This window comes from Vipera berus (assembly GCF_964194415.1).
Source record: "Vipera berus genome assembly, chromosome: 1".
NCBI classification, from domain to species: Eukaryota; Metazoa; Chordata; class Lepidosauria; order Squamata; family Viperidae; genus Vipera; species Vipera berus.
The window spans coordinates 201,625,686-201,769,864 of record NC_138202.1 but is presented as its reverse complement, the minus strand read 5'-3'; the positions used below and the strand labels follow the sequence as shown (position 1 = coordinate 201,769,864).

General features: G+C 39.6%; 1 protein-coding gene across 1 annotated transcript; it reads left to right on the top strand.

The window, feature by feature from the left end:
• Positions 1 to 37,204: 37,204 nt before the first annotated feature.
• On the top strand, positions 37,205 to 135,746 carry SPTLC3 (serine palmitoyltransferase long chain base subunit 3; the record flags this gene model as incomplete). Its single annotated transcript, XM_081343470.1, has 12 exons — positions 37,205 to 37,315; positions 89,726 to 89,917; positions 93,689 to 93,843; positions 95,375 to 95,523; positions 101,912 to 102,036; positions 105,760 to 105,853; positions 111,250 to 111,355; positions 111,649 to 111,868; positions 113,851 to 113,977; positions 132,903 to 133,038; positions 134,080 to 134,209; positions 135,633 to 135,746. 12 exons carry the CDS (start codon positions 37,205 to 37,207, stop codon positions 135,744 to 135,746), a joined length of 1,659 nt encoding a protein of 552 aa, XP_081199596.1.
• Between the last annotated feature and the right edge of the window lie 8,433 nt (positions 135,747 to 144,179).

Below are 144,179 nucleotides of genomic sequence, written 5' to 3'. Positions count from 1 at the left end.
TGCTTTTTACATTCTTCCACATTTCTCTGGTTTCTAAACAAATTCTCATTTACGCGCCAGGAGCGCCTATCTCTATTGTCCTTGTTGATCTCCAACCAAACTGGACTATGGACAGATATAGTTCTTGCACAGATCTTTACCTTCTTAGTCCTAGAAAAGAGGTCATTAGTCAGTAATATAAAATCAATCCTAGAAAAAGATTGATGTCTATCAGAAAAAAAAAGTATAATCCTTTTCATATACGTGTGTATCTCGCCAAATGTCTCGCAATTCCAGGTCATCCTTCATTTCAAAAAAAGATTTAGGCAGTTTAGCATGACTCGGGGCACGCTTAAAGAAACCAGATTTATCCAGCTGTACATCGAGGACACCATTCCAATCTCCCATAAAAATAAAAGATTTATAATCCAACTGGGTAATCTTTGTATGTAGTAAACTAAAAAAATCAGTTTGTTGTTGATTAGGAGCATACAGTCCAACTAAAAGCGTTTTTTTGCCTTCTAACAGCAAATCTATCATAACATATCTTCCTTGTTTATCTACTTCAATTAGTTCCGCTGTCAGAGTACTCTTGACATAGATAACCACTCCATTTTTCTTATTAATTGCAGAAGCAATAAATTGCGTGCCCAGCCTTGAGTTCAACAAATACTTTTGGTCCATAACCCTAATATGCGTTTCTTGCAAACAGATAACATCAGTCTTAAATTGTTTTAAATATTGAAAAACTTTCTTTCTCTTCTGTGGTGAATTTAATCCATTAACATTCCAGGTTAGGAACTTAGTCGCCATTCTTGGCGTCCCAAAGCTTCTGGAGCACGTCTGCCAGGACCCCTTTAACTTCCTTAGGCCGCGCCCCTCCCACAGCTTCACTGTAAGTACGCTTTGGAGGTTCCATAACTTTCTGCTGATCTTGTTCTTGCTCTTGTCTCACTCGTCTTGAAGCGGCACGCGTCATCCTCTGCTCTCCAGCGGCTGCCGATGAAACTGTAATTTGATCCCCTCCAGCACCATTCTCCTCTGTCTGTGTTCCATCAGCATCTTGAGGCTTTCCCTCGCCGTATCCCTTTACAGCTTCCAGAAGTGATAGAGGGGTTGCTTTTAAAACTTTGCTGTAAAAATCACGTGCCTGAGTCACTGTAACCAGACGGTGTCTTTTACCTTCGTGCATCACCACCATGCCCACTGGGATCTCCCATCTAAACTTGATGTCACATTTCTTAAGTTCCTGTACTAAGAAGGCAAAATCTTTCCTTCTCCTTAAAATCTTTGGAGGAATCTCTTTTAAAACCAGAACTTCTTGCTCAGCAACCACAAACTTAGTGTCATAAGCAACTTGAATAACTTCATCCCTAATTGCTCTCTTTGTAAAATAAACCACCACATCTCTAGGTAACTTCCTCTGCCTTGCAATCCATGAGTTCACACGAAAGATTTTATCTATGCTTCCCTCAATTTCAGCTGCTGATTGGCCCAGTACCACTTCCAAAGCCTCGGAGATCAGCTGCTTTAAATCTTCTTTAGGATTCTCTTTTAAGCCCCTGATTCTGATAGCAAACTCCATCTGATGGTACTGGACCAGACTCAAGTCTCCATCCATTTTATCCCTTATATTTTCATTCTCTAATACTTTTACTTCTAATATAGAGTTCTTTTGACTAAGATCCTCCATTTTTTCATCCAAACTTTGCACACATACAGCCACACTTTCAATTGTAGACAAGATGTCTGCCCTCATTGCTCTAAACTTCTCTTCCAACTTCTCTTCCATTTTCTCCTCCAATTTCTCCTCCAGCTTTTCCATCATATCTGACATTAATTGTGTTTGCTTTTCAAAGGCATCCTGTAAATCCTTAAGAGTCAGTGCCGGAGCAAGTGCGGGAGGGAGCAAAGCTTGCAACGAAGTCTGTTGCACCGGGGAAGCCCCCGCACTCCGAAGAACTTTAGAGGCTTTCGTCGCCATCTTCCCCCACTTTCACTTGTTGCGCACTTTCACTTTTAATCCATAAAATCCGTTGAGCTAGAGAGTAAAGATAAAAGTCCACTTCACCTTGACCTCCTGTACCGCTCTGCCTGCGTCTTGATACTCAAGAGTCCTTCCTTCTGGCAGGAGTGGTTGCTAACGCTTGGCTCTGCTCCAAAAATCACGAAGCAGAGACGCTGCGCAGCCTGGAGCAAACCCAGGCTTCGGGGGGGCTCGATCCTTCAGCCGCCCAAACTTAAAGCTCAGGCGGCCCTGGAGAGCTCAACCCCTACCTTGGGCCTCACCCCCTCCTATTCTCCCGGGGAGGGGGCTTCCGAATCACCTAAACAGCTGATCGGCGCTGTTTTCGATGATTCAACAAAGCTGCGGAGCGGACAGCCCGGAGACGGCTGTCTTCAGCGTCGCGTCGCCACCGGAAGTCCAAAACGGGCTTCAATTGAGCTGCGCTCTGACTTCAGGCGCCGTTCCTTGGGAATCCTTTCTCCCCACCCTAAAAAGCAGGGCTTTTAATCGCTTTTCGCGCTGCGAAAGGGTGAGTCGTGCAAAGCGCGGCAGCGCGAAAAGCGAGTAAAAGCCATGGGTTTTGGGGTGGGGAGGAACGGGATCAGCATTTCTGAGCAGGACTTCTGAGTGTGGCTCAGCTGAGCCCAGGCTCCTGCCCAGCTCACTTGGGCAGCAGCCCAGGATCAGCTGAGCCGCGCTCAGAAGTCGCGCTCAGAAACGCTGATCCCGGGCTCCCGCCCAGCTCACTTAGCAAGCAGCCTCTTTTCTGCAAGTAAGTAAGCTGGGCGGGAGCCTGGGATCAGCGTTTCTGAGTGTGACATCTGAGCACGGCTCAGCTGATTGTGGGCTCGGCTCACTTGCTTGCAGAAAATAGGCTGCTTGCTAAGTGAAGCCCCAGGATCAGCGGGCTACCTGGCGCTGATCCTGGGGCTTCACTTAGCAAGCAGTATGTTTTCCTCAAGCGAGCTGGGCAGGAGCCGTTCGCTTGCTAGCCCTTCCACCCCAAACACACCACTTGCTCACTCACCCTTCCTTGCTGGCCGCTCCACTCGCTGTTCCTCTGAAAACAGGCCAGTCTGCCCGTTTTATACTTTTTCTTCTCTCTGCCCTCCTCCTTTTCTCTTCCGGGTGCACCGGAAGCTCCAATTAGCATGTCGCCACAGATCCTGGGGATTCTGGCAAGTTCTGCAGCTCCAGCTGATCTCCAGGTCTGTGTGACTCCGTTTTGACTCATTCCCTCCCCCACTGTAATTAGCTGGGCTTGCGTACCACCACCCAGGGGCTCGCGTACCACCGGTGGTACGCTTACCACCGGTTGAAAAGCCCTGCAGTAGACAACTTAAACTCTAGAGGCAACGAAAGGTCTTTCAAAAGCTGACCAAAGGTCCAGTTCATTAGCAGCTCTGCATTCCCTCCATTTAGTTTCATTCATCAAGGTGACCAAAGTAGTCTCAGTGCCATATTCTATATTCTAAAACCCCGGATGGAAGTGAGTCCAGGTAATTGTTCCAAAGTATCTGGCAGAAAGCCACCACATTCCAATTTACAGAGGAATGGAATATTTCAGTCTGACCTGTAATCATAGAGAACATTCAGGTAAAGGGAGAGCTTTTTTAAATAAAGGTTGTATAATTTAAGCAAGCAGGGATCTGCCACATCCTTCCTTAGTGGTATTATCTGCCTTCCTTAATCATGGGGTCATTCCTGTCCCATCTGATTGAATCCTCTAAAAGGGTACTCAGCAAGCAAGCAGGTGATAGTTAACAGTCTCTACATATCCTATCTGGTGGTTACCAGTCACCCTGTATCCTATCTGACTCTGATGTACAAGTTCAAAAGAATCCACCTGAACAGGATAAGCCATTCCAAAGTTGCTTTCTTGTGATCACCCTCTACAATGGAATCCAAGCCAAAGTACACCCCCAATTTATTTTATCTTCAAAGAATGAGCCTCTGACTATTCTGGCTCCCTCCTCAACATGATTATGGAGAAGATGGCACACAATACGGGGAGGCATTTCTGACCAGTTCTGTCCAGATCCAGCCGAGGCAGAGAAGCACAGGAAGCGCTCTATCATATCCACAGACTGCCATGGTTTAAAAATCTCAGATGGCTCCAACGAATATTTGATCTGCAAAGACATTCTCCATTCAGACTCCAGCCTTTACAAATCAAGGAACCAAATGAACTTTGCTAAAAAGAAGAGATGAATTTAAGAACAGTCTCAATCACCCAAGTCATCTTACAAATCAGCTACGGTTTAAATATCTTGCATGCTTGTATCAGTGACTCTATTTATATTTTCATACCTGGCCAAAACAACTTTGGCCCTTCTCTTATACAATTCAGAACATAAATCACCTTCATGTACAGTATTTTTTTCCCCAAGGTTTCACCACTTCAAGTTCTTTCTTTCTCTCATTTTTCAAAACTGAATTTTCATGGGCACTCAACTTCTCTCTGTAATTCCAGTAATTTTTCATATCCTCTGGAACTTTCTTTCTTTGCTGAAGACACTCTATGGGCCAAGCTCATACAATATTTAACCATTGCATGAGCTTCTACTGTAAAAAAACAATAGATGCATGCCACAATTTAAGAATATACAGGAAGGTAATGCCAGTAGCAGAGACACTGTGGAGTTCACAGGGAAGGCATTTCACAACCTGAAAAGTTGCTTTCTCACACATTTCTAATTGACAGTCTGTGTTGAACCCATGATTAATGAGTGCTCAGTGTGTTGTGTATAAAAGCTTTACAAGCCCAACTGCTGGATATGTCAGGCAGAATATTGTATACATACTCTGTGTCCATCCCAGGGAGCATTACAGGTTTACTCCAGTAAGTATTTACTTTTAATAAAATGTATGATGATCACAGCTTCTCTTTCTGGGAAATCTCTTATGGATATTGGCCCTGGAAGGCATTTACATTTGCATTTTCATATGGAGAAACAGTCACCCTGCCAAAATTATCTTTAATAATTAAAAGGGCTTATCATTAAGTTCTTTCCATTTTCTCTCAAACATGAGTAAAACAATATAAAGATATGCAATTTAATAATCTGGGGAAATGTATCTTAATAATTATGTACAAATGTTCCATATAGTAGGAAAATATGCAAATGTCAAACTTATACTAAACGCACAAGCCCAGTACACATAGTATAATATGTCTGCTTAAGCATCTTGGATACTATTAAACTTGGCTTAAAACTTCATGGTCAAGAGACTTAAAAAGGATAGCCTTTGTTCTATTCTTGTTTTTTAAGCCTCAGTTCTCTAAAAGTGCAACAGTGCAAAGTAAGGCAGATTTGGTGCAGAAAGATGAAAAAAAATCCTATATTGAAAGTCCATGTTGAATAACAAACTTCATTCCTGCTCAGCTGCTAAACAATATGAATTGAGCCTGAATTATGTATGACCCTTTATTGCATATATTTACCCTCTTACTCTTAAGTGCTCCCTCTGCCATCATTACTCCAAAAGGACTATTTCCAGAGCTGTGTGAAATGTATATTCTAGTTCTGAAACTGTTCATTTTCTCCTATAGTGCCTGCTTTTTCCTGGAAAGTAGGACAATCAAATCATTGCAGTGGTGTTTTATGTCCTTTGGAAATAAATTCTCCAGAGCTGGAACCAGTTTGGGTTCATGTTCAGCCTATAACCAGAATACCATGAATATTTATCCTTCTACAGCAGGACTTTTCAACTGGTGGTAGGCATACCACCAGTGGTACACGAGCCCCTGGGTGGTGGTACATGAGCCCAGCCTAGCTAATTACAGTGGGGGAGGGAACGAGTCAAAACAGAGTCACACAGACCTGGAGATCAGCTGGAGCTGCAGAGCTTGCCAGAATCCCCAGGATCTGTGGCGACATGCTAATTGGAGCTTCCGGTGCACCCGGAAGAGAAGAAAAAGTATAAAAGGGGCAGACCAGACTGTTTTCAGAGGAACAGCGAGTGGACTGGCGAGCGAGGAAGGGTGACTGAGCAAGTGATGTGTTTGGGGGGGAAGGGCTAGCAAGCGAACGGCTCCTGCCCAGCTCACTTGTGAAAAACATACTGCTTGGTAAGTGAAGCCCCAGGATCAGCGCCAGGTAGCCCGCTGATCCTGTGGCTTCACTTAGCAAGCAGCCTATTTTCTGCAAGCAAGTGAACCGGGCAGGAGCCCACGATCAACTGAGCCGCGCTCAGAAGTCACGCTCAGAAACGCTGATCCCGGGCTCCTGCACAGCTCACTTACTTGCGGAAAATAGGCTGCTTGCTAAGTGAGCTGGGCATGAGCCCGGGATCACTGTTTTTCAGCGCGACTTCTGAGCGCGCCTCAGCTGATCCTGGGCTCATGCCCAGCTCACTTGCTTGTGGAAAAGAGGCTGCTTGCTAAGGGAGCTGGGCACCCCGGGGGAGGTGTGTTTGGTTTTTATTCCCCCCACCTCTGCTGGGTTGTTGCAGCAGGTTTTGGTCACTTCACATGACCCTGGGATACTGTGACCATCATAAATATGAATCAGTTCCCAAGCATCTGAATGTAAATCACAAGACCCTGAAGATGCTGCAACATTCCAGCTGATCGGCGCTTCTTCTGGGCTCAGCAGAAGCATCAGGATCAGCGGCAAGCTCCAGCTGGAGCCTGGCGCTGATCCTGTTGCTTCCACTGAGCCCTGATAGCCCTGCAACTCCAGCCGTCTCTCGCTCAGGCTTGTGCGATGCTACCACCAGTTCAGCTCATTCCCCTCCCCCACTACCACTTTTCTAGGATGGTTGCGTACCATCTGCCAGGTGCCAATGTACCACAGGTGGTACCCATACCACTGGTTGAAAAGCCCTGTTCCAGACCATTGTTTCTTGGAAGGCTGAACTGCCAGCACATGGGTAATCTTCCAGGTCATCTTCCACTCATGTGGCTGCTTTCTCAGTCAAGAATACTTATACCTCTGTTAAAAATGAGTGATCTTTTTCTTTTTTTCAGAAGCCTGAAAGGATTTTCCTTCAGAACAATTATATCTTTACAATCAATTTTCAACTTCAACTCAAAGTGATTATGTATGTCAAATGTGATGAATTCTATGCCAGACTCTTGAAAAGAGGCATAGATTGCTGTATTAACAAAAAGAAAAAAAGAACAAGACTTGGCCTCCAATAAGAATCATAGACCAATTTTATTATTAAACAATGATTATATTTTTTTACAACAATATTGGCTGAGATGCAGAGAATCTGGATGCACAGAAAGCTTTTAATAATTTGAACTGGGATTTTATATTTGAAGTGGTGGAAAATATGGACAAATATGGATTTGGGGGGAATTTTTACAAGGGATTGTTGATTTATACATAGGAAAGCACATATTGTTGTTAATGGTATTCCGACAAAATTATGTGAGATACAAAAAGAGACATGACAAGAATGCTCCTTGTCCTCTTTATTTTTTATCTTAGTTTTAGAGGTGTTAAACAGAAACATAAGACAAGATGAGCAAATTAGAGATTTGCAAATAAAGAAAGGGACTTACAAATTCAGAGCATTGACTTACGGTAGTTTGGTCCACAGAAAATATATATAGCACACTCATTTGAAATAAATAATAGAGAATATTTCCTAAAACCTCTCTAATTTTCACCCCAGGAAGTTTTCTTTAGAAGAGAAATGATGGCTACAGAGGCTAGGATGGTTTATGATGATTTATTGGCTTTTATTGAAAGAAAAACTAAATTAAAAATGAGGGAAGAGTTGGAAAAGAAAGGTTAGATTTGTCAATGTTTTGCTTATGCATAATTGTTACTAAGATTTAAATTGAATAAAAAGAACTATGTTTGATGAAAAATAAAAGTTTATGTAGCCAATCCATTTTTGTACTCCTTGCTTGAGAAAAATAAAAAATGAGGTTTTGGTTTTAGGACTTGATAATTAGATTATTATGATTATAGAAATACTGTGATGATAGGTAGGTAGGTAGACAGACAGACAGACAGACAGACAGACAGACAGACAGACAGACAGATAGATAGATGGATGATGGATTTGAATGGGGATTATGTCAAAAAGTAATGTAATGTTGTAGTTTTCTAATGTGTATAATAAAAGTTCTGTATCTGCGAGTGTCTGTCATTGATAACCAAATGGAGGTTTATTTCCGAATTGCCCTCGTATTAAAACTCTCCTGTCTGTTTGTAACCGTTAGTTGAAATAGTGCATGACACAGAGACAATTTTTAAAGCAAGGTGCTACAAGTGGGCAAGCATAAAGAATGTGTCCAAAATCCAGGACCTATTACTTCTGTGGAATTTCAAGGCTCTTGAGACTAGCTGTATTCATAAACCTGTGGCCGTTGCAAGTCCTTATCGCAAAGTCAATGGAGAATCCAGCAGGAAACTCCCATTTCTTTTTTTGCCCACCCACGATCATTCTATTTCTTTGTTCAGGTAAGGAAATACCTCTGAAATGATGACCCAATGGGTCATAGTGGCCTACTATGTCATTAAAAACTGATCTTGGTACATCATCAAAACTAATTCCCTTACTTATTTAATTCTTTTGTAATATATAGCTGTGAACAAAGGTGTTTTACCAGAACTGTCCTCTGCATGACAAATGCTATGACAAGTACAAATATAAGTAAGAAGACAAAATAATGAGAAGGTGATCATGAAAACCTCAGTGTGTTCTTGTAGAATTTGCTGGAAGCAAAATTTTAACTATGACTCTGCACTGCATCTCAAATAACAATATCTCAGCTGCTGTCTTTCAATGCTCAGTTTCTGTTAAACAGCAGCTTGTACACAATTAGGCAATAAGTGTCTTCCGGATATTTTAGAACATAGTTCCCATTAAATCCCAGCAAATATGGCCAAAATTCTTGGAGGACATCAGTTTTCTTACCTTTGTTTATGCTGGGACAGGCTACAAAGTTTTCTTATACTTACCTAATGTTTTCTGCAATGTGTTGCAGAGAGCAAGGACACAAAGCCAGGAGTGCAGTGGCTCTGTGGTTAGAATGGAGATTTGTCAATCGGCAAATCCAAGTTCGAGACTTGGGTACTGCATGGTGGGGTGAACTCCCACCACTCACTCCAGCTTGTCCACCTAGCAGTACAAAGGCATGTGCAAATGTGAGTAGATGAATAGGTACTTCTGTGGTAACCCGCACAGAGACGAGAAGGGAGGTCCCATTGGATATCTCCCAGGCAACAGTGATGTCGCTGGCTAATACCTCTCAACCTTGGTGGCTGCTTTCACGTCCTGTCCGATGCCGAACATCTACTGTCTCCAATACAGTAGACTCCCAGCTTTCTGTAAAATCACCATACGCTAAATAGCAAATAAATAAGAACACAAAATTAGAGTTAATAAAAGGAATAAGTAAGATCTTTCAAGTCATAGTATGGACTGTACCATATATTTAGCAACACCATTATTTATGTTTTCCCTTCAATAGCACAAAGACTCATAAAGTTTTCAGATACTCATTAAGAGACTGGTCAAGAGAAGAGCCATTTCTTCTGTGGCTGCTGCCCCTTTGGAACACTCTGCCCCGGCCCGCAGGGTGAGGGCTCTCCTTCTGATGTTCCATAAAGGCCTAAAGACCAGGCTTTGCCAGTTGGCCTGAGGCCCAAATGGGTTGCATCACACTGGAGGTGACTAATGGATTAAGACGCCACTTCCCCTGTGTGTGTGTGTGTGTATGTTTGTATATCTATACACACACACACACACACACACACACACACACACATATGTAAGTGGGTTTGGTTTTTTTTGGTCAGACCTTGGGTTTTTGAACTTGCTATACTGCAGTTCTATTATTACGATTTCTTTTGCCTTGAAGCTCCAAACCTAGGAGTGTTAAGCAGGGCTCAAGTCTCTACTGCGATACACTGTGTATTCAAATTTCTTTTTGCTGACAAAAAGTTAAATGGGAGACTAGGATAACTATTTCTAGCTTCTTTGCTCTCATCAACTAGCCATACCCTTTGTGGGATTCAAACCTAGGCAGGCTGCATACTTGGCAGTTGTATTAACCTCTAGGCCACCGGCTCTCCTCCCCTCTTTGTCAGCCAGACCAAGGGGATATATGTGTAAGTTGTTTTTTGTTTTTTTTCTGGTCAGACTGGTTTAATGCACCTTGGGTTTTTGAACTTGCTATACTGCAGTTCTATTATTATGATTTCTTTTGCCTTGCAGCTCCAACCTAGGAACGTTAAGCAGGGCTGAAGTCGCTACTGGGATACATTGTGTATTCCCATTTAACTCTTTGTCAGCAAAAATAAATTTGAATACCAGTCTGACCAGAAAAATATATATATATAGCATGCAGATACACATAGGTTACAGTTAAAAAACTTTAATTAGCTGGTGAAATGTTATTTGTGTTTGTTTTCTTTTGTTTGTCTATGCAACGTGATCAGGGGTGTGGGTTGGGTTTTTTGCTTTTTGTGTGTTTGGGGTTTTTTGCTTTTGTTTTTTATATTGGGTTTTTATCTTTGCAAGCTGCCGGGAGTCACTGAAAGTGAGTTGGGTGGGTATATAAATTTTCATAAATTAAATTTGCACAGATCTGAATTATTTGGTGCTCTATTCATTGATCTTTTATTGAACATGAATACTTAGCCAATCCCCATAGTTGGATTGTCTTCAGAAACCCACTTTAAGAAGACAAAGAAGGAAAGGCAGTGCCACACAGAATGCTACTGAAACATTCCCAACAACAATCAAGATAAGCCTAAGCAGGAAGAAGCCATGAGTAGTCTAGCCAGCAGGACATTCAAAGACTTCTCGAAGACCTATGAGTCAGATGCTGCTGAGAGCAAAGAAAGAAAAGGGCAATTTACGTAACCTATGAAGTTTAATTCAGGATCCTCAAGCATCTTAATTAGGAGGTTACTTATTTCAGTACACGACTTCGCTTCTTAGTCGAAGCTACCTGTATCAGTAATTGTTTCTAAATATAGGTTGGCATTTCTAATCCCATGCCACTTAAGCATTGCTTCAAGATAATTCATAATCTGTGTAACGTCTCTCCTGGAGCACTTCCACCCGATCAACAGAACAGGAGGTACAAACAAGAATCCAAAGAAAATTGAGCCTGAAAAAGCCACTTGTGACTCACAGTTCAGACAGATCTTCTTGGAATCCCTGCTCCATAGGGGGGGAAAAAACTACTGCTGATATGCATTTTGGTGATTATGCTAATAGAATTCATATGCCATAAATGCAGATTGTTTAGCATTGCAATGCAGTGAAATACTAGAAATGTTACCGCTATGAAATTAGAAGAAAATCTCAACTTTTATTTTAATTAAAATTTAATTGAAACTGAAAATGTGCAAATATTATATCCCACTTTCAGACAGTAGAACAGGGGTGTCAAACTCAATTTCATTGAGGGCCACATCAGCATTGCGGTTGCCCTCAAGGGGCCGGGTGGGTATGGCCAGGGTGGGCGTGGCCTACTGAGTAGGTGTGGCTAGAGTGCGTATGGCCTACTAGGTGGGCATGGCCAGCTCTACATTGTTCACATCAAGGGTGCCTATGGGGACCTGGGCAGGATTGGGACAGATCTGAGGGTCTCTGGCAGAAGGAGGATCTCTGGGCTGGGGCCAAGGCAATGGGGGCCGTTCCCTCACTGTTTCCAGGATGGCTTCGCGGGCCGCATGAAACCACTTTGTGGGCCGGATCCGGCCCCCGGGCCTTGTGTTTGACATGTCTGCAGTAGAACCTGGTACTGAAGTTAAGCAACATGCACTTGAATCCAGGCCTACTGAACTCATTCAGCATTCAGGTTTATCAATCTCTTCTTTGGAAATACATCAAAAGGAACAGCTGAGCTGCATATCTGAGACTCAGATCTACTAGATCCATGCTTTTAGTAATTTTAAATCATACTAACAAAGCAAAGCAACACCCATAGGATCACCACTCTCAGGACTCATAGCAGAGACTGCTATGCAGTATCTAGAAACTGTAGAACACCCACACATAAAACCAAAAGTATGGATACAATCACACAAAAGTATGGATGCATCCACACATAGAACCAAAAGTGTGGATCTATCAGCAAACAATCAAGCTCAGAGAGTACCAAAGACTTCACAATGGAAACTCCAACATTGTGACAGATTGTCTATTGTCTTAAGCAAGTTCCTAATATGTACAGGTTGTGCACTTTTTTTGGAAAAGTGCTATGCCTTTTTTGTACAGGTTTAGCCCTCTTCTATAACACTATATCTTGAACACTATACCGGTGCTCAAAAAACAAGGCTTTCGAGGGCTTTACTCAAGCTTAGTTGAAATAGGGAAAGAGACTCATTTCCTGACAGGTTTATTTCAGGTTTTTCACTGCTTCTCTAATAAGAGGCTTGGTTTGGCTTGCTTGCTTTTCATTCATTAAATGTGTAAGATCGCGTGGTCACACAAGAGGAACACTCAGGTGGGCGTGAAAGATTCATTATTGAAGTCAGGACTCGCAAGCTTGCAAGGGGCTTACCTGGTGTGCTTTTATACCTGCCCAGGTGAATGCCAACCAATAGCTTCAAACCTGGGCTTCCCGCCAGTGCAGGTAGCCAATTGTTTTAAACCCTGGCTTCCTGCCAGGTCTGGCTACAGCCCGGGGCTGTTATACCTGTTTAAACCAGGCTTTCCCACCAAATGCGGTTATAGCCTGGAGCTGTCCAGCCCCGCGCCTCCTGCTCTGCTGACAGTTTGTGTATGCTGGAACTGCATACACTACAAAATGTATATGCCACCCGTCTCACTCTCCCACGTTATTGCTATCTTTATTATTTTGGTTGAGGGGCTGATGCCATTTTGCCTAATCCATAAACTACAACCTCACACTATTGGCCATCACCATTCACTGCCAGCACTGTTGTCCCCTTGTAGAACAAATCAAGGATGTGGCTGGCTTGTAACCAATCATTCTCTCCTCCTATGTGCCATGTCTCTCCTCCACACCTGATCGCCTTATTGGACAGGTCATCGCTACAGAGGAAGAAGGTGAGGTGAAGTAGAGAACAGGACTCTGATCAAAAGCTCCTTTCAGTTCTCCTCTGTGTCTCTGATCCGTCAGTTGGAACAGTTTTGAACCTAGCTCTAGCACCAACGAATGCTAGACCTGTGTTCGGAAATAACCCTAGCAGCAGGTCACAGGCACAGAACACTATCTCACTTGGTGCTTGCTAGACAACTAATCGAAGAGGTGGATAAACCTGCCATGCCAAGCAGCTGTCTACAGGTGCCCAGCTCCAACCCACAACATTAGTGGTGGCTTTTCCCATCAGCAGGTGACACTCAAGGGGAAGGAAAGCAAAGGAGAGAAAATCGACTGCTCACTTTCCTTAACTTGGCACATACTAAACTTCTCACCAGCCTAGTTACTGAGTCAGAATGGGATCTGGCCGTTCAGGCTGTAGAGTTACATTTTTCTGCTAATCCACAGAACGATGGATTATACCTGTGCACAGCTCTCAAGCTGGGTTCAGAGAAATCCAGCACAGACCAGCTTAACTGAAGTAGAATTGCTGACGTTCATACAGAAAAGATCATTCAAGCCAAACCCTGCTCTGCATTGTTGCTCAACAAATTTCCCTCAAGACATAGAACAATAATGACAACAATACTGGTAATTGAACAGTCTGGCTAAAATAGTTTCCAGTTTAACTAAGGCAACAGCCTGTGGGGAAAATTTTTATCTTTCCTATGCTGGGCTAAGGAAAATGTGAAACCCATTTTTCTCTATAGCAGGTTTCATTCCCTCCCTGTTCTTCCCATCCCTCACAACACTGCCATGCTTAGTGTTGCATTTTGCCACTCCTTGCAAAGAACAGGCTCTGAGAGCTCCACCTGTACTGTCAAGATACCCATCTCTTCCCTCCTCGTGGGAAAAGCAGGAAAGTTCACTAACTTAGCTGGAATGTCAAGTAAATTCTTTTCTTTGATACAGTCGCTGTATTGTCCCTGTCTAAATGTATATTTGCCAGTGGTGGGATACAGCCAGTTCGCACCACTTCAGAAGAACTGATAGCTAATTTGCTGTTGCCCAGGCCAGAATGGACTTCCAGAAGCGGCATCCACACATAGAACAAGTTGTTCACATATTTGAATCCCACCACTGATTTGAGCCCTGTTTAAAACATAATATCTGTCAAGAATAATATCTGTTAAGAAAACCAAGATCATGGCATCCGGCCCTCTCAATTCCTGGCAAATAGATGGGGAAGAAATGGAGGTAGTGACAGATTTTATTTTCCTGGGCTCCAAGATCACCGCAGATGGGGACTGTAGCCAAGAAATTAAAAGACGCTTGCTCCTCGGGAGGAAAGCCATGGCAAATCTAGACAGCACACTAAAAAGCAGAGATATCACCCTGTCGACAAAAGTGCGTATATTCAAGGCTATGGTCTTCCCAGTTGCAATGTATGGCAGTGAAAGTTGGACCATAAAAAAGGCTGAGCGTCAAAGAATCGAGGCCTTTGAACTATGGTGCTGGAGAAGACTCTTGCGAGTCCCTTGGACTGCAAGGTGATCAAACCAGTCAGTCCTAGAGGAGATCAACCCTGACTGCTCTTTAGAAGGCCAGATTTTGCCGCCGACCTGCTATGCTCAACAGGGCAATTCAAGTTCACATGAACAAAACATGAAATTTTCAAAAGTTACTTTTAAAACTTGGAAAATCCGTCGAAAAAAGGTGCCGGAACTCTGTTCTGGTACGTTCTATGACAAAAAAAGCACTGACCTTTGTACATTTTGTGATAAAATAATTATTGGCTTCTTTTCTCTTTGTATGTTTATAATCCCTAGAGTTTATTGGGTCTTGTCATTAATTCCTTAGTGGGAAGAACAGTAATCCTCAAAAGGCAGTTTGGGATTTTATTTATTTACTTAACACATTTATAAGGCTACCCATCTTACTAAACTGGTGGCATGTAACCAGTACTTAAAACAATATCACAATGATTAAAAGTCTATAAAAATAAATAAAAAGAAAAGAAAATTAAAAAATATTGTGGGAGAACACCCATCTAAACACAACACAACCACTGTATAGGCCCATGGGGTCCCCAAGATTGCTAGAAGAACCACTTTTTCAGAACCACTTTTTCAAAAGTTGTGACTTTTCAGAAGTTGCTGACTATAGCTCCCAGCATTCTTCATCACCGGCCATGTTGGCTGAGTTTGTTGAGTGTTTTTAAACAAAATTTAGATGATGTATTCCTGATTAAAATTTAGAGGCAGATTTTACTGTAAGGTATGATATATTCATGAAAACAGCCGAACTGGATAAAAGGGCTGTGATGCATTCTTCTTCTCTACTTTTCCTAATATATCTTTTTTCCATAATCCTGAGCAGATTGTAAATAAACTTATACAGAACTCACATTTCATTTTATCCTTGCAATAATACTATGGTGTGGACTAAGCCAACAATATTACAGTACAGACAAAACAAATAGAATACAAACTGCTGGCTGAAATTTGTATTTAACTGACCATACTGAAGGATAATAATGCAGATAGTCAAGCTGAGTGTAACCAAAGAGTAACACCCAAAACAGGCATAAGAAAAAGCCTGAATCAATTCTATCAGTAATGGACAAAGTTGATCTGATTATCCATTTTCAATGCCATGCTAATGGGGAAGGCTTAGGCAACATTGAGCTGTGTGGAAATCTCCTTAAATCCTATCAAGAGGAGTTCCCAGACAATGAATTGGAAGAGATGATCCAGTCAGCTGTGAATTGGAATGAAGAAGAGAAGAAAAAGGAGCACTAATCGTTCACTATCAAGGGCTTTCTGAGAACTCCTTGGCAGACAAAATATTTGAAGTTTACCTTCTGGCAGAGTACAGCAGCACGGTTAGAAAAGCAACCGAAGGCTGTTTTTCAGCTCTATAAAAGCACTATCAGCTGTGCAAAGCCTGACCAAGTAGTATCACAGTGACTTTATAAACCTAGAGAATGAATGTTCTATGGCTTCCTGATTTTGCACTACCTCAGACAGTTCAAAAGGCAAAGAAGAAGGCATTAGGAAGCCACACCTTGGCTGAATTATAAAAGGGAAGGTGTGGGAGGTACTGGTTGCCAAAGGCAATCGTTCATGTTGAGGATCAAGTTTCTGTAGACTGTGTTTATTTGCCTTGGACAAGTCTGTGTGAATAAAAAGGGTTGGTTTTTACTTGCGGTTCCTGCCTGTTTCTTGGAAGAGAGGTTTCTTCTTGTGAGCATAACAAGGACTCACGTGGGCTGGGACAGAACAAGTGCATACCTGGAACAGGAGGCCCTGCTCACAGTTACTCAGGCCTTGATAACCTTGAGGTTAGACTACTGTGACATGGTCTACATGGGGCTGCTCCTGAAGAACCATTCAGAAACTCCAACTAGTGTAGAATGTGGCTGCATGGGTAGTAAATGGTAATAAATTATTGGTAAGGTACACTAGTTACTGGTGTGTTTCTGGGTGCAGTACAAGGGGCTTGTTGTTACCTTTAAAGCCTCACATGGCTTGGGACTGGGTTTTCTGAGGGATCACCTTTTTCCAGAGTTTCTACCTATTTAACCAGATAAAATAGGATGGGTATGGTGCAGATCTCATCAGCCAAAGAATGTCAGCTGATGTTGACCAGCAGACAAGGATTGTCCTCAGTGACCCCTGCTTGGTGGATCATCCTCCCTTGAGAGATTAGAATAGCCCCAACCTTGCTAACTTTTCGTAAGGCCTTATAAATTTGGCTATTTCCTAATCCCATTTCCTGGTTATATTGCTAACTGGCCAAGTACAGTATCTTGCACCTGTGTATATTGAATCTGGATGGTTTTAGTATTTTTATTGATTTTACTGTTTTTTATTGTTTTAAAATGTTTTTGCATTTATGTGACACAAACTCTCACACACAGTGTATGCCCTCCCTAGTTGTTGACCAACCAAAATCAAAGCAAGAACAAAGCAAGGCATGCACTATTCAAGGAAGTCCTAAAGGACTTGTTCTGTTCCAGCCTACGACCGGCCCTGTTTGAATGTCAGGGACAACCCCTTTTTATAATCAACAGGCTGGAAAAAAAAGCCAACCAAATTTATTTCCAAAGAGTTCAAACAAAAGTGAAATGAAAAGTTCAAACAAGACTTAAACCAAAAGGTTAAACAAGAGTTAAACAAGAATAACAGACCAGGACTGTAGCAGAAGATTTTCAAACGGTTGCCTTCAGCAACCAGCACCTCACACACCTTCCCCTTTTATCAGCAGTCCCAAGGTGTGGCTTCTCATTGCCTTCTCCCGAGTTGCCTCATTGCCTTCCTTTGTTTTTCTCTGCTAGATTGCCTCCTGCTCCTAGCATCCCTGAACAAAGCCAGCTGTGGATCGTCTTCTTTCAATCCCTCGTGCTCATACGGTTGAGTCTGAACAAGATGGGAGGGGCCAGGCTGAGAGTCCTGCAGTGCATCAGAACCTCCCTCTGACACCAAAGGCTCTCCAAACCCCTCCTCCTCCTCCTCTTCAGAATCATCTGACCCAGCTGCCGGAACCACAGGCTGACGCTGAATCACAACAGGACTCCAGGGCTACATCTAAGGAACAAAAGGCCTCCTTCGCATTAGTGAATGTCAGTATTCATGAGCCCACCCTCATGAGAACACTGAACGATATTGGTGTGCATGGCAGGGTTACAAAAAGTAAGCTACTCTTCTCTAAAAAGAACATTGCTGCTCATCTACAGTTTATGTGGATAAGCCAGAAGAGTATTGGAAGAAGGAGAGACGAGACCAAAAATAAAAATAAAAATATATGGCTTGAATGAAAAGTGTTCAGTTTGACAAAAAGCAAACACTGCATTCCAGCATAAGAACCTTATCCCATGTATGAAACATGGTGGTGGCAATATTATGACTTGGATAAGGATGCATTATCATCATTGATGAAGCTATGAATTCTGAATTGTACCAGCAAATTCTACAGGAAAATGTTAGCTTATATGTCTGTGAACTGAAGCCAAAATGGGTATTGCAGCAAGGCAACAATTCAAAACACACAAGCCTTACAACCAAAAAATGGTTAAAGCAGAAGAAAAAGAATATTTTGGAATGGCCAAGTCAGAGTCCTGGCATTAATCTTATAGAAATTTTACGGAAGGACTTGAAACGGGTAATTCAGGTGAGGAAGCTCAGCAACATCCCTGAGTTAAAGCTGTTCTGTAAGGAGGAATGGGTTAAAATTCCCCCAAGCTGATGTCCCTAACTGACCAATAGTCATCAGAAACCTTTACTTGCTGTTATTGCTGCCTAAGAGGGGCATAAATAAATATGCAGCCTTGGATCATTTTCCTTAATGAATGAATGAACAAATGTTTTTACTCAGGACTTCTGGGTTTTGTGCCATACCGCATGGCCACAAGATTGAGGAGCTTCATACCCCATGGCTGATTTCACCCTGCCAGGGGACCCTAAATGGGTCTGAAGTCGCCCCGGAGAGGCGACAAAGAAAGAGGGTGCCCCGATGATCATGGAATGATGGTGGCCATTCTGTTCAATCTGGAGCCTCTAACCCAACAGGAGAAAGGCTAGCTGCACACCAGCATCTAGCCCAAGCTACTTGCAGCCAAAGTCCAAGAGCACGAACCAGAACAACGGTGAACAGCATGCTTGGAACTGGTGAGAGTATTGATCTTCTCTCCTCTACTCTGTAACTAAGTCCTTGGAAAAGATCCCCAAAGTAAGAAAACCTCCAAAAGTGAAGGGAGGGGACTATACCCCCACTCCCTCATAGACAGAAGCAGTGAATTAACCTTTAAGGGGGAAAGAAATACATTGAAATCAAAATTAAAATACTACAGTCTGGATAAATCTAGAAATTAAAAAAACTGCTAAGATTATACTTTAAAGGGTTTGGTGAAACTATAAAAATAATTATAAATAATAATAATCTTTCATCTGAAAAAGCTGGAAAACAAATAACTACTGACACCTAGTGGAGAACTAGAATATCTATATTACATTATACTTTAATAATACTGACTCAGAAATTGTCAAGACACCCAGAAACAAAGAATAATCTGTTCCCTTGAACTTTAAAAACCTCAGAAGACAGCTGGGTGAGAACAAAGAAAGAATACATACTGGGCCAGCCATAAGATTAAAAATTGTCTGAAGAAAAAGAAATACTCTGACTGTTGTCTAAACTCAAGAATTGTTTACAGGGAAAAAAACTTTGATTCTGGGCTAATCTTTTAGGGGGGGAGTTTACAGGAAGGACTAAAGGTGGCTAAATATACTGAATTGCAATTTTGACTGACAACTGACCCCTGAATAAAAGAACTGTTATAAAATACTGATTTTACTGATGCCTTGACAATTGGAAATACAGTGGATTATAAAAACTATATATAAAGATAAGAACTATACAAATTGGGCTGTTTGGATTCTGAGTTTGGCTGGTTTGATAAGGCTAATTATAGAGACAATGGCACTGATGAAGGACTATTTGAAAGGGGGACACAACATGGACATTGCATACTTATCAAAAAATGACAGAAAACCACATTTAATACTTATTCCCGAAGGACCTAGCCTGGAATATCAAACACCACCAGAAACAAGATTTTAAGGCAAGACAAATACTTTCCAGGAGGAAATGTATACAATGCCACGACAGATACAAATGACAATAGATTCAAACCACGAGGAGATCAAAAATAACTTTGATGACATAAATGAGCACATCTCTAATCTAAACCTACAATCAAAAAACACTCAGAACATGATGGTAAAGAATGAACAAACAAATTAGATAACAGAACATAAATTATAAGAAAATAATTTAATCAGCAAAGCTACAAATGAAGAGAAATATAATTTAACACAAATAGGAAAAAACCTATACGACTTTGACATAACAATAAAAATGGAAAAGATAATAATCAGAATAATCAGAATGTCAAAATAAATCTGAGGATAAGAAAGAAGATTTACAAAATGGGCTATAGAACTGCCAGAAGAATCATTAGAGTTTGGGAAACAAAAAGCATATATTCTATGCACCCTGTCTTACTTACTTACTTACTTTACAAAAATACTAGAACTTCCTGGCAAGTAGAATATATCAACCTGGAAAGCTACTTGGCAAAAGAAGAAGGCAAGAGACAGATTCAAGAGATTTGACTCGCCCTACCAGATGGAGTATTACATGAACAAACACTTGTTTGAACACAATTAAAAGAAGAGATAATTTTGGATATAAAGGGACCCTACAATAAAAGGGATAAGAAATATAAGTAATATAGTATTCTTCATAATATATAAAATGTAAAAATATTGGGATGATGTATGTGAATGAAAAGTTTGAAATTTAAAGGTAAATTAAGCTGAATGAGAATTAGGACTGACTGAAATACTGAGGGGAAATTAAGCTTAAATAAGAACTTTGAAAATAAGATGTATAGTGATTTTACAAATATAAGTGAAATATAAACTGATCAGAGAAGATGTTATAGGTAGATGTCATAAGATAGATAAGCAGTTATAGTATTTTTATAACGTATGAAATATGAAAACATTGGGATGATGTATCTAAATGGAAAATCTGGATATTTATATGATTAATGTTGAGCAAATTATGACTAATAAGAATTGTTTGAATATTAAGGGGAAATTAAGCTTAAATAAGAATTATGAGAATAGGATATATGGTGAACTAATAAAATGTTTTTTATAAAAATAACACAAGTTGATAAGAAAAAATGTCATACATGGACATTATTATTATTTGTATAAACATGAAAAATGTTTATATTTAACCATTTATGCATTGAAAATATTAAGAAATGAATTTAAGGTTGAAGAAGGAAAATACTATTGGAAGAAGGGAAAATCAAAGAAATACACCATTAATATACTAATTATGGATTTACAAAAAATAATTATTGACTGTTAATTACTATTGTGTTTTTCCCCAAAAAATATATGAACCAAGCAACGTGCTGCACACTAGGCACTAAAGATTGTTATTGTAAAAAATCAATACAACTTTTCTAAAAAATAAATAAATAAATATTCCTCTCTACTGGCCTCCAAGCAAGACAATGTATAGCTGAGCTTGCTTCTTTTCTTGCAGACATTTCATTACCCAAACTAGTTAGGGTAATGAAACGTCTGCAAGAAAACAAACAAGTTCAGAGAGCACCAAGGAGCCTTCATTTCAACCCTGAGCTACCAATCTTCTCCTTTATTTGTACAATGTACAGCATTTCCTCATGGCTTCCAGCTTCCTTCTTGGAGATTTTGAAATTAATAAATCAGTTGAAGAGTGAGAAAATCCCTGGCAGCAACCAAATACCACCTGAACTGGTGGGCTCCTGCCCTGGTCCCATATTTTTATCCACATTAACAACATATTTCAAGAGTGCCAGATCACTGGAACCAGTTCATAACTATTCCTTTCCTTAAGGCAGGAAATAGTACAGAACCCATACAGTTACACTATTGAGTGTCTCCAGGGTCGAAACAGAAGGTATTGTTTGATGGAAATTTTCTGTAGCTTAACCTCCTTGCTAGACTTACCATAGTGGAGCAGGCAAAGGTAGAGGTTCTCATAAACAGTCTGGTCCCATACTCAGTAGAGCAAAAATACTCCACTACTCCACAATGGGGATTATAGATTTATTTTACAAAGTGACAGCCAGTAGTCCACAGTTAAGTAAATAGCAACATGTAACGTAATGAGTAGGACATCTTGTTCTGCATATTCACCCAAAGAGAAAGGACCAACTACTCACACACTCACAGCTTTTGCCTGCAGATGCTAATCAATCATCCTTCCAAGTAATTTAAAAAATGACATTAGAAACCTTGCTTTCCCTACAATGCATGATTTTTGCTACAACAGGGGAAAAAATAATTTTAGAACAATGGAAAGATTCTCCGAGGTTATCTAATCTAACTTTTATGCTCAGTCCAGGATCAGCAATGCAGGATTCACTTACAGTATCCTTGATATATGACTCTCCAGATTTGTTTGTTTTGTTATGTGTAATTAACTTCAGTGACAGTGTCCTCTCAGGCTTTCTATTTAATAGTCAAGCCATTTTTATCATTCAGAAGTTTCATTGAATGTTTAATTAGATTTTGCTTTCTAGCCATTTTCCCTGATTGGTTTGTCTTTTGAAGCAATAGAATATTCCATTCTTTCTTGAACTATGCATTCTCTTCTGCATGAAGGCCTTGGAGGTATTATTTATTTATTACTTATTAAGTTGATATACCACTATTCTAGTTAGTTTTTTTTCCTCCTGATCTGACTGGGAGATTCCTAGAACTATCCCTTCAGATTGTTGTGATTCAGGGTCAGCCTGTGGGTTCGGCAGTTGGGTCGGACGACTCAGAGGAGGAGGAGGAGGGGGGTGTTGAAGAGCTTGCTGAGGGGATTGGACAGCTTGATGAGAGCCCCCAGCCAGGCCCCTCTCATCTGGTCACGACGCAGACCCAGCTGTGTGAGCCTGACAGCGTGGATGAAGATGACCCACAGCTGGCCCTGTTCAAGGACGCCCGACGCAGGAGGCAGTCAATCAGGAGTAAACAGAGGAAGGCAATGGGGCTCCTCGGAAGGAGGCAGAGAGAAGCCATGCCCTGAACTGTATTTAAGGGGGAATGTGTGGGAGGGCTGGTTTGCTGAAGGCAACCGCTTGAAAAGCTCCTGTTTCTTGGTTCGTGTCTTGTTCTATTTGTTTTTGTAGCAATAAATTTGGCAGGCGTAATTCCAGCCTCTTGCCTTCTTGTAAAAGGGGTTGTCCCTGCCTTTTCTGCAGGGCCGGTAGCAGGCTGGAACAGAACACAGATGGTCAGATCCTAAGCCATTTATGACTTTTAAAGGCCATTACCAGGACCATATATTATGCCCAGTAAGCAAAAGATTACACAGGTATTGCATTCTGTTATGTCCATTAGCAGCTTAATCAATTTATTTTGCATCAATTATACCGTAATTCCCAAATACTTTTCAAGCACAACTCCATGTAATGCACAGTGTGATAGTCAAAAGAGAATGAAATCAAAGTAAGATAAGTACACCCAGTGCTTTTTTTGTAAAAGAAAAAGGTGCCGGAACTCACACATGTCATATAACCTGCCTTGCCTACCCTACAAGGTTCCATCCAAAAAAGGTGCCGGAACTCCGTTCTGAGCATTCTATGAGAAAAAAAGCCCTGAGTACACCTCTTTAAATCAGTTGGTACACTAGACATATTTATGCAAATATGTGTTTCACCACAGATGTCACAAGCAAATCTAGTAACATCTGGGGATCAAGGAATACTCCAAAGTATATGAAATGTGTTATAACTTCCCAAGCCTACTCTTTTCCAGGCTAGACATAGTTTCTCATACAAATTGGTTTTTAGATTAGATTTTTATCCTTTATAAGTTCTACTTTATAAGACTTTATAAATAACTCAAGGCGGAGAAGGTACATAATATTCCTTCCTCTTCTTATTTCTCTGCAACAACAACTTTGTGAGGTGGGTTGGGCTGAGAGAGAATGACTGGCTCATGTGGGATTCAGAGACCAGTCAACGCAGGGTGTCCCAAATATGTCTGTCTGCCTATGCAGAGTTTATTGTATTTATATAGTTTTAACAAGCAGGAAATTAGGCAAAGCAAAAGCATTGTTTATTGGTGTACTCCCTAGTCAATCTTAGAGAACATCCGAACATCCCAAGCCAGGGCAGAGTCTTCCTTATCTAGCTGGTTCCTTGCAGTCCTTGGCAGTGCTAATTGGAATGAGCGCATAGACATGTGAATAACAAGATACTGAGGCAGGCAGTTTTCTGCACAGGGTCCTTTCATATCCTTGACCTCCATCTCTACATTTCACTCTTTTCTTTTTTATTTGCCAAGGACTTGTAAAAAGGATTAATGGAGGGGTCCTAATCAGGAGAGGAATATCTTTGCAATTGCTTATACAAGGCATATACCTGGCCTTGAGGCAGTGTGGGAGGGGGTTTAGGGCAAAAAGCTGTGATACATACAGTATGTTGAAAAAGGAAGGGAGACACTGAACAAAGCAGCATTCACCAATCAAAATAGCACAAATAATGACTAAATAGCGTAGGATATTCCCCAATAAATTTATGGGTAGCCAGGTCCATAGGCTCTCCCACCAAGATTTTAAAGGGTCAATTTTCAAAAATCAGAGGCCAAATTGTGTAAAATATTGAGCTGGTGTTGTATGGTTCGTGATTCATCTGAAAGATTGAAACAACACATTCCTTCAAAACTTTCACAACCCAAATGCTGACGCAGAAGCAAATAATCAATAGCAGCACAATTTTGTAAAATACCTTTACGCAAAGCTTGCAGCTCGTGGTTGATTGCTGAAATAGCTATAGAAGTAGCATTAATTGTTTTTGCCAAATTACACGCAATAGTGTTAATGTTAAGATGAGCGTGAACAGCAAGCACTGGCACACCCACTATAGATTTAGCCAAAGCTATGTATTCTGCTTTATTAAGTAAAGCTGTTTCAGAGTCACAAGTGCTATCTAGTGTGACTCCTCGTTGAAAACGGTTTGAGTGAATTTGCTGTTTGGAAAGCAAAACAGGAATCAACTGGCGGAGACAACGCTGTGCTTCACTAATATTAGCAGGAATGTAATTAAAAGTTTCTTGACCACATGTAAAAAATCATCCCTGCGGGAGCCAAACATGAGCAAAATTAAAGGAAGTTTCCTCAAAAGCTGTACAATTTAAAACAGGTGAACTAATACGAAAACAGTGAGGTTTTTACTTGAAGATGTACAATTAACTATTTTAGCACATGTTATATTCTCAGGGATTGCTACTATCGGGGTGTGCAAAGCAATTACATCAGGGGGTAGATCATAGGCAGTCAACCCCCAACTAGATATAGTCCCAAAGTTAAAGTTTTTATACAACAGAAATTTGCTCAAGCCAGTGAAGTTTTGAATTACTGCAGAAGGAGTACAGACAGGAATCAGACATGTAGAAAGCAAATTTTACATATCATACAATTCAGATAAGCAAAAGAATTCATTTTGTGTGATGTTAGCTAGCTGCACCCATAGGTTTTGCTTCATTTGCTAAGTGAATGTTTGGGTGAGATGACAGCTGCTGACACTAAAGGGCAACAATTAATAATCAAGCATAAACAAATAATGGCTAAGGAATTGGCAGTTAAAACCTCAAAAACGACAGCGCATAAATTCTCGGGTGTTTGCTCCACATGCTGCTGTTGCAGCACTGCCTGCGCTTTGGTGCTCAGGCTTTTCATATCTCCCCACGTTACTGGACGGCTGGTCTGGCAAGATCGTATTGGCCACTGTGCCGTCTGTAAAGTCATTTTGGCCATTTCTGGAACCAGATTCTGGGACTGGTTCCACGACATCCTTAGCTGGGCAGACGCAACATGCTGGAATCCACAACGGTCCTGTAGGAGCAAACATAGCAGCATATCCTCCTCCCCAAGTAATTAGAGGAATTGGCCCTAACCATGTTTTGTCTGGCAATGCCCGATAATAAACTAGAGGGGGAGGCAAACTTGTTTTCTGTTGAAAGTGTCTCCGATAAGTGGTTGAATTTTGAACAGAGACATTTAACTGATTTAAGGTAAATAGTGTCTCTGATAAGTGGTTGAATTTTGAATAGAGACATTCAACTGATTTAAGGTAAATAGTGTCTCTGATAAGTGGTTGAATTTTGAATAGAGACATTCAACTGATTTAAGGTAAATAAAACTTTTTTAACCTGTTGTGTTACCCATGACACATTGGGTACCCGAAATCCCTCCTTTTTTATTTGTTTGTGAAAACAGTCCTTAAAGGACTGATTAGCACGTTCCACACTGGCTTTACCTGTGGAATTGTAGGGTAAGAATAATATTCCAGGTTGTACAAAATTGCAAAAAGGCCAATGAAGAATAGACCGGGCCGTTATCAGTTTTTAAAGAAGAGGGTTTGCCCAAGGCAGTAATGGCTGAAAAAAGATGAGAAATAACATGATTAGCCATTTCCCCTTGTTGAGGTGTGGCCCAAAGTGCTCCTGAATAGGTATCAATAGATAAATGAATATACTTCCAGGGAGCCAAGGATGGAACATGAGTGACATCCATTTGCCATAGTTGATTAGAGGCGAAACCAAGGGGGTTAACTCCCGTGTCCCCTGAGGGGATGCCCCAGAACATTGGGGACAGGATGAAACAATTTGCTTGGCTTGGTCAAGTGGAATATGGCAAGCTTGTGCCAGCCCCATGGAATTTTGATGAAAAAAAAGTGACTGAAAAAAGGATCTGAAAACAAAGTGGGTAAAACATGAACAGCAGTATCGGCATGACTGTTGCCTTCAGAAAGAGGTCCAGGAAGAGACGAGTGACTGCGTATGTGAGAAACAAAATATAAATGCTTTCTGTCTTGTAGTAATTGCTGTAAAGTTAAAAACAGAGCCATGAGATTGGAGTCAATCCTGGGTGTGATGTAAGCACCTGGAAGATTAAAAATAAATTGACACACATAATGAGAGTCAGAGATTAAATTAAAAGGCTGTTGAGAAAAAGTATAAAAAGCTAAAATAGCAGCAGACAATTCTGAGCGTTGCGGAGACGACTGTATTTCAGTATAGGACACCTTCCATGTATCATCCTTGTAAGCAATCGCTCCTCTCATTCTCCCTCCATCTGAAAAAAACAGTCAGAGCTTGCAAAAGCAGAGAAGACGAAAGCAATGGGCGGATAGGAAAGGAAGAAGTCATTAAACACACAAGCCTAGGATCTTTAGGCAAATGATATGCAATACAGCTCACATAGTCAGTTAAAGCACACTGAAGAGATAGGTTATTCTGAAAATAAAATTGAAAATCAGATTCCAATAAGATGGAAACAAACTTCTGTCAAGTAGGTTAAAACTTACAAATCTAAACAAAACAATGCAGAGTAATTTCTTTTAAAACTCAAAAGATTTCAAAAAGAATTGTCCAACAAGTACTGTCTCCTCCTTCCAGGAAAAAAAAACTGCAAACTGAAACTGCAAGAGTGGGTATTAAACTTCACATCCACCCTCCCTTTCTCAAACCAGAATTCTAAGCAGAGAGAAAAAACAGTTAAAACGACCAGTACCCCCCCCCCCTTCTTCTTCTGTCTCTCTCTCATTCTTAAAGTAACACAGTGGGGAGAGGGGAAGAAAGAGACTGGAGGGGGAAAAGAAAAGGTAAAAGGAATTTTCCTTCACATGCATTTTCCACAAATTCACTCACAGATCTCCCATAAACTCTTCACATGCAAACACAACAATAAAATCAGCAATTTACTGTTCCTTTCACAGCCTGGGACAGAGGTGGGGGTGGTAGGTGTTTTTTAGGGCTAACACACACACATTTACACATTAGCAAATTAACTCATTCACGTCCATTCCAACTGCTGGCATAAACAATTTCACATACAAAAATTTCATTTCATACTTTCTCCAGGCAAACCAATCACTATTATTATAATTTCAGGGAGCTGTTTACAAGCCAATGAGCTCCTTGTTCCAAATCTCTTTTTGTTTGTTTGTTTGTTTTTAAATAAGGCCTTTTTGTTTATTGTTATCAGAGGGGATTTAGACCCTCTTCCAAGTCTTGGAATAACACAGAACAACATAGACAGATGTATATACACAGATACCAATAAAACAACATTCATTTAGACATATGGCTTGTCCCACAAGAAAAACCAGGAGGTGATTCCAACCAAATACGGTTTTATAGGGCCCTTTAACCATCTCCCATTTTTCTCACCATTCCAAGTCCAAGCTTAATGTTCCAAATGTACAGATATAAGTATAAAAAAAACAAAACACACATCAATTTGGAGTTTGAAGCCAAAACAAGCTTCCCCTTTTAATTAAAAGGAGAGGAACTTTTATGGTTACTTACAATTTATCCCACCAACTTCAAAAGACAGTGGGGAAAGACTAAAAGGAATATTGAACCTGGGATCTTTTGTAGGTGTGAAGTGGGAAGAGTCCTCACCTCCGACAAAAGAATCAAATAGTCCAAAGAGCCAGATTAAAAGAAAAAGACAGAAGAAAAAACTTGCTTTTGGTTTCAACCTCTGATAGAAAGGGCTGTGAGATGCTGCAGACATGCCACCCCCTGGATTTCGACATTTAAAATGACCGGGTTTTCCAGTTATAACACTTTCCTTGAGGCTTGCTGCCTTGTGATAAAGCAGCTGCCAATAAATTGGTTTGATAAAAGGCTGTTCCTATATCCTGTAATCTGTTAACAAAATCAGGATACGGCTCAGTAGCCTTCTGCCTGATGTTAGAGAAGGCTTGATGAGGTTTGCCAGAAACAAGTACTTTTCCAAATGCTTGGTAGGAAACTTGTAAAGTAGCAGCTGGTAAAACAACTTCAGCATCAACTGGAACAAAGGGACCAGACCCATCAGCAATTTCTTCTACATTCCCCCCCACTTTTGCTAATTGTTCCTCTAAAATTTGCCTCATGGGGGTATATAATGGCTGTGAAGAAGCAGAAGAATTAACCTCTTCATGAGGAGCTGAAGGTCCAATTAAAGATAACTTTGGAGGAAAAAATTTTATTTGATCATAATAAAACCAGCACCTTAATCAGTATACCAAACTGGCTCTCAAGATATTTTTCTTACAAATTGGGGCCATGTGGGCTCTTTCCCATCAAATAATTGTCCCTTTCATTTATTTGGTACTGGAGGACAAGACTTTATTTCTAACCCTACTGTTGTGTATGTAAATAGTTATTAACAAGGTACTTAACAGATTGCAAACAGATTGCAACATAGCAGGGTTTAGAGCGGGAAATTAAGGTGCATTCATTGGTTGCAATAACCTAGGAGCGGGAAAATAGACTCCATTGATTGGTTACAGTTCACTCACTTCTCATATAAAAGGTTGCAACATTTGACAGTTAGTCAGTTGACTTTGTGTATTCAATAAACTCATTCATTGTTAAACCACTCTGAGTCCTCGTCTATCAGAACCAAACAATTGGCGACGAAGGTGGGATAGACAGAAGACCAGAGAATCGGCGGAATTGTCGCGCAAAGGCGGCAAATTCAGATCGAGTCACAGTCAACCGAGCGGCCGCGGCAGAATAAAAAAAATTCTCCGAATGGCGCAAATCGGGTCATTGAAGGAATTCGACCCAAACTTCCCCGAGGATTGGGAAGAATACATCGGACAAGTCGAAGGGTTCCTGTTAGTGAACGGAATCACAGACGACCGTAAAAAAGCGGCAGCTTTACTAACGATTTGTGGCACACCGGTTTACCGAATCGCTGTCGGACTGTGTCAACCGCAACCGGTCTCAAGCGTGCCTTATGCCGACCTCCTAGCCAAACTAAAGGTCCACTTTACACCCAGGAGATCCGAGCTCTTCTGGCGGCGCATCTTTGAGAAGAGGAACCAGAGACCGGGAGAATCCATACAAAAGTTTGTCGCTGCCGTCAGGGAAGCCGCAGTACGATGTAAATACGATAATTTAGAAATTAGAATTCGGGACCGAGTAGTACTGGGCTTGCGTGACGAGCAGCTACAAAACAGAATAATCGCCAAACCCACCGGCGATTTACAGGACGTGATCGACGAACTTTTAACTTACGAGTCAACCGGGTATCGCGACCCCCCCCCGCAGCAGCATGGCAGCAACGTCCGAGATCAATCAAGAGGGCTATGTGGACTGCGGGGAGGTGGACCAGCAGTGGGAGGAAGATATCGCTGAAGTCTCCAGGCGATTCGGAAAAATGGCACCAAGACAACCCAGAAGTGAAGGGCCTGAACCTGCCCACCGTCAACCAACCGCAACTCCGCAAAGACAAGCGACGGGGGCACAACGACCTTGGAGGGACACCGCAACCAAACCGCGAGACATCGACAACCAGAACCGGTGCGGCAGCTGTGGCGGCAACCATCCCCGCGCCTCTTGCCGATTCCGAACCGCAAAGTGCAGGGCATGCGGCAAGACCGGCCACATCCAGGCCATCTGTAGGAGCCGTGCTCGCGACAACCGCCTTCACGAAGTCGACGTGTGGCCCGAGGGTAAGGTAACCCCTAAATTCAGTGGCAAGGAGACCCCTAAACCCCGGGTTAAAGTTCAAAATCTAGGGGAGGTGGCGCGAGTCAACCGGAGGAGACAGGGGAAAAGTCACAATTTTCCAATAGGAAAATTAAAAATTACAGTCCTGCTGCAAGGGGTCCCTTGCAGAATGGAAATTGACTCAGGGGCTTCAGTGTCAATAATTTCCACTGAAACCCTTGAGAGGATTGAACAAATAAGTGGAAGAAGAATTCCACTTAGTTCAACAAATATTCAATTAACTGACTTCCAAAAAAGTCCCATAAAAATAAAAGGGAAGACCAGCCTTAACATTAAATTTAAGGGATTTAAGGGGGTCTTAGAATTGTTACGGAGGGACATAGGACTAGTTTAATTGGACTTAATTGGTTCCCTGCCCTGGGCATTTGGATTGGGGGGATAAATTCAGTGATTAGGAAGAAGACCCTCGAATCAGTCTGCAATGAATTTGCAGACGTATTCGATGGATCTTTGGGGAAGTACAAAGGGCCCCCAATTAAATTTAACCTAGACCCCTCAGTAAAACCAATCAGTCTTAAGGCCCGAAGGGTACCTTTCGCCTTAAAGGGAAAAATCGAGGCCGAGCTCGACCGGCTTGTAGGCCAAGGGGTATTAGAACCTGTTGAGGGTGGTTTGTGGGAAACGCCGATTGTCACACCCCTAAAACCCAATGGGGATGTGAGAATCTGCGCTGACTACAAAGCCACCCTGAACATTGGAATGAAAAAGCATGCTTACCCGGTCCCAACGGTGAAGCAGGTCCTCACGATGATCCAGGACGGCGCCATGTTTGCCAAGTTAGACTTGGCGCATGCGTACTTACAGCTGACTGTTTCTGAAGAAGCTGCAGAAGCACAGACGATAGTTACCCACAAGGGGGCGTTCCGGGTCCACAGACTGCAATTTGGTATTGCAGCTGCTCCAGGCATCTTCCAAGAAGTGATGGAGAGGACCTTAAAGGGCATACCTGGTGTATGCCCTTACTTTGATGATGTCCTGATAGCTGGAAAAGATGAAGAAATGTTAGTAGAGCGGCTGGAACAGGTACTGGGCAGATTTAGGAGGGCTGGATTGAAACTAAAAAAGGAAAAATGTAGTATAGGGGTTAAATCCACTGATTTTTTGGGGTTCAGGATTGACAAAAATGGAATCCACCCTACCCCTGACAAAATTAAAGCAATAAAATGGGCCCCTGAACCAAGGAACAAGGCGGAACTACAGGCCTTCCTTGGCTTGGTAAATTTTTACCACACGTTTGTGCCACACAAGGCTGCCATTGCAGAACCCCTCCACAGACTCTTAGATAAGAAGACTCCCTGGCAATGGCTGAACAAACACAAAGTGAGTTTCCAAACGTTAAAAGACATCCTTTCCAGTAAATCAACTGTAACCCACTTTATAGAAAACAAACCAATTTATCTGGCGTGCGATGCTTCGCCTTATGGTGTAGGGGCTGTGATCAGCCACTTAGACAACCAAGGAATACAAAGACCCATTGCATATTATTCCCGGACACTAACCAAGGCAGAGCGGAATTATGCTCAGATAGACAGGGAGGCATTAGCAATAGTGGCAGGAGTAAAAAAGTTCCACGACTACCTTTATGGTAGGAACTTTACCATACTGACTGACCACAAACCCCTGTTGGGACTGTTTACCACGGATAAACAGACTCCCCAAATTATGTCGCCCAGAATGCTGAGGTGGTCCATTTTCCTCTCAGCATACTCATTTTCCCTCCAATACAGACCGGGCAAAGACATGGGACACGCTGACGCCCTTAGCAGATTGCCCCTAAGCATAACAGAGGAGGACCCTGCACCTGTGGGACAAATAATGTCCCTACAGGATATTCCTGATTTACCCCTAACTGCTAAAGACATAGCTGAGGCAACAAATAAGGACCACACCTTAAAGAGAGTATTGGCCTGGGTCATGAGCGGGTGGCCAAATGCCAACCCGGATGAAAAATACAGGCCCTATTTTAGAAGGAAGGATGAATTATCAGTTCATTTGGGATGCTTACTCTGGGGAAATCGTGTGGTTATTCCAGGAATTCACAAATCAGCTATTTTACTAGAATTACATGAAGGACACCCTGGAATAGTACGGATGAAGGCGTTGGCTAGGAGTCACTTGTGGTGGCCAGGACTGGACAACGACATCGAGGAATGTGTTGCCAATTGCCATCTGTGCCAACGTTCTAGGCCTGAACAACAGCACATCCGTACGCATAAGTGGGAGTTAGCTAGGAATCCTTGGTCCAGGATTCATATTGATTTTGCTGGACCTTTCCAAGGGTTAACATTTCTAGTAGTGGTTGACAGCTTCTCTAGATGGCTAGAGGTAGTACCAGTCAGTTCAGTAACTTCAGCAAGAACAATACAGGCATTAAGGGGCCTCTTTGCCACTCATGGGTTGCCGGACTTAATTGTGTCTGATAATGGGCCACAATTCACATCTATTGAATTTCAGGATTTCCTCAAGGCCAACTCGATTAAGCATAAGACATCAGCACCCTTCCACCCATCCACCAACGGCTTGGCTGAACGGAACGTGCGGACCACGAAGGACGCTTTAAAAAGAATCATTCGGGGTGACTGGCATCAGAGACTGGCCGAGTTCTTGTTGGCCCAACACACGACCCCATGTTCTGCTACAGGGAAAAGTCCAGCTGAAATGAGGTGGGGCAGGAAACTGACTACCAAATTGGACAGATTACACCCTGACAGACTTCAATCAAACACTGAATTGGACATTCCTAACAGAACATTTAAAGTGGGGGATTTGATCTGGGCCAGGAACTACGGCCAAGGGGATAAATGGATTCCCGGGGTGGTGACTGAAATCTTAGGCCCCCTATCGTACACTATTGAGGGGGAAGGGAATAGGATCTGTAAAAGACACATAGATCAGCTGAGGAAGAGATCCAGTGGATGCTTGCCTGTAGAGGGGGACCAAAGTATATTGGGGGGAAACAGTACATCCAGATTCAGGGATAACAACATGCTAGAAAGTGCGGTAGAGGAATGGCAAAACATCTCATCCCCTGGTTCCCAACAACAACAACATCAATTTAGTCAAATTGACTGGGAGGTACCCCTGCGAAGTAGGCCAGTGACCACTGATTTTCAAACACAAACTAATACACAAAACAGCAGCAGAGAAACATCAGAGCCTAGCAACCCAGAGCCCAGGTCCAATAGTGACATGCAGCCAAGCAATCAATCAGGAAGAGAGGTCCCTAGCAGCCAGAATAACAGATACCCTTCTAGAATACATAGGCCACCAAAATATTTAAAGGATTTTGTAAAGAAATAACATCAACTTTGGGGTAAGGGGTGTTGTGTATGTAAATAGTTATTAACAAGGTACTTAACAGATTGCAAACAGATTGCAACATAGCAGGGTTTAGAGCGGGAAATTAAGGTGCATTCATTGGTTGCAATAACCTAGGAGCGGGAAAATAGACTCCATTGATTGGTTACAGTTCACTCACTTCTCATATAAAAGGTTGCAACATTTGACAGTTAGTCAGTTGACTTTGTGTATTCAATAAACTCATTCATTGTTAAACCACTCTGAGTCCTCGTCTATCAGAACCAAACACCTACAAAAATATTTGGGGGTGGGTGGGTTACTCTAATGTTTTTATTTATTGTAATTCTTGTGATCCTTGATTCTTGTACCTTGTGTTAGCTATTCCTCTCAGCATTCATACATTTTGTAAATATCTCCTCTCTACAGATATTCAAAATCAATTATAAATTTTACATACCTAGTCTAATATTATACTTCATACCAAAAGTGTACAGCTTATTGAAGGATACTGATTGTTTAACCAATTATATGCCTATTAGCAGAAGCAAAACACATCCATATTTGAGCAAGGCCTTGTAAGCAACGCTTTTTTCTGAATAACTATCTTATATACATGGTTTTTTAGATGATCTGTTTGCAGTTATTTGTAGTAATTCTCCAAAATGAAAGAAGAACGGGTTATATTTACTTAATATCATGTTAATTTGCATGTTTGCATCAGGCTGATTGGTCTGTAGCTTTCCAAATGCTTCTCCTTTTTAACCAAATTACTAACCAAGAGTGATTTACTGTACTGGGATTTTCAGTTCAGTTCCCCACCCCATCTACTTGTATTGAATACACTCTTTGCTAGATAGGTGTAACACCTGGCAATCTGATCCTATACATATTTATTCAGAAGTGAATATGAAGTTTCATATAGTGCTGAGTTACCATAGGTAGTGATTATATTTTCTGAATTCAGTCTATCAAATTTGCATAGATTTGCCACATCTGTAAATGATCTTTTTAATGTTGCTGCTTTTCTTTTTACTCTTTTATAAATAATTTTGCATTATCTGAAATTCTAAAAAAAATTTAAAAGGAAAATTACAATACAGTGTAATACTTTTGAGTGCTACAAGTTACACCTGCCTTAGTTTTAAGCAGTACCAACATATTTAAAATTCAACCTTCTATTTCTATTAATTCAGTATTGTAATTTATTTAGATGGGGTTGGTTTTTTAATGCAATGACAACATACTTTGCATTTAATTGCACTTAAAATCAATCCTAAAAAAGCCGGGCATTGAATAGGTGAGTCACACATTTCTTCATAAATCTCACTAATGCATACCATATTTGCTCCTGCTTTCAAAATCCCCCACATTATTATGTTAGTTATTTTATAGGCTGCCCGACTACATCATGACTCTAGGTGGTGTACAATATGAAACAATTAAAAATAGAATAACGTAAAAAAGGTACAAAAACAATTGTCTGGAAAAAGAATGCAAACACTGCCAGATCAAACATCCCAAAAGAGCTCCACCAAGTACTCCAGCCCAAGGCTTGGGGGAAGACACATGTTTTTAGGTCAGGGTGGTGGTCATACATCTCCTTGAGAGATGTCATTCCAGAAGACCTCTTTCCTGGGTTCCCTCAGTGACATCCAAAGCATGCTGGCTCTGCCTGATCATCAAAGATTGGCAGAAACTATTAGGGTCCCTCAGATAGCCAGGCCCTATGCCATGAAAGGTTTTATAGGTGATAGCCAGTACTTTGAATTGCGCTCAGAAGCCCGCTGGTAAACCATACCACTCATGAAGCAAAGGTATTATGTGGGGTATACCTTGGCATGTCTGTAACTGCCTATGCTGCTGCATCTGGACCATGATGACTGTGGGAGGGGAATATCACAGCTTCCTGATGATGTAGTCAATCTAGACCCTCTCAGAGGAACAGAGTTAAGATCTAGTGGATCCAAAGCAGATTTCTTCTCCCCTTGTATGGAGAGGGAAAATACTGCCAGAGATCCTTCTGCAATTGTATAGGGATTGTGTGGCTGTGTCAAGTTCTTGTCATGAGTTTTCTATCCAAGATTTAGCTGTACTATTATAAGTGTGCGTGCTTAGACATATGGGGCTCTGAGTCGGTGTTGACACCTGGCGACTACATGGACAAGTCCCTGCAGTTTTCTTGGACAGGTTTCTTAAGTGGCTTGCCATTATCCTTTTCCTAGAGCTGAGAAAAAGTTATTGAGCCAAGGTCACCCAGCCAGCTTTGTGTCTAGTAACCAGCTTGATGCCTTATTTTTGTTTACTTATCAATGTATAGAAACTGTCCATTTCCCTCACAGAGGGATCCTTAACCAATACCTAATACTTCGCCATAACCAATACACCAAACTGGTTCTTTGTCCGTAGTAATTATAATAATACAAATAGTTGTGTATTCCTGCATGTATAATTTCAAGGGTTGACAATCCTGAGCTTTGGGCATTATTCATGAGGCATACTTTTCCCACAGCACTGTATAATGAGGGGAGACACTGCACTTGGTAGAAACTAGGCTTTGGAATTCATGAGGTTAATGTGCTTAAACTAACCAAAATATTACAGAACCAGGACTACAACCTGCTTTTTAAAAAAGTGGCTAGACAAACAAGGTTTGGGTCCTCAACACATCACTAGACACCAGCAGGAAGAAGCAGGCCTAACACCTGTTAAAGTTGCTATATTTGGATTTACAAACCAACAGGGCACTTAACTTATTTGCCTCCCACTTTCCTGATTTTTTTGCTTTCTGTCAAAATCCAACTAATCCTATGACTCGTGGGGCCACCTAAAATCGGCCTAGGTTTTTAATTTTAAGAGGAGGAAACCAGCAGTGCCCCCCCCCCGCACGTAACTTTTTTGCCTCCCACTTTCCTGATTTTTTTGCTTTTTATCGAAATCTTAACTAATCCTTATGACTTGCAGATCCACCTAAAATCGGCCTATGTTCTTATTATTTAAGAGCAGGCACCCAAATGGATTCTTTCCCGGAAAAATAATTGGTAGGTTTTTACTGTAGTGGAACAATGAAATTTGTTTTATGTATTTATGTAATTTATTCGTTTGTTTGTGAAATTTTATTGGCCCTCCCATCTCGTTGTGGGGCTACTGTAGGCGATCGTCAGCCCCAGCGCTTCTCTTCCAGAAAAAAGCACCTAGAGATCGGTTGAGAATTCTCCTGACAATGAGGCTGAGGCGGGGGGGGGAGGGAGGGAGAGGAAAGTTTAATTTAAAAGTAAGCAGTCTTTTTTGTACCGATTGAGAGAGTGGAAAGGGAGGCTTCTCCCTGCAGACTCCTCGTCGTACAAGTAGAGCAAGCCTTTTAAGATTGAACGTGAAATATTTATAGGCGCATTTAATACCCTGAACAAAGCCAGCTTGCGCATTTTAAGCTCCTTTAGCAAGCAGCCTGCCTCGAAGCGTTCCCGCCTTTTTCTCCGCCCTCCTTTTTTAGCAGCTTCGCTAATTCCTCTCCAGTTCACACAGCTCGGTTGCGCTCTGGAGCAGCAGCATGGGCTCTACGCTTTGCCATCTCAGTAAATCCACGGTTTGCCGTTTTCGCTGCCTGGGACTACGGAGAGAGTTTGCTTTTTAGCGGTTGAGATTAGATGAAGTGACAAAAGCTCTTCGACCAGCCAGCCAGACCAGTGGGATACGTTTGTACAGATCTTTCTGAAGGAATAGGGGTGTTTTGTTTTGTTTTGTTTTTTGCTCAGCTTTTGGAAGTTTGAAGTACCGAGGCACTCCTAAGGGACTAGAAACCTGGTGGGTTTAAAGCAAATGGCTCACCCGAAAGATCTCTCCAATGGACATCTACACTGTCGTCAGAAAAAAAATAACCTCTTAAAACACAGGATCCACAAAAAAAACGGCGTGGTGAAGGAAACTAAGGTAAGCGTTACACTCCAGGATCGGCTTCCCAACTTGCCTGCCTGTGATTTTTTTTTCTTCCCGCCATTATTTTAATGGAAACTTTTTAGATGTACGGTCTTGTTCCTCTTTCCCGGCGTTAAAAGTTTTTCAACCCCGCGGGATGTGGTTGTCTAAACCAAGACAGGAAGAAGAACCCGTTTTCCTGTTTCTCATTTATTGCGGATAATTTTGTGGTTGTCTTGTTTCATCTTTCATCGGAAAACCTGTGTGATGTTATTCATTGCTCCTTTAAAAAAAAACCTACCCTCAAACCCTTTCTCATAAATGCCAGATCAGTTACCTGTTTTGGGCTCCGTTTTGTAAATTCACCATCAGTCTATGCAAGTGAGATGCTTTTGTAGGTGGTTTCGCACACCAGCTCGCTTCTCTGCTCATCTCCGCTGGAAGTAAACTGATAATATCTTCCTAATTTTTGAGGTATTCCTGGCGTTCCTCACTTTATCTTCCTCGATTTCAACTTTTCATTGGTAGTCACACCTCTCAGATGCTTCCTGACGGGTTTTTCAGGTGTCATCCTGCCAAACAGGTCTTGGCAATGGTTGGAGAAGCAGGGTTGTCTGTGTTTGGGTGTTATTTTCTCATACAAGATGGGATTTGGAAAGGTTTATTTGGAGTGTGGGAAAAGGTGGAATGTGGTATCCTTGATCGCAGGTCAGCTAACTTATTAACTATTCTGATTATTCTAATCCAGTGTCATAGACCTTAAAGTAGTGGTTGATGCTCAGGGTTGGCGTACGCCTTAATTTATAAATATGTAATACAAAACATGGCTTCCCCTCCTTTTGCTGCCCCAAATGATCTAAAGATGGGATCAGGTTTGAATGAATGCTAGGGATATGATGGCTGGTAAGCAGCTCTCTAGAAGTCCCCATAAAAATCTTTATCCTTAAGATGATAGAGGTTGAACCAGAAACCTAGTGTGTGCTCCCGTGCTGCAATCCTTTCCTTTGAGGTAAAAAGTTAGTTTCTCTTTTCTTATAAATCAATAGCTGAGGAGACTAGAAACGCAGCCGCCACCCAGGGGTTTTCTCAGCTGAGGTGGCATGGACCTTTCTTAAGTTAGTTGCTTGTTCCAACTTTCCTGACATTGTTAAATATGTCTGGTGAAATAACAGTTGCTGCTGACTAATTTGCTCAGACCTGACCTTCACACAAGTATTTCCTATCTTGATGCTCTTATCACCAAAATTTACATATTTTACTATGGTTTATTAAACAGATCCACCCAGGGTCTGACCCAAGGAGTTTCTGTGGGTGGTAATTGCTTGAGGGGTTAAAAAAGGGGAAAGAATGATGGTATTCCTTAGAAAAATTATGTTGTAAAATATAATACATAACATACTGAAGGGATTATAGGAAGCAAAATATTTGATAAATTATTGTATAATAATTTGTTTCCTTTATTAGAGTTAACAGTGTTCTGACTTCAGATCACCTCAAACATTTGTTATCAAAAACATAAAATTTATTGAACGTAATAGTATGTAAACATGTCTATGTTCAGTGTGCTATAAGTACATTTGTGATTTAAATATGCATTAATGGAAAAATGTTTTTACATATGCTGCTCAGAAGAAAGGAAATCTCTGAAATTTGCCTGTTGAAATCTTTATTAATATTTCAGATTTATATAAACTTATTTACCTACTAACTAGCTAAAGTTTTCTTTAATACCTGCTGATTTTTTTAAGTATTCAGTTCAGTTTATTTATTTTTTATTTATTAAATTTACATTTAATTTGTTTAATTACTGAATCATTTTGAAAACGTTATCGGTGTATATTTGCTAGTTGCCTAATGAGGAGGAAGAATCCAGAAAGAATGAAAATTAAGGACTTACCATAATAGTCAGATGTTTACGTAATTGCTTAACCTTATCATATATTAGATCTTCAGTTGGTTTTTGTAAGTTCTAGACTGTCACTGTACAAACAAACTTATATGGTTGAAATTCTTAATGCTATCTATCATTAATGCTAATTTAAAAGAGCTACAGTTTGCTGGAAGTATACGCTCCTGTTCTTTGGTCACAACTGACAAAGGTGTCTTGGAGTTTCTTCAGTTACAGTTCATCCCCTCTCAATGCATGTTATATGTTGTATGTTAACCGTACAAATTATGTATTTACCAAATTTACAAAGTAATACTGAATTCTGTCAAATTTTCACAGCAACTTATAATAATATACCAAATAAAAATGTGTATAATAAATAATAATAGAATGTTGTAGAGATGGGCCTGCCTAACTTCTAGAGGGAGTCTATTCCATAACATTAGTTCCATGATGGAAAAGCACTGTTTTCTGACTTTAGATCTCCTCACTTAATGGATGTTAGGATACTATGAACATCTTTTCCCAGGAGGATCACCTTAGCAGAATTGATAGGTGATCCTGCAATTACCTAGGTCCTAGACACAAAACTGCAAAAGCTTTTGTAAGTCAAAACTAATACTTTGAATTGCACCTGGACACTGGTAGCCATTGCAGGACCCACAATATGATATAATATTGATTATGGCAAGTAGCATATGTTAACAAGTGAGCTACTGTATTTTGGACTAACTATAGGTTCTAAATGGTCTTCAAAAGCAACCCTATGAAGAGCACATTACAATAATTTAATTGCATGGTCACAAGGACATGAATCAGCATAGCTGAATCAATCTGCAAAAGAGAGGGCTGAAAATGTCTCACCCATAAGTCTTCCCTGCCATAGCATCCAGCCCATCCTCATGATGTTTTGGAAGTCTTTAAAAAATTGGCTGTTCTCCAAGGCTCCTAGGGGTAAAGTGTTTGTGAAGCCCTGTTGGTAATGCTTTTTGGTTAGAGAAAGTATGTTTTTATTGCTTTCCTTTTATTATTTTAATGAAAACCATTGTGAAATTATTATGTAATCAGGCATCCTCTAAAATCTCATAAATCCATCAAATAAATCTGCCTTTTGAGCCCTAGCTGTGAGCAGTCCATTCAACAGATGACAGAAACCAGAATGAGCAAACAGCAATTCCATCTTGCTAGGGTTCAACTTTAATCCATTTCCTCCTATCCAAATTTCAGCAGCTTGCAGGCACTGAGATAAGACTTCAGCACCATCTCTAGTAGATCCAGGGTAGAAATATAAAGCTGAATATCAGCATATTGACTGTATCATACTCTAAACTGTGGGATGACATCTCAAAATGGTGTCATATAGATATTAAAGAACAGTGTAAAGACTAGTCTATATGAGTCCCCAGTCTTTCTTCTCCCAGTACCGCTGACTAGAATTGCCTATTGAGATAGGAAAGAATCCACTTCAGAACACTGCATTGAATCCCCGGAGGATACCATGGTAAACAGTATCAAAATCTACAAATTTGTCACATAGGACAAGAGGGTCACATTTTCCCATATCAGGGTCCCAATAAAGGCCATCGACTGGAGCAATGTTGTCTCCATCCCATTCCCAGTTCATTATCCTGACTGAAAAGGGACCATGTAATCAGCTTTCTCTCAAATTTTCTACAGTTGAATCTAAACATGTTCAGTCAAAAGTAGTTTGTCAACTGATGTATACTTATCAAACACTGCTGAGTATGAGGAAGGTTTCTTAATGAAGATTGATAGTATGATCCTCTCTCAAGGGGGAAATCCCAATGGAAATCATGTTCCAATAGTAATGCAGTAAGATAAAGGAAGTTTCCAGACAAGACTGCCTTATTTTACCAGGTAAAAGATAGTCACTTAGTTCACCAATACTAAATCATGACTTGTTTTAAACCAGAGATGCTTTTTCACGAGGCAACTGGACTTTCTTGTTTTTCTTTGAAGACGTTTCACTTCTCATCCAAGAAGCTTCTTCAGCTCTGACTGGATGGTGGGGAATGGAAAGATTTATACTCCTTGCAGACAGCTGGAGATTTACATTCTTTTAGAGAGTTGTTAGTGCTACCTGGAGGCTTAACTATGTCTTCGGGGTCACAGAAGGTGTGGAGCTTTCTTGAAACTGTTGAAAAGATTGTGCTGTAGACTGGAGATAGATGATGTCATATCGCTCCCCCTCTGTTGAGAGAGGGCTGTTCAATTTTGACATAGATGGCCTCTGTGTTCTGTGGAATACTGTTTGTCTTTAATCTATTAATATTCAGCTACCCTCCCCAGTTATCAAAATTGATTCAAATTCCTCAATAGGGAGTATTTAACTGCTTGAACAATTAATATCAGGTAACAGCATCCATTCAATCTTGAGCTAAGCAAATAACTTTTGTCAGTATGAGATCATCAGAAATCCCCAAACTGTAGATTAGACTGTGAAATTGAGAAAAATATGATGCTTTACCCCCCTTTTGTGCAGGTATATACTTTGCCTGTCAGGGAAAAATGGCACATAATGACTTTGCAGCTTTATATTGAACTCTGTAATTAATTCAGAGCACACAATATGTCCGGCAAGGCTGTATACTGTCGCCCTGCCTGTTTAACTTATATGCAGAGCACATCATGAGAAAGGCAGGGCTAGATGAATCAAAAGTTGGGATTCAAATTGCCGGGAAAAATGTCTACAACCTAAGATATGCAGATGACACCACTCTAATGGCAGAAAGTGAAGAGGAACTAAAGAGCCTCTTGTTGCAGGTGAAGAAGGAGAGTGCAAAACCTGGCTTGAAACTTAACATTAAGAAAACCCAAATCATGGCATCCGGCCACTCAATTCCTGGCAAATAGATGGGGAAGAAATGGAGGTAGTGACAGATTTTATTTTCCTGGGCTCCAAGATCACTGCAGATGGGGACTGTAGCCAAGAAATTAAAAGACGCTTGCTCCTTGGGAGGAAAGCCATGGCAAATCTAGACAGCACACTAAAAAGCAGAGACAACAGCCTGTCAACAAAAGTGCGTATAGTCTAGGCTGTGGTCTTCCCAGTTGCAATGTATGGCTGAGCACCAAAGAATTGAGGCCTTTGAACTATGGTGCTGGAGAAGACTCCCGCGAGTCCCTTGGACTGCAAGGCGTTCAAACAGATCATTCCTAGAGGAGATCAACCCTGACTGCTCTTTAGAAGGCCAGATCCTGAAGTTGAAACTCAAATACTTTGGCCAGCTAATGAGAAGGAAGGACTCACTGGAGAAGAGCCTAATGCTGGGCAAGAGAAGAAAGGGACGACAGAGAATGAGGTGGCTGGATGGAGTCACTGAAGCAGTAGGCATGAGCTTTAAATGGACTCCAGAAGATGGCAGAGGACAGGAAGGCCTGGAGGAACGTTGTCCATGGGGTCGCGATGGGTCGGACACGACTTTGCAACTAACAACAAAACAACAACACAATATGGTAAAACCCATTCCCCCTTTCGCAAACATAAATCCCCATAATTTATCCCCTGTGCTGCATGCTTCGGCTGCCTCCCCAACACCCTGCACCCAATAGTACAAAGTTTGCTACCTATCTCTTCATATATCATCTATCTTAGTATCACTTTATTCAGAGGTGCTCAGCAGGGCTATTACTTTCTACCCATGTATCCTTATGCTTTTCAACTTGAGAAGCAAATATTCCATCAACGTCCCACTACAGTGCCTCCAGAAAATCAAACTCTTAATAATAGAAAATGGGATTACGGTTTGGTTTGATCACATAGCACTCTTTACTTCCATAGACCTCAGAACTAGAGAAAGATTCCATGACAGCAGTATTTCACAACATACCTAACCTAAATCAAATACACTAAGATCAAAGTACCCAGAATCATGGACCTCAGCAACCTCTGACTCACAACCTACTTTCAGTTTGATGGATAAATATAGCAACAAATTATGGGAACATCCACAAGATCACCACTCAGTATCATAGGAGATACTGTAATGCAGCATCTAGAAATCATAGCCTTCCTTCAGATAAAACCAAAAGTATGGCTCTGGTACGTGGATGACACCTTTGTCATAATGAAGGAAAAATTAGAGGAGACAGATAAAGCAACATCTTCAAAGGAATAAAATTCAGAAGAGAAAAAGAAAATAGCGCACTGCCCTTTGTGAATATCCTCATTGGCAAATTAGAAACACAAGTCTATCAAAAACCATGCACGCTAACAAAATACTCCACTGCCAAAGTAAGAACCCAGCTTTCCACAAAAAGAGCTATATAAGAACATTACACAAATTTACTGTAACAACGCAGAGCATCCAAAAAAGGAAACAGGCTGCCTATACAATATCTTCCAACAAAGTGAATACCCATGGAACTTTATCAAAAGGTTGGGTAATGAAACAACCGCAAGAAAATAACCAAGCTCAGAGACCGCCAGGGACTCCATAAAATAAAGTGGGATGGTTAGATTTTTGTTTTATGTGATTACCAGACCTGAGGAGTTTTGGAGATAACAGACGATGTGGATGAAGAAGAGCAAGAAATCTATATACTGCCAAAATCTATATACCACTAAAACTCTTGTTATCATGACCTTAGTTGGGCAAAATGGTGTGTCATAGAGCAACAATTTTTGAACCAAGGTATCTCAAATAGGCAAACTTATAGAATGTGCCCAAAATCCAGAGCCTGTGATTCCTGAGGGAATAAAATTTGGAAGAATTATGGCTGTTGCTGGGTTGCTGCTGCTGGCCATGATCTTCATTTGCAACAATCCATGGCAGCGTCCCATCCAGTCTCACAATCCCTCACTCCGTTCCCCCCCCCCAAGCAGGACCCACATATCTGGGAAAGAAGATTTTTAATGCTTTCGGCCAGATTCACTCACATAAGGAAGTTCAATGAGGAACCTGGCAAGAAGTTGGAAGTCACTCCCATTCCCAATGGTTTTTGTCCATCTTTGGTCATTATTTCTCTGTTTGGGAAAAGAACTAACTCTAAAACAATGGCCTAATCAGGCACAGATTGTCCAGTACACTGTTAAAACTCGAAAGAACATCTATGTTCTACGGTACAATACAAGTATAACAGTACAGTATTGGTCATACTGTACTATAAAACTGAATACCACAGAAGAACATCTATGTTCTTCTGTAGTATTCAGTTCTGTTATATTTGTATTGTACTGTAGTTATACAGTACAGTTATACAACACACCAGCATTTGCCATTACTCAGATCAGCGTGGGTTAGAAGGAGCATGAAAACTTATGAAAGATAATACCATTTGAGTTACTTAATAGTAAAAGGCATAGGGAGAAACAAGATGTCAGCATAGGTTCAGGTATCCTTTATGCAGTTCTGTTATATTTGTATTGTACTGTAGTTGTACAGTTATACAACACACCAGCATTTGCCATTACTCAGATCAGCGTGGGTTAGAAGGAGCATGAAAACTTTTATGAAAGATAATACCAATTGAGTTACTTAATAGTAAAAGGCATAGGGAGAAACAAGATGTCAGCATAGGTTCAGGTATCCTTTATGCAGTTCTGTTATATTTGTATTGTACTGTAGTTGTACAGTTATACAACACACCAGCATTTGCCATTACTCAGATCAGCGTGGGTTAGAAGGAGCATGAAAACTTTTATGAAAGATAATACCAATTGAGTTACTTAATAGTAAAAGGCATAGGGAGAAACAAGATGTCAGCATAGGTTCAGGTATCCTTTATGCACACATGCAAAATGTCCAGACCAGCATCCCATTATAATACCTCCTTTGGGTTATTCCACCTAACCAGGGGAGCATGCAAATTTGAGTTGGCTGCTAAATCCTTTATATAATGAAATGGAAATTACTTTGTGGTCTTCATGACGTTGACTTGGGAAAGGACTAAAAGCCCATGGGATCTGCAGCCTCTGTTTTGACGTAATAATATTCTTTCTTCTACTTGAAGAGATTAAGACAGGAGAATTCCAATCAACTTTGGTTTTCTGCCGCCCTGCCAACAGTTGGTAAGGCCTTAATACTTTTTATGAAGCCTTGCCCTATTTCTCACAGTTTGCTCCCACTCCTTGTCATTCACAGAAGAGAGGAAAAATTCTAAGATGGATATTACAATTATTCTTCATGTGGTTTTAAATTAATTTTCATTCTAATAACTTGTTGAAGCAGGTAGGGACATTTTGAAATTGGTTATTGCTGAGGAAGAGAGGACTAAAAATTACATTGCAATTACAAAATTGTATTTCAATGAAGCTTTAAGATAAACTTGGTATGTGTTAAAAGAAGCTATTTTAGAGCCATATATTTGGAGGAAAGCATTGGGGAGTGCCCAAATGTGTGTAATGAGGTGAGTTTCTGTGGGAAATCTTATGAGACAAATCTTTCTCTTTCCAACAATTGGACACTTTATGTTTGTCTTGTACATTTCTCTTAATATTTGCAGTTTTGAAAGTCTTAAGTGGTATGAATGATATCTGTATCTGTTCTGAACCAGCCTGCTACCGGCCTTGCAATAAGGCAAACCCCTGTTCAAACAGTAGAGACTGGAGAGCGTCTGAGGCTGAAAAGCGTCTGCCAAGATTTATTACTCAAACAACAGAACAAGAAACAAAAACACTGGAACTTGAATCCTCAAACGGAAGGGTTGCTTTCAGCAACCAGCCCTTCCCCAAACACTCCTTTTATTTAGAGTTCAGGGCGTGGCCTCCCTGTGCCTCCTCCCGAGGAGTCCCACAGCCTTTCTCTGTTTGTTCCTGCTCGACTGCCTCCTGCGTCGGGCGTCCTTGAACAGGGCCAGCTGTGGGTCATCATCCTCCGCACTATCGGGCTCACGCAGCTGAGAAGAGGGCCCCGGCTGGGGGCTCTGCGAAGCCTCCAAGCCATCATCAGCCAGTTCGTCTTCCACACCCTCCTCCTCCCCCTCATCTGAGTCATCCGAGACATCTGAGCCGGCTGCCGGACCCACAGGCTGGCCCTGAGTCACAACAGTATCTAGGATATGTGCTGTGGTCACATCTGCAGAAGAGTGAATTGTCTTCATCTCCTTTGTGTTCTGGCCACACCTTTTGTTGGCATTGAGGATTCCTGTTTGGTTGCTTAGAGTCAGTTCAGAACTTAGAGTGAAATAAATCCATCACCCTTGCCCAAGGTAATATAGACTATAATGAATCTTGCTGAAAAATGCCTACAGCACAAATAATTCAATTGTATATGGTAAATGTGTGCCTTTTATGTTTTCTATTGGATGACTTTGAGACTTCCACATGAAATAGTAATATAATTCCTGCACATGAGCTGTCTCATCCCATGGTTAGTAAAGCAACAAATTACAAATGCTGATGTAATTGCACTGGCATTTATTTCTGTACCTAACCACTACAGTTTTCTTTTTTAAAAATATTTTTTATTAATTTTCTAATTTTACATTTAGGTATTTAAAAGGCAACATGGGGCTGGGTTAATCAATAGTTCACTAAGATACAAAATTTTTTAGTACAAATCTCAAAATGTAACCTCAAATATTTCCTCTCTTTTTCCCTTAATATCTACTATCATATTTAAGCTAATACAGTTCTTATTATATCAACTAAATAAAAACATCATTTTTACATTTATCAATAAATTTTAGCTTATACATATCTTAATTACTTTTACATTCAATCTTTACATTCAATCAATGTCCTGTTATTGGTTTTACCCATTTTTTAGTTTCCCATCAATATTCAAATTTAACATTTGATATTTATAATTTCCAGGTTTTAGGTAACCAAAGTTTCCTTTATCTCAATTCATAACAGAATCTAATATTCAAAATACGCATCTTATGTATTTGGGTATAATCTTGTTCTATTTCCTAAAAGTTGTCTACATCATCTTACATCATCTAATTAATAATACAGTGTCCCCTTTAGTAAATCAAAGCCCATTATATATATATTGTCTGAGTTAATCAGTAAATCAAACATACTCATTTTTTTTCTTTTGGGTCTAATTTTTAAGTATTAAACAAATAGCATCCTTATTTTTGACTAATTTCCAAATGTTTTAAATTTAATGGCCCTTATCTCAACTTCTCCCTTTGACCCTCTAATTAGTAATATGAAATCCCCTCTAATAAATCAAAACAATTTTCTTCAGCCTTATTCTGGCTTGCTTTCTTTGCCAACTAGCCTTACATGTCAATGCTTTTAAATCATCAAATAGATCTCCCTCTATTATTATATATATTATTTGGAATAAGATACCATTTAGTTGCCATTTTCTTGGAAGGGCTAGTCCATTTGTATTCCTTAAATCGTCTCCCTATTATTCCACAACCCCATAATTGTCCTGGTATGTTTATCTTCCATTCAGTCTGTTCTTCTTCTTGCTCCTCAAATTTCTTCTGGTTTATATATTTTCAGTGTTGTCAGTCCCTTTTCTGGATATTCCATTGACTGTATTTGTTGGTTTATTGAGTCCTATGTCTTAATATTTGATTGTTCCACTTCTTCTGTTACCTTCTCCGTAGTAAGTTCTATTAGTTGTAGTTGGAATTTGAGTTTGTATATCTAAGCTGACATCTTGTTCTTTTCTGTAACATCTTATTTCATCACAAGCTGGTTTCATGTATTGCTTTCAACATGGAAAGAATCTTTTCCTGGTCCTCATCCATCTCTTTCATGTGTTTATAAATAGTCTTTATAGTAGAAATCGTTTGTCAAGCAAGATTTTATAATCCAAGGTATTTTATCATCTCATATAGTAACCAATATTCCTCAAATAAAGATATAGGAAGGCAATTCCCCACATATAACTCTGAAAGTCAGTAAAGATTTACATTCACAGTTCAAGTAGGCCAGTTATGCCACCCAGCTGTTCTCTTACAGATAGGTTTCTCACAGGTGATGCCAAGGTCAGAAGAGTCTTATCTAAGGTCTGGGCTTCGAGCCAAGTCTCTTTTAGGAAATAACAAGTTGTAATACCAAACTTCGCCACAAGATGTCACCGATGCCATTCAAAGTTTTTTAAGTCCAAAATTTTTATAATCCTTTTTCCAATTTTATTTCTTTTTTGTAGATAAAAGCAAAATTCTCCAATAAAAATAGGAAAATTTTTGGTCCCCAAGTTTCAGCAACATATAAATCCAATTAGATTAAAGAATGAGCCTTGGTGGAGCAGTGGGCTAATGCCTTCTTAAGTAACACCAGCTGCCTGCAATTAGTGCAGGTTCGCATTTGTTATTTGGTTGGCATGCATATTTATTGTATGATAAGGTGGATAATGTGTTTAAGATACATATTTTAAGGTATGCTCTGTTGCGAGTTTGGAAAAAGTATAGACATAAGTTAAATTATAAGATACCAATTTGGGCAATACCTAAACATGCAATAGAAAATATAAATGTGGGATTCAAACAGGATGAGACTACATATAAGGAAATTTTAAGTCTAGAAAGGAATGTATGGCAATTAAAGCCATATAATATTTTAAAAGAAGAAAAGATTGTACAAACTTGGTTCCAGTATGGGCAATTACAGGCAAGATGGAAAGAGGACCAGAAAGCTGGCTTTTCGATGACTGATGAAAATTTGGTAAAACAAATTAGAGATCAAGGTCAAGCACATATTAAAAGGATATATAATGCATTGATAGAAATGGACTCAGAAACGGAACTTGTTAAAGATTGTATGATAAAGTGGGCCCAGAATTTTCAAGAAGTTATAGCAATGGATACTTGGGAAAAGATATGGGTTAGAAATGTAAAATTTACACAGGCCCAAAACTTAAGAGAGAATTTTTATAAAATGTTTTATAGGTGGCACTTAGACCCTAAAAAATTAGCAAGCATGTATCCGAACTGCCAGCCTAAATGTTGGAGGTGTGGTTGTGAGGATGCAACATATTTTCATATATGGTGGACTTGTAAAAAGGTTAAAGCCTTTTGGATTAAAATTTGGTGGAATATGCAAAAGATATTTAAGAAAAGGATAAAGTTTTCTCCGCAATTGTTTTTATTGGGTATTATTACAGATACTACTGTTATAGACACTAAGTTGATGTTGCATCTAATTACGGCGGCAAGACTTTTAGTTGCGCAATATTGGAAGAAGGAGGAATTGCCGACTATAGAAGAGTGGACTTTGAAAGTTTCCAACTTGGCGGAAATGGCAAAGATTTCGGCATATTTGAAAGACCAATCGCAACAGAGATATATTGTGGAATGGAGAAGATGGATTGAATATATTCAGAATAAATATGGGACTAAAAAGTTTCATTTAGCATTTGAATAAGTAGTGGATTTTTATGATGTATGATTAGTTATTTGTTACTTTATTAATATGACTATGGAGAGTTAAAGTCCGATAGAACTTAATGTTTTATTTTTGTTGTTAGCATATTGTAGTTTATGTTTGTATTATTATACCCTGTATTCAGCTCTGGGAAGTCAGGGAGGGGGGAGGGGACGGTAGGGGAGGGTTGGGGAGAGGGGAGGGGGAGGAGGGAGTTCATTGTATTTAAAAATTGTAAAACTTTTCAATAAAAAATAAAAAATAAAATGTGTCATTTGTGATAACCTGCTTCCACTAGCCCGGCTTTGGTGTTTTGGGTTTTTTTGGTTTTAGTGACTACTCTCCTTACTTTTTATAGCAAATGTAACATTGCCTTAGTTCCTTAATATATTTTCCTCTCCTGTATCATTTTGTATCATGCTTGTTAAATTATATTCTTTGAGTTAATCTATTCTATGGCATAGAATAGTGCTTCTATAAATTACACTACTGTTGAATCCTTATCTGAAATCCTAATTGCATGCTATTTAATCAGATAGCCATTTGAACTGAAAATAATTTCAAGGTAACCAATAATTTCAAGGTAACCAAGTCAGCACTACAGTTTTCTTTGTATTCCATGCTACATAAGGCCATACTACATAAATTGGCCACTCTAACGAACTGTTATGTGCGGTAATACCATGAGTTGAGGCAATCCAAATTTTAGATAATAAGAAAGAAAAATGCTCCATATAATCATAGGAGCGTAGAAGAATCCATGTCTGTGTTTCCAAAGTACAAATAAAAGTAGTTTGACTCGTCTCCAGCAAGCTGTCTTTAAGTTAATTAAAGAGATTAAATGAGCTGCTAGGGAAGAATCTGATGGTCTAGTAGTAATACTGAGCCCCAAAATGATTTCCCATTGTAAATAATTAAGGAAAGCATCTCCTCTTAAATTAATGTTTGCCAGCAATGTCTGTTAGTTGCCTGGACACTATTAGGAGAATCTTCCCCAGTGAACTTTTCAGGTTTTTTTAAAGGTTGGATGCACTGCAGAATTCATTTGGAGATGGTATGGAGAAGTACAATAGGAAAGAGAAAAGGCAGAATCTACTAGTGCAAACCAAGATTTGCTTGTATGATGTTGGGTGGAAGCTAAACTTTTTTAGATACTGCTGATAGGATTCCCATGTAGCTTTCTTTAATAATTATTGGCTTCTTATATTGAACAGTGTATTGTGTTGTGCCCAGTTGCATACATAGGAGGTATAAATCATAATAGTTTTAGAAATATGAAGATCCGTCAACCACATTTCACTGGATGATATCACTAATTTGTTTGTAATGGTATGTTTACTGTCAGGTGCAGCTACCGGTCTACATGGGGCTGCCCTTGAAGACCACTCGGAGGCTTCAACTGGTACAGAATGCAGCCGCGAGAGTTGTGTTGGGAGTCTCCCGATACTCCCTTGTTACACCTCTGCTCCACGAGCTGCATTGGCTCCCAGTTGTCTTCCGGGTGAGGTTCAAGGTGCTGGTATTGACCTACAAAGCCCTACATGGCATGGGTCCGGAATACCTTGGGGAGCACCTGTGGCTGGCATCAACTTCCCTCCGCCCAATACGCTCCCACAGAGAGGGTCTCCTCAGGGTGCCACCGGTCAAAGAATGCCGACTGGTGGCCCCCAGGGGGAGGGCGTTCTCTGTGGGCGCACCGGATTTATGGAACCATCTTCCGGTTGAGCTCCGGATGGCGCCCGACCTTCGCTCCTTCCGGCGCGATCTAAAGACGTATCTTTTTGAACAAGCTGGCCTGGCCTGATGGGAGGGGGTTGGGTTTTTATTACTTTTAAATGAGTTTTAATCTATCTAAGAGTTCTGGGCACTTGTTTAATCTTTTTTTAATTTTTGTATTCTGTTTTTTTAACATGTATTGCCCTGTTCACCGCCCTGAGTCCTTCGGGAGAAGGGCGGTATACAAATAAAATTAATTAATTAATTAATTCTTTCAGTTTGAAGAAGCTGAATTAGATAGTTCCTTGGACTTTGTTGTAGCTCACATCACAATGTGAATGTATGTGGTTTCTTTGCTTTAGTTAATTAATATGATGCAGGAGAGCACCGGAATTCATAATTAGAATACTTGCCAACTTAACAAATTAAGGCCCTAGGTTCTTAGTTCATTTATTATGATAGACTTCTAGGAACCATGATCATGTAATTATATTCATAAAGCAAGACTGAAAAAATTAGAGACATTCCTAAACATAGTTGCAAGCTTGCATTTATCATTAATTTATGATGAGTTGCTTTATGTATGAATAGGGTGCCTTAGGATTGTAGGTTTTTGGGTTTTTTCTCTGAAAATTTTGCATATTTGACTTGTGACTCTTTTTCAAGGCTACATAAAATCCTTGTAGCCAGGATATTTCCAAAATAGGTAATTATTCATTGAATAAAGGTGTAACATTTCTCAAAATTCTGAAGCAATGGGAGGTCATGAATCGATGTCACGATTCCCAGAGAAAATAAAAAATAGACATGTTTTGCCTCTTACTCCAACACTTGAATTATGGCAACCATGTGTCTTACTTGCTAGCCTGCAGATATTATAGTTAAATACTAGTGAATAATAAGATCTCTCCTATATGATTCATTTGTGGATGAGAAGGCCCACTAAACATGTGTACAGGTAATCCCCGAGTTACGAGCATTTACTTAACGCTCGTTCAAAGTTATGTGATAAGTGCCCCCTACTGGTTACGAGCAAGTCCTGAAGTTACGAATATTGCAGCACCATGGCAGTCATTCGCCCTTACAAGCGACCACATTGGCTCTGCAACATTCACCCTGGTTATTCCCTCCCCACCCCCACCCTGGGTCTCCCTAGGCGCCAGGCCTTCAATACCCACTCTGCAAAGATCAAGATCCTTTGTTTTCTTGGCTGCTCCAGGCCTTCAGGGCGTTTGCAGAGAATGGAGGCCTAAAGTAATACAAGATCACACGAGATCAGTGGGGCAATATCTCGCGCTACTGATCTCACATGACCTCATGGTACTTTAGGCCTCTGTTCTCTGCAACTTAGAACTAAGCCGAAGCTGGGGGATGCTTCCACATGCCTCCAGAGGCTGGATCGGGGCTCTGGAGGCCTTTTCCAAGCCACTGCTGCCCAGATCTAAGGCTGAGGATCACTTCCGCGCCACGCTACAGCCTGATCTGGACTCCAGAGGCATTTTCCAGGCCACTGCCACTCGGATCTAAGGCTGGGGAATGCTTCCGCACCACCACCACCACCACCACCCGTGGCCTGAACTGGGCTCTGGAGGTGTTTTCCATGCTTCTGCCATCTGGATCTCAGGCTGGGGTACGCTTCTGCGCCCCCCTCCACAGCCCATTCCAGGCTTCAGAGGCATTTTCCAAGCTGCTGCTGCCCAGATCTAAGGCCAGGGATCGCTTCTGTGCCTTGCCACAGCCTGGTCCGAACTCCAGAGGCATTTTCCAGGCTGCTGCCACTCGGATCTGAGGCCGGAGAGCACTTCCACACACCCCTGCAGCCAGAACCAGGCTCCGGAGGCGTTTTCCAGGCAGCTGTGGCCCAGATCTGAGGCTGGGGAATGCTTTTGCGCCCTCCCGCAACTCAAACCGGGCTCCAGAGGCGTTTTCCAGGCCACTGCTGCCCGGATCTGAGGCCAGGGAATGCTTCCGTGCCTCCCCCTGTGGCCAGAACCAGGCTTTGGAGGGATTTTCCAGGCCCCTGCTGGCTGGATCTAAGGCCAGGGATCGTTTCTGCACCCCTCCGCAATCCAATCTAGACTCTAGAGGTGTTTCCAGGCCGCTGCCGCCTAGATCTAACTGAATTGGGGAAAGAATGCTTATAATCTAGATCTAGAGAGTATACAGCATGGATGTCAAACTGCTGGCCCATGGGTCGGATGTGTCATGCCAAAAACACGCCCACCCCATTGCCAGCAATGGAAAAAAAGTCACGATACGTCACGACACATATGTGACGTTGCGAGTGTGACACCCTGGTATACAGGATAGATGGAAAATCTATTACCAGATCAGATAAAAGCGGCTTGAGCATATGTCAAGAAAGAGATTTACAAAAATGCCTCAGACAGCATTCCTCCCAATTCACATGAAGAGGGAGAGGTAGAATTAAGTAATTCAGAATTGCAAATTCTGTTATTGAAGCTGTTTTTTTTCTTTTAATAAAAGTAGCATTCGGCTCATAGTCTTAGTCTGGTCTACCTTGTAGGTATGAATTTCCTTTCTTTTTCCAGGCTACCTATTCATTCAAATGCCATTCTAATGTTTCTATCTTCATGGACTCTATTGATGTACCATTTACCTGTTGATAACGAATTTTGTATGGACACTTTGTTCTTTCTGAAAGATTTCAATATTCACAATGAGACTGCCATGGTTTGACCAATTCAGGACTGTCAGAACACTGGATAAGATTGCTCCTATTAGCAATCTTACCAACTCCTGGGCAGCTTGTTGGTTTACTGAGTACTATACTTGTACGAGTGTGATAATCAAGTTTATGCCATTGCAATAAAAGCAGCAAAGCAGCAGTTCTGGCGGCCAGAGATATTTTGAGGGAAGAATGAACCAGAAAAAAAAAGTTGCCTATAGGCACATCACATGAACTTTCACTGTTATTTATTGGTAAAAGTGCTTGTATCCACTGTAGGTTGGATGCCAGTTGGACAGATTCTATTATTACTAATGAGATGTTATCTTGTGATTCGTTTGAATATACAGGATCTGGGGAAGTGGATAAGATCCTCTCAAGTTTGACCCTGTTGGATCCATTCTGGGTTCATTTGGATGTCTAAATGGAGCATAGGTTGCTGGATCTAGGAGGTTCTCAATGCTTTATTGAAGGATGGGGTGATATCTCCTTCACTGAAAGAAGTGATTGTGCACTGTCTTTTGAAGAAGCCAGCGGTGCTTGACTTTTACCATTTCCAATCTTCCTGTTTTAGATTAGTCTTTTGAGAAGATGGGGAGAAGTACTTAGATGATCCTAGAGGAAGCAGATAGTGTGAATCCCTTTAGTCAGAGATACCCCACCCAATCATGGGACAGAAGCAGTATTGGTCACTAGATGACCATTAAGATCCAGGTGGAGACGTATGCTTCTCTTGGTATGTCAGACCTTTCAGCAGCATCCTTCTTGATCAGCTACAATTGGTGACACTCAATTACTATATACATTGTCATTTCATGTCAAGCTAGGGATTGCACGGAGACTTTGAATTAGTATTTGGAAACTGAGAATCTGGATCAGGTAAAATAAACTCTTAACGAATTCCTACAAAACAGAGTTGCTATTAGACAAATATTGGGACATTCTGGATGAAATTGTGTTTCCCCGGGGAACATGGTTCATAACTTGAGGCTCCTCCTGGATTTGCAATTCCTGCTTATAATGGGCTGATAGAAGTTGTGACTTGTGTCAGTTATGGTTTTATCTCAACCAGGATGCTCTCATCTTATTAATTCATGCCTTGAACACTGCTCTGTTCAGCTTAACTGCTAAGTTCTCTGCATGGGGGCTGCCTTTGGAGGCAACCAGAAACTGCAGCCTATACAAAATGTAGTGTACCAAGGTTATTGGTTGCACCAATACAGAATTACAACTACACTAAAGTTATTCATTAATTGTCAGTATGTCTAATTAAGAGTCCTAGTCATTACTTTTCAAGTCCTGATGCACCACTGGCATACATCAGGTAACATCTTGCTTAAACTAAAACTGCTTATCTGGTCTACTGAAGGAGGGAGAGGGCCTACTGAATGTTTATAAGATCCCTAGGGCATAAGGCGTTGCTTGTAATAGCTCCATCTCGTGAAATATTCTCCCCTGCCCCTGAGAATTATGTGCATCTCCCACCTTGCTACAAAGTCTGTTAACTATGAGGGCCCATCTTGAGTTTTAAGCCACCAACCATATTGTAAAGTTCGCAGATGATACAACAGTAGTGGACCTTATTCATGATGACAATGTGGAAGCTTATTGCAAGGATGTTGAGTTGGTGAACTGGTGTAAAGAAAACAGCCTAGTTTTAAATACCAGTAAAACCAAAGAAATCATTGCCGAGTTCAGAAAAGGCAGGCACAGCCACACTTTTCTGTGCATTAATGATTCACCTGTGGAGATGGTTACCAGCATCAAATTCCTGGGTGTGCAGCTAACAAGTAGGCTGGCTTGGTCGCTCAACAGTGAGAAACTGGTGAAGCGGGCACAGCAGCACCTGCATTTTCTGCATCTCATGAGAAAAGCTCATCTTCCTTCCCCTGTTCTGACCACTTTCTACAGCGGGACGATCGAGAGCATCCTGTCATACAGCATCACAGTCTGGTTTGGAACCATCACTGCTTCAGACAGGAAGGCGGTGCAGAGAGCGGTGAGGATGGCTGAAAAGATCATTGGCAGTTCCCTCCCTCCCATCCAGGACATAGCACAGAAGCGTTGTTTGAACAGGGTCCGTAAGATTATCTGGGACACTACTCATCCTCTTCACAACCTGTTTTCCTTGTTACCTTCTGGGAGGAGGCTTCGTGGTATCCGTAACAGAACATCCAGATTCAAACATCGTTTCATTCCATACAGCATTAACCTTGTGAACTCTCAGGCTTCCTCCTTCCGTTATATATTCAAGTTGGACGGTATTTAATATTTTATTGTTATGTATATGTAGGGGTGTGGGTGTTGTGTTTCAGGGTCAGCCTGTGGGTTCGGAAGTTGGGTCGGACGATTCAGAGGAGGAGGAGGGGGGTGTTGGAGAGGTTGCTGAGGGTGTTGGAGAGCTTGCTGATGAGAGCCCTCAGCCAGGCCCCTCCCACGTGGTTACAATGCAGACCCAGCTGTGTGAGCCTGACAGTGTGGATGAAAATGACCCACAGCTGGCCCTGTTCAAGGACGCCCGACGCAGGAGGCAGTCAATCAGGAGTAAACAGAGGAAGGCAATGGGGCACCTCGGAAGGAGGCAGAGAGAAGCCACGCCCTGAACTGTTTAAAAGGGGAATGCGTGGGAGGGCTGGTTTGCTGAAGGTAACCGTTTGAATAGTTCCTGTTTCATGGTTCGTGTTTGCTCTCTTTGCTCTGTTTGCTCTGTTTTATGTTAATAAATTTGGCAGGCTTAGTTCCAGCCTCTTGCCTTCTTGTAAAGGGGTTGTCCCTGCCTTTTCTGCAGGGCCGGTAGCAGGCTGGTACAGAACAGTGGGTCTATACATATGTTATATGTAGTATGTTTTGGGGGGGTGTCATGTATGTGTCTCACTTTAACAGTGGGCAACTAAATTTCATTTTTGATGTGCGCCATTGTGCCTGCAGTAAAAAATGACAATAAAGATCATCTTATCTAAGTTCTGTCTTTGCTTTCTGTAGTTACTTTTTGTTTTTGATACTATTAGGATTTAGTTATTTATTATTGTTGTTGTTATTATTATTATTGGTTTTTTTTTCTTTTGCTTAATGTATGCTGCCCCTTTGGGATTGGGGCAGGTTATAAATACTACAAATGTCAGGCGCAAACAACCAGGCTCACAAGTGAAACATCCTATTTTATTTATCTATTCATCTATTTTATTATGTTCTTCCTGTAATACAGGAATCTCCCCAGTCTGACAGCTCTTCCTTGGGAACAATTAGATAAGGCTCCAAGTAATTCAGGGAAGGTTGGTTCTGTCTTTTTACACTTGCACGCTCACTCTAAACTAGCTCCTTGCTTGATCTTTCCTCCCTGCCAGTTTGGGTGCTTCTCAACATTAAAATAAATATATTCTTTTGTTATGGTCAGACAACTTCCTATTGAAATTTAGACTTCTAGTAACTATCCAATTTTGCAGGAGTGAATTCAGATGGATTCCAGAAGGTCCTATGGATTATTTTAGGTAGTATGCCAGGCAGTCTCCTCAGAAGTGGAATATGAAAATGAATCAGATGGTTAACACTATAATTCAATCAATTATTGAATTATTGACATCAATATCTGGGAAGATCTTGGAAAAGATAATCAAGCAACAAATTGCGAAAACCTAAAAACAAAGTAAGTTATAACCAGTAGTCAACATGAGTTTATCAAAAACAGATCATGCCAAACAAATCTTATATCATTCTTCAACAAAGTGACTAAATTAGTGAATCAGTGAAATGCTGTGGACATAGTACACTTAGATTTCAGTAAAGCATTTGATAAAGTAGATCACAACCTATTTCTTGGCAAGCTATAAAAATGTGGGATATGCAGTACCACCATCAGATGGATTTGTAACTGGCTGACAAATAGTATTCAACATGAATGGAGCCACATCCACATGGAGGGAAGTAAGCAGTGGAGTACTCCAAGATTCTGTTTTAGGCCCAGTACTCTTGAGTATCTTCATAAACGATTTAGTCGAGGAATAGAAGGGGAACTCATCAAGCTATTCTCCAAAGCCCCTGAAGGCAGGACAAGAAGCAATGGATGGAAACTAACCAAGGAGAGAAGCAACCTAGAACTAAGGAGAAACTTCCTGACAGAACATTTAATCAGTGGAACAACCTGCCTCCAGAGGTGGTGAATGCTCCAACAGTGGAAGTTTTTAAGAAGAGACTGGACAGCCATTTGTCTGAAATGGTATAGGGTTTCCTGTCTGAGCAGGGGGTTGGACTAGATGATCTCCAAGGTCCCTTCCAACAACTATTTCTTCTTCTTCTTCTTCTTCTTCTTCTTCTTCTTCTTCTTATTATTATTATTATTATTATTATTATTATTATTATTATTATTATTATTATTATTATTATTATTATTATTATTATTATTGACAGACTTGAACACTGGGCCTTAATTAACAAAATGAAATTCAACATAGAGAAAAGTAAGGTTTTACACTTAGGCAAGAAAAACCAACTGTATAGGTACAGACTAGGACTAGGTGAAACTTGGCTTAATACCAGTAACTGCAAGAGGGATCTTGGAGTCCTAGTGGACAATTACTTAAATATGAGCTAACCATGTACAGCAGCCGCCAATGCAGCAACAGCCAAAAAAGCCAATGCTATCCTGGGCTGCATTAATAGAGGGATAGAATGAAGATCACATGAAGTTCTAGTACAACTTTACAAAACCTTGAAATACAGCATCCAGTTTTGGTCACCACATTATAAAAAAGCTATTGAGACTCTGGAAAGAGTGCAGACAAGAGCAACAAGAATGATTAGGGGACTAGAGCAGATGTCAAACTCGCAACGTCACGTGACATCACGCTACGTATCGGAGCCTTTTCACCATTGCCGGCAATGGGGTGGGTGTGTGCATTCGGCCTGCGGGCCAGCAGTTTGACACCCCTGGGCTAGAGGCTAAAACATACAAAGAATGGTTATGGGAATTGGGTATGTCTACTCTAATAAAAAGAAGGAGTGGGAGAGATATGATAGTTTTCCAATATTTGATGGGCTCCTACAAATATGAGGGGGTCAAACTATTTCCCAAAGCATCAAAAGGCAAGACAAGAAATAATGGAAACTTAACCAAGAAGAGAAGCAATCTAGAACTAAGGAGAAATTTCCTGAAATTTCTAAGGAGAAAAGTCTTACTGATTACAGCAATCAACCAGTGTAATAGCTTGCCTTCAGAAGCCTCACTGGAGTCTTTCAAAAACAGACTGGACAGCCACTTGTCTGAAATGGTATAGGGTCTCCTGCTTGAGCAGGGGGTTGGACTAGAAGACCTCCAAGGTCCCTTCCAACTCTGTTATTCTATGTTCTAATATCTTCTCCCACTGTACAGAGCTGATTCAGCCATTTAGTTTACATCTCTCCTGATGACAATGAAACAGATTGAGAGTTGGCTAGTGGAGGAAAACTCTCAAATTTGATTTCATTCGTGCTGTTTACTATTCGCCTAAAATCGCTTAGTGAGATAGTTTGGAAATTTAAAATGAAGCATCATCAAACGTATGCCAACAAAACTACAAATCCAGGTGCGTCAGTAAAAATGTGAATGAACTAGCTGTCAAGAAAGTGAAACCTAATCCAGATAAAACAGAGGTGGTACCAGTGGATTATTTGGAATATTTATCTGTACTCAGTGAGTTTGAAAAGGTTGTGCCCTTTCTCCCTGTCCCCAAAATTGCATTTTTAAGTTGGTTGTGCTTTTAGGTTCATTTGCTAAGGCATAAGTATCTTCTTTGGCATGTAGTACCTTCTAGAAGCCTGGCTGTTGCATGAGTATGGATCTGTTTGGACAGAGAGTTTACCCTCCCCCAGTAATTTATTCATTGATTATGTCTTGTCTGCATTACTGCAGTGCATTGCACATAGAAGATAGCCTGGAAACTTCAGCTAATGCATTAATTACATTAATCTTTTAATGTAATTTATTTACTACCTCAATCCTCATTGACTGTAGACAATTACTACTGCAAAATATTGCAGCAAGATTTAACTGAATGAAACTGGGTATTATGTAAACATACTGTATTGCACTAGATTCACACATTTTATTGGCTCTCGGTTCATTTCTGATCATAGTTTGAGATTTGATATTCACCTATAATAGGTTTCATAGCTTGGGAACAAGAGTTTCTGGAGGAATACCGGTACCTCTCCCATATGTGTTTAAAATTGTCTTTGGTAATCTTCCCCTAACTGCCCTTCTCTGTTCAGGGGGACCTTTGGGCATTTTTGCCCCCAGACCTTTATAACTCACTCACTAATAATACTTGAATTGCTTATGACAATCTGATCATTATTTATGTCAATTGCACATCCAGTTGTACAGCAATGTCGAAAGGGTTTATACTTGTGTATTTTGCAACTTATTACTACACATGGCATTACAACATTACCAGCTCTGCTACTTTTCAGATAGTATTGGGAGCCAGGTGTGTCTCCTCTCCTCGCATGGCTGTTGAATGTGACTAGCACTTTTATTCGTGTAGCTTCCAGACTAAAAACACGCTATGGGGAAACTGGAAGCCACTGTACAGGTACCAATTTATGGGACTGGGAAGTAGGAATGTACTTGCCTGGCTAGCTAGTTGTAAAGCTTGTTCTCACTACATTGCTCCCAGCAAACATAAACACAAGACTACTCAGTCTTGGTCATGGGTCCCTCTGGATTGGAATATACTTCTCTGAAAATGTTATTTAACATATTTTTACATATACTGCAGTTATGGAAAAGGGAATAAAATCACCGTCATTGTGCGCATAGTTTTGCAATTCCAGCAATGATATGGATTCTGTCAAAAGTGCTGCAGCTTTCATGATAACTGTCTTTCCTACCTGGAATCTCTACAGTCCAGGCAGCATATTTGATATTGATGGTCTCATATTTTGAGAGGGAGTTACAGTATTTACTTAAAGGCATTTTTATTATATTTCTAAGCCAAAAATAGCTTCTGGAGGTTGTTTTTTTACAGCCAATAAAAAGACATTCCTAACTAATCAAACATGAAAGAAAAACAGAAAAAAGAGATAGGAAGGAGAGGCATAAGTTCCCGTAAGTTAAATAGAAGTTCTTAACATGAAACTATTTAGGAAAAAAAATCTGAAAGAACTGATCTTATAGCAAAGTTAATGATATAGGACATTTTTGACATTCAGTAGCTACAAAACTTGACCAAGTTCCTATTTACCTGTTTTTAATTCCCCCATTACTTATTCCTTTATACATGGTGGTTATTAGTGTTGTTATTCTTATGAAATATATATGGATAGCATAGTTTTAATTAGATAAATTTAAACAATTGAAACCTATGATTGGTGTTAATATATTTTTTTCATGTGTACAGTAAGGCTAAGCAGAAAACTACTGCAACAATGATGGCTATTTGGCCTCTTTCTAAATAGTGGTTTTAGAATTATATTACCTATTTAATATAAAACATAGTAAGAAAATATTAGTAAAGAAAATTTGTTTTTAATATTTAATTTTTTCAGTCTCTTTATGCCTCTTTCCTATTGCCAAAATGCAAAGTAAAATCAATTTGAATAATGATATTTTTTACCATTTATTTTTAGGGGAAGTATGGCTGAAAGATATGCTCCCCCAAACCTCCATATCAAGTTTTAGTTTTTTTACTGTGTCTTCTTATTTGTCTAATTATAAAAACTATGCTAAACTGCTCATAGAGGTCTCTGTCAATCTTCAAGATATTTTTTTTATTGAAAAGTTTTACAATACATTTTATCTTTAACAATCCCCCCTCCCTCCACCCACCCCTACCTAACCCTCCCTATCCCTCCCCCCCATTCCCCCCTCCCCCCCCAACTTCCCAGAGCTAAGTACAAGGTATAAAAACAAAGAACAATCATAAACATCCATATGCTAACAACAATAAACTATTAAGTCTATCACACTTTAGCGCATATGAAATGACTACAAGCAATACTAATATTACATAAAAAAGGAAAAAAAAAGAAAAGAAAACTTATTCAAATGCTAGGTGAAACTTTTTAGTCCCATATTTGTTCTGGATATAATCAATCCACTTTTTCCACTCCATAATATAACGTTCTTGCGAATGATCTTTCAAATAAGCCGAAATCTTTGCCCTTTCCGCCAGGTCAGAAACTTTTAGAGTCCATTGTTCTATAGTCGGCAGTTCCTCCTTTTTCCAATATTGGCCTATTAAGAGTCTTGCTGCTGTGATTAAATTCAACATCAACTTAATGTCCACAACAGTAGCATCTGTAATTATGCCCAATAAAAACAATTGCGGACAAAACTTTATCCTTTGCTTGAAGATCTTCTGCATATTCCACCAAATTTTTATCCAAAAAGCCTTAACCTTTTTGCAGGTCCACCATATATGAAAATACGTTGCATCTTCGCCACCACATCTCCAACATTTAGGTTGATAGTTCGGATACAAATCTTCAAGATATTATATTCTTTCTCTTTCTCTCTCTCTCTCTCTCTGTGTTTGTGTGTGTGTACAAAGATGCGTACATTCACACATAAATAATTTTACTGAAGTTTTTAATAAACATAGTACAAACTAGAAGAAAAAAGAAATGTTCAGTTAGTGCAGAGAAAAAAAACATAATAATAAAGTGGCTTGCAATCTTTTAGTACATTGACCATAAGTTAATATAATAAGTTTCACCCTCTTTTAAAGTTACAAATAAAAAAATACTTTTCTCCCTATAGCCCAGCTTTTATCCAGAAATCATCATCTTTTTAGTACTGGTTCAGCAAAAAATCCATTAGGACCTACCAGAAATATCAAACAAATGGTTCATGCCTGATCAAATAGTCCAACTATATATTCCTTTTTTTTGCCCTTCAGCATTTGGAAGATTAGATAGATATCTAATATACATAACATGGTTAAATTGGAACATTTCTGAATGTGATTAAAAGTGAGTTTGGCTGGCTTAGTGACCTTATTAAAGACTCTGCCACCGGTTGGAATAGACCTGTGGGAATCATCTCTGCTTATTCTCAGAGGCATCTTCAATCAGTCGTGACTCACAACCGAAGCCAAGACACTCTGTTCTTGAGATGTATTTGTTTATTTCAAATTATATGGCTGCATATCTTATCATTGTGACTCTGGGCAATTAATACCGGTTACAAATATAGCATAGCAACAAACATTATAATAAATACATAATTGGCAGCCAAAATAAAACCACAAGCAATCTTTTAACATAACCAACATAATTTATGAGCTTTGCCAGACATTCCAACCCACAAGCCTGGTGACATAACCAATCCTTCAAGGCCTTAAAAAAGCCAACAGATTTGGGGGCTAATCTGATATGGGGGAAGGAGGTGATGTTCCAAATAGATTTTTTGGAAAGATTTTTTTTTTCATCCTTCCAGATGAAACTCTTTAATGAACAGAACAGGCTATACTATTTGCCAGATCTGGGATGATTTTGTTCCTTGAATAGAATTGTAAGGAAAGAGTTCATCAGAGGCTTCCGGTTTGCCAAGCCAGCCGCCATGGACATCTGGAGGATGGCTCTCGTCTTCCACGTCCAGTTTTGCATCACTGGGGGGGGTCCTAAAAGGGCCGAAGAGTCACCCTGGAAGGGCAACCAGAAAGAAGGGGCTTTTGCAGAAACGCAGGGGAGCCGCAACCCCCCCTCCCCGTTAGTGCCTGCATTCCCTTTATACTGGCGGATGAAAGACTGGCCATAGTAATATGGCCAGTTACTAGGCTGCAGACAGCCGAAGTCAAATTTACCATCAGGCAAAATTAAAGCAGTGTGGAAGAGACGGGGGTAAGATTCCTCTTATACCTTAATCTTCTTCTTCTCACCTAAATAAGCTGTTAAGTACCTTCCCCCCTGTGGAGAGGGAGGGGGAATTTAACCCTCCCTTCAAACAAGCGGTGAGCAAGCTCAGGTTTTTTTTTTAAACATTTGAAAGAGAAACGGACTAAAAGAAAAGAACTTTCAAAGCGCTTGGGGATACCCAGTGGCTAAACCTGAAATTGCAATCTGATTTTCTTTTTTTAAAAAAATTAAGAAAACATTTAAGAAAAATAAGATAAGATTAACCTTGAACACCAGATGTAAAACTCCACCATGGAAGAGTTTCAAAAACAAATCTATGCTATGTGGGAAATATCCTACCAAACTTATCAGTTCCTTTCTCCAGCTGGCGATGAAATAAGAGCTTTTGGAAAAGAAATAGAAAGTATCTCGAAGAAACAAATTCAAATTGTGACTACAGCTAATATTTTATCGGGATAGAACTTAACAGAAGAATCAAATACATTGGCAGAAGAATTAACTACTCAACAAACACAGGTTTTCGAAGACAAAACTGAGAAACAGTTTGAACAAAATTTATTCAGCCCAGCGCAACTATAAAGAGGCTAAAATAATGAGAAGATTTGGTGGTGTTAACAGACCCCTCAATCCTTCAAAAACAGAGACTAGAGAGCTACTTAAATATGATACAACAATACAAGAATGTTTTGATGACCTTGAGGCAAAGAAGCGAAAAATGACATGGCAAAGGAAGAAAGCAAGAATAAGATTGAAGAAATATGGACATACTTAAGAGATAGATAACACCAAAATAGATAAGATTGTACTTGGATTATGAGAGATTGCTTTGATGAGTAGATAAAAATATTGATTAATTAAAAAAACAAAAATAAAATACAGATGTATGAATACTAACATTGAAATACTGACCTCTTAAATGAAATGGATTAAGATGTATATATGTTAAGAATGATACAATGTAATTAATATACTTGGATGTAGTAACATGAAAGGATATGTTAAATGTTGAAATGGAGAAATTTTGGTTAATTTTCAATATGTGGAAATTATAAATGAGAAATATTATTATATTGTCCCCGTCCTCTTCCTCCTCCCTGCAATTGGTATTCTAATGACTACTATTCTCATATTGTACTACTAACTTGTCGATATGAAAATGAGATAAATAAGAAGTGTATTTACATTACTAGGTATTGGAGAAAACTGTGTAAAGGGAAAGGAGGTTATTTACAAATATGAAAATGAGAAACTTTAAACGTTTAATTTTAGTATTAATGTAAAATTAAAACTGGAAAAATATATAAGGAGTTTTGATATCTTAAAAATGGAATGTTAAAATATAAAATATACTAAGGTATTGATAAATATAAGAAAACTATTAAATGACTGATGGATAGCAATGAGAAGTATGTTGATTTAGATAAGAGATAATATGTATTAAAGGAAATAAGAGAGAGGAAATATTAGTTACAACAACTTAGAAATCTGTAATAATATGTATTTGTCTGAAATGGAACTATTGTAACCCAGACACCACATTGCTTTTTAAGATATTATTGTAATAGTGGAAAATTAATAAAAAAACAAATGGGAAAAAAGAAAAGAAAAGAAAGAGTTCATCAGAAACCCTGGGGTGGAGTGATGTGTTCATTACATTTGAATTGATGTGGTTTATGTAACTTTTAAATAATTGCCTGTATGTAAATTTTATGTAAATAGGGACAACCAGCAACGGTGATGGCACTGGCTAACTCTTTCAACATGGAGGCAGTTCGGTGCTCCTGACATGACTGTAGTAGTATATGTAAATTATTTAAATCTTCATATATTAATTTGCTAAATGGCCAGTTTTTTGCTATTTGTGAGTGAAGTCCAAATTTATATTTTATCTGTTGAATTTGAAACTCACTGAGGGGGAGTTGTAAGTAAACATCCTATGGTTTAGCTAAGTATTGTGCAATCTAGACCACTGCTATTAGTGGAACATAGGTTTAGACTGCCAGAATATCTATCAAAGTTGCAGGTGTATAAACCAAAGCCACAATTTTATGTTTCTAGGAAAGCATCCTCGTGACCAGAGGATTTGTTGGGGAGACATTGTAGGAGAAGAGCCATGTTAGTCTGTGATGGCAAAAAATCAGGAGTCTGGTAAGTTTATGCCTTCTAATAACATTTATTACTTGGAAAAGGTGCTACCAGACTCCTCCCGAGAGCGGAGAGAAGACCTTTATCTTGACATTAATAATTTCTGGTGATGAAACCCAGCTTCAGAAAAGGGGGAAGGAGTTGCATTGGAAAGTTACTCTGGACCTGTTTGGACAAGCAAAGAGGATCCCAAATGACAGGGATTCTTGTTTTTCAATCATACCCCCAAATTTGTTGCCAATTACTATCTAATCTACAGCATTGACCCTTGTTATAAATTACTACTTCCCATGGTTTAGTAAGGGAGGATTCAGTCAAATAGGAAAATGGATTTAAATTATGGAAGAAGAAAAAAATATCGGAGGCTCTAATTTTAGCTTCTTCTGTAATGAGTACTAACAATGGCTCTGCTATTGATTCTTATATTATACCGATAAGCAGGGCTTTTTTGTCATAGAATGCTCAGAACGGAGTTCTGGCACCTTTTTGAATGGAACCTTGTAGGGTAGTCAAGGAGGGTTGTATGACGTGTACGTTCCGGCACCTTTTTCTTTTACAAAAAAAGCACTGCCGATAAGATGAACTTCACTGCAGTATTAGAATATGATTTAAATCCTTTAAGTGCAAATTGGCTATATCTCAATACTATAACTGGACTCTTCCAAACTAATATTCTAATGTATAATGGCATATACTAGCTGCTTATTTAAAGAGTTATCTGAAGGCTATTTTTTTCCCCACCATGTCTCTTTATTATCTGTCTTTTCTTCATCTCTGAAATTAGTAGAAGCCTTTTGACCCTGAGCGTCGGAATGTTCTGAATATAACAATCTTCTGAACCAGTTTTTTGATGTTAAAATATGTAATGTAGAAAATATGTTTTTGCCTATTGCATAATAATGGGCCCTTGGGTTACGACCTTAATTGGGAGCAGAATTTTCATCGCTAAGCAAAGCGGTCATTAAGCAAAACATTGCATGACTATACCCGCTTAGCAGTGACAGTCCCAGTTGCGATCATTAGGTAAAGACTGCTGAGAACAATGCATATTTACTACAATCAGACTAATCTTATTTTTTGATTGTGAAAGTGTAGCTGCAACACATCTAGATTTCAACAAAGCACATTGCAGGTAACTTATAGATTAATATCAGATCCTACTCTGTCCCTCCCTATCTTTTAGCTATCATATTTTGTATTTTAATAGTTTTGTAGTATTCTATTTATAGTTTTATTTGTTAATATTGTAAGTGCCCAAAGTTACCCTGAGGTGTGTGTGTTTGTGTATATACACACATGTATGTACGTGTGCATATATACATATATACACATGTTGTTGTTGTTAGCTGCGAAGTCATGTCTGACCCATCGCGACCCTATGGACAACAGTCCTCCAGGCCTTCCTGTCCTCTACCATCTTCTGGAGTCCATTTAAGCTCACGTCTACTGCTTCAGTGACTCCATGCAGCCACCTCATTCTCTGTCGTCCCTTTCTTCTCTTGCCCTCAATCTTTCCCACCATTAGGCTCTTCTCCAGTGAGTCCTTCCTTCTCATTAGGTGGCCAAAGTATTTGACTTTTAGCTTCAGGATCTGGCCTTCTAAAGAGCAGTCAGGGTTGATCTCCTGTAGGACTGACCAGTTTGATCGCCTTGCAGTCCAAGGGACTCGCAGGAGTCTTCTCCAGCACCAAAGTACAAAGGCCTCAATTCTTTGGTGCTCAGCCTTTTTTATGGTCCAGCTTTCACTGCCATACATTGCAGCTAGGAAGACCATAGCCTTGACTATACACACTTTTGTTGACAGGGTGATGTCTCTGCTTTTTAGTGTGCTGTCTAGATTTGCCATGGCTTTCCTCCCGAGGAGCAAGCGTCTTTTAATTTCTTGGCTACAGTCCCCATCTGCAGTGATCTTGGAGCCCAGAAAAATAAAATCTGTCACTACCTCCATTTCTTCCCCATCTATTTGCCAGGAATTGAGAGGGCCAGATGCCATGATCTTGGTTTTCTTAATGTTAAGTTTCCAACCCAACTTTTGCACTCTCCTTCTTCACCCGCAACAAGAGGCTCTTTAGTTCTTCTTCACTTTCTGCCATTAGAGTGGTATCATCTACATATCTTAGGTTGTTGATATTTCTCCCAGCAATCTTAATTCCAACTTTTGATTCATCTAGCCCTGCCTTTCTCATGATGTGCTCTGCATATAAGTTAAATAGGCAAGGCGACAGTATACAGCCTTGCCGGACTCCTTTCCCAATTTTGAACCAATCAGTGGTTCCGTGTCCAGTTCTCACTGTTGCTTCTTGGCCCACATATAGGTTTCTCAAGAGACAAATAAGATGGTCTGGTACACCCATCTCTTTAAGAACTTGCCACAGTTTGTTATGATCCACACAATCAAAGGCTTTAGCATAGTCAATGAAGCAGAAGTAGATGTTTTTCTGGAACTCTCTAGCTTTCTCCATGATCCAGCGTATGTTGGCAATTTGATCTCTAGTTCCTCGGCCTCTTCGAAATCCTGCCTATACTTCTGGTAGTCCTCGATCCACATACTGCTGAAGTCTAGCTTGTAGGATTTTAAGCATAACTTTACTAGCATGAGAAATGAGTGCAATGGTGCAATAGTTTGAACATTCTTTGGCACTGCCTTTCTTTGGAATTGGAATGTAAACTGATCTTTTCCAATCCTGTGGCCACTGTTGAGTTTTCCAAATTTGCTGGCAAATTGAGTGTACCACATTTACTGCATCGTCTTTTAAGGTTTTAAATTGCTCAGCTGGAATACTGTCACCTCCACTAGCTTTGTTGTTGCTCAGCTTTTCTAAGGCCCACTTCACTTCACATTCTAGGATGTCTGGCTCGAGGTCAGTGACCACCTCATTGTGATTATCAGGGATGTTAAGCTCATTCTTGTATAGTTCTTCTGTGTAATTTTGCCACCTCTTCTTAATCTCTTCTGCTTCTGTTAGGTCCCTGCCATTTTGGTCCTTTCATGCCCATTTTTGCATTAAATGTTCCCTTCATCTCTCCAATGTTCTTGAAAAGATCTCTGGTCCTCCCTATTCTATTGTTTTCTTCTATTTCTTTGCACTGTTCATTTAAGAAGACATTCTTATCTCTTCTAGCTATTCTCTGGAATTCTGCATTCAATTGGGCGTATCTTTCTTTTTCTCCCTTGCCTTTCGCTTCCCTCCTTTCCTCAGCTATTTGCAAAGCTTCCTCAGACAGCCATTTTGCTTTCTTGCATTTCTTTTTCTTTGGGATGGTTTTGGCTGCTACCTGTTGTACAATGTGTGAACCTCTGTCCATAGTTCTTCAGGCACTCTGTCTATCAGATCTAATTCCTTAAATCTATTTGTCACCTCTACTGTATATTCAACAGGGATATGATTTAATTTATACCTGAGTGGCCTAGTGCTTTTCCCTACTTTCTTCAGTTTAAGCCTAAACTTTGCAATGGGAAGCTCATGGTCTGAGCTACAGTCAGCTCCTGGTCTTGTTTTTACTGACTGTATAGAGCAGTGGTGTCATTGAGGGCCGCATTAGCATTGTGGTTGCCCTCAGGGGGCCAGGTGGGTGTGGCCAGGGTGGGCGTGGCCTACTGGGTGGGCATGGCTAGAGTGTGTATGGCCTACTGGGTGGGCGTGGCTAGAGTGCATATGGCCTACTGGGTGGGTGTGGCCAGCTCTACATCATTCGCATCAAGGGTGCTTATGGGGACCTGGGCAGGAGTGGGACAGATCTGAGGGTCTCTGACAGAAGGAGGGTCTCTGGGCCAGGGCCAAGTCAGTGGAGGCCGTTCCCTCACTGTTTCCAGGATGGCTTCGCGGGCCACATGAAACCACTTTGCGAGCTGGATCTGGCCCCTGGGCCTTATGTTTGACATGTCTGGTATAGAGCTTCTCCATCTTTGGCTGCAGAGCACATTGTCAATCTGATTTCTGTGTTGACTGTCTGGTGATGTCCATGTGTAGAGCCGTCTCTTGGGTTGTTGGAAAAGAGTGTTTGCTATGACCATCGTATTCTATTGACAAAATTCTATCAGCCTGTGCCCTGCTTCATTTTGTACTCCAAGGCCAAACCTGCCTGTTATTCCAGTTATCTTTTGGCTTCCTACTTTAGCATTCCAATCCCCCATGATGATAAGGACATCGTTTTTTGGTGTTAGTTCTATAAGATGCTGTAGGGCTTCATAAAACCGGTCAATTTCATCCTCTTCAGGACCGGTGGTTGGGGCATAGACTTGGACTACTGTGATATTGAATGGTTTGCCTTGGATTCGAACTGAGATCATTCTGTCATTTTGGGGATTGTATCTCAGTATTGCTTTTCCTACTCTTTTATTGACTATGAAGGCTACTCCATTTCTTCTGAGGGATTCTTGCCCGTAGTAGTATACCTGATGGTCATCTGAATTAAATTCACCCATTCCTGTCCATTTTAGTTCGCTGATACCTAAGATGTCGATGTTCAGTCTTGTCATCTCTTGTTTGACCACGTCCAGCTTTCCTTGATTCATGGATCTTACATTCCAGGTTCCTATGGAGAAAAAATCTTTAGCATCGGATTTTCCTTTCACCACCAGACATATCCACAGCTGAGCGTCCTTTCGGCTTTGGCCCAGTCGCTTCATTCTGGCGCTACTAGTACTAGCCTTCTGCTCTTCCCCAGTAGCATATTGGACGCCTTCTGACCTGAGGGGCTCATCTTCCAGCGTCATATCTTTTTGCCTTTTGGTACTGTCCATGGGGTTTTCATGGCAAAGATACTGGAGTGGGTTGCCATTTCCTTCTCCAGTGGATCACGTTTTGTCAGAACTCTCTGCTATGACCTTTCCGTCTTGGGTGGCCCTGCACGGCATAGCTCATAGCTTCATTGAATTACGCAAGCCCCTTCGCCACGACAAGGCAGTAATCCATGAAGGGGCATTTCTCTATTAGGATTTCTCAAAATTAAAATTGATGTATAGTTCTTATTTTTTACAATGCAGTGCATCTGTGCTGGAGTTCATTGATGGACATCTTTGATTAGCAGGGGGAAAAATGAAAATCCCTTTGGGATTTTGGACAGTGCAGAAGAGAAAGGTGATGTAAGAGGTGTTTTGTGAAATTTAGACCAATTTTGATCACATAAGAAATATTCTGTTTCGTTAGTTTTACTTCTGATTTCCATTCTATATCGGTGCCCCTATCTCAGATCATTGCTCTTGTCTCTTTTTATCAACTCTGCTTTGTGACTTCCTCTCCTCTGAGGCTATCATGCTTGGGAGTTCCTTCTTTAACAATCTACTTTCCTGGGGTGAAATTTTATGTTGGCAACATTGATTATATACCTGGCTTTACACTTTACACTTTAAAACTCAGGTGTTTTCTCTTATGACTCTCATTCTTTTAACATAGAATATTGGAATACCGTACTTTCAGAACATCATCATCATCATCATCATCATCATCATCATAAACAGCAACAACACACATATTATATTCTTAGTGTAAGAATATACATGCGGGGTATTGGCAATATTGAGGATACAGTTATAGGTGTAAATCAAGCATGGATAATTCTCAATGGAATACAGTACCACAAAGAATGATTTCTGTTTGCTAGGATAAGACTACAAAACTTCCAAGGGAAATAAATCATTCATACCATAATCTCTGCCTATATGGATTAATAGTTGCTAATTTGGTTTATGAAAGTTATCTGGTCAACAAAAGGAAAGAAATGGATACTAATTGTTATAAAAAGTTATTTCAGCCAAATACTTTAACCATTCATCTCTCTCAAAACAGCACTATTTTTGGTGCTTTCATTTAAAAAGTCTTTACATAACATTTTGAAATAGTTTTCCATTACTACCTGCTATGAGCTCATTCAAAGATCTGATTTTTTTGATTTTTTTTTTTTGTCACACACAGAAATATAAGCAACAGAGCCCATATTAATTCTGGAGGTATTTTTAAGCATTTTGAAATTCTTATCTAAGGTCAGCGTAAGACTTGCAATCATATTACACGTTCACAGAGATTGTTTTAGTTTACAGGTTTTCTACTTGAAACCCTCCCTACAGCATAATGGATTAGACTAATTCTAATAGTGGATTAGAATTGGTGTACACAATGGTTGTGCAAAACATTAAAGTCACATACATTTTATGCCTCTGAGGGAATGTTCTATCTCAGCGATTCTTCCACTTTTCAGCTCTCCAGATCCATTTTACACACACACGCACTAAGAAACCAGTCTTCTTGATCTATTATTTATTTATTTTATTTTATTGATTGATGGAGCTACTATTGTATTCAGCACATTGCACAGAGTGATATACATTACCATTAAACAATAAGTCAATAAAATCCACATAATAGGACAAAGCGTAAAATATAATCCAGAGCAACATGATATGAACACTGCCAAGAAAAAAAAATAATAATGCAACAGGTCATACCACTTTCAGAAGCACTGTGAGAAATCCCCCCCCCCAATATTAATTACTTTTTAAAGGCAGGCAAGGCTGGTGTCCCACTGAATCTAAGGGGCCATGCTATTCTAAGACACTTGGGCCTTTAAAATCAAGTGACTGATTCTATAAGACAGGAGACCAGGAAAGAAGGCTCATCCTTCTCTTAATGTCCCACTAAATGACATTACCGAAGCGATGGGATCCATTGCATGCTGACCCTGCCACATTTTGCTGGATGGGTAGACCTATCCAAAGAGAGATGCTCCTACAAATAAACTGACCCTGCAATGAATTGAATTGAATTGAATGTTTATCTAACTTCAGAACGATCACCAAGGACAATCCCATGTAGAGGAAACAGTAATAATCCAGTTGCAGGGTGACTAAAGCTTAACGGACTACTAACAGGGCTCCCTTGGCACCCAAGATGGACTCTGCAAAACTCTCCAAGTGACAGTTGCTATTAATCTCTTGTTCTGAGAACCAGCACAGGGGTGGCAGTGTTTTTAATGTAGCACGCAGATACAGCTATCGGATATCTTATCAGATATTTTTCAACATCTAATATCAGTGTCACATTCTTAAAGCTGGAATTTGTTGTAATCTTATAAAATTAGATTTGAAATTGAAGGCGAACAAGCTAAGGATTGCCTGATAAAAAGGGCTATGAATTTCCTATTCCCTGCTATTGTATAAATTATGAACAACTAGTTTAGTATGTATTATTGCTTTCCCCTAACATGTAATTTTAGACCCCATGTTCTATATAAATTAAAATTTATTCTGTTCAGCACCTGAAACATCCTTTTTCAGTACACAGAGAATTCATGAGACCATGAATGTTTGAGATGAGAATTACAATAATACATAAATATTCAGTTAGTCACTTAATGCTTTTCTTGAGCAACACATTCAAACAAAGATTGCTTCCTTAAAATTGGGAAATTGTGGATTTATTAAAGGTGGGGAGGAGAAATATCTTTCTCTTTAAATTGGGTTTCTTTTTGTTAACTGTTGTAAGTAGTAAATATTCTCCAGTTTAAAATCTTTGTTCTTTCTTTAATTATATATTTCTTTGTTTAAGTGGATGTTTTTCATGTAAATAATTATAATTACAGTTTAGCAACAAGATAAAATAGTGTTACCATAATAGTGGTGTAAAAAAGTTGCCACTAATTTGTTTCTAATACCAAAAACAAAACTCATGGTTCATTCCAGCATCTCTGCTGGCAAATGTATGATTACCATCGGCAACATTTTAAAATAGCATTACTTTTACATACTCATCTTTTCCAAATGACAGTAATTTGGAACATGTTCCTAAATAATGCTTTTGAACCATAATATAAATAGAAGTTGTTAGTGTATTACAAGTATGTTTGAGAAGGAGTTGACTTTTGAATTACAGTTTATAGGTATAGTTTACAACTATAGTTTATAGTTATAGTTTACATATTTAAAACTTTAACAGGTTTTTTTATTTTATGTGTTCTGCCAAGGCTGTGCAATGTATAATCTAATATTTCTTATGAAATATTTCTGTGTCAGAGATCTAAGTTTCATTTGTGGAATAGAAACTAAAAGACTTGTAAAATTTTTATTAAAGTAGACAAATAGCCAGGATAGGCAGAAGAATATTCATTTATTTTATTTATATCCTTTTTTATTTTATACAATTCTATTTCCCCATCGCAACAGCTGTGTGTGTTGAGTTGGGCTGAGACTGAGTGACTGGCCCACACAGTTGGCTTCTGTACCTAACAAAAGATTAGAAGTTTCAGTCTGTCATTTCTACTCCATTATATTAAACCGCTTCATTAAATTGGCTTTGTTAGTATATTTTGGTGCGAATTATGGTAGGTTTGTTTTGATTTACACTGCCAAGGACTTATGGTCTCTAGAAACGTAAATCCTTGTGTCTAAATAGTCACTAGATGTCAACCTTGGCCTAAAAAAACTTTTTCCCCTTGTAGCTCCTGTAATTTACAGCAGTGATATTAAACACTACTGGTTTCCCACTAAATTAAGCTGCTGAGCTCAGGAGAAACCAGTTGATTTGAACTTTATGCAAAATTTAAATGTATTTTAAGTGGGGTGGAGATGGAATCAGTTTCTTGTGCTATTTACTTTGCACCTGGTTCACCTGCTAGGAACTAGCAAAAAATAGTGTACTCCATCTTTATTTTCTATAAAACAGTATTCTAGATTACTAGATTTGACATTAAAAGGAAGAATTTATTTATTTAGTTATATTTATATACCGCCCTATTCCCTGAGGACTCAGGGCGGTTTACAGGGAATTAAAAATCCAAAATACAAAAATTAAGAACCAAATTAAAAAATATTAAATTAACCCTGTAGTCAGTTAAAAAGAACCCCAAATTAAAAATTCCTCCTCAGTCTGGGCCCGAGAGCTCGAAGAGCTTGTATGGCTTGTAACTTTTGAGAACCTGGTCCCATTGTGCCACCATAAGGCCAGCATGATGTAGCACCTTGTTTTAGTTGTTTTTCTTTTCTTCCAACATGAAAGCAATTACTGTAGAATGCTATAAGGGTTATTAGAAAAAGCACTTCCTATATAAAGAAATAGATTTCATGGCTTATTACTTTATTCTATGCATTTTAATTTCTGTAATGGTTCAATACATGGGCTGATAGGGATTCCTTGAGGTAATTAAAAAGCAGTTAAGGAAGTGGAGGCATATATATTTTCTAAATAAAATGATAAATGTAGAAAGATAAAAATATTTGTCCTTCTGTCTGCAGTCTTCACTCCATAATTGGAAGTAAGATTAGGAGGAGACACTCAGAATAAGAAGCTGTACTGTCTGAGTGATCATAAAACTATTCCATGTATATAAGTATGTTCTGAATCTTCACTGAGAGATTAATACAAATTCTCCAGGACATCCTGTCAAATTGATATCATGTGCTTCTGTTATAGTTGCTTATTTTGATCATGCTGGAACAGAGAATGCTACCTGCAAATTTAGGAAACACCTAATATATTATTCATTCTTAATTTGATGATGAATTCTCTTGACTATGCATTTTAAATAATCATAGTCATACAGATTCCCTGCTAAGTCCCTAGTATTATAGTGTCATTTGGGAGAATTGCTATCTTCCATACTATTCCTTAGAATAGTGTTTGAGATATAAAGAATGAAGTTTCGTTTAATTGTCCTTGAGAAATAATTAATTAGTCACAACAATCCTTGTTATTATTGCAATTGTCAACTCAGCTGAACAGTAGTAAATTTAACTGGAATTAATTAAGCCACTTGCCTCTCAATATTCTGTGATGTTGGTCAGCCTTTTGAGAAAGGCTAGATCAAGAAACAGAAATCTGAAGGGTTACAAGAATGTTATTATTGTTGTAGGGTAGAATAACAGAATTTTAAAAGACTGCCAATGTTTTCCTTTGCCCTACTTATACCAAATAGAGATGGGGTTATTTTGAGATTCTCTCTCACACCTTCCTTCTTCCCAAGACCAAGGTGCCTTTTATTTTCTCTTAATGGCTCTTCCATACCTTTGTCAGGATTATTTCTGCATTCCACAATTGGAAAGCAATTGAAAAGGGTTCTGTGGCTTCTATTGATGGCAGTTCTGACTCAACCTAGTTACCTTACCCTGTGGACAGGTGCCCTTAGGAAAAGATGGTCACTCAGTTATCCAGGCCTGGAATCATGATGGACTTTAAAGGTAACAGCAACTCACTGAATTGCACCTGGAAACCAACTTGTAACTAGTGCAGTACTCAAAGGACAGGTGTTGCTTGGGTGTATATTTGACTTGCTGCATTCTGGGCCAGCTGTAGTTTCTTGTTTTGTTTAATATTTTATTAATTAATTAATTAATCAATCATTTTTTAAAAAAAGAATAGGAAAAAGAGAGGACAAACAAGCAAAAAAAAGAAAAAATGATGCAGAATTATAAGTAGAGAAATTGTAAGTGGGCAAGGGAGTTATCAAGATTTACCAACTAATGCTAAACATATGGTTGATAAATTAATCGTAAAAATAAATATATTATATTGATTTGTCTGAACAATATAAAAAGGATGTGAATCTTTGAACTGAACGCTCACTATTTTGTTACTTAGATGTAAAGAAAAGGTTACAAAAGCTACTTCATCTTCATCTAGCATTAACCTGCAAATGCAGCATCCAATTTTCAGCCCAACTGACTGCCATTTCATGTGATGAGACATAGGAATTGGACCCAATTAGTGATTGTCATATCCATGTCAAGTGTGCCCTGCCACCTTTGTTTTGGTCTTCTGAGTAGGCATTTGCCATCAGTTTTAACAGTGGTTGGCAATGCAAGCAATGGTGTGTTTTTCCCACATTTTCCCATCTGCTGCAGTCTAATAACATGAGCTACGTAGTCAAAAAGGGAAAGATTTAATGAGCAATGGAACATATGCATCTACATGACATGTAGAAAATAGTTCAGCACTTTTGGTAGTTGGACAGCACTCAGCACCACATAATTCTACTGGGTGAATCATCATTCTATACCAGGGGTCGGCAACCTGAAACGGTGAAAGAGCTGTTCTGTACCAGCCTACTACCGGCCCTGGAGAAAAGGCAGGGACAACCCCTTTTACAAAACGGCAAGAGGCTGGAACTAAGCCTGCCAAATTTATTAACATAAAACAGAGCAAACAGAGCAAAGAGAGCAAACACGAACCATGAAACAGGAGCTATTCAAACGGTTGCCTTCAGCAAACCAGCCCTCCCACACATTCCCCTTTTAAACAGTTCAGGGCGTGGCTTCTCTCTGCCTCCTTCCGAGGTGCCCCATTGCCTTCCTCTGTTTACTCTTGATTGACTGCCTCCTGCGTCGGGCATCCTTGAACAGGGCCAGTTGTGGGTCATCTTCATCCACGCTGTCAGGCTCACACAGCTGGGTCTGCGTCGTGACCAGATGGGAGGGGCCTGGCTGAGGGCTCTGCGGAGCCTCAATACTATCCTCAGCAAGGTCTCCAACACCCCCTTCCTCCTCCTCTGAATTGTCCGACCCAACTGCCGAACCCACAGGCTGACCCTGAATCACAACAAGAGCCACTTGGAACCGGTTCCCTCACAAAAGAGAAAAGTGGGAGCCGCAGAATGCACATGCACATGTGCGCACGCGCATGCGCAGAACAACAGGCTTCATTGAAGAGTGGAGCCTAAGGCGAGACATGCACTGGCCCTGCCCCCCTGTCTAGCTCTTTGCAGCTCAATCCGAGGGGCACCACTCACAGCAGAGCAGTTGCCTTGCATCTCTTGCCACGTGGTGCCTCCCGCGGACAGCCCCCTCCGCTTTCCTCCGGCCGGGCAGAGCACCACTCACTGACCGAGCAGTTTCCCAGGATCACCACCTTTCGGTAGCGCACGAACAGCAGAAGGAGGTGCAAGCTGTGAAGAAAAACTCCTCGCAAGGCAGGCAAGCCGAGCGATAAAGAGCCTGCCCAAGTAGAGCTGAGGACGCTGCAACTACAAACGAAGCATGCGGGTTCCAAACATACAACTGAGCATAAGCGCGTGCCCTAGGCACCCAGCCACCCTTTATTTTGCTTCTCGGGCAGAGGAAAAGGCATCGGAGGTGCTTTTGCTAAGCTCGACTCCTCGTGTGGCTTTGATTACAGTACCGTGCATACGTGTCCTGCTTGGGCGTGAACATCGCCAAACGTATGTGAAATTTAATTCCCGAATAAAAACAACATCTCTGAAGTAATGAAAGTCCCTCTCTGGGACTTTCTCTGGGAAGAATTGGAGTGCGAGGAGTTTTTCTTCACAGCTCGCACCTCCTTCTGCTGCTGGTGGCATCACCCACACCCGCTTGCCAAGTACTTCCTGCCCTGTTGCCGTTTGTGCAGGGACCCGGAGGTGTCCCCGCCACTGCATGGGGATCTGCCTGCCTGGGGCTTGGTGGCAGCAGAGGCAGTGGTTCCTCTCGCTGTGCCCTGTCGGAGGAGGCACCGTTTACCACTCTGTCATGGCAATGCAGCACCTTCAGTCTCCAGATTCTACCGTGACATCACCTCTGCCTCCCCCTTCTCTCCGCTGCCTAGCCCGAAGGAAGAGGAGCCGCCGCCACAGCTCCACCAGTCTCCCCTCTCCCTTCTCTCCGCTGCCTGCCTCGAAGGAAGAGGAGCTTGCACTGCAGCTCTGCCTCCCCCGCAGAACCAAATTTGCGTGCTGGCCCCCCTGGTGGCAGCAGCCCCCAAGGGCCGGGCAATCGTTCTGGCAGCTGCGGCTACCAGACAACAGCAACAGGAAGGTGGCAGCTGTTGTTAGGGTGGCCTAGTCCCTTCGCCGTGCCCGGCAGGCAGTACTCAGCAAGTGGGCAGAGGCTGGAGGAGCTGCGGTGATGGCTCCTCTTCCTTTGGACCAGGCAGCGGAGAGAAGGGGGAGGCGGAGGTGACATCACAGCACAATCTGGAGACTGAAGGTGCTGCATCACCATCAGGGAGGGGAGGGGTAAATTGTGCCCCCTCCAACAGGACGCAGTGAGAGGAACCGCTGCCTCTATCACTGAGCCCCGGGCAGACGGATTATTATTATTTATTATTTATTAAACTTATATACCGCCCTTCTCCCGCAGGACCCAGGGCGGTTCACAAGGCAATTAAAACAACATCACAATACAAAAATTAATAACAATTAAAATAGATTAAATTATCCTTAATTAAAATCTAAAACCCCTATAACTCTGATTAAAAACCCAATTACAATAAGTTAAAAAATTAAAAAATCCTCAGTCCTGGCCGGAAAGCTCAAAGAGCCAGGTCTTCAGGTCCCGGCGAAACGAACAAAAATCAGGGGCAGTCCTAAGCTCATGCGGCGGTGGGGATGCCTCTGAGTCCCTGCACAAATGGCGACGGGGGAGGCGCACCAATGGGTTGGACTTGCTGCCAAGGTCAGCAGGTCTGGCAGGCACCGCGGGGGAATCTCTTGGAAGATCCCCTGCCTGCAGGGGATGCCTCTGAGTCCCTGCACAAATGGCGACGGGGGAGGCGCACCAATGGGTTGGACTTGCTGCCAAGGTCAGCAGGTCTGGCAGGCACCGCGGGGGAATCTCTTGGAAGATCCCCTGCCTGCAGGGGATGCCTCTGAGTCCCTGCACAAATGGCGACGGGGGAGGCGCACCAATGGGTTGGACTTGCTGCCAAGGTCAGCAGGTCTGGCAGGCACCGCGGGGGAATCTCTTGGAAGATCCCCTGCCTGCAGGACGGCCAAAAGGCAGGGGCTGACAAGGGAAGCTTCTGAGACCCCCAGTGACCTCCCTCCAGGCTAGCAAAGGCAGCAGTGAAGCAGGGCAAGGGGAGACCCACCGGACAGGGAAGTGGCGGGCCCGGGGCAGGTGGATCACCATGCAGTAGCAGGGATGCCTCCGGGTCCCTGGAGAAACGGCGACGGGGGTGCCAATGCTGCCAGCAGGAGTACTGGCTACAGCCGTTTGGGGAGGGGTAAACAGTGCCTCCTCCAAACAGTCCGGGCTGCTTGCCTTTAGACAGGAGGGCAGGTGAGTGCATAGTGCCTACCACATCAGCTGGTGCAGAATGTGTTCAAAAGTCTTTTTTTTTTTAGGTTGAGGATTGTCCAGGTATACTTCATGCTTCTCCATGAGCAGGCGAGCCACAAAAATGGTTGGCACTCAAGCCTTTGACATAACCACACTGATTGATTCAATGATGTCATGGAGGTACCGATTAAGGATCCACTCAAAAAAATTTCATTGTGTGTGACAGGACATTATGTGTGCATTGGTCAATAGTTAGAATGGTCTGCAGGTTGCCTTTATTCCTGAAGCGAGAACTCTAATATTCATGGCCCAGTCAAGCAGGCACACAGTCACAGATCACCATAGCATTGAATAAGTTTGTCAGCCAGTCAACTGCTATGTTGCAAAGGTGTCTACTGATGGATTGTCCAGGCCAGGTACTTTCAAATTCTTCATGCTGTTGATAGCTTTGATGATCTCTTCAGGTGAAATTCATAGGGCTGGGCCAGCATTAACTAAGTCATCAGGAATTGGTGGGTGTAAAAATTGGATAGTAAAGATTTCATCATAGTGCTGCTGCTCCTAGCATTTCAGAATTTTAAACTTCAATTGTCATCCTTAACACACGTGTAGTGTTTCATCTCTTTTATTGCCCTGACACACATTTTTGCAAGTCAATAGAGGTTTTTCTTGCCTTCCTTTGTGTCCAGTTGATGGTAAAAGTCCTAGGCTGTGGCTTCAGTGACAGCTTTCTTTGCTGTTCTTCTTGCAGTTATCCACTTTTGTTGGTCTTCTGCAAGTGACAGTTCTTGTAGGCCACATTCTTTTCCCTTTATTCATCTTGCTCCAAGTTGATTACTAATAATTTAATTTAATAACTTCAATATGTGTGCCTTTTCCATGGCGGCCCCCTAAAGTTTGGCAGGCCTCTACCCTTTTACCCTTCCATAAGGCTTTGAAAATCTGGCTTTTCCCCCAAGCTCTGGGAGAAGACTGGAAAGCTGTATGTTAGAAGGTTTATTTGGTATCATTTGGTTTTTGTTGTTTTTAATGTTTTAATCAGTTTTGTTTTATGGTTTTAATATGATTTTATATGTCTTTTAATTTTTGATTCTAGAGCTGCCTAGAGTTGGGTGAAAGATGGGTGGCTGTATAAATGGAATGAATGAATGAATGAGAAAGAAAAAGGCAAAAGAAAGAAAGAGAAAGAAAGAAAGAAAGAAAGAAAGAAAGAAAGAAAGAAAGAAAGAAAGAAAGAAAGAAAGAAAGAAAGAAAGAAAGAAAGAAAGTGTTTGTGTTAGGATTGTTGCTGTAATATACATCAATTTTATCATACCCTAAAGCTGTCTTTCAACAAATGTCACCATATCCCAATTAATTTATTGTTTTATTTATTTATATTTCCTATGTCTAATCCACCCATCTCCCTCAGAGGGGCTCTTGTTCCATTTGTATAGCTGTCCATTTCAAACCAGTGACTCTAGGTATGAACAGTCATAAAAAGAGTGAAACAGTTAAATAAAAAATAAATTAACAATTAAATTGAAATATCAGTCAAGGGATATTATAATCCTTAGGTGTCGACATAACTAGGAAATGGGGGCACCTCAGAAGCTGAGACCTAGGTGAGGGACATAACCAGACTTTCAAAGCCTTCCGAAAGGTCAACAGGGTCAGGGCCTCCTAATCTCAGAAGGAAGGATGTTCCAGAGGGCAGCAGGCTCAATGGCAGAAAAGACAGATTGCCTAGTCCCCACCAGCCAACATTTCAATGTTAGATTATGGCTACCCACTTGATTTTTTTTAACCTACTGCAAATTTAATTAATGTATTGTAAAACTATAAGATGGCTGTGTTTTCAGCACAGGAAATTGATTTTTTTAACCTACTGCAAATTTAATTAATGTATTGTAAAACTATAAGATGGCTGTATTTTCAGCACAGGAAATTGATTTGCTTTGTTCAAATTTGAGGTAACATTGCACTGTATAGTCAGGAAAAAAACGTTTCTAGAAAACTTTTTTCTAAACAGATACACAAAATATGAAAATAATTATGGTATTATTTACTTAGGAGCTTATATCCAAAAGTACCATATCATGAACTTTATCTATCAACAAATTATTGTCCTCTCATGTTACTTGGTTTATTATTTGCAAAATGCTTCAAGAAGTCAGTTTTTAACGAAAACTTGTGGAACAACTCCCAAAACTTACTATATGGCTTTTTAGCATGTTATGGCAGTAATTAGAAATTATACTGTTGGCTTCCGATTTGCCACGCAGCTGCTATGGATGGCTGGGAGACTTGCTCTCTCTCCCCTGTCAAGTTTTGCATCACTGGGGGCCCCTGAAAAGGGATGAAAGCCCCCCCAAAGAGGCGACCAGCAAGGAGGGGCTCTCGCTGGATCGCGGGAGAGCTGCAACTCTCCCGTTAGACCTGGCAATCCCTTCAAACCGGTGGATGAAAGGACCAGCCATTATGGCTCGTCCCTAGGCTGTGAACAGCCGAAGTCACATTTTTCATCAGGCAACTTTTAAAGCAGCGCGGAAGAGACTGGGTGAGATCTACCTCTTTTACACCCTAATTATTTTCTGTACCTCCTTAAGCTGCTAAGCATTCTCCCCCCTCCAGTGAGGGGACTTTAGCCCTCTCTCCAGAAAGAGCAGCGACTCAGTACCCAGGGGCGTTTTAAACGTTGAAAAAGTAACAATCCCAATTGGAACCTTATTTCTTAAAGCATGTGGATTGAAGATTTTTCATTTTTTATTTTTCATTTATTTACTTCTGTTGGAAATCTGGGTTTTTTCTTATTAAAAAAAAACCCTGAAAAGATTGAAATGACTTTGGGACTCAAAGGGAAACTTTAAAAGGAGCCGGGCTGACTGCCCAGGAAAATAAATAAGATACATAACCTTGAGAATTTTAAAACAACAGCTGTGAAAGGCTCTGTGTTCCCTACCTAGAAAAAAAAAAAAACTTTTTCTCTTTTGGATTTTCTAAGTGTAAAGCCTTTAGTCTAAAATACCAATGTGGAAGAAGACCAGGAACAAAATTTCTTTGTGGATGAAGATTAACAAACAGTAATTCAAACTCTTACCACAACCAATGAAATACTAAGAGGCTATGGGAAGGAACAAGAAGACAGTCCAGATATGAAAGCCCAAACTTTGACTACAACTAAAGAACCATCTATACCAGGGGTGTCAAACTGCCGGCCCACGGGCCAGACGCATCACAAAGAAACCGCGCCCACCCCATTTCCGGCAATGGGGAAAAAGTTCCGATATGTTGCGCAACATCACATGACGTCGCGAGTTTGACATGTCTGATCTATACAAAATACAATAGAAAAAATGAAACATTCAAGTATGGTGACAGAAGAATCTACTATTAAACAAATATTGACATTTGAAAATCCAGAAAAGACATCGACAACTTGGAAAAAGGAAAATGTTTCTTATACAACTCAGAAAGAATTAGAGGATCTAGAAAAAGAACAGTTGGATGAGAAGATAAACAATTCAGAACAACCAAGTCGATATGGAATAATAAAGAGACGACCCAATAGATCTACAAGTCCTCTCAAAAAAATGGGGACCGGATGATTTCGCCAATATCAATTAATATGCATGATATTACAAGGAGATTGGTTCGATGACCCAAAAACAAGGACATGGAAGATGATTTGGCAAAGGAAAAAAGCCAGAATAAGACTCAAGAAGAATGGAGTTTCGACCATCTTATTGAAATCTAAAACAGAATGTACTTAAATAGATAAGATGTGCATGTTGAACACAAGACATTATTATGAACTGAGATAAAGAAAAAAAATTGGTCATTAAAATTTAGCAGTATAAATACTAATAGCTAATTTGAATATTGATTTGTGCATAAAGATCATGTAAAGGTGAATAATGTAGATAAGCTAAAAACATGTTGAAAATAATAAATAGGTCTATATGGAACAGATACAAAGAGGAAGAGAGAGGAAGTATTAAATACTGAAATAAAAAGAAATTTTGATTACTACTTAAAAAAAAACTGAAAATTAGCAAAAAGGAAGGATGTCATATTGTATCCTTAATTTGTTGACATAGAGGGTGAGAAGTTAAGTAGACAGGATGTGTATTTTGAATATTAGATGTTGTGACGAATGGTGATAGATGAATTGGGAGTATATTAAAAATCTTGGGAATGATAAATATCAAACGTTAAATTTAAATGTTAGTGGAAATTAAAACTGAAAAATCTATTAGGTCATTGATTGTCTAAAAGATTGTATGTTAAAACAACTAGAATATGTGTAAACTAAAAACTGGATATTTGTAAGAAGGTTATTTTCTATGTGTGATAAGATAAAACGTGTCTTAATTTACAAATAGACAGTATATATGAAGGGAAAAAGAGAGGAAATGTTTATGGTAGCAATCTGTAATCTGTATTAACGATATCTGTATGTAATTGAATCACTACTACTCGGCCACCACGTTGCTTTTCAAATATGTGAATTTAATATTAGAAAATCAATAACATTTGTAAAAATAAATAAATAAACTGCACGTGCATGTGCAAAAAAAGAAAAGAAATTATACTGTTATCTTTATGTTACCCAAAGTATTCTAAAGGAGTGTTGTGAATAAGTGTTTGAAGTACAGTGCCTGATCAACCCACAGACTTAATTGAGAGGTCTGAAAGCCACCTATTCACATTCTTTTTATGTGTGAAAGATTAAAAGAATATTAAAATTTCATTACCATTTATCAGCATAGTCTCTTTCCATGCATCAGAAGTCTTTAAATATCACAGCATGCAATCATTGCTGGTCTAAGTATGAAATAATCATATTTCAGCTGTCATGAATCTACCCTACATCACAGAGTCAGGAATATTATTATTCATTATCAGGTTCCAGGCCTTTAGGAAACTGGCCTCATGACTCTTCCTTCCTTCCTTCCTTTTCTATGAAATATGATGGCTTTTAAAAAGAATTTAAATACTTTTATTTTTTATGTTTTATTAATTAGTGTAGAGTCTTAATTATTGTACCATACTCTTATGCAGCTGACAATTCCAAGTTTATGACTGTTCTAAATTACTGTGGCTGTATGTTCTGAGCATGTTTTATGGCGATTTGTAATTATATGGTTGCTGAAATCTTTGTTTTGTTTTGTGCTATGTTTTGGTAAATTTACTGAGATGATTATGAAGATGATGATGATGATTTTGCCTTTTCTTCTTTTCAGTTGAACTTTCAAGCAACCTGTCAGGCAATCCTTCTCATAAAAAGGCTTTTTGTTTCTTTGTACTTTATCTATGAGACTTACTTGACATACTGTATGATGCTCCAAGCAATTGTGCTTACATATATCTTCTACATTTTCCCTGTGACAAAGAGCTTTGGCATCTATACAATACATGAAGCAGCTTAGAAATCCTTATAATTAAGGATATCAAATAATGAGATTTGGTTCAATTTCAACATGCATCAAAGTGCACTATTTTGATCATTTCTACTGATTTATGCAGCAAATTTAGATTTAAAATTTAGATAGAATAGAATAGAATAGAATAGAATAGAATAGAATAGAATAGAATAGAATAGAATCTGGAAGGGACCTTGGGGGTCTTCTAGTCCAGCCCCCTGCTCAAGCAGGAGAACCTATATGTCTCAAGAGAAGTGACTGTCTAGTTTCTTCTTGAAATTCTCCAGTGACGGAGTGCCCATGATTTTTGGAGGCAAGCTGTTCCACTGGTTAATTGTCCTCACCGTTAGGAAGTTTCTCCTTAATTCCAGGTTGCTTCTCTCTTTGATCAGTTTCCAACCATTGTTTCTCGTTCTTCCCTCTGGTGCTTTGGTGAATAACGTGACCCCCTCTTCCTTATGGCCACCCCTCAGATACTGGAATACTGCTCCCATGTCTCCCCTATTTCTTCTTTTCTTTAGACCAGCCAAACTCATTTGTGCTTCAATCTTTTTAGACAGTAAGGTTTTTGGGGATAGGAGTTTAATGCCTCCTTAAGTAACACCAGCTGCCTGCAATTAGTGCAGGTTCGCATCCCACCAGGCTCAAGGTTGACTCAGCCTTCCATCCTTCCGAGGTAGGTAAAATGAGGACCCAGATTGTTGGGGGCAATAAGCTGACTTTGTAATAATGCCGCTTGGGGTGTGTGTGAAAGCCCTAATAAGCAGGCATATACATAGAATGAAGGCTACTGCTAAGCTTGTAAGCCGCCCTGAGTCTTCGGAGAAGGGCGGGATATAAATGGAATTAAAATAAAATAAATAAATAAATAAATAAATACTTTAATTCACTAGTGCAGATGTTTCCGAGTCTTCTTTGCTTAGTCATGGAAATACTCTAACCAATGTAAGCTTTTGGTATATTTGGTTTGGGGTATGTCTGGTTTATAGCGATGCGTTGCAACTTTTCTCCCACACTAAAAAAACATGGAATATATATGAATTCATAACTAGGCACCTTTTTTAGCGTATGATAAGCCTTTTTACAGATATGCAAAGAAGGACATATCACAGCTTTTCATTTAGTGCAGTAAGATATAATGGTCAGTTGTGCAGTCAGCCAAATGTTTAGATTGCATTTAGCATTTTTGTCCTCCTATCAAGTCCTTCCCAAGCACCCGGGATAGGCAGAATGTTGTTATTTAATCATATTAAAGGTGTCGGCTTAGGATGCATATTGTTCCAGGTAAAGCTGCTTTTTTGCAATTGACTGATGGTGACTTTGTCAAAGCCTAAGTATTCCAGTGGTGCTCCAAATGTTTTGGAATTGGACTCAAGGAGTTATTATCTGTCCAAAACAATGTGAATTCACAGGTGCCAGTTCTTTAGCGACTGCATTGAGTTATTCCTAAAAACCTAGCATGTCGCAATGTATCAGTGTAGTATATATACTGATCTAAGCACTGTGGCTTTTTGAAATTGATAAAAGGAAGTTTTGTCAATGCACAGATTTTCTAAGTGTTGTCCAAAATTTTTTGAGTATGACATCCAGTGTATCAATAACCACTGGGGCCACCACAGTCGATTTATGCCATAATCTTTCAATTTTGATTTTCGGATCTTGATATTTTGTGATCTCTAATTCTTTTGTCTTACCATTCCCTGGTATTGCCACATCAATTATCCCCACACATTCTTCTTTTCAACCACAGATATATCTGATATCTTGAGTCAAGGCTTTATCAGTCTGTAATTCGGAAATCCCACAATACTTTAACCGGCTCATTTCAATTACTTTTTCAACTCTATGTTCTCATCAGTTTTTCATTAATGGTACATGATAGTTTTTATAAATGTTATAGTGAATCATTTTAGTGATTATGTTATATCAATTATTATGGTTTGTCACATAGTCAGCCAGATGGCTAGACTGAATTTGGCATTTTTGTCTACCTATCAAGTCCTTTCCAAGGACCTGGGATAGGTAGATGTTGTTTAGTGGTATTGTCGCAGAATATAAGATGTTCTGAGTAAAGCTGCTTTTGCTATTCAATGACCATAGTGCTCCAGTCATTTTGAGATTGCACCCAAGGTGCCTATTACTATTGATGCTATCTTAACTTTCTTTTGCCACAGTTGTTGTACTTCTACTATGTGGTGTCCCCCCCCCGCTTTATCTCTCTTCTATTCTGCAGTCTCCAAGTACTGTGGTGTTCACTATCCAGACTTTTTTGTGTTTCTTATTAACAATTCTATTATGTAGCAGGGTCCTGTCTGTTTAAATTCTAAAGTCCCAGAGCATTTTACCTTCTTCATTTTCTATTACTTTGTTTATTTATAGTCCCACCAGTTCTTGCTTGCAAGCAAATGGGATTTCTTGCAGATATTCCAATGCATAATGGTTTCTACTTTGTCATGCCATTGCTTTTAGACAGTCTGTGAAATGTTTTTGCAGCAGCTAATTAGGTGGCCCATTGTTCCTTCAGCTTCTTTGTCGAGGTGACATTTGCTGTCAGTTGTTGTCTTCGCAATTCTGACTTTGTATGCATTTGTTCTTAAACATTGGTCTTATGCAACCAGAATTAGCCCCTCTGTCTCTTTCATCAATGTTCCTGCTCTTAATCATTGCATGGTCTTGTTGTTATCTGCTTTTCCTTCCTTTTTTAATGTACTGGTCTTGTAATACTTTGCCTTGCCACATCTCTTTTCTGTTCTTCATTTAGTCTTTTTTGGTAAGCCAATTTGGTCTCTCCAGAACCCAGTAAGACTTTATGGTATACCAGCTTCAGTGTGTCTTCTTCACTGTCCTTCAGATATTCTTCCAAAGCTCTTTTTAATTCTTCAACTATCTGCTATACTTGCAACATTCCCCACCCACCTATAAGTAGAGTCTGTCAACATTGCTGCTTGAATGAAAGGCATGATTCATTGTCATTATATTTTTGGTCTTCCTGTTCAGAGTTTTAGTTCTCCTCAAGTCCAGTTTACTATTCCAGCTATGTATATAATGACTGGAATTGCCCAGGTGTTCATTGTCTGGATGGTATTTCCTCTACTGAGTTTGGACTTTAAGATTTTCTTCACTCTCTTGATGTATTCATTTCTGACCTTTTCCTTGACTTCATTATGCTTGATGTTGTCAGCTTGAAGGATGCCCAGGTGTTTGTAGTAATCATCTTCATCCAGACCCCTGATGTTATTTTCATAGGGCATCTATGAGGACTGCCCCCAACCTCCTTTCGGGCGGTATACAAATATAAATCAATCAATCAATCATCTTTGATTCCTTCAGTTTTCACTATTTTTCCCCTGCTGATGATATGTTCAGCAGCAATTCTGTTTGAGATGCTCTTTTTCAATACTGCTTCAGATCATCAATATAAAGGAAATGGGATAGCCTGGCAGATGTTTTTGATATTTGACAGACATAGTCTGAATTATTCGTATTGTTGACAGAGGAATCAGTACAATGACAAACATTAGTAGTGATAATGAGTTTCATTGAAAAATTCATCTTTTTATCTTTTCTGAGACCATCACCATTGATCAGCAACTATGTTTTCCATTGTGTCTTTGATCTTTGCACAAAGATTATACTGACTCCTGTTATTTCTGTAATCTCACAGTTGGACTCATTAATATTGAGCTTCATAACCCATCATGATTTTGATCAATCAAGGCTTTCTCATAATGCAAGATATAAAAATCTTAACATACATTAGTTGCCCCTGAACATTACATTAAGTATCATGTAATACAGTACCTATAGATTTATTCGTATATGAAAATTTCAGTAGTAGAGAAACCCATTTAAACTTATTGTCCTTAGGGGGAAAAACAGTGACATATTGAAAGACTAGTGGTTCTATATATTCATATACATTCTCTTCAATATCTTTAAAAGAGGAGCAGTTCTTGTTATGAATGATGCTCTTTGAGTAATCAGGTCTTCTTTGCTATATCATTTGAATTTGGGGGCTTACCCTTCTTATGCAAGAATAGAAATTTCCCTAACATAATTCCACAGTTTGTCAATCTGCTATAATAATTAAGGTTTAGTTAGAAAGCATACTTCAGATCAGAACCTTAAATCCTGAGATGCAGAAATGTGCTGTACCAACTTTTTTTAAAAAAAAAATTCATTCTCTGTTCCTTGCATTTATATCAAGTTTCTCCATTAACTGATTTTCATTTACTTTTTACTCTTAGAATGAGCCAGTTATCAAATCTGTCTGGCTATTTTTCATATCCATACTAGCAATGGAAAATAACTAGAAACTGTGTTAACAATTAGTTGAGGTATGTTCTTTTGTGTGAAACATTTTTTTTTTAAAAAAATGGACAGATGGTAGTAATGAAATACACTAAAATCACTATACTTTTAAGTGGATGAATGTTTATTACTCTAACTTTATTTATTTTTGTTTGTTTGTTTTAGGAAAATGGTGTAGCAAATGGAACTGTCTATAAACGGCCATTTAATGAATCCTTTGAACAACCATCCATGTGTATTTCTGTGCTTACATTTCTCGGTTTTCTATTTGCAACGTTGTTTGGCTACTTGCGAGATTTCTTAAGAGACCACGGAATACACAAAAAGGTTGGCACTCTCGAACGGGAAGAGCAAATGGTGCGTAAGATTTGACCTATCTGAACAATCCCCAGTTACTTCTCAAAAAGCATAGCAGAATGGGAAGGAGAAAAGACTGAAACAAGCGGGCAAGTAAAGGCATTAGGCCTATTGCTTCTCCTATGGATGGCTTGGACAAAATGGACACTGAAATATGTAAATATGGCGTATTTCCTGACAGTGTTTGTGGCAATTATAAGATTTTTTTTTTTGTCCCAAGTTTTAAAAACAAACAGCACAGTACTATTTAGGATTCACACTCATCAGCCCAAACCTGTATGTCAGTGTTTAGGAAGACAACAGTTGTAGTACAAAACCTTCTGAAAGCTGATATGAATAGCTCTTCAATGCAATTAATAGGGAGGAACAAATTTACCGTGTTTTCATGATTCTCTTAGGTAATGTAGCTGCTCAGCTACAGATGAACCTAGCGCAGTTTTAGGGTGTTACGCACAAAGACAAGCTGTGCCAATTCCTTTAAAACACATACACTTCCCTATCTTATTTATTTACTACCTCCTATGTGGCTGGGAGGGAGCAGCATGATAGTCTAGAGGGGAAGGTGTTCTCCTCCCACTTGGAAGGTTGAGAGTTCAATCCTAGGTAACAGCAGATGTTTCTCTCCTAGGGCACACAAAAAAAATCTGCTGCTAAGTCCACGTAGGTATCAGGAAGGGCATCTGGCCAATAAATGCTCAGTTCCATCTAGTCACCCCGATTCTACCCCAAACAGGGACTACAGAGTCATAAAAAGGGAGTTTTATGTGGCTGGCTGGAAGGGGAGCAAATTATTTGCTTCCACATCTCAATTGAGAATTGTAATGAACAAGAGTGACTTTAAAAAAAAATCTCTGAAATCCAGCTGCACACCACTCAATCTGTGAGACTGCCCAGAATAGGCAGCCCAGCAGGACATATTCCTAGTTTGAAGGTGGCAGATTTCATACTACAGAGAATCCTCTCCAGATCCTCACAATCCATAAGATCAAATATATCTCAGCCTGTCCTCACAAAATATAACTCTGTCTTATTAGCTTCTGTTCAAATATCATCCACTATTGAGCAAATATGCGTGGATATTTGTAGATTGTTAATTTGTTGTTTTCGTTATACGTCCAGTTTAACTTCTATTACAAGAGCTTTAACATTTCCCACAATATGTTTACAATAAAGACAGCTCATAATTTTATTTTGAGAATATCATTCAGTCCAGTAATGAATTTGATTTAAGCAATGATATGTTTTTACCTTCAAAAACATAAGTCTTGATGAACTACATATGTTTTCTTTTATTTATAGAACCCACAGGCCATTCCAGTCTACCAATACTGAGTGTCATATAACTCCCCAGTAGGTAGTTGTATTATGACCATACAATCAGTTTAAAAACTACATAATGCTTCTAAGGAAACATGAAAAGCAAGATAAAGTATTAACAGTAATAATATGGATATGATCTCACAATCCAACAGGCAATTACAACAATCCAACCTCCCTGGCCGTTTTTACCTGTTTCCTAAAAAGCCAGAAAAGAATGGCCTGACTGCACATCAAAAACAATGCTCCAAAGGAGAGGGCAGTGATAGAAAAGCAATGTTTACATGGGCCCTAAAGGTGACATTTGCTACTTGTGAGTGTGTGTAGGAAGACAACTAGCACCTTGAATTGCATTTGGAAGCCATCTGCAACCAATAATACAGAGATTAGGGAATGGGACAACTTGCCAAAGCCAAGTTGCCAAAGCCAACTCGCTGCAGCCAACTCGTCACAGGACAATGTCAAGTTTCCGACGTATGGGCTTTTCAAGTGACTCTGAGGCATTGTTTACCTTAAAAGTCCTTTATTAGCCTAATACACCGGCAAATGCTTGCTCGAAGGAAGCTGGAATCTGAAATCTCCGCCCTTTGCACAATATATTAAAACACAATTCTCCGCCTTTCTAATTTTGTCATTAATCATATTCTCCAATTAATTTAAAGAATCAGTTTCCCTTCCATTAGGAAACCCGCCAAGGTCTTATCTTCTTTAGTTAGAGATGGCCTTGAAGGTACAATTGTCCTCTTCCCCCCTCCCAACCTTAAACTCAATCTCTTAAAGCAGTACACAAGTTTAACATATGAAATGTCTATTTCTTCATCTCTTGTCAAGCAATAACATTCGATGTTAGCAGCGTTGACAAACAACTCACCAAAGCCAATTCGCCACGAGACAACTCACTGCAGGAGAATTTAACAATTCTGTTTAATTATTTAAAATAAATAAAAATATTTTAATTTTTGCCATTCACATTTCATTCTGTCCCTCCTTTTGCATCCTTTCTTTAATGATTCTATTCCACCATTTATTTATTTTTGATATTAGTGTAAATCTCGTCCCACAGCGAGTTGTCCTGTGGCGAGCTGGCTGTGGGAAGTTGTCCTGCAGAGAGTTGGCCTTGATGAGTTGGCCATGGTGAGTTGGTTGCGGCAAATTGTCATAGACCCCAGAGATTATATGAGTGCCTGAAGTTGTACCTGTTGCTACCTAAGCCACTACATTCTGGACCCTCTGTGGCTTCTGAACGCTCTTCAGGCAGCGCTGTATAAAACTCCTTGCAGTAGTCCAGTTAACTGAGGCATGAGCAACAATGAGTAATGCTATTTCAGAAAAGATTGCAATTGATGTATTGATGTGCAGTGTTCTTTGCTCCTGAAACAGGAACTATAGATCCAAGACAATTGTTCAAATTGTGAATCAGCAACTACACTCAAAGTTTACAATGGATTCTCATTAAAATTCTTTTGAAACCAAAGCCACTCCATTTTGTTGAGGTTGAGTCTCAGTCTGTTCCTTTCTGTCCCAGGTCTTGTTAATAATGGGCACAAAAAATACATAGTATATATTTATATTGTTTTTGTTTCTTATAGCAAATGTACCTTCCCTAAATGTGATTTGGTTTTCTGGCACCATAAACAGACAGGAGGGGAAGTACTGTAATAAAGAAACATCTAATCTGACATTCAGAGTTCAGGGATGGATATTATATTTGTACATAATAATTGCAGGAAAATAAGAGTATCTTATGTGAAATCGGAAATGTATATATATTAATTTGGTTCCCGATCTTCAGATCACCTTCCTATGAAAAAAAAGAGTTGTTCCATTGATCTAATAGATTTCTTCTTTCACTATTTTTTAACAAACAGGGTGGAAGTTTGACAGAGGTGAACTTTTTAATTTTGTAAAGTGCTTTTCAGTCTTTCCTCATTTGCTGGATAGTGGACATATACATATATATATATGTTACCGGCAATGTGTGAAAGCTGGCGTTGTACAGAATGTCTAGGAAATCTATAGAATGTGTTATGTTTTTAGGCAAAGGATAAAATATCTGTCATTTTAATATGCTATTTACTAGGCATTGTATATTATATCTAGGCATTATGCAGAATGACAAGAATTATTTAAGTTAAATGAATTAAGTTAAAGCCTGAGATTGCTCAGTTTGATAGCTAAGTGGGAGTATGAACTCAGAATTTTCAGATCTAATTATGACAGCATAGGGATTGAAAGACACATAAGCATACCATGCCCTATGTGTTTATGTTGCCTTGTATTATATTAATTTTCCCAAAAGATGAAAATGTAAGAATTGAACTAAGGTTGGCTGTAAGGGATCTGTTACACATAACAGTTATCTACTTTTAATAGTTATTTAATTTTAAGAAAAAGTAAGCAAATACTAAAAATGTAACATGGCAGATATTTTTCTTTCTTAAAAAAAACCTTTAGGATTTTGTCCCACTTTATCAAGATTTTGAAAACTTTTTTACAAGAAACTTCTATATGAGAATAAGAGATAACTGGAACCGCCCTATCTGCAGTGCTCCCGGACCAAAAATTGACCTGTTGGAACGTGTTTCCGATGACAACAACTGGACATTTAGGTGGGTCAGTCTACAAAGTGTTTTTAATTATACAAATAAAACTGTGTTCATTTTTTAGACCTTAACAGCAAAACATTATATTTGTAGGCCTGATTTTGCATCATTTTCAAAGTTAGAACCTACTCTATTTATACTCTTGGCCAAAAATTAGTGTTGTTGCCTTCTTCCTCATGACTGATGTCAATTTACTTGGTGAAATTGACGTTTGCTGTTGACTTTCATTTTCTCCAAACTTAACAATAGGTGGCTTTCCATTCTTTTTTATTTAAAAAAAGTTCTTAGGAAAAAGAGGATATTTTATCCCTTTCCTCTTCTCCAGTCTGTGGCATCTGTAGACCGTCGTTTTTTCCAAGGAAGACAGGCAGGTAGAGAAAGGCAAAAGAGGAATGGAAGAATGTCTGTATATTGAAGTTGTCATAATGCCACTCCTAAGCTGCCCCATATTAACTACTATGAAAAGCCAGGTGGTTTTTTTTTTCTGATGGTGAGCACAATACTCCCACTCCTTGCTTAGTGACCGAGTTCCATGTCAATGACCTGATTGTTAAGCAAAATTGTCACTGAGTGAACACATGACTGAGAGAGAGAGAGAGAGAGAGAGATCTTTGCCACAAAGATCGCTAGTTGCTACCATCTCATTCAGGTAAAGTTTTCTCAGACAACTATGCCCGCATTACTTTCACATCAGATATTCAAAAACTGCTTGTAAATGGGTGCATTGGTCAGAAAATGAATTTGGTAAGGAAATATCTCTGAAACTATGACCGATAGGACCTGGATCTCATAGTAACTTAAAGTGAGAAGTGATGAGCTGAAGGATTGATGAATGTTGTATAAACTCTGTACTCATAAAAAGGCACAGAAGAAGAAAGGTAGTTCAAGGAATCTTCCAATAGCAGTAGGTGAAAGGTTACCACCATTTGGGGTACTGCTTCCTGTCTGGTTTATCTCAGTGTTGCCACTCAGCTTGCTGTAAATATTTCATTACAAAGGCACTAAGCATTCTATAAAATACGTCTTGTGCTGACAACCATAAAGGCATATTCAGGCGGTCTGGATTTATGTAGAAAGTTATGGTTGTCTTATATAGCTTATTTCTATAAAAAATATATAGCTATATTCTTTCCTGAAATATAAGGTAAGATATAAACCTTTATTGTGGTCTCTGATGAATATGTTTGTGTTTGCATGTGTGTTTGCGCACATGTACACAAACATATATACATAAAATACATTCAGTATAAATTTAAAAATGGCAATTAAAAGAAGTTAAAGTGGAAAAAAGGGAGGGGAGGGGAAAAGTTAGAGGTATCATAGAAAGCAGTTTTATTGGATAATATTTGTTACTTCATACTTTCCTGAAATGAAAAACCTCCTTCAGCCTTGGCTGAAGAAAAGATTACCTGAGTTGATTCAGGAAGGAAGGAGGATTCCTGTCTCCTGGTATTAACTGAATTTTAAAAAGGGTTTGGTTAATTCACGACTTTTAGTAATAATTAGATTTTATCTTGTATTTTCTTGACTATTATAGGTTCACTGGAAGGATAATCAAGAATGTAATCAATATGGGTTCATATAATTACCTTGGCTTTGCAGAAACTGACCACAATGCTTTGAAAACAGTGAATTCAGTGTTAAATAATTATGGCACAGGAGTATGTAGCACCAGGCAGGAAATGGGTAAGTTAAAATTATTATTATTATTATTATTATTATTATTATTATTATTATTATTATTGTTGTTGTTGTTGTTGTTGTTGTTGTTGTTGTTGTTGTTGTTGTTGTTGTTGTTAAAATCTGAGTCCAGAAATCTTATTTAGAAGTATACTGTATATTTCACTCGATTCATGTGTAGATTTGACTTCATTCATGTGTTATTCATTAACACATCATCTTAAAGCAATTCACTTGGGTGGCAGCTCTTATATTTATTTACCTAGATACCCAACCACCCCCATAGTAACTACCTGTTGCCTAACCAGAAACTCTTAAACTATGAGTAAATATTGCTCAGCTGAAACAACTCATGTATAGGATTGCCTGGATTATAATCTTTGAATTCACTTTAAAGCTTTCAAGAATAGGAGAGTGGTTTTACTTATTCAGCTTTAAAATTGCATTTCAATTAACTTCATTTACGACACCAAGCTGACAGGAATAGCCAACCCACCAGAAGACAGGCTTAAGATACAGGAGGATCTGGACAGACTTGAACACTGGGCGCTATCTAACAAAATAAAATTCAGTGGTGAAAAAAATAAGGTTCCACATTTAGGCAAGAAAAACCAAATGCACAGGTATAGTATAGATCAGGGGTAGGCAACCTTGGCTCTTTTATGAGTCATGGACTTCGACTCCCAGAATTCCTGTGCTATCCATGTTGGCTCAGGAATTCTGGGAGTTGAAGTCCACGAGTCATAAAAGAGCCAAGGTTGCTCACCCCTGGTATAGGTAGTACCTTGCTCAATAGTAGCATCTGTGAGAGGGATCTCGGAGTCCTAGTGGACAATCTCTTATATATGAGCCAGGAGTGTGCTACAGCTGCCAAAAAAGCCAACACAGTACAGTGCTGGATTGCATTAATAGAGGGATACAGTCAAGATCATGTGAAGTGTTAATACCACTTTACAATGCCTTGGTAAGGCCACACGTGGAATACTGCATCCAGTTTGGTCACCACGATGTAAAACAAAATGTTGAGACTCTGGAAAGAGTACAGAGAAGAGCAACAAAGATGATTAGGGGACTGGAGGCTAAAACATATAAGGGACGGTTGCAGGAATTGGGTATGTCTAGTTTAATGAAGAGAAGGGCGAGGGGGGAACATGGTAGCAGTGTTCCAATATCTCAGGGGCTGCCACAAAGAAGAGGGAGCCAAGCAATTCTCCAAAGCACCTGAAAGCAGGACAAGAAGCAATGGATGGAAACTAGTCAAGGAGAGAAGCAACCTAGAACTAAGGAGAAACTTCCTGACAGTTAGAACAATTAACCAGTGGAACAACCTGCCTCCAGAAGCTGTGAATGCTCCAACACTGGATGTTTTTAAGAAGAGACTGGACAGCCATCTGAAATGGTACAGGGTTTCCTGCCTTATTATAACATTGGCATGAAGAGTTGTTAATACCAGACGTTAATTTCATTTTTGTTCAAATGAAGTTAAAACTCTGTATGGCTGTTTTCCCGGTGCTCCCTTAAATATGACTTATTATATCATGATGTAGCATCGTGATCCTGTCAAGTTATGCAGTTGCAGATTTCCCCCCAAACAGATTATTATAATAGCTGAAAACAGACGAAGTGGGAAAATAGTTGTAGAACCCTTGCATATCTATTCATTTATTTCACGAGCTGGTCCCAGTTTTCCATCAGCCTGGAAGTCCATCATCTATTAACATGCACATAAGTGAATGAAGAATTCTATGTCAAGCTGTGCTCAGTTGTAGTTCATAGCTACTATACTGTATTTATGAAGACAGCAGCAATTTTTTTAGGCAGAGGCATTGTTGTATGTAGAGATCCAATAGTGTGTTACACATGTGATTTAAAGAATAGCCTCTTTGTCATCAAAGAATTCTGAGCAGCTGTTGTTATCAGAGTAACACTTTTCATCCCTCAGCAATAAGCATTTCTCCCAGAAGATCCAATTGGTACCTAAGTATTGCTTTGACACTGCAGTCATTTCCCACACCTGAATGTTTTTGATTTTGCAGTTATGTTGCCCAAATATGCTTCTTCTTCACTAGTGGCAGCTTTTTCATAGTGACAAACAAAAGCAGTTTTAGTTCTAAGAGGTAGCAATTTATGGAGAACAGCAGTGGAAAAAAAGCTGTTGGCAAGAACTCAACTGGTAATCCCTAACATGCCTATACTAGAGAAATATGTAATTATATACGAATATATATAATTTGGATGATTAACACAGATAATGAGTGATTACAGATTAACATAGTTTATGAGTGATTACAAATGTATATGAATATAACCACATAGATAAATGCCCATAATTAGTAGCATAATCAAAGCAACTGGCTTGCCTATTGATCTATGCAAAGGCTACATAATCAATGTAATGTCCCTCCATATGTTGAATTTTAGCAATTGTTGTTTACCTTTAATGTTCCCAAGATGACAGTTACATGATATGCTAGGCACTCAGGGTAATGATAAGCAAGCTGTTGTCCTCCAGATGTTTCAGCTTCAACGTGGCCAATAGCAATGGAATGTGGGAGTTGTAATCTCAAAGCATCTGGAGAGCACCAAGTAGTTTTAATAGCCTAAGAATTAATCCAGTATGTACAATTGTAAGACCTGAACATATTACTCTAGTGGAAGGTCTGTTCTCTTTAAAGGTAAAGGTTCCCCCGCACATGTGTGCTAGTCATTTCCAACTCTAGGGGCCAGTGCTCATCTCCGTTTCAAAGCCGAAGAGCCAGCGCTTGTCCGAGGACGTCTCCGTGGTCATGTGGCCGGCATGACTAGACGCCAAAGGCGCACGGAACGCTGTTACCTTCCCACCGTAGTGGTCCCTATTTTTCTACTTGCATTTTTACGTGCTTTCGAACTGCTAGGTTGGCAGAAGCTGGGACAAGTAACAGGCGCTCACTCTGTTACGCGGCACTCGGGATTCGACCCGCCAAACTGCCAACCTTCTGATCGACAAGCTCAGCATCCTAACCCACTGAGCCACCGCGTCCCTCTGTTCTTTTTGGTATTTAGCTAATGTTAATCAAGAGTCCCTCTCCCCTGAGCTTATAGCGAAATATGAATTTTGGTTAGCATTAGCAATGGTTTTGCTGAAGTCCCTGCAGAATAGATATCACAAAAGCGAGAGTAGCTGAGCTCTCAAGATCAAACTTTCTTTGTGTGTTTTTTTTTCACCATAAGAGAAATTCTAATGGCTCGTGAACCTTCTGGATGTTTCAGAGGTAATTTATCCTTGTGGGAAAGTTAGCTTGTGTAGCTCTTCCTTTGTCAATGTCTCAAGCTTGAGGAGCGATTTGTCATTCGGTGCAAAACCACTATTCTGGATGTGTTTATTTTCTTTTTAAGTAAAGCAGATTAGAAACCATGGAGAGTTTGAAAATTATCTGAGACATGAAAGATCAGACAACAAGAAGAAACAAAGTTCTTCATGTTATCTTTTTGTAACTTCTGACATGACCAAAATTTTCAAATGCTGTTGTGACTCAGGGCCAGCCTGTGGGTCCGGCAGCCGGCTCAGATGTCTCGGATGACTCAGATGAGGGGGAGGAGGAGTGTGTGGAAGACGAACCGGCTGATGATGGCTTGGAGGCTTCGCAGAGCCCCCAGCCGGGGCCCTCTTCTCAGCTGCGTGAGCCCGATAGTGCGGAGGATGATGACCCACAGCTGGCCCTGTTCAAGGACGCCCGACGCAGGAGGCAGTCGAGCAGGACCAAACAGAGAAAGGCTGTGGGACTCCTCGGGAGGAGGCACAGGGAGGCCACGCCCTGATCTCTAAATAAAAGGAGTGTTTGGGGAAGGGCTGGTTGCTGAAAGCAACCCTTCCGTTTGAGGATTCAAGTTCCAGTGTTTTTGTTTCTTGTTCTGTTATTTGAGTAATAAATCTTGGCAGACGCTTTCCAGCCTTAGACGCTCTCCAGTCTCTACTGTTTGAACAGGGGTTTGCCTTATTGCAAGGCCGGTAGCAGGCTGGTTCAGAACAAATGCCTCCTAGCTTGTTGCAAATTTTTTCCCTGAGTCTCAGCAGTGAAAATGCCAGAGAAAATAGAAAATTGCCTTATATTAAGGCAAACCATTCACCCATTTCATTTAGCATAAACTATACTTATAGCGATCCTTTCCTCAGACAAAATATCTTTTCCCAGCCCAGCCCAGCCCAAGAACACAAGGACTGAACCTGAGACCTTTTGCAAGCAAAGTGTGTACAGGTGGTCCTTGACCTACAACAGTTCATTTAGTGACCATTTGAAGTTACAACGGCACTAAAAAAAGTGACTTACGACCATCTTTCACACCAGTCACCAGGGTCATGTGATTTACATTCAGATACTTGACAACTGGTTCATATTTATGACGGTTGAAGGGTCCCAAGGTAATGTGATTGTCTTTCGTGACCTTCTGACAAGCAAAGCCAGATTCAACTTAACAACTGTGTTACTAATTTAACAGCTGCGGTCAGTGGTGGGATTCAAATATGTGAACAACCGGTTCTCTGTGTGGATGCCGCTTCCAGAAGCCCATTCTGGGCCTGGGCAACAAAAAATAAGCTACTGGTTCTGCCAAACTGGTGCGAACCAGCTGAATCCCATCACTGGCTGCAGTGATTCACTTAACAACTCTGGCGAGAAAAGTTGTAAAATGGGGCAAAACTGACAACAAATTTCTCACTTCGCAACATAAATTCTGGGCTCAGTTATGTTCATAAGTCAAGGCCTACCTGTGTTCTTCAATCAAGACACAATTCCTTGATTTAATCCACATGAATGAGTGGAACATACTCTGGCTATTTCAGTCCACGTATGTAAATTTATCCTAATTCAGTGAGCCTTGGGAGACAGAACTGCTGATAGCCATATTTAACTTTGCCTTATCCTCCTGCATTAAAAGAGAAATTTAATGCAACGGAACTGGGCTTTTCATTCCCACCCAGAATCTCTTTGTCACAAACATTCACCTCACCCTTCCACCCACAGAAGTTCCGTTTTGATTAGAAATATGCTAAGCAGTAGGGCTAGTCTTACTAATCCTTGTTGGTCAGGTTGGGTGCCTGCAATGTTGAAACAATTCTCACTGTAGTTCATGTCAGCCATTGCCATACAAATAAGGCTGCATGTTGGCATTTTCCAAAATACGTTGCTACAATATCTTCAGCTTGTTACGTTGAATTTTATGACAGAAGAGTTTTGGTCAGGGGTCTTCAAACTTGGCCCTTTTATTGCTAATTGAAGGAAATGGAACGGGTGAATTTATTGGGGCAGCTCATTATTATTCAGTACATGTATTAGGGTTTCTAATTTAATAGGAGGCAACAGAAGCAAAATATAATCCAAAAATGAGAAACTTTCAAGGGAGGTTTGGATATAAAACCCTTTATATATATATATATATATCTTCAAGATCATGGCTACTCTCTAGTAAAAACTCCTACTCTGAGTAGATTTTTGTAAAGTTTCTCCTGACATGTTCTTATATGATGCTTAGGAAAGTTCCCTTATTCTTCTCACGTGAATAAAGAAATAAATGAAAAATACTTTGCTCCCTTTCCTATTTGGGGGGCAGAATAGATACATGCAGATATAGTGATTATATTATTTGCTATATTTTCAGAATTTAAAATATGTTGGGGGGAGGACATTCAAAAGCTATGATACTTCAAATTATCTAATTATAGTTGGGCTTTGCAATAGAAAAATCGAGAGAGGTAAGCAAAACTAAATAAATGCAAATAATATTGTATTATCTCTAATTAAAATTTTAAATATATGTGCAAAATAAAGGGCAAAATTGAAACGAGCCAGTATTGTTTAATTTGATTAAGAAACAAAATATGCCTTTTTGTACTTGTTCATGAAAAGTCCAACTATTCCCCAGAAGAAAGGATTTTCTCAGCTGATATGGAAAGCTCATCCTCATGGGAAGCTTCCTTCGTGTTACAACTAATGCTCTGCTCAGCCTCAAGTAAAGACTGCTTATTTTTCAAAGGATTTTAAACCTGCATTATAGCTGAGATTATCCAATGAAGCTGTATTGTTTCTGTGGAATTTTCATTTTGTGGCACACTTCCGCTTTTTGTAGAGGATGTTTGTTTGTTTCTCTTCAAGTCCTCAATGCATTTCCAGTTTTGTTTGTATTTCTATCACTTTACTATTTATCTTAAATTAGAGATTGGAATACAAGTGATTTAATTGTAATACGATTCATATTTTTGCTATAAAAAACAAAGCATGTTTTATTATAATTTCTAGAATGAAGAATTTAAAAAATTATCGGTGTTAATATGTGAAGGTAAATAAGTTTGTATTACAGTTTAGATGTTCATGAATGATATTAATGAGATCCTTTAAAATATTTTTGTTGTTTGTAACAGGAAACTTTGATAAACATATAGAGTTAGAAAATACGGTAGCACAGTTCCTTGGTGTTGAAGCAGCTCTAGCATTTGGTATGGGATTTGCTACAAATTCTATGAATATTCCAGCATTAGTAGGGAAGGTAAGTGAATATCCTTCCAAATACTGGAAATTTAAGATCATTGTAAAGCTGCCTCATTTCTTTTAGAAGGCAAGGCAAGCTGTGGTGGTAATCTTTAGCAAGGGTATCATAAATTGCAATCAGCAATTTGTAAGCCACATTCTCCTTAATGTTCTTAAAGTATATAGAAATATATATGTTTCCTATTTATTTTACTTCTCCACATATTTTGCATTAAACTTAATTGATTGAATAATTGACTTGTGCTTCTGACACTGCTATGTTGAAGGAGCACGTATTAGAATAACCACTAGGAACTTTTTCTTCTACTTAAATACGGCTGAACTAAACACAATTATACAACAACAGACTAATTTCATTTGGGCAGTGTTTAAGAGAGGTTTCTAGGGTTTAACATAAATGAAACCATTGGTGTGTTATAATTTTTAATTATACATAGTAGAATAGTTTTGTCAAAATGTTTATTTGCTTTCATGGGGAATTTATATGATTCAGGGATCAGGTCATTAGAAAATAGACCTATCCATTCTTAATTTTTTATTGATGAGGCAATACTGTGGTCAATAAGCATTAATTCATAATGGTGATGGTAAGTATAGTTGTTAAAAAAAATCATAGTGCCTATAGTTCAATCAAGGGACTTCATTTTTTAAATAAAATCTATGTGTTTCTTGTATATTGTTGCTGAAATTATTTTTGTAAGTCTGTTTAGGATTATATAATTAGGAAAATATGAAACTATGCTACTTGAATTTGCATTCATTCAGAGGCATCCACACAATCAAAATGACCAAGCAAGGATTATGACACTGAAACATTCATGTTGTTTTTTATTCCCAACCTGTTGATGCTTCTGCTTTTGTCTTAAATCCACAAAAACAAGAGATACATTTGCTGAGTCTTCTTTCTTATCTCTGTCAAAAACAAAAAAAGACTAATTTGTGTTGATAAATAGTACATTCTCAGTACTCCGTTGCTGCAAATCAGGATTTTTTAGCATTATGCTGCTGTTGTTTTACTACTCCTCTGCAAGAACAATCCAGCACTCTTGATGCCTTGATAAATTCCAAATGTAGGGATGTAGCCAAAAAAGAAAATATGGGTTTTAATAAATATTGATCATGCTAAAGATATCTGATGCATTTCAGACCAAAATATGCCCATAGTAGAAGAAATCCAAAATATATTAATGAATGTTCTAATTCCTAAATTAGTACTAATTAATACAGATTTCATCCACTTTCTTCAACTCCTTTTATGAATATAGGATTTTGATTCTGAAGCTTCAGTTAATTCTTCTCCAACCTGTAATAAATACAGGTAGTCCTCAACTTATAGCAGTTCACTCAAAGTTACAGTGGCACTGAAAAAGTGACTTATGACCATTTTCACACTTATAACCATTGCAAAACCCCCCATAGTTGCGTGATCGAAATTCAGATGCTTGGCAACTGGTTCATATTCATGACAGTTGCAGTATCTTGTCAGTGAGGAAGCCAGATTCACGTAAAAACTGTGTTACTAATTGCAGCCATTCACTTAACAACCATAGCAAGAAAGGTCATAAAATGGGGCAAAACTCACTTAACGACTGTCTTGCTGAATAACATAAAGTTTGAGTTCAGTTGTGATCATAAGTCGAGGACTACCTGTAACAGAATTTTAGAAGTAGCAGTAACAGTGTCAGGATCAAAAAAACCTTACATTATTAACATAGTTGGCATAGGAACTTTAATTTAAATGGGGAAAAATCTGGCTTCCCTACTATTAACTTCTTTTCAGGTACCAAATTAAATCACTCCTTCATATTTAACAGTTTTACCAAAACAATCTCTAAAATAGTAAATATTACAGTAATATGTCAAAATCTGTCATTAGCTAATAGTTTATTAACTGCATGCCAGCTTAAAAAACTTGGCTTCCAGGGAGGAATGGGGGATTAAAGATGTCTCCACGAAAATGGAGCTGATGACTGACATTAAGAATAAAGAGCTGATGAGTAGCAATAGCAATAGCACTTAGACTTATATACCGCTTCACAGTACTTTGCAGCCCTCTCTAAAGTCTCCAGAACCTCTCTGGACAAAGGGAGGTTGGGAGATAACCTATGTGTACCTCAGACAGCCACTCTGAAAACAAGAATTAAGACAGTTGTCTTGTACTGGTTTGGATGCTGGGAGATGACAGCAATAGCCATCTTGTTTGCAACCCGCGAATAGTGTCTTTGAATGTTTACTACATTCACTAAACTCACTTGCTAATCTTTTTTTGGAAATTGCTCATTTAGCTAGATTTAAGCTATTGGAGACTTTCAGAATGCCAAGTTTGAAAACATGGAGTGAGTTTGCCTTCTGTCCTGAACAAAAGACAATTTTAATCATAAGAATTTAAAGAATCTGAAATAAGTTGCTAAAAGCAAAATAAGATTTTGGTCTTAAAAAGTTATAAGCGGACTAAGGATCCTGATAAATTTTAGTGAAACTTTTAGAATAGAATTTTGGAACTAATTATAAAGAACTAACAGCTTCTCGTGGGAAATAGATCTCTTTTGGTTTTTGGAAGTCATAATAGAGATAAGCAATTTCATGATTTAAAAACTGGATGCTAGAGGGGATTAAAGGTTTTTTGGGACCGAGAAAAAATACAAACCTATAAAATGCTGAACGAGTCTTTTGAAAAATGAAATCAGAAATTAGAAGTCACAATATCAACAATGTTGATAACGATGTCTACTTTTAGGCACAGACAATGCCCAAAATACGTTGTTGAAGAAAATGACAGATCTAGAACAAATTTGATCTGACAAGACAAAAATAGAATCAAAACTGGATTTATAACTTGACAGGTGAAGAGAATATCTTGGAAAAGAACGCTTCACTGGATCTTCAAAGAAATTGGCTAATGTTTTAAAATTCAAAAGGCAAATACAAATGATAAACCTAGAGAATGAGACTATTTTTTCCTATTGGATTTTCAAAGGAGATTTGTCAAAGCTTTGAAGAACACTGTGTGATGAGACAAATAAGAAATTAAAAGAAATCAAATCCTAGGACAATATTTGAATTAACTAAAGACTGTCACAAGTAAAAGGAAAGAATATGTTATTATTTTAATCAAGATTAAAACAAGATATGTCATTGCTTCTGACAATCCTTATGGATTTTTTGCTGACATACCTTAGGTCTGAAAAGATGTCTTAAGTAGTTGTCTATTAAAAAAAGGGATGGGATTAAGAAACAATTGTTTGCAATATTAGGGGGTGAAGAATCACTAAAGTTTTGTATTCTTGTTGTGATGAAAGTTGGAAATCACTTTTTATATCTTTTCTCTTTCTTTCTTTCTTTCTTTTTTCCTTTCCCCTTGTAATTCTTACACTTTCTATTCTTTTCAAGGTCAGTTTGCATTAGCTTTTATTAATAATCAAAATTCTTCATAAAATTATACACACATATATATATATTAAGTTATAAATATTAGTCTGTATTGATTTTATTCTTCTGATTTTATTATAATGTTCTAAGGTGTATTTTTTTTAATTCATTTTTGAGAGAGAGAGAGAGGCATCTGCAGGGTATTTTCCTTAGGACCCTTAGTTTTTTATTTACTATTTTTAATCACTGGTGATAATTACAGCGAGGTTAAATAAGGCAAATAATATTGTTTGTTTGTTCAATTTATGTTAGTTAAATGTTTATTGTAGTTCTTTGCTATATATTTCCACAGGGTTGTCTAATTTTAAGTGATGAGTTGAACCATACTTCACTTGTTCTTGGTGCAAGGCTGTCTGGTGCTACTGTTAGAGTCTTTAAGCACAACAGTGAGTATTAATGAGGCAGCTTTAGCTAACTGATGAAAAAATGACATTCATGTCCGTAGCTGTCTCTCTTTGGAAATGATGTGTTCACACTTTTAATATGTAAGAAAAACTTTTTTATTATTTTCATGGAAAGGCCTCAAGTTATCACAGTGAAATTGCCAAATTGATTCTCGTTTGTAGCATACGCTATATTTGGATAAGACTAATTAATCTTGTCTGTATTACAGAATTTTTTTTTTTATTCTCATGTTGATAGAGAAAAGATACAAAAGACTAACCTTAGAGATGTCTCTAAAATTTGAGACAGGGATCCTTTTCTGTCATCTTTTGGTGGGAGACTCCAAATGCTAATTAATTTCATGTTTATTGCCCTTAGTTTTTCTTTGTCTTTAAAGAAATTTAAAGTATAACCAACAGTTAAGAAGGATAACGTTAATATAGAAAAAGCTATCTGAAGCTAAAGCAAATTTTTATAGCATTAAATTATTATTTAACTTTGGAATCAAATCAGAGCACTGTTTTCAAGATTGAACAAATGCTAGAGATATCACTTCAGATACAGATACCGCTGTTACTTTTACCCATTTTTCCCACCTAGCTATTATCTTATCAGAGGTCCGGACAATGTCTGGTAAGCCTAACTATAAATGTGGTAAATATTGAACTAAAACCAAAAACTTCTTCCTAGTTCAACAGAAACCACTTCACTGGATGGAAAATTGGTTAAACAATTGCCTTTGTAAAATCTTAGTGGAGTTTTTATGTATTTTCACCCTTAAGGTGCTGGTTAGTTTCTAGTCAAGAAAGGTTTATATCAAAGTCCTTTTTCATTTAAATGCTTAAACATGTTGGCATGCATTCGAACTGAACCTTCTATTCTAAATCTGAAGAGTCAAGTGAGCAGTGTTTTCAGCAATATATAGTGGCTGTGGAATACATATTTTTATTATTATTATGCAATATTATTTCTGTGACTTCTGTGACATTGACTGGACTGCATTACTGAACTGCAATAAACTAATCTAGGGATACTATTTAAATTAGGCAACAAATAGTTCTGATGGTAATTCCATCATATAAACCAAAATGAGACATATTGAAGCAACAGACAGGACTCTTTTTTTAAGCTGTTCGTTTCAACAAAAAAATAACACAAGTCACAGCAAAACCAATCGAACATGAGTATTCAAATATTGTGGTCTTATGACCAGAATGAATGAATGAATCTTTATTGTCAAAGTACAACTATGTATACATTGAGATTAGCTGAGCCTCCCTTTGTGCTCCCACCCCCCAACACACAGTGACAACAAGCCCTCCATCTTACTACACCATGTGAACCAACTACACCAAACACCGGCCTCCCAAGTCAATTCTGCATAAAATTCACACAAGTTATTTCTCGTTCAAGAGCCTGACAGTCCATGGATAGAAGCTGTTCTTCAGCCTGTTGGTACGGCTGGCTATACTCCTGTATCTCCTATCTGATGGTAGGAGAGTAAAGAGATACCGTCCAGGGTGTGAGTCATCCCTGAGAATTTTCCTCACTCTTCCAAGGCAGCGAGCCCTGGCGATGTCATCCAGTGGTGTCAGGGGACAGCCCACAATGTCTTGTGCTGTGCTCACCACCCTCTGTAGTACTTTCCTATTTAAAAATAGAACTAACCTTCCTCTTTGCCTTGATTTCACAAATGGCATCAGTTTAAAACCATGGAGGAGGAGGAGGAGGAGGACTGGAAACCCATTATTGACTTTTTGTGGAGGGAAATGAAAACATAGTATACGGTTTTGATGATTAGAATAAAAACGATAGATTACAGGAAAATGCAAACAATGCTACAACCATAAAATAGCCAGTTTGGTCTAGTGGTTAAATCACAGGCTAGAAAGCAGGAGACCCATGACTTCAAGTCCCACTTTAACCCTGAAAGCCAGCTGGGTGACCTTGGGCTAGTCACTTTCTCTCAGCCCAACTTGCCTCAGAGGTTTGTTTTTGTGGGGGGAAATAGGAGGAAGGAGTAGTAGATATACTAGCCAACTTCGGTTACTGAAGAAGTGACTTCCAGTTTTCTTTTACAGTTGTTGTAAGTATTCAAGTTACAGTTGTTGTAACTATTCAAGATCCTTTGGATGTGAACCACAATTTTGTTCCACACTCTGGGGCTTCCTCAGAATCTTTGCTCATGAATGCATCTACCTGCTTTTCAAATAATTGTCCATGCCTTCTGCCCTTTTCTTCTTCCCTTAAATATGTCTGAACAGATTTCTAGAATAAAATACAGCTGGAAGGGACCTTGGAAGTCTTCTAGTCCAGCCCCCTGCTCAAGCAGGAGAACCTATACCATCTCAGACAAATGATTGTCTGGTCTCTTCTTAAAAATCTCCAGTGATGGAGCGCCCACGATTTCTGGGAGTAAGCTGTTCCACTGGTTGATTGTCCTCACTGTCAGGAAGTTTCTCCTTAATTCGAAGTTACTTCTCTCTTTGATCAGTTTCCAACCATTGTTTCTCGTCCTTCCCTCTGGTGCTCTGGTGAACAACCTGGCCCCCTCTGCCTTGTGGCAGCCCCTCAGATACTGGAATACTGCTATCATGTCTCCCCTATTTCTTCTTTTCTTTAGACTAGCCAAACCCAAGTCCCGTAACCGTTCTTCATATGTTTTAATCTCCACGCCTTTGATAATTAAAAGTTACTTTTTTATAATCTTTTTTCTTTATTTTAATTTCCTGTACTTTTGGTTTTGGTCTGTTCTCTCTTTTTTCCTCTTTATTCATTCTAAGTATTAGTCCTTGTCAGTTTTTTTAAAAAAAATCTAATAAAGTTTATTTTTTTAAAAAAGAAAAGAAATACGGTGTTTTTTGCAATGTTAAGGATGACAGGAAACATCATCCATATAGAGAATTCCCTTTAAGCTGAATGGTAATAATTGATAATAGAAATTTTGAAAATTTGGTTGCTTTTTTTTTGAATACATAAAGAGAAATAGCTTGACATCTCTTGAGTGTGGATGATAAAAATATGAGTGCTTAAAGATAATTTTTCACCTGATTTAACTTCTTCCTAACCTGTTTAAATTTATTGCCGGTACACCATCAGATAATTAAAACAGGTTTTAACAAACAAAAGTGTAAAGTTCTCCTTTACAACTGTGTTGATATAAAACAATTTTGTAACCAGAAATCCAAGTGAACTACCGTATTTTCCAGCGTATAAGACGACTGGGCGTATAAGACGACCCCCTACATTTCCTGTTAAATTATACGGTTTGGGCTATACTCGCTGTATAAGACTACCCCTCTTCCAAAGCACACCAAATAAAAGTTTAAAAACATCAGATTTTATTTTAATATGGTAATTTTAATTCAAATTACCAACAAAGATGATTGGGGAACTGGAGGCTAAAACATATAGGGAACGGTTGCTGGAATTGGGTATGTGTAGTTTAATGAAGAGAAGGGTGAGGGGTGACATGATAGCAGTGTTCCAATATCTCAGGGGCTGCCACAAAGAGGGAGCCAAGCTATTCTCCAAAGCACCTGAAAGCAGGACAAGAAGCAATGGATGGAAACTAGTCAAGGAGAGAAGCAACCTAGAACTAAGGAGAAATTTCCTGACAGTTAGAACAATTAATCAGTGGAACAACCTGCCTCCAGAAGTGGTGAATGCTCCAACACTGGAAGTTTTTAAGAAGAGACTGGACAGCCATTTGTCTGAAATGGTATAGGGTTTCCTGCCTTAGCAGGGGGTTGGACTAGATGAGCTCCAAGGTCCCTTCCAACTTATTATTATTATTATTATTATTATTATTATTATTATTATTATTATTATTATTATTATTATTATTATATTATTATTATACATTCAGGTACTTAGTAGGAAAACTGTCACTTATAAACATAAGGCTGTTTGTCATCAAACATGTAAACATAAAACAGTGCAAGTGGATTAAACTTTTCCTAATTCACTCTAAAGCTTTCCCTGCGCAGAGCCTTAAGTAACACCAGCTGCCTGCAATTAGTGCAGGTTCGCATCCCACCAGGCTCAAGGTTGACTCAGCCTTCCATCCTTCCAAGGTAGGTAAAATGAGGACCCAGATTGTTGGGGGCAATAAGCTGACTTTGTAATAATGCCGCTTGGGGGTGGGCCCGAAAGCCCTAATAAGCAGGCATATACATAGAATGAAGGCTATTGCTAAGCACATTGATTTGTGCTTTAAATTGTAAGCCGCCCTGAGTCTTCGGAGAAGGGTGGGATATAAATGGGTTTAAAAAAAAAGACCAAATGGGAGATCCGCTCCAGGTTTTCCAGCCAGCCCGCCCAGTTCCTGAGTCAAATGTGTCCTTAGAGCTAAGCAGCTGCTCTGACTGCTGCATTCCCCACCTCCCTTTCAAGTTGGGATAGACTACAGTTGCTCTTCAACTTTAGAAGGAAAGACGCCCAGACCCCAGCCTGTAAAAAATCACAGACTGCAGCTTCTTCTCCAATTGGTCCCGCTTTCCCTGCGCAGACAAAATGGGAGATCCGCTCCAGGTTTTCCAGCCAGCCCTGTCCCTAAAGTTTCAGCACCCTGCGTATAAGACAACCCCTGACTTTTGAGAAGATTTTCATGTGTTAAAAAGTCGTCTTATACGCCGGAAAATACGGTATGTAGATAGAGATAACCGTGTAGATATGTATTTTTTATGCATAAACCACAACTGCGCCTCAGGTTCTGCAAAGAGACTTTTTCAAAGACTATTCATAGCCTTTGTATCCAGCATGTTTTTTCTGATGGTGGAGATGATGAATGCATCAGATCGGAATGGTGCTTTTGATGTCATCAAACATCAAAAACTAAATTTCTGGCATAGATTCTGAGATGCTTTTGACCTTTTCCTGTATCAGAGTAAGAGTATGTAGATTCAATGAATGGAACTCCATTAATTTTTAAAAGCAAACAGAATGTGAATTAAAATTTATTATTTCACTATTTGGTTTCTTTGTCCCTCCAAGCTGAAACAGCATTATATTTTGAATTTTTCTATAATACAGTAATTTGAAGTATCTTGCTTTATATCGGGAAACTTGGTAGACTATATGGCTGAGCAGGGATAAAATACCAATAACCCTAAAGCGTATCACATTAATATTTCTGTCAAGTTTAATGAAGTTTTTTTTTCCCTAAAATAGATTGTGAGAAAACATTGTTGTTTATATTTCACTAGATTCAGTCCATATACTAAAAGTTACAGTAGTAGTATTTTATACAGAAACTTGGTTTGCTTTCCTAAGCATCTCACACTCGGTTTAATTTTTTTACAAAATGGATTTGCGGTTTGTAGAAATATAATTTAGATATATATATATATATATATTTGATACAATATTTCACATTACCTTGTATTTTTGAAATTAGATATGCAGAGCTTAGAAAAGCTTTTGAAGGATGCAGTAATACAGGGACAACCTCGAAGCCGAAGAGCATGGAAAAAAATTCTTATTCTAGTAGAGGGCATTTATAGGTATGTAAAATATATAATTTCAACTGGGTATGCAGATTCTAGAAAATCCATATAAAATACTCCAATATTGTGCATACGTTAAGCACAGTAACCAGAAAGCCATACATTATACTCCACAAACTGGATTTTTCTTCATTTATTCTATTGCTTGTATGATTCTGTTTTAGAATTTTTATTTGCTTTGGGGAAATACTTGGATAGGGAACAGTTGGCATAATATTGGCGTTATATCAATTCATACAGTTTCAGGCATTACATGTACTCAGTTCTCATTAGCTTTCTTGTTCTTCCAGCATGGAAGGCTCTATTGTACGCTTGCCAGAAGTTGTTTCCTTAAAGAGAAAATACAAAGCCTACATCTATTTGGACGAAGCCCACAGCATAGGTGCTGTTGGTCCCACAGGAAGAGGAGTTGTGGAATACTTTGGAATGGATCCTAATGATATTGATGTATTGATGGGAACATTCACAAAAAGTTTTGGAGCAGCCGGAGGTTATATTGCTGGCAAAAAGGTAACAGCAGCAACCATTGGCATTCAACAATATCCAAACCATTATAAATGGCTCCATCACAAATTGTGGATTGAGTCAGGAAACAAGAGTGGCCTGAACTTTTGTAAATCCTAGTAATTTTCAAACTTTGCAAGACGTTTTCCCTCTCAGCTGGGATGGGTTTGCAGCCTTCCGCTTCATTGTGAAAATCTCCAAGCATCTTGAGATTACACTGCCAAAAGCTGACGACAAAATGGCCAGTTTTTGGTAGCTCGGTTTTACCGATTTAAGGAAATTACAGGCAGTCTTCACTTAACTACATGAATTGGGACTGGAATTTCTATCACTGTCAGAAATGTAAGATGTCACATGACTGCATCACTTAGGGATGGAAATTCTGGCACTTCCGGTTGTTGTTGTTAAGCAAATCCTCAAGAGTTAAGTGAGGAAATCATGTGGTCACCACTTGCAACCTCCTGCCAGCTTCCTCATTGCTTTTATTTGTAGGAAGCCAGCAAAGAAGGTCCCAGTTCAATCACATGATCGTGAGATGCTTCAACATAATTGCACGATGGGTTCCAAACACCCTAATTGTGATGTTATGACAGCGGGGACGTTACAACCAACATAAGTCCAAGGACTGGTCATAAATACTAGTTTGTCGGGTCACTGAAGGAGTGGCCATTAAGCAAGCACTACCACTAAAGGTCAGAGCAAATGTAATTCTCCGTGATGCTTCATGCATCCATTTTCATCTTTAAATGTAGGAAAATAGTCCAAAATGATCTTGCTGTTCCGATCAAGATATTCTTAACGCAGTTCTTAGGGTCTTTTGGGGGGGTAGGGTGGGAGGTTGGTCCAAAGCAAAAAATAAATAAACGCTGACCTGTAGCCTTGAATATCTGACTGCTCTGTCTCTAAAGATCTTTATCTGGACCAACGTGCATAGATACCATCTCAAGTGATACGCTGTGGAGCAGGGGTCTTCAAACTTGGCTCTTTCATGACTTGTGGACTTCAACTCCCAGAATTACTCAGCTAGCGTGCCTGGCTGAGGAATTCTGGGAATTGGAAGTCCAACACAAGTCATAAAAGGGTCAAGTCTGAAGACCCCTGCTGTGGAGCAGAATCAGTACTCCAACCTCAGAATGCCTTCTTTCCCTCTGTTGGGGATGGGGATCTCTGTCTCTCCGCATACAACTCATACTAACCATTTGTGACACCATTGGGTTACATTACACCCTGTTCAATCACCTTTGAAGACTGACAAATGGTTTCAGAGTGCTCATTGGGCATAGAATGCAGGGATTTTTAGTAATTCCTAAGGATGGTAAGAATAAACCTGTCTTCTGTGTAGTTAGCTCTGTCAGGATTTCATTCCAGACAGTAAGGTTTTTTCTAATTAAAGTTGTCAAAGCCTGTTGTAAGTTGAAAATACAGCAACTATTTGCATATTCTCAAGCGCTTTCAAAATGCTTTGATAGATTTAATCATGAAAATAAATGCAAGCGTATAAGTGTCCTAAAAACATGCTAGGAAAACTGCCCTGTTTAATTAGCCGTACCAACAAATGAACCCGTCTCTTTTAGTATACCTGCTGAGCTTGCCAAACTAGTACGGTATGTACAGCTAAACATAAATGAGAACTGTATTTTGCCTAAATAGTAAAGTTGGCGTTCTGAACTTTCAATTCCTATATTGTTTTGAAGCGAATAAGAGAGCTGGATACGGCATTTTATGTTTTTTCAAGATAATTTGGAAATACATTTTTCTTGCCATGTGCTGATTTTGTTTCTTTATTTGTTTTGACTATTAAACAATGTTTGGAGAAAAATTCAATGATAAGGGGACAAAAATTTAATTATCATGTGGTAATAAATTAAATCATGCCAGCCGCAATTTTATGCACAGGATCAAGGCTATTTATCTCATTTGCCAAACTTTTATTCTAGCAGAAGACGGTTTTTGATGACCAGTCTGAAATATTGTTCTTTTGATTTAAGGAATTAGTGGACTACCTACGAATTCATTCACATAGTGCAATTTATGCCACATCTATGGCTCCTCCTATAGCAGAACAAATTATAAGAGCAATGAAATGCGTCATGGGACTAGATGGGACCACACAAGGTAGGATATTTCACTAACCTGGTCTTATTTGTATTGAAAATGTATGGAATTATCGTCATAACAGCATATACTGTAAACGTATTTGGCATCATGAATGAGTGCAACTGTATTTTTCTATGGTCCAAGTATGAGCAAGAGGCTCATTTTCAAACCAAGATATCTGACTCACATAATTCTCCTTGGAGGACGATGCATGCTCTGCCTTGAAGGATGTTTCGTGCTTTACCTTGTCCCCTCCTCGTGTTTTATTATCTGATTTACATTTAAATATACAGACAGTCGTTGATTTACAACTATTCATTCAGTGACCATTTCAAGTTATGATGACACTAAACAAATGGCAATTACAACCGGTCTTTAGCACTCCAACCATTCCAGTGCCCCCCCCACAGTCACATGATCGCAATCTGGATGCTCGGCAGCTGGTTTATGCTTATGACCGATTGCAGCACTCCACAATCCTGTGACCATCATTTGCAATCTTTCCTGCCAGGATCCCTAGAGAGTTAATGGGGAAGCCGGCAGAGAAGGTCATCGATTGCTGGGATATATGTCTTCCGCCTGTGCACTCTCCCCCATCCCCTCTGCACTCACAGTGCAACAGCCATTCACAGACCCTGCCGATTCTCACACATCCTCCTCAGCCTGGTTTTTTTTTGTGCTGTCTTCAAATTCCTCATTTCAGGGAAGGATGTTGGGGGCGGGGGTTGTCTCACATTAGAGCTCCAGAGACCTCTGGAGGATGGTTATTGGACCCATTAAATCTGGCTTAAGAGAAGGACATAGTAGAAGGACAGCCTTGACAATGACCCTCATGGGAATGGGGCGTACATCCGTCCTAGCTCTCTTTGATCTTTTAGTGGCTTCTCATCCTATCAATCCCTATGTTCTGTACCAGCCTGCTACCGGCCCTGCAGCAAAAGCAGGGACGACCCCTTTACGAACGGCAAGAGGCTGGAATAAAGCCTGCCAAATTTATTCACATAAAACAAGAGCAAGACAAGACACCAACCATAAAACACGAGCTAAGACGCAGGAACAATCCAAGCGGTTGCCTTCAGCAAACCAGCCCTCCCACACATTCCCCTTAAATACAGTTCAGGGCGTGGCCTCTCTGTGCCTCCTTCCGAGGTGCCCCATTGCCTCCCTCTGTTTACTCCTGACTGACTGCCTCCTGCGTCGGGCGTCCTTGAACAGGGCCAGCTGTGGGTCATCTTCATCCACGCTGTCAGGCTCACACAGCTGGGTCTGCATCGTGACCAGATGAGAGGGGCCTTGCTGGGGGCTCTCATCAAGCTGTCCAATCCCCTCAGCAAGCTCTTCAACACCCCCCTCCTCCTCCTCCTCCTCTGAGTCGTCCGACCCAACTGCCGAACCCACAGGCTGACCCTGAATCACAACACCCTAGGATACTTCTGGACTGGCTCTAGGAATTAGAGGCGGGACACATAGTATTACAGTAGTTCTTTCTTCCTCCATGTTCAGCTCCTGTCAGTGTTAGCGGGAGGGGAGGAGTGTAGTTCCAGGCTCCTGCTAAGGTAGCATACCTCAAGGCTTTACTTCCCACATCTGCATGAAACCATTATAACATTTAAGTGTAAGTTGTATGACGTGCCAGCATAGAACAATTACAGAAGTAACACCCCAAAGATGCATTTTTCACGAGGCAACTGGACTTTCTTCTTTTTCTTTGAAGACGTTTCGCTTCTCATCCAAGAAGCGTCTTCAGCTCTGACTGGATGGTGGGGAATTTCCCACCACTCCTACCATCCAGTCAGAGCTGAAGACGCTTCTTGGATGAGAAGCGAAACGTCTTCAAAGAAAAACAAGGAAGTCCAGTTGCCTCGTGAAAAAAGCATCTGTGGGATAACTGTGACCTGGATGACTGAGAATCTCCATGGACATACAGCAAAGTGTCTGCTGTGAGCAGAATTATTGTACCATTTCTAAAGTGGCACTAAGCCATGGACACTTAATTTATAGGTAGAGTTTGCAATTGACATCATAATAAATAGACTGGTCAAAGTGTGTTTGTATATAAGCATTCTTGCCAATGGAGGGCAATATTGTCCTGATTTTTCCAGTATCTTCCCAAGCTTGAGAAGTAAATTACAGGGTTTTTTTTTATTTCAGCACTATTTTTTGACAAAAATGCTCTCCTATAACATCTGTGCTGTTACTGCATACTCATTGGAACAAATGCAGTGGCTCTAATTCACATTACAACACCAAGTGGTAATTTGTATAGTGTACATTTGTGTGTGTGTGCACAGGCATCTTGTATTTGCTTAAATGCTAAGAATGTTTAGAATGTACCTGCTCCTTTTTGTTGTTTGAATAAGGTGTGGCTATCTTATTTAAAAGTGCCTTACTTAGCATTGCAAGCATGGGAGAATAAGATTCCTAAATGTAAAAAGCTAGTTTAGGGGTAGGGGGGGGGTGGGGGTGGGGTTGTGAGGCTGTACACCACCTTTTTCCAACAAATTCTTATCGTTGCATTTGCCCTGACCCACAAGCAAATCTGCTCACCCTCCAACTGGCCAATGGGAAAATCAAAATAGCATAATTCCAAGTAGTACTCTTTTCTTACATGTTCGTCACCGCTCAGATAATTTGGTTGTGATGAGGAGATGCAACTACAGTGTCTCGACTTCAAGGAAGAAGGGGGATATTGAGGATCTGGGAGGCAAATGAAAAACACCTGCACCACAGTCCCAAAGGAAATGCTGCAACGAGATATTTAAAGTGTTTCCTTGGGCTTCTTCTCGAAGTTAATCGCTTTAGCTCAGCTCAACTTATGAAGAGTTCTGCAAACTTCATAGGAATAACAAAATAACAGAGTTGAAAAGGGACCTTGGAGATCTTCTAGTCCAGTCCCTTGCTCGGGCAGAGAACCCTACACCCTATATATATTGTGCAGAGGGGAGCACCGCCCCTCCGTTGGATCAGATCAGCATTTGCAGATGCATGGAGCCCAGACTAGAGCAACTCTTGTTCATAAGTATTTTGCAACCTTTCTGGAAATGATTGGCCATTGCTTTCTCCCTAGGGCTGAGAGAGGGAGTGACTGGCTCAAAGGCACCCAACTGACTCTTGTGTGTAAGGCAGGACCAGAACTCACCATCTTCCACTTATAGGTTGAGGTCTTTAACCACTCTACTAAATTGACTTTTTTCTGTGGATGTAGCTTTTATTAAGTGTGAGGGCCGCCTTACAATGAAGAAGAGAAACTTTTGGATTGCTCTTGCTCTCATTTGCTGTTAACAATAATGTTTGGTGGGGTAGTAATCTGTCTTCGGTTTAACAGTGAGACCAGAAGTTTATTTAATCTCTGGCACACTAAAGGCTTGAGTTCCGCCAAACCAGTTTTTATTTTTTTATTTTTAATTTTTTTTAAAAAAACTGTTGTAAATATAATCTGCATGTTATCAAGGCAGAGCACATGTTCTCAGTATATTTCTTAACATTCAGGCAAAACTCAGTACTTTTCAGATTTTGTCTGGCTCATTTTTCATTTCTTTAAAACTTTGTCATAGATAACTAAGATGGACAAAAAGTTCTTGCTTTGTCCCACTACATGTTTTCATGATGTTCATGAAATAGACTCAGAGCCCATAAACACCCACTTACCAAATTCAGTAGTGCATCATCTTGGGAGCAAATTATTTGCTTATTAGACTTTTACGTGACAGCCTGTATGTCTCCTCTTTCTGTATCTGTCTCAGATTTGGAAGAGTTACATTCCCTGATTCTCCTCATTGACTGCATCATACGTCAAGTGTCAGGCTTTATCCAGATATGGAAAAAATATATTACTGTCTGGAAGTTTCTTTGCATCCAGTTAACAGCTAAATGCAGAAGCTTCATAGAAAATCTGTTTTATTACAGGCAAGATATCGTATTTATGCAGAATATCTGCCTGTCGCAGAGCACAAACATCTATATAGTATGTACAGATGTTTATTTAAAACATTTTTATAGCCACCCATCTTATAAGCAACTCTGGGCAGCTCACAATCAAAAGTGAAAACAGCATAAAAGCCATATTAAATCTATAAAAAGTAAGCACATTGAAAACAAAAACCTTCATTTTATCCCAGTGCTTGGGAGTAAAAGCCAGGTCTTCAAAACTTTACGGAAGGCTACGGAGGCCTGCCAGGGGATGAGTCTTCCATAGGTCAGGGGCTGCTTCAGGAACAGCACATTTCCTAATTCCCATAAGATGACAATATTTAGGGGAAGGAACTAGGAGTATGCACATCCCATTTGATCTGATAGGATGGGTAGATGTTCTTAGAGAAGTTGGTCCTGCAGATAACCTGACCCTGTGCCAGATAAGGTTTTAATGGTGATGAGCAGCACTTTGAATTGTACCCAGAAAGAATCTGGGAGCCAGTGCATGGACAAACCTCTTCTTCCCCCACCCACCCCCCAATAACTGTGCATGCTGCTGTATTCCGGACCAGTTGATGTTTCAGTTGGTGTTCAAGCCATGTAGAACTTAGTAGCCCATTTGTTAAAGGCAATTGAAGGGACACGAAGAAGCCAGCAAGCCAGCTCTCTTCCAAGGAAAAGCACAGAGCAGGGGTGTCAAACTGCCGGCCCACAGGCCGAATGCATCATAGCGAAACCATGCCCACCCCATCGCCGGCAATGGCAAAAAAAGTCGCTTTACATCGCGACACGTCACGTGACATTGTGAGTTTGACACCCCTGGTATAGAGGATCAAATTAGCCTTTGCCTAGAATTGCTACTACACCTGCAGCTGAACACGCTTTCATTTTCTTGCTCACCAAGTGTTTGCATAAAAGTAGGTTTCCTAACAGACTCCACTCAAAAATCATGTATGTGATGGAATCACAACAGAATTTATCTTTCTTCCTCTAATAGAAAGAACAGGCTTTTTAGACAGGCGCTGTAGGTAAATATCGAGACATACTTACTTCTTCTAGTGACTTTGCATGAAGCTGCATAAGCCATCTGTTTATAGGCACCAAGAAAGAATCACTCATTTCAAAAATATATTTGGGGAAGGAGGAGGTGTGGAGGCAATAATGAGCCCTTCCTTTGACTTCAAACCAGATGTGCTCTTGAGTCTTTAGATAGAACACTAAGAAATGAAAACCTAAGTATCCCAGCTACAGTTTGAACTTGTAAAAGTGACACATTGAAACCTGCTTTAGGCAAAATACACTCACCATTTCGGCTTCATGTCATCCCCTTGCTAAGTTACCTTGATTTAATGTTGAGCTGCATCTGGCTGCGAGTCTGTAATTGTGTTCGAGCCCTGAGGTTTTTCCAAAGTACCTATCACTGTAATATCTGTTCTTGTGTGTTAAAATAGCTCAGCAAAACATGTATATGGGGGGTGGGGAAGGTTTTCAGTTAAGTGTGTGTGGTCTCTGACCGCAAAACACACAAACAAAAATGAGATGAAAGTGGCAAGGCTGAGGAAGGAGCAACTTACATCCTTTTTATCATCTGGTTCAGAAGTTCCTCTTTCCTTCTCCGCTTGCTTGTCAAACACACACATTATTATCCCTTCATAATTCCTCCATGTCTGTTCACAATGGTATTGGTGTAAGAAAGGATAGTGTGTGTTTTGTTTATGTCTCAAATAGACAAAAGACTTGCTTGAATGTTTTTCCATAAAAATGTAACATGCTTCAGGAATGTCATTTCAGATTTCTGCTGTTTTGCTATGCTTTTTTGCTCTCTAGCAGAGATTTTTGGCATATATACAAAGAACAGCGCAAGGAAAATCCAAATATTCTTGTGCATAAATTCAGTCAAGACCATGGCAATAACATAATTAATTTAAAATGAAGCATAATCTTATAATAACCAGCAATATGGAACCAGTTGGAAGGGGCCGTTCATGCAATCAGGTTTGACCTTTTCTTCAGTGCAGGAATCCAAGCTAATGTTTCTCCAAGAAATCCAGTCTCTACTTACATCTGTCTAGCAAATTGGGATATATCCATTTCTCAGATTATTTGGCTCTACTGTCAAGCTGCTCTTACTATTAGAAAACTTCCTAATATTGTATTGAAGACTGCCATATATTATGCCCTGGGTCAATACAAGACAGTTCATATCCTTCAGTTGCTTGAAGAGTTTGTTCGTATTTGTCTGTGGTATCTTTTGTTAAATCTAACCATGTTAAGTTCCTTCAAATTCTCCTCACAGGATTTAGTGTCCTATGATCTTTCTCACTGTTTTTTCTTTGCAGTTTTTCACTCTCTGAATCCTTCTTAAAGTATGATGACCATTAATAACCCAGATCTTAATGCATAATGGAACAATTATTTTCTACAATTTGAAATAAACCTCAAAGAATTGCAGATAGTCCTTGATTTATGACCATTTGTTCAGTGACTGTTCAGAATTACAATACTTAAATGATCCATGATTCTCAGTTAACAACAACAACAGGAAGTGCTGGAATTGTGATAGTTAAAGTGATGTGGTCATGTAACAACTATCTTTACAACCATATCACTTCGTGACCAAAGTCCCAGTCATGCCATAAGTTGAAACTACTTGTAAAGGTTTTTTTAAAAAATGTATTCATTCATTCATTCATTAAATTTATTTCTGCCCATCTCATATTGAAACAATTCTGTGCTATAACACAGGTAGTTTTCAAATCCCACAAGTTTACGTGCCAAAACTATACTAAAGTAGATAACAAACAGACATCTTAGGGAATTGTTTAACCAAGGAGAAGACTATTTCTGGAAGTATGGATTTGTATACACCCATCTGATGTTTTATCTTGGTCATAGATGTTTCTTGAATGATTATTCAGTCTTAAGAGAGGAGCTTGAGTGAAATGCATCAGAGTTGGGAGCTTTGAATTTGACCGTGGAGGGAAAGTAAAGAAGTAAGATGGAAGTTGAAGTATTTTTGGTTGACAACATAAAGGCATCTCACGCTGGATAACTGCATACAGCCTGCATATTAATATTACTCTCTACTTATGTCATTACAATTAAAGCACACATTAAAGCCATGAAATAGGAATAAGGCATTATTAAACTTGTGGCAGACATATTTCAAGGTTCTTTGATATACTGATTTTTAAATGCTTAGGTAGGTTACTTCAAAAAAATAGTCTGTTCTGAAAGGCAACATAAATTAATTAAATAAACATAAGTAAAGTTTAATTATATTAAATCCCACTTCTTTAATGAGGTCTTCTCCAAAAGAGATCTTCTTCTCTTTTTTCCACTCTACTCTCCTCCATTGATAGAAGTGCCAATGTCCTTCTTGCTATTTGGGAATATGTAACACATATTACTGGTGAATTGACCACAGTAGGTGGAAAAATGTTGCAGAATAAATGGGGTGACATCACACATAACAGTGGAACTAAATCGTTCAATTTTCTTCTGCGATTTCCCTTTGATCATTTAAAAATTGGGTAAATACATCTCAGAGTTTATGCTACAATTTTTCATTTGTTTCCTCAAAGGGCTAATATCCAAGTTTCTAAGTACATATATCTGAGAAATAATAATATATAATCTGAAAACTTCGGGCATCTTTAAATGTCTACCCTAAGATAAAATTTTCCCTCCTATGAAAGGGTTAGAATTAGGTTATATGCAGTTTCATTCGAGTGCAGTGGACTTAGCTCTAAGTGCCACATGAGATTTAATCCATTATCTTGAGGGCAACAACAATGTAGTCTTTTCATACATCAGTGTTGAAAGAAAAACCATCAGGTCCAGTTCCAAGCTGGGAGTAAACAAGATGGAGTCTTAAGACGCTGGAAATAAAATGGAGGCTGGCTATTTGGAAAGAAGGTTTAATGATGAGCAGAACCACCAGCAGCATGTGGTTCTGGGGACAGCTGACAAAAATGGAGTTGAGAGTGGGTGGGTTTTTATATTTTTGGGGGGGGTTGTTTTTGAGGTGCCAGTTCCTGTGCAATGTACTTTGACCTGTGCCCTTTTGGTATTCTAATTATTTTTGCCTGACTCCATTGTGGCTTGGAGATCATGTCCTGGGTGGGAGATCTAGATTCTAGGAGTCTTTGTTTTTCTAATCCCCTCAGCTCCAGTCTTCTGTGGGAGCTGTGGTTGAAGGCATTTTGCTTATGCATAGCTTAAGTCTTCCTGAATGGATTACCAAATCTGCATTTCTTAAACTGGTCTCCTCCTCAGGTTTCTGCTTGGGGAAACGTGGATTGGTTTCTGCCTCCCCTAAGATGTTTCCTCCATTATTCCTTTGGGGAAATGTAATATTCTGCTTTTTTTAATATCCCCCCCAAATATTTCCTCCTCTAGGAGGGTGGGTGGGTGCTGACTTTCTACATCAGTAGAAAAGTAAAAAATGAAACTACTTAAGACCAAGCAAACTGACAAGCCCTAGTCCTAACTGCAGTAGTACCTCAACAAGGGACTAACGCTGCAGCCATGTGGAGCCCTACTTCTCATCCTAAAGCTGTAGCGAGGAGAAGCTACGGCGGGGGTGGTGCAAGCAGGCCCTGAACTTAGCTGTGAAAGGACCAGGATTGCACAACGTGACCTGAAGGGGCAGGTACAGCCAACAGCCCTAAGATTGAGACCCTATAAAGCTTGGGTGAAAAGTCACATCTTTGATCTTGCAATGAAAACAATTTTTCCCTGTTTTGCTATTTCCCATTGCCTGCCCACAATTTTTCCTGTTTAAAGCTACTTTTGCCATAGGCCATTCCGTTCATGTTGGTTTAAATCAGGGACATATGATGACAGGATTTTTATTGGCTTTTTTTTTATGTTGACAGTGCAGGGACACATGGACGCTGTTCCCTTCATAACAAATTAACAGAGCAAACCAGAAAATAGTCGTGGGAGTACAGCTAGCATTAATTCAGGCAGGAGATGAAATGGCTGACCTGGCCTTATGCCTTATGCCTGGAGGCTGTTCAGGTCTGGATGGGGAAAAAACAGGCTGAGATGCGATCCCAGCAAGGCAGAATGGCTGTGGATTCGCAAGCCAACTGTTTCCAGAGATTTTAAATGAATAAATAAATATATACTCATCCACATAAACACACATGCACATACGTACACACTGCAGTTTGGTATTGTACCTCCATAGCCTCAAACACATTGATTCACTAACAAATCTTGAAACATTTCCTCTGTCCAACAGTCAAAGGCAACATTTAGTCAGGCTCACAATAGAAAGTAAGGCTTTGACATATAGCAAGGAAAACAACTTAAAAGAAAGAATGTTGGACAATTGCCTCTTTGTAAATGCAGATCAACTTGGGCAGTTTGTGTAGCCAGCAGGAACATGGATCTCTTATGCATGGTATATTCCCAAGCTTTGCCATTATTCTCTATTTTCTCTGAAGATCTCCTAAGAGAAAATGCAGTTTTAAGTATTTAATTTTGCTAAATACTGTTTAAGCTTATAAAAAATTCTTGAAATTTTTAAGCATTTCACTGTCTTTTAAGCATGTTAAGTACATGCTATAGCAGATGATTTTTGGGGGAGTAACCCCAGTCTGTTATTTGCATTAGTAGCGGGGAAAATTAGGAGTGGGGGGAATTTGATTGGGGTTACTCTGGTACAACTGCAGTTATTCTGGACCTGTTGCAGAAATGGCTAAGATATCTGCAGTTTGCATAATTTAAGGAATTTGTCACAGTGATGCTGAATAGCAACTCTAAAGAATAATAATCCGTGTGTGTGTGTGTGTGTGTGTGTGTGTGTGTGTGTGTGTGTACAGACAGTACAAGTACCTCCTAGTTAGAGGGACGCAAGCAACCGTAAGATGACTTGTAATGTAGAAATCCTAGATTGCATCAGCAGTGAGCATGCTTGCTTGTGCTTGTGGTGGTATACTGGTCAGAATTGATCAAAACTGACCAGTATTGCTTTTACTGTTACCAGAGAATGTAGATATGGCACAAATATAACCTACTCTACATTGTCTTTATATTAGTAGAAAGCATTATGTAAAAGCCTCAAAAAATTAAAACTATGTTAGGTAGCAGATGTCAGTATTTATTTATTTATTTATTTTATTAGATTTATATACCGCCCTTCTCCCAACGGACTTGGGGCAGTGTACAGGGCAATTAAAACATGGCATACAAAGTTAAAAATAAATTAAATTAAATTTAGCCCCAAACCAAGTAAATCAAATTCTAAAATTTAAAATCCCAATCCCTCAGTCCAGGCCGGCAAGCTTGAATAACCAGGTTTTCAGGTCACGGCGAAAAGAGCGAAGGTCGGGAGCCATCCAGAGCTCAACAGGGAGCTGATTCCAGAGGGCAGGCACACCCACAGAGAATGCTCTCCCCCTGGGGGCCGCCAGTCGGCATTCCCTGGCCAACGGCACCCTGAGGAGGCCCTCTCTGTGGGAGCGCACAGGACGATGGGAAGTTAATGCCGGCAAAAGGTACTCCCGTAAATAATCCAGGCCCATGCCATTTAGGGCTTTATAGGTCATCACCACATGTCCATCTGGCATGTGGAGATTGCAACATGGAAGAATTAGACAAAAAGCATTAATTACTTAATAATTACTTAAATGGAATAAAGTAGATATGTGCAGTGTTTGAGAAACTGTGAAAAAAGCAAGGGATTTAGCCTCGATTCAGATCTGTTAGCATCAGATCTTGTGCAATCGACAAATATTATAAGGGGAGTGATGGTGTGAGTGAAAGAAAGAACTAAATTATATTTCATAAAATATTAATTGGTGGCATCTATTGTTAGATGCATGCAAATAGGAATCCATAGGTTGACGGTAATTCCAATTTATACTCCAGAATGATGGATGGATGGATGCATGGATGGTTATTGTTGGATGCTATGGGAATAAGATGAAAAAATGGTCAAGCCATTTGGAGAACAAAATCAATTAAAAGGGTGATCAGTGGACTACCTGCCTAGAAAAATGTGCCTTTTTAGTTTTGAATATATGATTTAAACATTGGCCTACATGGCAAAGTAATGAATCAGGCAATACAATTACTAGTAATAATCCGAGGAAATTAGTAAAGGATGCAACTGTGATGAGAGGTTCTGAAAATGGGACAGACCTTTTTGATAGTTTCAGGAGTAAATCTTGGGGGAAATGGTCATGAAAGTAGATGCACAAATGCTGATACAATAATAGTGGGTAGTAGGTTGATACAAGCAAAAATGCATATCGGAGTATAGTTCTGCCCATTTTGTTATATGGCAGCAAATGTTAAATATGCTTTAATTCTATAACTTGTGGAAGTAAAATCTGTAAATGGGAACTTCAGAATTTGCTTTACCCCAATTCCATTTTCTTCTTCCTCCTCTACCACCGGGTCAGTGAATGAACTTCATTTTGTCTGTTGAATCAGGACAACACAAACTACTTGAGTCTCCAAAATTATTAACAATTTGCAAAGCCAGGCCAAGCATATATAGCCATGTTAATAACATTCTATGTTGAAGACTCCCAAAACGGAGAAAATGGGACGCATTTATTATCAAACACCAAAGAACGTTAGAAGTGTAAAAAAATTTGGTTATCAAGAAGACCAAAGGCAAAAATGGACACACTATATTGTATCTGTTAACTGCAAAATCATAGCCTTCAGTTAACTTTAGTTGTCTTCCTCTTGAGCCTAATTCATAATACAGAGTTGAAGTTATTCTATCTGCTTACTCTCTGGCTAAATTATGACCGTTGCTATACTCAGAAACTCTATACTAAAAACTGCTATTAATCTTTACATAATTTTAATTTTTCCCATAATCTTCATATAGCGTGAAGATCAGTTCCTTTTTTTGCAGGTTATATTTTTTTAAAGCTAGCACAGCAGTTGAAAGGCTGGAAGGCCGTTCTGCTACCCATTCTGCTACTCATCCATTTCAACCGCAGGCTTCCAATAGTTGATTCTGTTATGAGCTACTGTAGCTGTTTATGATTATGGGGGGTATGTAGGTATAGTAAGTCTGGAGGCAAAAAAACATAATATAAGAATTGAATAACGAGTGGCAATATTACAAATATCATCACTCCACAAGCACAGCATCTAGCAAATATAAGGTTCTCGATTCAGTTCATGGATAGCAGCAAGGAAGTAAGCCAGGACCATAAAGATGTTGCAAAGTGAACATTGCTGTGACAGCATTCAATAGGTAACTGGAAATTTCCAAGCGTCTACAGTTTTCATGCTAGTAAAACCAGTGGTTTTCTAAGATTAAGATCTTTTCCTGGAAGAGGGGAACTTGTGGTTAAGAAGCCCCTTATGGTACTATATGTGACATTTGGGCTCCTTGGTTCTTTTGTGGTTGCCCTAGATTCATACTTCAGAAGACTTATTTTTGACCACATCCTTGCACATGCTAACTACTAGGGTCAAGCGCTGTAACATCATGGCAGCTGTCTTGCTCCTTTATTCCATATGTTCCTTACAGGCTTTTATTGCTATTCTCTTTATTTCAATTCAGCTAAGACATAATATATATTATATATATAAAGACCCTAGACTGGTATTAATTCTTGGTTAAATCATTGCCCAAATTTGTCTATTTTTTTCATTTGGGGAATGTATGATTAAAATGTATGAGTTGCTTGAGTTACCATCTTTCAGAACTGAGCTTCTTAGGGATTTTTAGAAGAGCATTCCCCAACGCTTGTCATTGTTAACTAGCACATTATTTAGCTGTGCTGAAGAGAGCTGAAGTTCAGCCCATCCAAGGGAAACTAATTAAAGAAAGCTGCTACAGAATGTGGCTATCTGGATGTTGTCAATAGATACATCGCTTGTGCATGATACATTTACAAGAATTGAGGCTGCAGTTCTGTGCCCTTTTACTTAAAACAGGGGTGTCAAACTGCCAGCCCACGGGCCGGATGCGTCATGCTGAAACCGTGCCCACCCCAGCTCTGGCAATGGGGAAAAGTTGCGATACATCGCGACACGTCACATGACGTTGCGAGTTTGACACCCCTGACTTAAAAGAAAGTTTTTTGAATTCGGTAGGAGTTACTCCTGAGTAGGTATATTTGGGGTTGTGTTGTTAGATACCATGTACCAGTTAGATACCAGCATCATGTCACTTCAACTGGTAAGATTTTTTATTAACTTCTGATAATTTTAGGGTAATTGTATGGGTTATCTTTTGATAAAAAACAGTAGCTTTTTTCCTTCTTTCAGTTTAGGTATATATCATCGTCTGCATGGAAAATAACCTTCTGACCTATTTAATATAATTTGTATGTGACGGTAGTTACTGCTTAAGGATAGACTTTTCTGACTTTAAACTATTCTTATCTCAGCCTTACCAGTTGCTATCAAGTATCTAAATTATACTTTCAACTTACCCCAGCCAATAATGATATGACAGAATACAACCCAAGATAAGGATTTCCACATTGAGAATGCAGGCTCCAGCTTAACTTTATCCATAACATGCCAGTTCTCTATGAGTAAGACTCCTACAAGGAGTAGTTCAGTAGTGGAAAGAATGCATATGCAGTGCTCTAGAGCAATGTTTTTCAAACGCAGCAACTTTATAAGAGTCTAGAGTTAAAGTCCCACATCTTAAAGTTGCCAGGTATGGAAAACATTGTTCTAGATGTTGAATTGCAGCACCTAGAAACAGCCTCTAACTCAGAGGCCCCCAACCTTTTGGGCACCAGGGACCGGTTCCATGAAGGAAGGTTTTTCCATGGACCAGAGAGTGTGTGGTTTTGTGTGCTGTCTACATCCTGCAAATGGGACTTTGCTTCTTTGTGTGGACCGGTTGCTGGCATGCCGCAGTTTGGTACAGGTCCAAGGACCGGAGGTTGGGGACCCCTGTTCTAGCTAATAAAGTTTGTGGTAAAAGAAAATTGGAATTAGATTTCAGCAATATCTAAAAAGGTGCTGCATATTGATTTATTTTGGGGAAATGGAGTTTTAAACATTCTTCCCAAATTATATGATCATTTTTCTGATAGAGGAGAATTATTTGTAGCTCAGGGTTGAAATGAGGGGTTCCTTGATCATATAGCAACAACTATATGCACTGACCAAGGTAACACAAACTTAAAGGAGAGAAATAAGTACCAAATTTTTTGTTTCATAACTGTCCCAGTTAACTGTTGTCTCTTAATTAAGTTTATATGGTTAGTGGCATATAAGTGCTTTGAAAATCAGAGGATGTTAAGTACCTTATTTCTCAACCCAAAGTAGATGAAAGGAAGTTTGATCAAGATTGCAGTAATTACTGATTTTTAAATAACAACATCAAAAATGAAATATAAAGAAATGCCAAATAGTCTGGCTTGACACTGTGCCTAAGAGAAGTGCTAATTACAAAGAACAACAGAGACATTGTAAAATAATAATAATACTTGCCAGGGTGGAGCAGGATGTGCCTGTGGATTGCTTCTCTAGAAAGAATGAATTCCTATAATGGCAATTGTCAAAGAGACATCCTTACAGAGAAATGTTCAGTCAAGGCTGTTTAAAAAGTTCAGAGATGCCACAGGAACTGTTGTGTGATGTGCAAAGACAATGCCTGTAAGCTCTTGCAAACATGCTTAGGTCTGTCAGTTTAGTAGCTAGCACTAAAAGTAATCCAGAAAAGGTATTCTTGTCTCCTAGAGGATGGAAATGCTAGCAGGAATACCACATTGGCAAGTGAAGGTGAAATACTTGTTATATTGTTTTTTTAAATAAATGGCCTTCATTTATTCCAACACTAACTTTGTCCATTTGTGATGCTCCTGGATTCTAGAATGTGTATTTTCTGGTGGGATCATCATCATCAGTTTTAATAAAAACTTATAGGTGTCATATGACATGGAGAACTTAACTTCAAGATTAAAGAACAGAAAAACTCAGAACCAATCAGAATAGTGCTGTGTATTTCTTGTTCTCATCTTACTCATGTTTAGACAGCTTTACAGAAAAATTCAAGAGTGCTTTAGTCTACTGTGTAAGACACATATGCCACTAATCATATAGAGCATATCTATGTCTGTCACATTTTTATCCTGCACATTCTGAGATGTCCAAGACAAACTTACATGGGTTAATTGTGCTTTACTTTCACAATAATCTTAGGAGATAGCTTCGGCTCTGACTATCATCACTCTGATGGTATCCTATAAAATCCTAGCGCCGTGGTGGCGAACCTATGGCACGCGTGCCACAGGTGGCACACAGAGCCCTCTCTGTGGGCACATGAGCCATTGCCCCAGACCTAGCCCTTCAGCTGGGTTTTATAAAACCTTTTCGCTTTAGGCCTCCGCTGCTGTGTGCAAAAAAAAAAAGTTAATCAATCAATCAATCAATTTCAACTTCTCACAGGAAAAAAAAAGATCTTGCAAAGTTAGAATTGATTGATTGAACTTTTTAGTCCCACCCAGTCTGCCATTACCACCGCAGCCACACCCACCTAATGGGCCACGCCCACCCATTTGGCCACACCCATCCAATTGTCCACACCCACCCGGCACCCGCCGATACATAAGTGGGTTTTGGGTTGCAGTTTGGGCACTTGGTCTCCAAAAGGTTTGCCATCACTGTCCTAGCGCATGAACTAAGACATTGTTCTCACAAGCTTAGTTCCACAAATCATTTCTCTGTGCTGATTTTGTTATATAGTTACTGTCAGTGTAGCGCATGTGCAACACCATATACTGTAGAAAAGGCAGGGGCTTAATTACTGGCTTATAATCACTTAACTAAAACCAAAATTCCTTAATCAAGGAAAATAGTTACAATCCTTGATCCTAATCAGGCATAGTGGTCAGCAGGACATGTTGGCATTAGATAGACACACGCTGAGCCAGGTGTAGCTAAAATGACCATGAAAAACATTAGAATAAGGTGCTGCACCCCAGAGCACAAATACTGTAGAGCTGTTCTCTTTATATCCTTAAATCAGCCCTATCTTCTGCAAAGTTCACGCCGCTGCTTTGAATTCTGCTTCCTGAGGGCTGCTTCCTGACATACATGTGCACATAGAGCCACTTCACAGAAAAAATGCTTCTTGCAACCCTAATACTTACACAAGTAGCCCTCAGGTTAGGATCATTTATTTGACCGTTCAGTATTATGATGGCAGTGAACGGGAATTATGACCAGTCCTCAAAAGTTCCAGCACCCCCGCAGTCACGTAAACAACATTTAGGTGCTTAGCAACCCACTTGCACTAATGACTGGTTGCAGCATCCCGTGGCCACATAATTTTGGACCTTCCTGCCAGCTTCCCACAAATAAAGTCAACGCGGAAGCTGGCATTGAAGATCAAAAGTCACTTGAATAAGTCTTCCCTCTCCTGACCTTTCTTCACTTGCACGCACCTGTACCCAGTGATGGGATTCAGATGTGTGAACAACCGGTTCTCTGTGTGGATGCCATTCTGGGCCTGGACAACAAAAAATTAGCGACCGGTTCTGCCGAAGTGGTGCAAACCGGCTGTCTGTACCTCTTTTCTCAGCCTCCCTGCATTCACATGCATGCATTCATCAGTACCCCCTTTTCCCAGGACCTCTCTGTGCTCGCACACCCTGTTTCCCTGGCCTCCTTGTGCTCACACACATACGTGTGTCCTGTACCCTATTTCCCCTGTCTCCTTGTGCTCATATACACATACCGTGCACCCACTTTTCCTGGCCTCCCTGCAGTCATATACACGCATGCACCCATCCTGAACACTTTTCCACTGCCTCCCTGAGCATTTGCCACACTCTAGGTGCCACCCCCCCAACTCACATGTGGCCTGCATAGGCCTCCTCCACTTCCCTGCAGTATCCCCCAGCTCCTTACCTGGAACTCTCTTTGCTTTCCACTTAACAACCCACATACCTTGGGGTTACCACACCAATTGGGACTGCCTGAACTGCCCTCGCTGAGCAATGCATTCACGTGATGTCAAACTTTAGGACCACATAACTTAGCAATGACAATCCCAATCCCAATTACCATCATAACTCAAGGACAACCTGTACACATCTCAGGAATAATGGAAAAGGGAAGCAAGTCTTTGTAAATGGCTACTTTTGATTTATTGCTTATTCAAATACTTCCTACTGTGTTCACCACAACCTGTAGTTAACCCTAAAACATGTATCAGGCTACCTCATCTGCCGATTGAGTAATTTACTTGATGACCAGGAAGCAACAGTTAACGAAATAGAGAGCAACTAAATGGTTCAAAATTGGTAAACGAGGGTGTCAACATTAATTAAAGTGTTTATTTATCATATTTATATCTTATTACAACTGTACATAGACTCCCAGCAGCTCAAAATAATAACAGTGACAATTTTGTACAATTAAACTAACAGAATAGATAAACCTAACCTCTAAAAGACATTTGCTGATTAAGAAGCAGTACTAGCAAGTCCTGTTATCCCTATTCAGGAATCTCACAATGTTACAAATGCTATCACTGTCCTTTACCTCGGCCTGAAGTCTGGGTGATAAGGTCTAGATAATTCATTCTAGGGCAGGGGTGTCAGACTGCCGGCCCGTGGGCCCGGATGTGTCATCCGGAAGCTGCACCCACCCCATTGCTGGCAATGGCAAAACCGTCCCAATACTTTGCGCGACATCACGTGATGTCGCAAGTTTGACATGTCTGTTCTAGGGTGCCCCAAATTGGTCCTGAATCACTGTCACCACAACCTTTACCCAACTAAGGTAAGATTGAACACCGTATAGTAATTGTCCAACACCTGTAGAACCTGGAAGAACCAACACTTCTTTCACAGTGGAAGGCAACCCGTTCTCACACAAGGCATTCACAACCATCTGGATCCACGGGATAAAATTGCCCCTCCCAACTACTCATTGAAAGCAGTTCGTGAACAATAGTAAGCCAAAACTCAAACTATTTTGAACACATAAAAGGCAAAGTCATTGGAAGAGCCTGATGCTGGCAAAAAATGGAAGGCAATCAGAAGGAGACCGACAGAAAACCAGGTGGCTAGATACTATCAGGGATGAAATATGAGTGTACAAGAACCTAGAGAAAGCAGCTATTGACATACAGTTTTGGTGAAATGATGTTCACTAGGTCCCAAAAAGTTGAAGGTGACTGAATAATGATTCCGTCAGATCAGTACTTTCATCCGTAAGAGGCAGTGTGGTCCTGAAAAACATGTTCAGCTAGCTGATTTCACCTGCATTGAAAGTTATATTGAATAAGATGACATCTTGTGTGCACCTTCAAATTCTTTTTTCATATTCCAAAAGGGTAGCACAGGAATTTAAGGGTGTCGGTGGACCTGGTAAGGGTTCTGAGATCAGATTTAGATAGATTTGCATATCCTGACATATCCAAGGTTATTGTATTCAAGCAGTATAGAGGTAGATCATAATTTTCTGAATGGCTAAATATTTCTAAGGGGCTTTTCAATGGAGTTGAAAAGCGTCCTCTGTTTTCTGGGGAAAAAAGAAAGTATGCTTTGTAACGAGGCGATCACTTCACACCTCTTCCCTTTCTTTCAAATATAAAGCAACAAAGAGAATTGTTCTATTAAAAGAAGTCTGTCAACAGAGCTTGGAACCTCTCCATTAGTACCACTCTTTTTCTTCCCTAAAATGGTTTAAGCACACGTTGCCTAGATTCAGAAAAATGATTGGACAAAAGGGAAAATTAGTTCTGAGGAGAAAAATGTGTTGTTCTTCTGCCTGCTTATGTTACTGCGGAATCCTCTTAAAAAGCCAACAGGTAGAATGTCTACCTCACTCGGTCTCATCATTATTGCTATTTTGTCTACTAATTTTAGGCAAAACTTATTTGTTGGAAATAATTACTCGAATCCGTTTTACAGTTTACACTGTTTGTCTGAGAAGTGGTGAGCTCCTCATTTGCTTCAAACAAATCGTTCATTAGTCCTTTTATAATGTAAATATCTATTCTGTTTTTGTCTTTAGGTAGCAAGTAAAGCACGTGATTTTTCTGAATTCTGTAATTCATTCATTCTTTCAGGACGTCAGCGAATCCGTCAGCTAGCAGAAAATACGAGGTACTTCAGAAGAAGATTACATGAATTAGGATTCATTATTTATGGCAATGACGATTCTCCAGTTGTGCCTTTACTTCTTTATTTACCTGGCAAAGTTGGGTAAGTTAATTCCTGCTTCACAAAAAACTGTACAAAATTTTCAGAATATAATTTTTAAACTCAGGTTTGATTTTGTAATTATTTTTAAAAGCTGTTAAGAGGAACATAGGTAGTCACCCTTAGCAAACTGGGGCTTTTCCCTCCCCTTCGTCCATGCAATCTTGTGAGGAAGAATAGGCTGCAAGTTCTCTTTGTTATGTTACTTCAGCAGTGGGTAAACTCTCACTTGTTATGTGATTAAAAATAATGAATAACCTTCAGCCAGAATAAAAATCTCATCCTAATGGAGACGAATTTCCAAAAAAAGGACAGGCCTTTTTTTACTAAGCTTATCAGTAGCCTTTTAAAGATTTACACGATGTAAGAGTATATCCTCAGGAACTTGGCACATCAATAAGGTTACACCCAAGGGAGTGGGAGATGGTAGGGAAAGAAGGAGATGATAGATAGATAGATAGATAGATAGATAGATAGATAGATAGATAGATAGATAGATAGATAGATAGATAGATAGATAGATAGATAGATAGATAGATAGATAGATAGATAGATAGATAGATAGGACAGACAGGCAGATGATAATGTAATCTAGCTTCCAATTTGGTGCATTTGTTAAAGGATCCTTTGGAGAGGATTCAGAAATGATTAGTTAACTGCATATGGAAGCCACAATTAGACAATTTAATTAAAACCTATCAAGTCTGGTTTGCCAAAAGCAAGCACAGAGAAGGAAAGCGAGACCTGAAGCCCCTTATTGTTTATTCATATGCCACTGAATTGTTAAAGTATACTAAATGTACCAAATAAACATTTTTGAATGTCCTTATCATACATACACAGTAACATACCGTAAGAAAGAACTAAGCGTAGCTGTAATCCTGTTGGAAGGATTTTTTTTAAAAAAAATTAACATTGATTCTTATATACCATCAGAATGTGTACATGTTTTGGGTATTATTTTGCAATTCTTATTCTTTGTTCTTTTAAATATAATGCCGTTTTAAGAAAATAAGCTCTGTTTCACCTTGTTTCTTTACTCAGGGCTTTTGCAAGACTCTTGTTAGCCAAAAACATTGGTGTGGTTGTAGTTGGCTTCCCAGCTACCCCAATCACAGAATCCAGGGCTCGGTTTTGTGTGTCCACTGCTCACACGCGGGAGATGCTAGACACGGTAAGCACAGAGGGCTAGACTTACAAAGCGAACTTCACTTCCTGGATGGACTTGGGAGAAGCCTCACTAGATTTCTCTTCTTTGCTGTAATTTTGTCTTCCTTGTTTAAGCTTCATTTGATCACAGAGCCTTTGGAGCTTTTAAGTTAGATAATTAGAAACATCAGAACAAACTGCTGCTAAAAAGATAGGAAGTATAGATTAAGCAGTGTATTTCATTGAACCCGCTTGTATTAGGTTTTGAGTTTTTATAGAATTCTTAAATTGTCAAAGTGGAAAGGGAGCGGAATTATAAACGTATATATAATTTTATGAATGATGGGAGTCATACCCTTTAGAAATCCTGAAATCCCATTAGGATAGATATTCACAACATTATGGACAACTGATAAAAATACAATGCTAGAGACATTCAGGACCTGTTCTCTGCAGTAATTTGAAAATAAAACCCTAAATTTTATGCTGTGAATTAATCTTAAAATTAATAGGAGTTACCTCACTTGGCTGTTAGTTTTGTGTGGAAGGCAAGCACATACTTTGGCCACAAAAAAGGATTAGTAAGTTTTAAAAAATCAGTGTTATAACCATATAATTCTTCCAAAGTGTTTGGACACAGTACAGCTGTTTCCTTTTTCTTATTTGATTTGAATCACCAGTTTTGGAACGAAAACACCAATCCTGTAGGAAGCCAGGTGGAGCCAAGCAAGGGTGCTGATCCTCCAGTATTCCTCCTCCTTGCAATATAGAATGTCCATAAAAAGTTTCCATATGGAAAATACCACGTCCCCTATTAGATGACCTTGATCCAGATTCAGCCTACCTTGGCTATAGCCTAGCAATATGGTGGAAGGTTCGCTGTAAGGAAAAAATCCTCAATAACTCAATAAGCCATCTTCAAGATGGTGCAAGGAAGATGCAGGGATGTACGTAGTATCTCCACGTACTTTGACTTATAATGGTGTAGTGCTGTAATATTTTTTTCAGATGTATTTAATTTAGTTTAATACTAATGTTAAACACATACTCATATGCAATGTTTCTTCCCCCAAACATGTTATTGCTGCTTAAAAGGCAGGTAAAGAAAAAGTTATGAAAGTAGCATACCCACACAAAGAGTATACTGAATACGTGTTGTGCCCCTACAGGGTCCGTATTACCCTTTTCAAAACGATGCCTTTTCATCAAGATCAGAACCAGGCAAAATTCTAGTAACCCAGGGGATCTTGTCAGACCTCATCAAGCAGTTCTCAGAAACCACAAGAAACTTGCAAATACATGGATTTCTGTAGAAGTTCTGGAAAAAAATTGAATGAATTATTCATAACAGTTCAACGTTGAATGCCAGACTAGAAACAGGCATGACTTTTTGTGTCTTTTTAAAAATGCTGAGCATGTCTTTCTAATATATTGAAATTGCATTTCAGGTCCTGAACACTCTAGATGAACTGGGTGATTTTTTGTATCTGAAATATTCCCGGCATGCTAGGTCATCTCGTCCTGAACTGTATGATGAAACAAGCTTTGAACTTGAAAATTAAGTTTCCCTCCCATTACAGAGAAACCGTATAATGATGATACAAGGAGGAGATGGGGATCTCAACAACAAGAATGCATTTCTGTTTTCCCAAGGATGGTTTTGCTTCACAGTTAAACTGATCCAAGAGAAGCATTTTATGTCTGTTTTTACCAAATTGGATTCTCTCTGCAAAGGACTAGAACATGGTTGCAGTTCTCTCACCAGGAAATACAAGTATTATTGTTATTGTTATTATTATTAGACTCCCCCCAAAGACTTTAACTGCTAAATCGGTTGCTATTACACAGCTCTTGTTGCTGTTTTAGGAGCAGAGTTTGGAAAAATTTAATTATGATAACACTTTTTAAAGTGAATTGGAATATAATATATTAGCTGAACAAAAGTTATCTTGTTAAATTGCCTCTTCTTTATAGAAGAGGTATATTTCTGTTGCAGCTTACCAGGATTTAGGCAAAAAATCTCCATCAAGTAGAAATACTTTGACATACTGAGTTAACAGGAGCCAGATTCAGGGGTAGTCAATGGTCTTTCATGGTTTTGTGTAACTAAGTATTATTGTTAGAAAGTTTTGAGTAAAGAAAAAAAAACAATTCATCTTTGCTGCTTGGTATTTTTTTTTTAAATCTTTTTATATTTCAATTGATAACCAAGGATAAACCAAAACAATGTTAATTCAGATTCAACATTGTTGGATTGTTTGAATTATTTCATAATTTAAAAGCGGATTACTTATTTAATTTTCAGGTAGGTTTTTAGAGTTGTCACACACAGTTTTAATAATCATTTCACTTTCCTATTTGCAATGTGTTAAGCTTTTCAATATGAAAAAAGTAGATGTCATTTGTAAGACTTCTTTCTCCAAGAACATTTATTTGCTCCGCAAGCATACTGCTGAATTAAAATACTCAAGCTATTTACAAAATATAATCCTCAAAAGATTTTACCATTTGTGACTGACATCTTCAGGCTGAAAGAACTAGCCCTTTTACTTTATTGCTTCAATGAGATATACTTAATAAAGACCACAGTGAATGTTCTTTTCTGGAAGGTTGATATACCCATCTTTTTCTTGAGGTTAAAATTATTAACTGCTCTTAAAACCTGACCGGTTGATTTGAAAACAGCATTTGGAGATTAAAGGAACAAGTGGATATAATTCCATTTCTGTTTCACCAAATGAATAAGACCAAGACTAATGAGAATATACCACTGTCTTCAGACTATTGTCCAGCCTCAACAATTAAGGTCTCAGATAGCTATATGCACACACATACTCTAAGATAACTAGGTGAAAGGCATTTCTATCACTTTTGAGAGAGATACAAACCATTCTGAAAGTCTCACGGTACTGTAAACATGTCTGATGAAGAGATGGCATAGCTTTCTGTTTCACAGATGTATTTCACTTTCATGTTCTTGAAAAGCTGTGGTATCCACTTAACACACAGCTGCAAAATTAGATTTAAGAACTGAACAATTAAATTGTGGAATACCAATTACAGTATGGGATTCCCATGCTTGTTAAAGCAGCTTTGAGGATAAAACAAGGCTAGTTTTGAGGTCCCTTTTTGTTATTCAATTTAATAAAATTCCATAAAATATAATGTTAAAAATGGACCACTGTGCATTCCAGAATATCGGGTCTCTGCTTCAGAACTATAGGAGGGCAAAAGGAGTGAATTGTACAGTGTTGTATGATTGTTCACGTTGGCAAATGAACTTGAGAAACACTAAACAGGCCCATGTTTGTGCACTATACTAAAACTACTGTATAAAAATAAAGGATGTTTTTGTGTGTTTTTAAAAATATTTGAAATTGGTTCATTTCTTGGTCATAAAAAAAATGGGCACAATGACTCAGGAACAATCTGCCCCTGATGAATGGCCATATGTTACAAAGAAACTGTGTTTTACAAGTGTTACAAAATTTCCAGAAGTCCCTGTTCCCACTGTCTTTTCCTCCATAATTCTCTTCAACCACTAGCAATTGCTTTTGCCTCTTTCACTGTATTTCTATGCTTGGAACAGTCTAGTAACAGCAGATGCTGGAAAGAGCAAGCTGCTCTGATCATGATCAAAGAAAGCAGGACTCTGACTTAATGCAGTACATAGTTATGCTGCCTGAAGCAGAAGAAATGGGTGTTGAATGAATTCTGAAGTTTGTTGTTAAAGCTGTCTTCATTTTTTTTTGTTCCCATGTGCAGGATGGCCAGTCCCATGATAACTGTAATGGTGAACTTAAAGAAAAGCAGTCATCTTATCTGGTTTTGCTGTTTTCACCTTAATTTCTCCTGACTTGCACTAATTTTCACATCCGTAATTTAACAGCAGAATCAAATGCTTCTCACTGCCTCTGGAAATTAGCACATAGGGCAGCTTCTTCTGCTTGTAACCACAATCTAGTTTTCTGAGCTATTGAAAGCACTAAAGAGGTTTTACAAATGCAGTGACTTCAATTTTTTTTCTTTGCTCGACTTAACATACTCAGAAGTGGAAATCAATGTATTTTGCCCGATAAGACCAAGAACAAGAGGTGGGGGGAATCACATGAAAGAAAATCTGCCTCTTTCTCAAGATTTTCAGTAGTATGGTCTCAAGAGGACTAGAGAGCCATAAATAAGAGTGCGGCACAGTGGTAGGATTCAAATATGTGAACAACCGGTTCTCTGTGTGGGTGCCACTTCTGGAAGTCCATTCTGGGCTTGGGCCACAAAAAAATTAGCTATCGGTTCTGCCGAAGTGGTGCGAACTGGCTGAATCCCACCCTGGTGCAGAGAATTATAGAAGGGTCCCCATCCTAATCATAGGGTGACATGAAAGATGGTACTGATACAGTGAAAGTTGGACAGATCAGTTATATTATTCCAACATCAAATTATATGAACTACTATCTAAAACAAAATTATTCCTTGATAAGTTTCCTTAAATCTGGTGGCGCAGCAGTAGCTCGCAGCGGCCACTGCCGAACCAAAGTGGTGCTATCTTTTTTATGTGGTAGCTGTCTTACACAACATATGGATGTCAGAGCAACTGGTGTTTACGTGTACCATCGTCAGACATTATGGAAACTCAGAAACAACTCCAACAACTTCAATAACTTTATTACCGAAGATTTGCAGAGAAAGCTGCGTAACCTCGGCTTGCTCCAAAGCGCAGGCCTTCAGACCCCGGCGTCACCAGAAGCCGACGGATGGAGGAGGGGGCATCGGAAGCGGTGCAAGAGGAAGCGGAAGCGCGGAAAATGAGCAGGGGTAAATGCTAGGTTAAAGGCTAACTTTAGTCGGCCTGCTTTACCATCTATCTTGCTAGCAAAGTCTGTTCCCTGGACAATAAATTAGATTACATCAGACGCCAGCAAGCTACACGGCGTGAGTACAGACATTGCTGTGTCTTTGTTTTTATGGAGACATGGCTGAGTGATAAGAGTTCAAGATGCTACTATTCAGTTGGATGAGTTAGACGCGTTTCGTGCCAATAGGAACGAAGCTCTGTGTGGTAAGACCCGTGGTGGTGGACTGTGTGTTTACATCAACACAGAATGGTGTATAAACTCTGTCCTCATTTCCACCTACTGCTCACCACTTGTGGAGTTTATGGTTGTGAGATGTAGACCTTTTTATTTACCCAGGGAATTTACCACTGCTTTTATACTCACAGTGTATATTCCACCTAGCGCTAATGCTAAGGAAGCGCTCTGTACTTTACCAGACTATCAACGAACTGCAGAACACACACCCTGACAGATTATTTATTGTTGCCAGAGATTTCAATCATGCAAATCTCAGAACTGTGCTCCCTAAATTTCATCAAAATGTGGACTTTGCAACCAGAGGGGAAAACATGCTGGATGTTGTTTATACAAACATCCCGGGTGCATATCGGGTGAAGCCCCGCCCCCACCTCGGTTATTTAGACCCCATCTCTGTTATGCTAATTCCAGCATACAGACCACTCATCAGGCGTTCAAGGCTAGTATGGAAGCAGGTGAGGACCTGGCCAGCAGGAGCCATCTCTGCTCTTCAGGACTGCTTTGAATGCACTGACTGGGACAAGTTTAGGGAGGCTGCAACCAACGGTGACTCCATTGACTTGGAGGAGTATACAGCTATTTCAGCAAGTGCATTGATGATGTTACAGTCTCCAGGAAAATTATTTTACACCCCAATCAGAAGCCATGGATAACTGGAGAGGTGTGTGCTCTATTGAAAACTCAAGACTCTGCATTCAGGGCAGGCGATAAAGCAGCCCTAAGAATAGCGAGAGCCAAATTGTCCCGGGCCATCAAAGGAGCAAAGCGTGCACATGCACCAATACTTCACGGACAGCGGTGACACACGGCATATGTTGCATGGCATCCAAGCCATCACTAATTACAGAATATTACCATCTGCCTGTGAGAATGATGGCTCACTTCCAGATGCGTTGAACAGTTTCTACGCCCGTTTTGAAGCACAGAACAACGTGACAGCAAGGAAGACCACACCTCCTTCCAATGACCAAATATTTTGTCTCTCCACTGCTAACGTGAGGAAAGCCTTAAGTCGAGTTGACCCACGGAAAGCTGCGGGACCAGACAATATTTCTGGCAGAGTGCTCAGAGGATGTGCAGACCAACTGGCAGATGTTTTCACCGACATCTTTAACATTTCTCTGAGCACCACTGTTGTCCCAAAGTGCTTCAAGACAACAATCATCATTCCCGTGCCAAAGAAACCATCTGTGTCTTGCCTCAATGACTACCGTCCCATTGCACTTACTCCCATCATCATGAAGTGCTTCTAGAGGCTTGTCATAAGACACATAAAGACCCTGCTACCCGTAACATTGGATCCACTGCAGTTTGCATACCGCTCAAATCATTCCACCAATGACGCCATCTCTACTACACTCCATCTAGCTCTCAGTCATCTAGAAAACAAGGACTCATATGTACGTATGCTGTTAATAGACTTTAGTTCAGCATTCAACACTATTATTCCCCAACACCTGATGGGGAAGCTGGCCCTGTTGGGCCTGAACACCTCCCTCTGTAACTGGATCCTGGACTTTTTGACTGGAAGACCTCATAACACCATCATACTGAACACTGGGGCCCCTCAGGGCTGTGTGTTCAGTCCCCTGTTGTTCACCTTGCTGACACACGACTGTGTAGCAATGCACAGTTCAAACCACATCATTAAGTTCGCTGATGACACGACCATGGTGGGTCTCATCAGCAAGAATGATGAGTCAGCATATAGAGAGGAGGTGGAGAAGCTAATAGACTGGTGCAAAGCCAACAACCTGTCTCTGAATGTAGAAAAAACAAAAGAGATGGTTGACTTCAGGAGGACAAAATATGACCGCTCTCCACTGAACATCGATGGCTCCTTTGTGGAGATTGTAAGGAGCACCAAATTTCTTGGAGTTCACTTGGCGGAGAATCTCACTTGGTCCCTCAACACCTGTTCCATAACAAGGAAGGCCCACCAGCGTCTTTACTTTCTGAGGAAACTGAGGAAGTCACAGCTTCCACCATACATCCTCACAATCTTCTACAGAGGGACTATTGAGAGCACCCTGAGCAGTTGCATTACTGCCTGGTTTGGAAACTGCACCGTTTTGGATCACAAAACCCTACAGCGAATAGTGAGGATGGCAGAGAAGATCATCGGGGTTGCTCTTCTCTCTGTCATGGATATTTACATCACTCATTGCATCTGTAAAGCCAGAAACATTGTGGCTGATTACACACACCCCTCATACACACTTTTTACTCTTGCCATCTGGAAAGAGATACAGGAGCATTCGGGCTCGGACATCCAGATTGTGTAACAGTTTCTTCCTACAAGCCATTAGAATTCTCAATACAAAGAAACTGGAACTATAAATACTTGTATTTGTAGTTTTTTAAAATTTTTTAGAGTTATGTGTAGTTGTGTTCTGTTCTTTTTTGATTTGTGTCGTCTGATGTAGCACCTTGGTCCTGGGGAAACGTCGTTTCGTTTCACTGTGTACTGTACTGTATATTGTTGAAATGACAATAAAGTCTACTACTACTATTCTTCCAGGATAAAGAAATCTGTCAAGGCCATCTGAAATGCACTGTGAGGACTTTGGCCAACCTTCCTAAAATCTTTTACTTTGCTCCTTGGCTCCAATGTTTTGAAAGCAGGGAAATAATATTTAAAATGTCAAAATACAGCAATTATAAAATCAGATCAAAAGAGCATTATTTGGTGCAAAAGAAGAAAACTGGCCAGAAAACCTATTGGGGAAAATTAATGATTGGCCATAGCTAAGACATTTCTCTGTCTAGAGGGTGGCGAGCACAGCACAAGACATTGTGGGCTGTCCCCTGACACCACTGGATGACATCACCAGGGCTTGCTGCCTTGGAAGAGTGAGGAAAATTCTCAGGGACAACTCACACCCTGGTCGGTATCTTTTAACTCTCCTACCATCCGGTAGGAGATATAGGAATATAGCCAGCCGTACCAACAGGCTGAAAAACAGCTTTTATCCATGGGCTGTTAGGCTCTTGAACGGGAAATAATTTTATAAACTTTATGTATGATTGACTTGCGAGGCTGGTGTATTGTGCAATTAGCTCACATGGTGTAACAAAATGGTGGGTTTGTTGTCACTGTGAGTTGTGGGTGGGGGCACGAAGGGAGGCTCAGCCAATCTCAATGTATACATGGTTGTACTTTGACAATAAAGTTCATTCATTCACTTGTCTCACTTAAGAAAGCAGAGGAGGACCATAATTGTTAAATCAAAGCAGTTTCAGCAGATGAGAATATTAAGGACAAGAGTTCAGTGCTCAGAATTTTAATATTTGTCTAACAGTTTCCAAAGCTGGAAACAAAGATCTCTGTTTAATATACTTGGACCCTAAAATGTGCCACGTTTTCATAGGGTTTACAAACACTCCAAAGAAGTTCAAGGAGAGCAATATTTAAAAAAATAAACTCCATAAAAATAAATAGGTTAAAATGAAAGTCCAATGAAACTGCTTAAAAACCTGATAGGTCAAAGCTGCACATTATAAGACAACTACAAAAAGATTCAGAAATATGTATTGCAGAGGAATTGGTGAAAATGACAGAATTTTCAAAAATTGAAAAACTGACTTGTTTAATTAGGGAAGAAGCAACAGGTATTTTCATTTGTAACTGGAAATCCTTTATGGATTTTTGCTGAAAATGGGGGGAAAAACCAAAACTGGTGATTCAAATCAAATAGAAAGTGGGGTACAAACAAGTAATTTTTAAAGTGCTAAAAATATTAAAAGGATATATAAAAACAAGATTCCCCAAAAAAACTACAGGGAGTGATAGGAATATTAGATGGATATAGAGGAGCATAAAAGTATATGGAAACTAAATCCATCAAAGTACAAAGACTAATTTATGGCACAGGTCATCCTCATCTTGAATGATGCTGCACAGAACCTGGCAATTATACCAAGACTGAATGCCTGCAAGCAGCACAGGGTGTAGAATTGTCTTGGGCACCCTGGGTATTTATATAGTAATGGTAAAATAAGACTAGTACAAATGTATTGGAGGAATACATGTTCTGTTTTTTCTAGGCATATAGAATCACAGAGGCATTGTCTCTCCAAGTGGGGCATTTTCCTGTATCGGCCTCATTCCTCATTCTTGCTGGTCTAGATTGAAAATGAATGAATGAAACCATTTAATAGCAGTTAGCAGTCCATGTTTCCTAAATCAATATGGTGGCATGGTGGGAGAGGAAGTCAATAACGCAAACCACCCAATCACATTCTAGGTTAGAAGTGTGACTGGTCACTTGGGCGTCAAGGAGGTGCACTGTGAGCCAGCAGCTGGGTGGGTAATTTTTGTAGTGGCAGTAGCTTGCGCACAGGGGTGGAAGGTGGTATCATCATATTCTGGCTCTACCTCCTCTGCCATCTCTTTGTCTGTCAAGACTCCCTTCTTGTGAATGGGCAGGAGAGTGTGTAGTTTTGGCAAAGAGACCAGAAAAAATCAGAACATCACAGACAGCAAAATGTGAGTCACTGGCAAGCAGGGACCCCAACCCTTTAGCAAGGGGAGCATTCTCTGGCTTGTCCAGTGAGAGAAGCGATGGGGCAATCTGTTTATCCTGAGAGTTGAGTTCCCATAGGGTCAAGAGAGGCTCCTGAATTTTGAGAGCAGATGAAGATGTATCTCCAGTTGGGTTTGTGTGATGGAATGCAGTCTGAATTCCCAGGAGGGAGGGAGGGCATTCCAGAGGAATAAGAGGCAGCTCAGTTCAGATAATTTGTGCGAAAGAAAACAGGTGATGGCAGTTCTCAGAGTATATGCTTCCTATAGATTGTAGGGTGCTTCTGTTCAGCAAGATTCTGTCTATTGGTGTGGAACAATAAAGAAATCTACTTGGAAGAATCACCATGTGTCTTTCTCGGTTTTGGGAGCCTGACAGT